This window comes from Pristis pectinata, chromosome 3, assembly GCF_009764475.1.
Source record: "Pristis pectinata isolate sPriPec2 chromosome 3, sPriPec2.1.pri, whole genome shotgun sequence".
NCBI classification, from domain to species: Eukaryota; Metazoa; Chordata; class Chondrichthyes; order Rhinopristiformes; family Pristidae; genus Pristis; species Pristis pectinata.
In genome coordinates, this window is record NC_067407.1 from 54,766,046 (window position 1) to 54,887,941 (window position 121,896).

Genomic DNA, 121,896 nt, shown 5'->3' on the forward strand with positions numbered 1-121,896 from the left:
TGTTGTGATTTCTGTGTTAGTGTTGTTGGGATGGTGTCATTCTACGTGCAAGGCTCCGTATTGAGCAGTGCGAGGGAACTTAGACCACATTGTCCTCAGGAAGATGACAATTGAGGTACTCCCAGGACAATGTGGTTGTCCTAGCACAGAATCAGACTGCATTGCTTGTCAGGTAGGTCTATAACTTTTCTTCATCCGTCGGGCCCTCCCTTCCAGTAATTGGACCTGTGGCCACAGACCACTCAGAGACCAGCCTCCAAACTGAGTGCCAGGCAGCATATTGTTGACACTATAAACATACAAGGCACAGCACAGATCCTATCATGAAAATCAAAAGGCTGAAGATTATGGAAATCTGAAATGAAAATAGAAAATGCTGGAAACACTCAAAAGATGAGGCAACATCTGTGGAAAGAGAAACAAAGCTAATGTTTCAGGTTAAAGACCAAGGACCTTCTGTTTTTATTTCAATTCCTTCACTCTCATCTGAAAGCAAGCAGTTTTGCCAAACCTGAAGAACTCCAAGTTCTTAATTCTGAGACGATATTGGTAAAATGACAAGATAGCATTCCAGGGGAATACCTAACCAGTCAGGGAGATTAAGCATGTAAGTCCGGACATGGATATCTTGGAGAAGAAGGATCTTCAGCCTATGCTTCAAGAAATTATTTTTCCTTTTCCATTAATAGATGCAACTGTTAACTTTCTCTTTCAACAACATGACAAAACTTTCCATGCTGCAATTGTTCTTTCTTACAATATTATTTATTTTCCTGGATTTTTATAAAACTAAGGGTTTTTTAGAACAATAAATGAAGATTTATTAGTGTGCACTAATTATTTAAATTTAATGAATGATGGATTATTTTATATCCTGAAGTACTAGGAAAGAAGAGAAGGCATGAAATAGTAACAAGTTGGACGGCAGGGGTATGACAAGATTGAAGACAAAATATTGACTCCAACTTAAGGAACAGCAAAAACAACTGATCAATATTTTTTCTGAACTTTTTGAGGTTAGTGGTCATGAAAGTTGTCTTTTGGATGTTCAAAGAGAAAATTAAAATTCCAGTTAATTAAAAGGAGGAGGTATCCTAGGTTGGGTAGTGGTGGGTAGCCAGGTCCGATCTCATGCATAGTAATAAAAGCAAAAGTTATTGAAACCCATCAGTACCTTTCCAATTAATAAAGATTGAATTTGTATTTATATTGTAATATGTTAAAAGGCAGTTGATGGTTGGCACAGATTCAGTGAGCCAAAGGGCCTGTTTCTGTGCTGTATCTGTCTATGAGAATCAGAATCAGGTTTATTATCACGGAGTTATATGTCATGAAAATTACAAAATAAACAGTGCAAAAAAAGGAATTATGAAGTAGTGTTCATAGGTTCTATGACTCACGATTATGACTCTATAATCCTGCATTGAAAATGAAGTCAGATCAACAGTGAGAGCAGAAGTTCTTAAAATGTACTGCACAATCATGCCCTATAGTTTATCTTGTGTCTTAATTTAAGATGAAAATATTATGTTGTGTTGTGTCCTGCACCCATATGATCAAGGGTCATTTTTTTGTCTTCATTACTTTAGCATGGCAATGCATCTATCACTTGGCTCTATCCCAGGACTTGACATGGAATCCAGTGTTGGGCTCTTGCTAGGATGCTCCAGCATTATGCAGGGGAATAGCCTCTGTGATCCTTACACCGGGTCTGAACTTGGCATATGAAGAGAAACCCCGTTAATTTCAAAAATGATTCTCAGCTGACTGATGAGGTAGAAATTTTAAAAATTATTTTACTATACTTCCATTTTGAATTATTTCCAATTGCTTTAATGTATTTTAATTTTTATTTAAATGTTTAAATGAATATTGGCCCTCTGCATCTGGCCCAAGCAAGTATGAGTAAGTGGGTGGCAGACTACATAAGGTGACTCCAGGTAGCGGGCCATTTCTAGGAAGATCTAGATCATTAACAAGACTCACAGTCAACTCATAATTCCTTTACTTTCTCGAGAACCTGGTAATATCTGTTTTACCAATCTGCCATCATGTATACACATATCCCTCCCCCTGTTTCCCATTTGAGTCTTTCCAATTCCACAGTGCTAGCACTATTCTGAATAAAGCCATCAATGACATCTACTCTCCATAATTCAGTGACCTTCAATAAATTTTTGCTGTATGCTTACTTTGTAAATATTACTACAAGCACAAGTTAGCTTTAACATATGTCCTGATAGAGAGCTGTGTCCAACAATCTATGAGTTTAACAACAACCTGACTAATATAATGCATTTGGGGAGCCAAAGTTTCTTTTTGCTCTAGAGCCATAAAACCAAGCGATACTTTTTACTCCTAGCCAAGAAGTACACATTAGAAACTCTGTCCATTAATCTTACTGCCATTCCACTTCAATTGAATCTGGCAGTGTACAACTTCAACATTCTGTTGTGTGTGGGAGAAGTTTATCCATTCAAGAAACCTGCCTATGATCTATTATTCCTTACTTCTGCCGAATTTTAAGCATCACTTATATTGATTTTGCAAATGCTTTCCACCAACACTTCAAACTTTCACAAGCTAAATGTTATTCCATAACTATGTCATAAAAATCATACGTTCCTGAATATCTGCACATCTGTAATGTCCACCTATCCCACTCTCTGCTGCCTTCTTTCATCTGGTCAAATTGATTTCAAGATCTCCTTCTTGTTTTCAAATCCACACCTAATATTATTCAATATTTCCTGAATAATCACTTTGTAGAATAAATTGCAGCATGCACTGTAAGTGCTTTTGCTCATTATGCTCATGGTATCTAGAAATATGCACTCACGTCATTCTCCTCTCTCCCTCTCAAACCTTTTCAGTGTTGGTGGCTTCAACCATTCTTTTCATCTCATCTTTTTGATATTCCTCCTTTCCTCTTCCATGTCCATCTTTTTTTCTTGCTCTTACATGAACTTTTGCATGAGAAGCACTATGTAAATGAACATTGTTCCTGTATAATTGGATATGACAAATCATACAGCACACCACATGCCAAATCTTGTACTTTATCTTTAAACCTTAAAAATATACACAGCTTGTAATGATTGCTTAAACATGACTGAAACTCAAATTTTGTTTGCATAATCAAGATCTTAAATGTGATCCTTAATTTCTTTCATGCCGGCATTTTTAAGTCAGTCATTTCCCGGTACATATACAACAATGCTTTACACATGCAGTGGCTGGTTTTACGATGTTTATAACTTGCTGATTAGACCATAGAGCTAAAATACCCAAAAATCGTTTTTGAATAGATTATTTATATATGACCAACTGTTTCCCCTTGACAAGAATTAAAAGGTGTCACTTGGTGCCAAAGTAGGTTGCTGTCTGTGTCATGTTTCCTCTGCCTGCATATCTACATTTAAGTATGTACTTTTGCATATTTCAAACTAATCAAAATAAAGAAAGCTTCTTGTCTCACAGGAAGCCTTCAAAAACTCATTGCAGCATTAAATAGTGATCAGTAGCCAAATTTTATATGGCACTGAAATAAAAAGGAAACTAAAAGTTAATCATAATGATATTTGAGGTGCTATTATTGCATTCAGGATGACCTTTAATCTTCTATTATTCTAGGGAGTTTAATTTTAGAATTCTAAAGTGAAAATTTTTTCATGTTAAACTACAATTACTGTATTCTCTTATTTATTCTGTCATTATACAGTTAAATACATTTTACATACTTGTTCATAAATGATAGTGAACACATAGGAAATTATGCATCAATCTGGTGCAAACTGTGCATTTCTGTAAAAGCCTCAAGGTGTAGTCATAAATTATACTGGGTTATTGTCAGAACCTGCTTTTTTATATTTTAATAATAGAAACAACTTTATATTTAAAAATGTACATGATTATCATTTACAAAAATAATGCTATTTCAATTCAAACCCTAATATAATTTTGAAGAATCTTGTGGATGGTACACTATTGAAACTAAGATATGCAAAAGATCATAAAAATATATTTTACATCTGAAGCTAGGTTTAGAACATAGAACACTACAGCACAGTACAGGCCCTTCGGCCCACAATGTTGTGCTGACATTTTATCCTGCTCTAAGATCTATCTAACCCCTCCCTCTCACAAAGCTCCCCATTTCTCTATCATTCATGTGTCTATCTAAGAATCTCTTAAATGTCCCTAATGTATCTGCCCCCAAAACCTCTGCAGGTAGTGCGTTCCATGCACCCACCACTCTCTGTGTAAAAAACTTACCCCTGATATCCCCCTTATACCTTCCTCCAATCACCTTAGATTATGTCCCCTCATGTTAGCCATTGTCACCTTGGGAAAAAGTTTATATAGAATCTAATTCAATGGAATAAAAAATTTCATATTTATTAGCTGCTTGGGCACTAAGGGCAATCAGTTGTGTTATAGCAATCTGACTGTAAGGAATGCCAGTTCATAGAACATTCCTTTTGTGATTTGGTATATTCACAAGACAAAGGAGCAGAAGTAGGCCATTCGGCCCATCGAGTCTGCTCCATGAGCTAAACTAATACTATTCCTATCTAGCCCCAATTTCTGGCCTTATCCCCATATCCCTTGATACCTTGACTAATTAGATACCTGTCAATCTCCTCCTTAAATGCCTCCAATGATCTGGCCTCCACAGCTGTACATGGCAGAGAATTCCATAATTTCACTACCCTCTGGCTAAAGAAATTTCTCATTTCTGTTTTAAACCAGTACCCTCTAATTCTAAGATTGTGCCCTCTAGTCCTGGACTCACCCATCAGGCGAAACAGCTTAACCACATCTACTCTGTCCAGTCCTTTCAACATTCTAAATGTTTCTATGAGGTCCCCTCTCATTCTTCTGTACTCCAATGAATACAGTCCAAGAGCCGACAAACGCTCATCATAAGTAAACCCTTTCATTCCGGGAATCATCCTCGTAAATCTTTTCTGAACCCTCTCCAACATCAGTACATCCTTCCCAAGATAAGGGGCCCAAAACTGCGCACAGTACTCCAAATGAGGCCTCACCAGTGCCCCATAGAGCCTCATCAACACTTCCTTACTTTTACACTTTATACCTCTCGAAATGAATGCTAACATAGCATTCACTTTCTTTACCGCCGATCCAACTGTTATTATATTAATTAGCCACTAACATTCAGTAAGACCAGAAAGAAAGTATGGATGTATTCCATAAACAATGCAGGAGGCTAGACTTCTCAGGTTAGACTCAAGTCAGATAATTTTTGGACCAGGATGGAGAAAGGTTTACTCAATTTCTGACCATACTGGATGCAGAATTGCTACATGGTAGAACTGAATAGAAAACATGGAAGAAATCTTTACTTTATGATCAAAGACCTCACAAAAGATCAAACAAGTAAAAACTGAGATATCTTTGCGATAAAATAGATTCTAGCCATTATATGAATACCGTGCACTGATCACCCATTATTTACTTCTAACAACTTCTTTATAATTAATGAGCTGAGATATTAAATCAGGGGAACAATGTTTGAAAGAGCTAAGCTGTACTTTGATTAGTGACAGATGTGATGTGGCATTGTAGTACATATAATTGTTATGGGTCATGATCAGTTGTGAATTTTTTATTGTTCCCTTTGACTATCTGTCTGATGACAATACCAAATTTGTCGTTGTTGTATTGTGCTGTTTGTACAGAAAAATTATTAAATAGCACAACAGCAACTCCAGTGGAAAGTAATATGGCTGTGTAAGCTACATAAGAAAAGAAAAACTAGCATTTAAAAATGAATGGTCTGGACCTTAGGATGTTCCAAAGCATTCTACAGCCAACAAGAAGTGGTCACAATCTAATTAAAAGAGAATATGGCATTGTTAAAACATTACATTGTATTTTCCTAGATTATATATTTTATGTATGGATCAATAAGAACAGAATAGTCATAGCATGTAAATTAGCTCATGTCGTTGAGCACAATTGTAAATTGACTTCATAGGCAATGATAATGCTATTGAACTTGACGAGCTAGACCATGTGATCACAAGCATACGTCAGGTTCATGGAAGGAAACATATTTCCAAAAGAAAAAGATGTCACATTGTTTTGCCTTTGCAAACCAGCCAATAAATTCTGCTATCTTAAAGTTTTTGTCGATGAATTAGCAATAAATGAAAGGGCTGTCTTCAGTTTTAAAATTGAGCGTGAACTTGCTTACATGTTGCTTGAGTGAAATGGGAATACCTGGTGTGGTAAGACGAAACATGATTAATGATTTCCCTGTTGCAACAGCAGCATGGTAGTGTAGCAGTTAGCGTAAGGCTACGACAGTGTCAGTGACCTGGGTTCAATTCCCACCACTGTCTGTAAGGAGTTTATATGTTCTCCCTGTGTGTCTGCGTGTTTTCTCTCCGGGTGCTCCGGTTTCCACCCACATTCCAAAGACGTACCGGTTAGGAGCTGTGGGCATGCTACATTGGTGCCGGAAGAGTGGCGACACTTGCGGGCTGCCCCCAGCACATTCACAGTAATGCAAAAAGATGCATTTCACTGTCTTTTCTAAGAAATAGTTGGGTAAAACTAGAGTCAGAAGAAACATCTTTCTTTGTTAGGAATATTTGTTTTCCCCAGGAGTTACTAGAACCACGTGAAACAGCAGACCTTAATGTGGATTGCAGCTCCCAAGTGTTAATCAGGAGCAGTTAAACGGGCAGCTTTGCAAAACAATCTTGGTATACTTCAGCCAAGCGAGACAATAAGGAGGGTTAATTTGCCCCATTAGACAAGATCCCAGGGCCTTGTGTGAGTTTGTCATGAAACCGTCTCGGTCGTACATCCATGGAGCCATTCGCTCTCTAGAAGATCGGAATTTTAATCTGTTTCAGTATGCATCAACAATGGAATTTTCTGCGCCAATGACTGATGAGACTCTCAAAAACAACAGGAAGGTTTAGCAAAAGGTGTGAAATCCTTTGTTATGCCAGGACCAATCAAGGCGCAAAGCCCTTCTTGACTATATAGATGTGCCCCGCAGAAGAGTCCTTCAGAGCTTCTCTACGTGTTGGTTCACGGCCAACGCCTGACGACTTTCAAGCCCCTTCATGTCTTGCTGAAGTATCCTGGGGGTCCCCTTTGGCAATAGACTGAGTGGCAGACAACGCAACATTGCTAAGGATTACCGTGAATTGTATGCAATTTGAGCTTGATTTTACCAGGGAAGTGTTAAGTGAAAGAGTTTGAGTTTTTGGTCTTGTTCTTTTAGTTTACATTAGACTAGATTTGTAGCTGTGTTTTAGACATCAAATTAGAGTTGTAGTTTCCTTTGTTTTTTAGTTGTGTTAAATAATGTTACATGAACTTTCTGTGAACTTCTAGTGTCTTTCATGACCAACTCTGTCATTCAAAAGGAACCCAAAAGAACCTAAGTTCTGTTTTAATACACCTGGTAAACAACATCAGATCAGGAACAGTTTATGGTACATGCAATACTGCTCTAAACAATCTTTTGTTGTTCAGTCATGGCATCTGCAATCTTATGATGGCTCTCTGATAAACCTTGACTCACACTCTATTTGGCAAATAGCCAATACCCATGCTAATTCATTCTTCTTTCTTCATTATTCTTGAGAATCAATAGCTTGTACCTTGTTTATGCAAAATTCTTGCTTAATGCAAAACTTGTTATATTCTTTTTTGAAAAAGTGGGAAAACAGGTAGTGCTGCTGTCCCACAGCTCCAGTAACCTAGGTTCAATTCTGATCTCAGTTGCTGTCAGTATGAAATTTGCACATTCTCTCTGTGCTCCCCTGGGTGCTCTAGTTTCCTCCCACATCACAAAGTTGTACTGATAGGTTAAATGGCTACTGTACCTTGTCCCTAGTATATGTGGGTGGCAAGAGAATGGGTAGGGAGGTAAACAACCTGATGGGCATAAAAGGAAGAGGTTACAGGGAAATAATTGATGGGGGAGATGGGACTGATGTGACTGCTCTGGTAGCTGGTATGGACTTGATGGACTACTTCTCTGTCATGAGAGAATACAAAATACGAGAAACACTTAAATTTTTTTTTAGTAGTGATCATAGCTCAGTGAAAAAACATTTACCTGTAAGTCAGTTGATTCTGGGTTCAAGAGACTGAAATTTCAGCACGTAACATCAATAGAGTACTGCATTGCCAGAATGATACACTATCAGAAGTGCTGTCTTTCAAATGAAGTATTAAATTGACATCCTGGCTTGCCCCCCCCCCCCCCCCTTGGATGAATGTAAAAGATCTCATAACTCTATTCAAAAAAGAGCAGGTGAGTTATACCTGGTCTACAGGTCAATATATATTCTTCATACAACATCATTAAAAAAATATCTGGCTACTAAAATTAAAAGAAAAGGCATAATGGCAGAAGCAGGCCCCACAGCTGAAAGGCTTCTTGGCCATTCAAGAAGTTTTATGTCAACTTCAGGAGTGGCAGGGGAATGGGAATCACAGCAGCAGAGCAACAGGTAGTAGGGTTGAGGGCAAGAAAGATGGTATGACAAATAAGATTGAAAGGAAGGACAGCAAAGGACAGGCTAATAAACGTGGTGGGTCTGATGGGCTAAAATGTGTTTATTTCAATGCAAAAAGTAGTATGGGTAAAGAGGATGAACTTAGAGCCTGGATCAGTACATGGAGTTATGATGTTGCCATTACAGAAACCAGGATGCGTGAGGGGCTAGATTGGCTGCTTAATGTTCCTGGGTTTCATTGTTTTAGATGTGATAAGGGGGGGGGGGGGTAAAAGAGGTGGAGGGGTTGCACTACTGATAAAGGAGAATGTCACAGCAGTACTCAGAGGGGGAGGGCTCATCCACCAAGGCAATTTGGGTAGAGCTCAGAAATAGGATAGGTGCAATTATCCTGATGGGATTAAACTATAGGCCTCCCTCTACCTCTCAGTGGCTATTGGAACAGATATGTAGACAGATTGTGCAAAGGTGCAGAAACAACAGGATTGTCACGTTGGGGAACTTTAACTTCCCCAGTATTGATTAGAACTTCCTTAATACAAGAAGCTTTGTATACAGGAGGCAGGATTTCTTCAGTGCATCTAAGAGGGGTCTTGAAGCAGTGTGTGGAGAGTCCAACTAGAGGAGAGAACATACTGGATCTAGTTTTGGGAAATGAGCCGGGCCAGGTGACAGACCTGATAGTGGGTGAACATTTTGGGAATAGTGAACACAGCTCATTATGTTTTATGATAGTCATGAGTAATGATAAAATTAGATGTTGTGGGAAGGTACTAAATTGGGAGAGGGCAAATTACAGCAGGATAAGACAGGCATTGATTGGGAGCAGCTGCTGTCAGACAAGTCCACGTCCAACATGTGGGGAGTTGTTTAAAGACCAGCTGATCAGAGTTCAGAATCTGCATGTTCCGGTAAGGGATAAGGGTAAGGATGGTAAGGTAAGGGAACTTTGGATGACCTGAGAGGTCCTAAACTTAGTTGGGAAGAAAAAGGAAGCATATGCAAGGTTTAGGAAGCTAAAATCAAACTGGGCCCTTGTGAAATACAAGATAGCAGGAAAGTGCTCAAGTAGGCAATTAGGAAGGCCAAAGAGAGACCATGAAACGTGCTTGGCAAGCAGGGTCAAGGAGAATCCCAAGGCATTTTATACATATATTAAGAAAAAGAGGGTGAGTCCACTCGAGGATAAGGGAGGGAATTTGTGCTTGGAATCAGAGCAAGTGGTTGAGGTACTAAATCTGTACTTTGCATTGGTACTTACGGAGGAGAAGAAATTGGAGGATAGTGAAAGCAGAGTGGAGCATGCTAATGTGCTGGGACATTGAGATTAAGGAGGAGGTCGTGCTGGGTCTACCGAAAAACATTAAGATGAAGTAGTACCCAGGGCCTGAAGGCTTATATCCCAGAATATTGAAAGAAGCAAGTGAGGAGATTGCTGAGGCTTTGTCAAGGATCTTTGCGTCCTCAATAGTAACAAGTGAAATCCTGGAGGACTGGAGAGTTGGAAATGTGGTGCCTTTGTTCAAGAAGGGAAATAAGGATAATCCAGGTAATTATAAGCCAGTGAGCTTCACTATTGGAGAGGATACTAAAGGATAAGATTTATGCACATTTGGAAAGGCATGGCCTGCTTAGGGACAGTCAACATAGCTTTGTGAGGGGAAGGCCATGTCTTACAAACTCAATTCAGTTTTTTGAGGAGGTGACAAAGGTGCTTCATGAGGGTAAGGCAGTGGATATTACCTACATGGACTTTAGTAAGGCCTTTGATAAAGTACCTCATGGTAGGTTGATCCAGAAGATAAAGATGCATGGGATCCAGGATGAATTGCAAGTTTGGATTTTGAACTGGCTTGCCCATAGAAAACAGCGAGAAGAGGTGGAAGGCTGTTATTCTGGCTGGAGGTTTGTGACCAGTGGTGTTCTGCAAGGATCTGTGCTGGGACCTCTTGTTTGTGATATATATCAATGATTTGGAAGAAAATATAGATGGGTGGATTAGCAAATTTGCAGCTGACACCAAGATTGGTGGATATGTGGACAGTGTAAAGGACTGTCAAAGAATACAGTGGGTTATCAATCAATTATATATATGGGCTGAGAAGTGGCAGACAGAGTTTAATCCAGGCAAGTGTGAGGTGTTGCACTTTGGGAGGTCAAATGAAAGGAGAAAGTATACAGTCAATGGAAAGCCCCTTAATAGCATTGAGGTACAGAGGGATCGTGGGGTCCTGGTCCATTGTTCACTGAAAGTAGCTACGCAAGTGGATAAGGTGGTAAATAAGGGGCATGAAACGCATGCCCTCATTGGTAGAGGTGTGGAGTATAAGAGTAAGGGAGTCATGCTACAGCTATATAAAATTAGTCAGATCGCACTTGGAGTATTGTGCATAGTTCTGGTTGCCCCATTATAAGAAGGATGTGGAGATTGTAGAAAGGGTGCAGAAGAGGTTTACCAGGATGCTGCCTGGATTAGAGGGTATGAGCTAAAAGGACAGGTTGGACAATCTTGGGTTGTTCTCCTTAGAGCATCAGAGGTTGAGGGGAGACCTGATAGAGATTTTTTAAATTATGAGAGGCATAGATAGGGTAGACAGTCAGAATCTGTTCCCCTGGGTAGAAATGTCAAACACTAGAGGACATGCTTTTAAGATTAGAGGGGATAAGTTTATAGGTGACATGAGGGGCAAGTTTTTTTTAAACGTGGAGAGCGGTAGGTGCCTGGAATGGATTACCAGGGGTAGGAGTGGAATCAGGCAGTTTGGTGGAGTTTAAGAAGCTTTTAGATAGACACATGAACATGAAAAGAATGGAGGGATATGGAAAATAAACAAGAGGAGGACATTTAGTATAAATCGACATCAAGATAGGCACAACATCGTGGGCCAAATGGCCTGTCCTGTGCTGTACTGTTCTATGTTCACTTTTGTCTAAGTAAAATGCAGTTTGCGGAAACTGCATTTTCTTCTTTACAACAGTGACTTCATTTTGAACGTACTTAATTTATTATAAACAGTTTTGAACATTATAAGGTTGCAAATCTTTGTTTATCAGAGTATGTTAAAGAATTGTAAATTCAATACATTTTGTCTTGACATTTTTCCTTCAAATATTATTGTATAAATGCTTGATAAGATCATGACATTAGTGAAAAGATTAAATTCTTAACATTCAGAAAGCTTAAAGTTGTGTTAATTTGTACCTTTGAAAACCACATCAATATTAATATTGGGTAGACACACAGGTGGAACAATGCAAATTACATTTTAGTAGACTTGAAAGTCTGACCTCCTTATATAGTATATTGAAATCTGATTACAAGAATTATATAAATTTTGAAATCTTTTCCAGTTAACTTCCTAATGGAAACGTGACTGGAAAGTGGAGGAGGAAACGTGACTGGAATGTTTTGACTGAAGTACTTTCCTTGACCCATATTGTTTATTGGAAAGCAGAGCATTCTGGTTTCTGTAATAGTCTGTGTGAAGTTCATTTGTGTATTCTTTAACTGTTTTAAAAATAATTTTCTTGAGAGTTCATTGAAATGTTCCCATTTAATGTGTATTTTGGTCAGCTAACATTGCACAGATGTGGAATTATACTACGTGCAGATAAAGAGGCCACAGTGGTATAGGTTTTAACCTTTACACGTGCTATGAACTCCAAACACATAGGTTAGCCAGTTCTTAAAGTTTAGAATTCACATGTAATGTTGACATAAACCAAATTATTGCAGTGATGAAGCAATTCAGAGAAGCAGTGCTAGTTTTATAATTCTAAAAGCTATCCGAATCACTTAAAGTAAGCACATAAAAATCAATTCATAAATTTCTAATGACTTACTTTCCTTATGTTCTTCTTTTCCTCTGCACACATTTTTTTTAATATTCTGTCTCTATTTAACTCTATTCTAATATCTCATATTTCCCCAGTTTTTAAGAAGCATAACACTTTCTGCCTAGAACCTTTGGAGTCCCATTGTCCAACCTACCATCTGTTCTCCTGGGTAGATATAATAGATGTAATGAGCAGGGATGGGGATGTTTTCCCTGGAGTTTTGGTACAATTTTTTCCCTCAATCAAAAACACTAAAACAGATTATCTGGTTATTACCACATTGTTGCTTGTGGGACTTTGCTCTCTGGTTTTCAACACTGGCTACACTTAAAACGTGCTTTATTGCCTATAAAGAGCTCAGGGATGCTGTGAAAAGCACTCATGGAAATTTGGAAACTAGTAAAAAGATTGAAAAAGAAAGGAAATGCAAAGCATTGTTTTCATTCATTCTATACTATCTTGAAATTGAGGACTTTTACATAGATTTTGCACACAAAATACAGCACAGTCTAATCAGCCTACATGATCTGTGGCCATGTTTATGTCCAGACATACTACTCCATTTAATATTACAAGATCTCCTTTATGTCAGCTACTCTATATGGAAATGAATTTCATTTTCAAACTATTCTCTGAATAAAGAGGGTTCTCCTGAACTCTCTATTGAACCTATTAATGACTGTCCTCCGTTGTTCACAATAAAGACTGAATTTAGACACACTTTACAACCACTTTCAAACACACGTGCATATATGGTTCAAGTTATAGTAAGTATTCTTATATAGCAATTTTCCCTATTCCTCCCCTCCTTCAGTACAAGGACACTGAAAATAACATAGTATCACCAGTGTCAAGCAAGATAAAAAGTTCAGTACAAAACTCAACTAGTATGCTTATCAATTCTGCCAAAAGGGAAATTCCTTGTTAACCTCACACATAAATACCTCATTGGAAAAAGAATTATACAATAATAGAAATCATAGAAATGTACAACACCAAAGGAGGCCGTTCAGCTTATTGTCTCCATGCCAATTAAAAAAGATCTTGGCTCATCCCACCTTGCAACACTTGATCCAAGCCCAGCAGATCAAAGTTCTTCAAATATACATCCATGTATTTTTTAAAAAAATATGATTAAGATTTTTGCCTTCACTACTCTCAGGTAGTGAGCGCCAGTCCCCAACCAACCACTGGATGAGAATATTTTCCCTCAGCTCAGATGGGAATAGATCTGCTAAACGTGATTTACCATTCATAAGTCCACGTTGACCTGCACAGTCCCATTATTGTTACTAGTTCCTTAATAATAGCACTTTTGCTACCATTGATATCAGACTAACTGGTATATAGTTCCTTGTATTCTCTTGCCTGCCTTTCATAAGTAGGGTAGTTACATTTGCTGTCTTCCAATCCATGGGAATCATTCCAGAATCTATGGGATTTTGAAAGATGACATTCGGTTCAGCAACCGTCTCCATAGCCACTTCTTCAATGGGATTCAGGTCATCAGGTTCTGGAGATTTGTTGGGTTTTAGTCTCAATTTCTCTTTTTTAAAACCAATGCTAATTTCTTTCAGCTTCCTATTCACTCCAGACCTGTATTCTCCACCATTTTTGGGAGGTTATTTTTGTGTCTTCATGTAGACAGACAAAATATTTTTTTTTATTTCTCTGCCATTTCCTTATTCCTGGATGTAATTTCTCTGAACTTCCAGTGTCCTGTTACTTTAATTCTTCATCCCACTCCCACTTTGATCTCTGCACCTTTGACCTCTGAACTGTTTCAAGCTCGAGCAAGAGCACCTCATTTCTTGTCTAGATATATTGAAGCCCTTGGGAGTCAATATCGAATTAAACAATTTCACGTTGCAAGTTCTTCCTGTGTGTGTCAGATCTGGTCAGTTCTGAAGTAAATTCACCTACCTTAACTCAGGTTATCCCTCTCTGTAGGTGCTGCCTGATCTGTTGAGTGTTTCCAGCAATCACTTTTGTTTCAGATTCCTAGCAACTGCTGTGTTCTGCCTGTCATAGTTCCGACATGTTCTTTTGCTTCTTATTCTCTCTCCAAATGCCCATGTTCATCTATTAACTAAATGGCTCTGAGAGCATTGTGTCACCTAGACAAGCTTGGTCTCCACCCTATCACAGATATTCCTTTTGTTCTTTCCACCACTTTGCCTCTCTGCAACTTAAAACATACTATTATCTCACCTCTGCAGTTCTGCTGAAGGGACATTGACCTGAAATATTAACTGTTTTTCTCTATTGAAAGCTACCTGGCCTTCTGGGTCTTTCCAGAGCTTTTGTTTTTAATTATAATTTCTCCTGTCTCAGCCTGTAAGATACCCACATTGGTATCTGCTAATTCTTTCCTTTTCGGATAAGATATTTAAGATATTTATTTATTAGTCACATGTACATCAAAACACACAGTGAAATGCATCTTTTTGTGTTACTGAGAATGTGCTGGGGGCAGCCCATGTCACCACTCTTCCGGCACCAACACAGCATGCCCACAACTCCTAACCTGTACGTCTTTGGAATGTGGGAGGAAACCAGAGCACCCGGAGGAAACCCATGCAGACACATGGAGAGAATGTACAAACTCCTTACAGACAGCAGTGGGAATTGAACCCGGGTCACTGGCACTGTAATAGCATTACACTGTGACATAACCATTCCGCCCACCATTTTTATGTATCCATAGAAGGTTTCACAGCTTGCTTTTTTCATGTTCCTTGCTAGTAGCTGCATGCAGATTCCTAGGAATATAAATTTCATCAGTATTGTGAATTTGTTAGTGGAAATTCTTCTGTGTCATGAGTTAGGAAAGAGCAACAGGTACAATTACTGGATTCACCAGCTGCTAAAGAAAACTAAACACAAAATTAGAGATAATTCTTACATTTAGCAGAAAGTTAGTGCCATACATTTGGGGAAAAAAGTGAGAAATTCAGCTTTGGTCATAGAGCTCAATGTATGCAGAAGTATGAATAACTAACACTCGTCAATGAAAATCAAAAAATAAACTGAAGATGCTGGCAATCAGGAGTGAAAACAGTGCTGGAAGAACTCAGCAGCTTAGGCAGCATCTCTGGAAGGAGAAACAGTCAAATCGTCAGGTCTACAACCTTGTGTCAGATTTCAATGGAACCAAATGTTAGAAGGTAAGTACAATCAACAGCTGATACTCTAGAGTTTGTGATGAAAGATGTATTTTTCCAACCATATCTACTGGAATTTAAATTTGTGTAGCTTGTGTAATATAGTCATGAAAAAGTGTGCTGTCAGTGACAAGTACTGATTATAAAGAATGCTCATGGTGATATTTCACATAAGTGGTTTGTTGATTCAATTCAGTGATTGCTCATTTCAACTTTCATTAATGGAACATACACATCCTTAACTCAGTTGTGATAATTTGTATTGAAAATATTACAATAAAGATAAAGGGTTAACTGCAAAGATGTAGGGAGAGAACACTCTGGAATATTATTTGTTTAACTGAGCATTCTAAAGTACTAAACAGATCATTCTTTGTACTCTTGTAAAAATGCTACATAACCTTTAATTAAATGCTTGATGCTAGAGAACAGCATTGTTCATGTCTGAATCATACTGTTAAGGGTGTTACTAAAATAAGCAATGCATATAGCTGAGAACATGATGTTCTAGTTAAAGGTTATTGACAACACAGATGATGGTAAAACCACTATGAAATTGATGAAAGAACTGACACTTTTTAAGTCTGATATTTTCAATATCTTCAGAACAAAATCACTTGGAGGTTGCTTGATTTAAGTTCAAGCCCATGTGTCCTTGGCTTTTACCTTGCTCAGCAAAAGATATGCAACTACCTGAATTAAAAGATGGTCAGGAAAGTGATTATGTGTTAATGAGCCGGAAGATCAAAACTTATTTAGACAATAGACAAAAGGAGCAGAAGTAGACCATTCGGCCTTTCGAGTCTGCACCACCATTTTGAGATCATGGCTGATCCTCAACAATCAATATCCTGTTCCTGCCTTGTCCCCATATCCCTTGATTCCCCTATCTATAAGAAACCTATCTAGCTCCTTCTTGAAAGTGCCCAGAGAATTGGCCTCCACTGCCCTCTGAGGCAGTGCATTCCACAAATTCACAACCCTCTGGGATAAGTTTTTCCTCACTTGTCCTAAATGGCCTAGCCCTTATTCTTAAATCATGCCCCCTGGTCCTGGACTTCCCCAACATCTGGAACATATTTCCTGTCTCTATCTTGTCCAATCCCTTAATAATCCTGTATGTTTCAATCAGATCCCCTCTCAATCTTCTCAATTCCAGCGTGTACAATCCCAGTCTCTCCAACCTCTCAGCATAAGACAGTCCCGACATCCCCGGAATTAACCTCGTAAACCTACGCTGCACGCCCTCTATAGCCAGGATATCCTTCCTTAACCCTGGAGACCAAAACTGTACACAATACTCCAAGAGTGGTCTCACCAGGGCCCTGTACAAATGCAAAAGAATCTCTTTGCCTTTGTACTCAATTCCCCTTGTAATACAGGCCAACATTCCATTAGCCTTCATCACTGCCTGCTGCACTTGCTCATTCACTTTCAGTGACTGATGAACAAGAACTCCTAGATCCCTTTGTATTTCCCCCTTACCTAACTCCACACCATTCAGATAATAATCCACCTTCCTGTTCCTGCTCCTAAAGTGGATAACCTCACACTTATCCACATTAAACGTCATCTGCCAAGTATCTGCCCACTTACCCAACCTATCCAAATCACCTTGAATTCTCCTAACTTCCTCTACACATGTCACACTGCCAACCAACTTTGTATCATCAGCAAACTTGCTAATGTTATTCACAATGCCTTCATCTAAATCATCAACATAGATCGTAAACAGCTGCGGTCCCAGCACCGAGCCCTGTGGCACCCCACTAGTCACGGCCTGCCATTCTGAGAAACATCCATTCACCCCTACCCTTTGTTTCCTATCCACCAACCAGTTTTCTATCCATGTTAATACCCACCCCCCCAATTCCATGAGCCCTAATTTTACCCACCAATCTCCTGTGCGGCACTATCAAATGCCTTCTGAAAGTCGAGGTATACAACATCCACTGAATCTCCCTCGTCTATTTTCCTGGTTACATCCTCAAAAAACTCCAGTAGGTTAGTCCAGTATGATTTGCCCTTGGTAAATCCATGTTGACTCGACCCAATCCTATCATTGCTATCCAAATATGCCGCTATTTCATCCTTAATAATGGACTCTAGCATCTTCCCCACCACAGATGTTAGGCTAACTGGACGATAGTTCCCCGTTTTCTCCCTCCCTCCTTTCTTAAAAAGTGGGATAACATTAGCCATTCTCCAATCCTCAGGAACTGTCCCCGAATCTAAGGAACATCAGAAAATGATCACCAATGCATCCACAATTTCTAGAGCCACCTCCTTTAGTACCCTGGGATGCAGACCATCTGGACCTGGGGATTTGTCAGTCTTCAGCCCCATTAGTCTACCCATCACCATTTCTTTCCTAATGTCAATCCACTTCAGTTCCTCTGTCACCCTCTGCCTTTTGTCCATCCTTACTTCTGGGAGATTTCTTACGTCTTCCCCGGTGAAGACAGATCCAAAGTACTTATTAAGTTCGACTACCATCTCCCTGTTTCCCGTAATAATTTCACCCGATTCGGTCTTCAAGGGCCCAACATTGTTCCTAACTAACTTCTTTCCCTTCACATACCTAAAAAAGCTTTTGCTATCCTCCTTAATATTCCTGGCTAGCTTGCCTTCGTACCTCATTTTTTTCTTCCCGAATTACCTTTTTAGTTAAATTCTGCTGCACCTTAAAAATTTCCCAATCTTCTATCTTCCCACTCAGCTTGGCTCTGCCATACTTCTTCCTTTTTAACACAATGCTATCTCTGACTGCCTTTGTCAGCCACGGTGGCCCCTTACCCCTCAGTCTTTCCTTCTCTGGGGAATAAACTGATCCTGCACCTTGTGCATTATTCCCAAGAATACCTGCCATTGCTGTTCCACTGACAATTCTGCTAGGATGCCCGCCCAGTCAACTTTAGCTAGCTCCACCCTCACGGCCCCATAGTCTCCTTTGTTCAACTGCAAAATTGACCCTTCTGATTTGCCCTTTTCCCTCTCCAATTGCAGATAAAAACTTATCATGTTATGGTCACTACCTCCCAATGGCTCCTTTACTTCGAGTTCTCTTATCAAATCCTGCTCATTACACAGCACTAAATCCAGAATAGCCCTCTCCCTGGTCAGCTCTCGTACCAGCTGCTCCAAGAATGCATCCCAGAGGCACTCTATAAACTCCCTTTCCTAGGGTCCAGTACCAGCTTGATTTTCCCAGTCCACTTGCATATTGAAATCCCCCATAACTACTGTGACATTACCCTTGCCACATGCCAACATTAACTCACTATTCAGCTTGCACCCAATATCCATGCCACCGTTCAGAGGCCTGTAGATAACACCCATTAGGGTCTTTTTGCCCTTACAGTTCCTCCGTTCTATCCACACTGACTCTACTTCTGATTCATTGTCCACCCTTGCAAGGGACTGAATCTCATTCCTCACCAACAGGGCCACCCCACCCCCTCTGCCCACCTTCCTGTCCTTACAATAGCATGTATACCCTTGAAAATTCATTTCCCAGGTTTGATCTCCCTGCAGCCATGTCTCCGTTATGCCAAAAACATCATACTTACCCATTTGTATCTGAGCTTCAAGCTCGCCTACCTTATTCCTGACACTCCGTGCATTCAGATATAGGATTTTTAACCTATTTCTCCTCTCTCCATTCGTATTAATGTTCCAAAATTGTGTAGTTCCTACCTGTCCTCTACCCTCCATCTCGCTATCCTCTCTCTCATTCTGGATCCCCTCCCCCTGCAAATTTAGTTTAAACCCCCCCGAGCAGCATTAGCAAACCTTCCTGCAAGAATGTCAGTACCCCTCCAGTACTGACTGTACTACTGAGGTCAGAATGTCTCTCTAATTTATTATTCTGGATAAATTCTTATAAGTCAATTGAATATGGAATAAATTTTTGGTGGTTGACGATAAGACGACCTTATTTAACACTAGTCATTGAGGTGCAGGTTCACCTCAGAAACATACTCTAGAAAATTCCTCTAATACACAAAAGTGAGGAAACAAGTTCCAGGAGACCACGGTAACTTTCAGTTAAATTCCTCAGTAATTTTAACAATAGCAACAGCAATGTCTTTGCATTGAATTTGCACAGTGCATGACAAAAGAAATATCTTATGATATAGACATTTCTCAATTTATAAAATGAATACATTCCTGAAAAAATATTTCCATTAGTGAAATCCTGAAAATTGAAAAGGCTAGGCCAATTGTATTATTAGCACAGTGGGACAGTATTCATAATAGTGATAAATAGCTTTGTAAGTCAAAGATACACATCCCAAAGAGTCAATGGCATTGTAGCAAAAATTCAGAAATTGAATGCTCATAAGTCTAGGAATTACTTTTTCCTATGCTTATATAAGATTTACACATATCTGTCCTGTGATGGTAACTAACCTTTTTCACTTAAATAACCTATTTTATGGACCACATCAACATCTTTCATTATTTTAAAGACTACAATAAATCTTTAAGTCTGTGCAGACTTAGGCTTTTGTGTCTTCCATAGCAAACCACTGTAGGAGACAGAATGCCAGACTGTTAGATTCCTTATCTACAAATGCAGAAGGGTCACTAGGATTCAGTAAAGGATGCTTCTTTGTCCTTACCCAATATAGGTGGTAGCACACATTCAGATGGAAATGCATATGCATTTTCTGCCTGTTCTTCTGGAGCACAGTAGGCTGTCTGTCCCTGAAAAATAGGCGCAATGCAACCCCATCTTTAGGCTTTATTTTCCATTCAACACTTTCAGATTTTAGCACAACTAAATTTATTTAAGCCCTCGTGTGAATAATCGAAGTATGTGTCTACATCCCGTCATCTGTTGCTCACTCTATTGAGACCAGAAACAAGTCCATTAATTAAATGATATTAACATGGAATTTAAAAGTTTTAAAATGGTGCTCATTATCCCAGAATTTGGCTGACAACTTTTAGTTTACAATAATCTATCATTATACTTAACTTAGAATACATTTTGGATTAAAGTTAATTTTATACCCTGCAAATATCATTGACTATCTCCTGACTCCAGATTGGCTCCAAATGACTTTGCTGTATGTCCTGGGAACATTTGTAAAGGTTACATGAGATTATAGATTTAATGAGTTTTTCAGTTTATAGGCTGTCCCAAAGTGCATACATTCCCTTGCGTTGCCATGAACACTTTGTAAACACTGCATTGTAAAGAGACATAATACACATTGGTTAATTACTTCTGACCTGACCCATTTGGACTGTCCCTGAGAACATCTGCTTTTGCTGTCCATGAAATGGTCAAAAATAATATGGATAATTGTCTGCAAATTTTGAGACCAAAGGCAGATTGCAAATATGTTGAGACACTACAGGAATTTTGCCAAAATTTTAAAATGACATTTCAGTCCTATAATGTTTTTATGGAATATTATCTTGGATATCTTATGCAAAGAAGAATATCCAATAGTGTTTATTTCTGTTTTGGAAGATAAAAATAGCATTAGGTTATGTCACTGTTTTTTTTCCTCAATCGAAAAGCATGTGTATAAATTTATCCTTTCTTGCAAAAAAATAACTTAAAAGATTCTAGCTATCCACCTGCTGAATTGTCCATAGGGTGAAACCACACAATATTCCCAGTATCAGCTCACTTGATGGCCTGATCAGCACAAAGATGAGATGCCCAAAACATTCCAAAAGCAAGATATTGCAGATGCTGAAAATCTGAAATAAATTGTGAAAATGCTGGAAATACTCAACATTCAACATCTCTGGAGTGAGAAACAAAGTTAACATTTCAGAGTGTTCTTCTTTTATCTCCAAAATGTTGTTTTGGAGATCCATTATAGGTTAAACTCATACTGAAATGGAATTCAATCTGTAATTATTATTGCTATTGAAAGCAACATTGTAGAGTGCATTTAAACCCCTTTATTTCAATTACATATGCTGAATGAGTCAGTAGTTGATTGGATCTTCAGATAAATATCAGCATCCTATCAGATACACTCCAAAATGTGATATTGGAATAGTGAAGGAGAGGAAAGTCACCACAACCCCTCTGCATTCATGGCACAAAGGTCTGGTGATACATTGTTTCTGAAGGACTATTTCAGAAGGTCAGAAATATCATGGGCCAGAATTCATAGTCAGCAGGAAGCCACCCAATCTTGCCATGGCTTCCTAAATAAAACAGAATTTACCTTAATATCGCAAGCCTTCCTTTCAGAACTTATGGGGGAAAGATGGCCAAATTACTAGTGGATTGAATGCTTCTGACATGCAAGAAGCATTCATAAACCATTCAAATATTTAAAACACAACAAATGAATAAATAATTAAAAACAATTAAAAATTTTGAAATTGATATGTACTACTTCCCCATCACCAGTCTTTCCCTACCCCACCCCACCACCACTGACTACCAATTAAATTAATGCACACACACTCCGGGCATCAGGTCCAACCTGGTGCATTATGTTTATGCGGTTTCCCACCTTAATTGATGGGAAATCCTCACAATCTCACACACTCCTGCCAAACACCAGAAGTTGTGCCTTGGAGTGCGGTCTAAACTCCTGACAGTCACTTTCACACCTTATGTTTCTGTGCACAAATGTGGAAATTCTAAAGTTGCTGACATTCGCTCTAGGAATTGTCAATAGTTTCACCAACAGCTCCTTGCAAAATCCAGGCTAATAATATATTCTTCAGCTAAAGATATCCCTGTTCCATATTCCAAATTTAGCAGTGTGTAAGTTTAAATGTATTTTAATGAATAATCTTTTAATGAAGTATGCTGTCCATTTTCTTCTTCATAGGCAATCCCTCAGGATTAAGGATGACTTACTTCCACTCTAATTTTGTAGGTTCTGAAGTGGCTAGTCAGGCCAATGAGAGAACCATACACTCTTCCACAGATGGGCAGGAAGTGACTGACTGGACAGGGGTGGGAAGTTTGAGGTGGAGCTTTCCTTCTTACTGCTTATGCAGGTCTTCTGTGTGCTCTTGATGCATAGTCTCAATATCATCTGAATTCTCCTTCTCCACATTAAGCAGTCATGAACCACAGGTTCCCAGGAGTCAGTGATGATTTTGTATTTCTTCAAGGAAACTTTGAGCATATTCTTGAACTCTTTTATGTCCTCCTGGTAATCTCTTCCCATCAGAGAGCTCAGAATAGAGTGCCCGTTTGGGAGTCCAGCATCAGACATGCAAATGATGTAATTTACCACAGTAGCTGACTGAAAATAACTTGGACCTCAATGTTGGGGTAGGAGAGGATATTGACTGTAGTTCATTTACCTTTTCAGTGAACTTGGAAGATCTTATAGAGACAGCACATGTTACTTTTTATGAGGTCAAAGTGTTCCTTCCAGAGGGCATAACTTGCCTCTGTCCTGGTGAGTTCACCCCCATTCTTGGCTCTCAGTGGTGTGGGGTCTTGGGTGTTTAGACCAAGGATGGCTTTTAACAGCACTGAATAACCTGTGCATTTCATAGTCATCAGCAAATACCATGCTTCCTGCACTCTCTCCATCCACCAACTGTTCCTTAATCCACTACATACTGGTTCCTTTCAGAATGATGAATATAAAGTCATTTTTTCAGTTGCATCATTTTTTCAGTGGCTTTTTTCCTATTTGAATTGATTAACATCTAGTTAAAATTTAATCACAATGGCTCTAGTCACTTAAAAGGTCAGAACTAGCTGTATCCTTCATTTCTATATTGGTCCAATTTGACTAAATTGTTTAGTCATTGCTCCCTCGCCTGAGAATCAGGGTACTGACAATCTTTAGGCATTAAAAATTAGCAATTGCCTTCCCACCAGAATTTGTTTGATCATCTCGGAGCACTTGTGGAGAGGGAACCAGAATTAATTTTTCAGGTGGATGATCTTTTATCAGATAACTGTTAAAAAACTATTCCATAAAAATTCCTTAAATTCTCTAAAATATAAAACTTTGATGATAAAAAATACATAACTTGTACATCCTTGGGGTTAAGTGCAAAGATCCATTGGTAGTTCTGACTCCTATGTCAGAGATTGTGGGGTGAATATTTCCCTCCAGCACCGAGTACAAAATCTAACCCAGCACTTTAGTGGAGGGCTGATGAAATATTAATCATATTTGAGGTGTTTTTATTGGAAGTTTTTGTTTTTAATCATTTTTGTCAGTAAATATCTGTAATCACTATGGTGAAGGATATTGCAGATGGACAATAGAATTATGAAACAAATTACCATTTAAAAGGAAGAGGTATTAGATGCCATAGCAGGCTTGTAGGTGGATTAATCCCCAGGGTCTGATGGGATGTATCCCAAGCTACTGTGGCAGACAAGGGAGATGGTTGGGGCTCTGACAGAAATTTTCAAATCTTAATCTGGCCACAGAAAAGGTGTCAGATAACTGGAGGATAGTGAATGTCGTACCTATATTAATGAAGGGCAACAGGGATAAGCCAGGTAGTTATAGGGTGGTGAGTCTGACATCAGTGTTAGGGAAATTATTGGAGAGAATTCTGAGGGACAAGATTAACTTGCATTTGGAGAGGCAGGGATTGATCAATATGGCTTTGTTAAGTGGAGATCCTATCTGACTAATTTGATTAAATTTGTTGAAGAGGTGACTAAGTGTGTTGATGAGGGTGTTGGAGTTGATGTAGTCTGCATGGATTTCAGTAAGACTTTTGACAAGCTCCTACATGAGACATTAGTCCAGAAAGGTAAGAGCCCATCAGATCCAAGGCAATTAGGCAAATTCAATCTAAATTTGGTTTGGTGATAGGAGGCAAGGAGTGATGATTGAGGGTTATTTTCATGATTGGAAGCTTGTGACCAGTGGTGTACCACAGGGAATATTGCTGGTATCCTTGTTATATATTAACAACCTGTATGTGAATGTAAGAGGTGTGATTAGTAAGTTTACAGATGATACAAACATTGATGATGGTGAGGATAGTCATTGTATATTTGAGACTTCTGTGCATGAACTTTACCCCAAACATCCATCATTATCCTCAAACCTTATTGTAAAAATCAATAACAGCTGCAACAATCCCCTTTTTAAAGATGATATCAGGGATACGTACTGGTCAATTGGTAAAGTGGGCAGAACAATGGCAGATGGAACTTGATCCTGAAAAATGAGATTATGCATTTTGGAAGGAATAATAAGTGGGATATACACATCAAATGATAGAACCCTAGGAAGTACTCTGGAACAGAGGAACCTTGATGTACATGACCAGGAATCTTTGGAGATAGCAGTAAAGGCAGATAAGGTGGTTAAAAAGGCATGCAGGATATTTGCTTTCATTATCCAGGGAATATAAGAGCAAGAAGGTTTTGGTACAACTATATAAAACATTGGTTGGGTCACAGTTGGAATACTGTGTGCAGTTCTGGTTGGTAGACGAGAGGAAGGATGTGATTACATTGGAGAGGATGCAGAGGAGATTCATCAGGAGTTGGGATGGAGCTTTTCAACTATGTTAAGAGAATGGATAGGCTAGCTTTGTTTTCCTTGAAACAGAAGATTGAGGACTTGATTGAGGTTTACAAAATTATTTGGTGTATAGATAGTAAGAGACCATTCCTCGTAGCTGAAGTATCCATGACTAGAGGGAATACATAAGTTTAAGGTAGGGAGTAAGAGATTTAGAGGGGATTGAAGAAGAATTTTTTCCACTCAGAGTTCTTAAAATCTGAATCACACTGCCAGAGGTGGTGGAAGTAAATAAGCCCACAATATTTTAGTATTTAGGTAAGCACCTGAAACACCAAGACAGAAGTCCAAGGGCTGGAAAATATAAATAGGTATCCGATGGTCAGCAAGAACAAGGTGGGATTTAAAGACCTATTTCTGTGCGACACTTAACTGTGTCTTTGTTGCCATGACCAGCTTTTCAAGAAAAAACTTTAAACAAAGAAAGTTGCAGCTTTCTGAATGAGATAAGAGAACAGAAAAACAGATTTTTAAAAGAAAAAAATAGCTGCATTATCCATTTTCCAATAAATTTTGTTAGCTGAGCTGAAAACAGGAATGGGAATTACTACTTCCTTTGCAGAAATAAATTCTCAAACCATTAAGAATATTTACAATTTAATAGGGTACATACTGTATAGTTCCAACATTGTGAAACTACCACACAATTGCTATACAGTAATAATAATCGTTATGAATGCTTTGCTGCTCAGTTTGCTCCTTTAACCTTGAAAATGTAAAAAAAAAGACATTTTGGGAAAAAAAATGATTGTGCCTTGAGCAAACAGACCTTGGAATTGATACAAAAGATTCTTATTGTTCTTGTTCAAACTTTGGCAATTCTGCTTGGTCCAGAACATTGGCTGAAGATGCAACAAGTATGAATCACAGAAGCCATACCTAAAGGGAATTTTACAATCACTGTTACAATTGAGTCCACAATTTTTGGAAGTAATGGCATTCACTGTAGATAAGAATAGAAATTAACCTGTTGGAATTGTTCACTGGAACTCAAATGCCTAACTTAACTCCCTCTTTTTATTCATTGTTGAAAAGGCCAGCATTTATTGACCATTCCTTATTGTCCTCTAATTGACTGGCTTTCTGCATCATTTCAGAGAGCAGTTAGGAATCAACCTCATTGCTCTGTATCTAGAGGCACAAAGATCTGTTCTGATACCGATGAAGATTTTCTTCTTTAAAGGACATTAGTAAACAAGATATTGAGCAGTTTCATGGGAACTATTATTGATGCTAGCTTTTCATTCCAGATTTTCATTAATTAACTGAATGTAAAATCCCCAGCTACCACCAGGGAATTTGAACTAAAGCTCACAGATTTTTAGATCAGTTATAAAACCACCATACACTGCACCCAGAAACCAGCTGCTGGAACAGCAGAAGCATTCGGATTAATTTACAATGAAAATTCCATAGAGAGCATTCTTTGAATAAAATAAGCTAAATGTTTCTGTTTAACGTATGTAATCATTTAGAACTGCAGCAGTAAGCAGATGATGCTTGTGTCTGTGCACAGAGGCTGACCTCCCAAACATCTTTGACCCAGTCAAAGCAGATGAGAGGATGGGCCTTGTATTCAACATCCACAAGATGAAGGTTCTCTGCCAATCTGCACCTCCCCCACCACCGAACTAATCTTTGACAATAAAGCCTCAGTGAGATCCTTGAATGTACGACTCTCAGTGAAGGCAGATATCAATAAAGAAATTCATCCCACTTTCACCCTAGCCTTCAATGTGCCAGCAAACTTCAACTGAGGAAAAGGGTATTTGAAGATCAAGACCTCAGACCAGGCACAAAGTCTATGGAAAACCAGGGAGCAGTGATCCCTGTCCTGTATATGCTTCTGAGTGCTGCACTACCCAAACAATAATATCAAGGCTCTTGGAAAATGCCACCAGCACTGCCTCCACAAAAGCCTCAATTCACTGCAAGGATAAGCAAACCAAACTCTCCCAATCCAAAATCCAAATCATTGACACCCTAGTTACACTCAATCCAAATGAAGGCCCTTGACCCAAAATCTCAACTGTCCATTTTCCCTCTAGAGATGCTGCCTGACCTGCTGAGTTCCTCCAGCTTTCTGTGTGTTGCCTCAGTTGGGCAGGTCACATCACCTGCACATCCTACAGCAGGGTCCTGAAACAGACGTTCTATTTTGAGCTCTGTCACGAGATTACCAAAGAAAAAGATTCAAGAATATGCTAAAAACTTCCTTAAAGAAGTGTACTATCCCCACTGACTCATGGGAACCTCTGCCTGGTGACTACTTAAACTGGAGAAGGAGCATTTGGGATGACATTAAGAACCTTAAGGCCATGCATCAGGAGTACATAGAAGCCCTGTGGATGCAGTGACAGACTGGCACCACCTCACAAACTACCCACTAGCCCAGTTCATCACTCACTTTCTGCCCCATGTGCAGAAGAAACTGGTTTCTATATTGGCCTCATTAACCACCTCAGAATCCACAAAACCAAAAGTGTAGACATATCAATTCTGAGGGACTGCCTAGGAACATGAATTTTGATCTGCAGAAAATTAGCCAGGGAATAGAATATGGATTTTGCAGAAAATATTGGAATATTTAAGAACTGCATAAATGTTTAACTTAGATACTTTTAGATCTTAATTGATAAGCTACCTGCTTAGGTTAATTGTCAGTAATTGTCTTGCAACCTTTTACCTTTTGTGATAGATGCTTTATTTTCTTTGTTTTCCTATTAACCTAAACTTTTCTTCATCACTTCTGAAGATGGATCTCTCTAAACTATTCTGTGTTTTTTCAAATGTTGATGAGTGATGTTTATTACATTAATCTATTTTCTATTTAAAAGCAACTGTCCGTAACCACCCCAATTATTCACAGGTCTTAGAGGACAAAGACTCAGATGGAAAAAGAACAGTAAATTATGGACTAAACATAACTTTACCTCCCATCTACTCCTTTATAAACATAGCAATTATCACAGTAATATAGATCAATGAGGTTTCTAATTTGAGTTTATCTGGGCAAATACTTGGATTGTTTTCTCTGGACCATTGGAGACTGAGGGGAGACGTAATAAAAGTTTAAAATTGTGAGAGGCATAGATAGTGTGGACAGCCAGAATCTTATTCCAAGGGTAGAAAAGTTGAATACTAAAGGGCATAGCTTTAAGATGAGAGGTGGAAAGTTTAAGGGGAGGTGCAGAGCAAGTTTTTGTTTTAAAAGACAGCGATAGGTGCCTGGAACTTGCTGCCGCAGGTAGTGGTGGAAGCAGATATGAGTGGTGTTTAAGAGGCTTTTAGATAGGCACATGAATATTCAGGGAATGGAGGGATATAGGTCATGTGCAGGCAGAAGGGATTAGTTTAATTTGGCATCATGCTCAGCACAGACGTAGTGGGCTGAAGGGCCTGTTCCTGTGCCACGTGCTAGGAATCTACTGCTAACTGTAACAATGCTGCCATCAAGTGGTGGCTTTTATATCATTTTGCTTCCTCATCAATAATTTAAATACACTTTGCCAAACACATTTCAACAATAATAACTTATTTTTATATAGTGTCTTTAAAATAGACAAACTTACCATGGCACTTTACTGGAATTTGTTTAAAAAATTGATATCAAGCTCACCAAATAAATAAGCAATGGCTTGATCAAAGAGATGGATGCGATTTCCTTAGTTACTTATACCTCAATTACTTGAACCGAATCAACCCATCACAGCTTGAGCAATGAGGTTATTACAAAACAAATCAGCCCCTTCCCCAAGCAAACATCCCCAATTGCCAGCTTATCTGTAAGAGGAAACAGCCTCAGTATCTAAACTGTCAATTGATCTCAGAATCTTATGTCTCAATGTAAATACTTCTTAATTCCAGTGAGAATTGGCCAATCTGACTCAATATCTCCTCACAGAACAGACCACCCACACCTCCCAACTCCCAGAACCCTCCAACAAACCCCCTTCCCCAATCCCTGAACTCAGTCCTTTCCTGACTTGAAGACAAATACATCCTTCTTTAGATTATGAAAACACCAAACACACCAACTCAGCTCACATCAAAGTTGATACAATTTCAGCCAAATCTTTCGACTTTTGTTCTCCAAAACCTTTTGCAATAGAAGTCATCATACCAGTTGCTTTATTTGTTGTACTCTCAGTTTACTTTCGGGGTTTCATGAACCAGCAAACCAAGATCCATCAGTAAACCTGTATTTATTGATGATACAACATTAGGTAGGATTGTGCAGAGTGAGGAAGATGTAAAGGGAATATGGGGAGGTTAAGTGAATTGCGAGAATATGGCAAATGGAATAGAGTGTGAAAAAAATGTATTGTCATTCACTTCACTGAACCAAACAGAAAACAGCGTGTTCTTTCAAATGGTGACAGAGTGGGAAGTGTTTATATTAAGTGGACTTAACACTTCCTTCTGTAACTGGATCCTTTCCTTGGCTTTCTAACAAACAGACCGCAATCAGTGAGGATAGGCAGCAATACCTCCAGCACGATTATTCTCAACACTGGTGCCCCACAAGGCTGTGTCTTCAGCCCTCTACTCTACTCCCTATACACTCATGACCGTGTGGCCAGATTCTGCTCTAACTCCATCTACAAGTTTGCTGATGATACCACTGTTGTAGGCCGTATCTCAAACAGTGATGAGTCAGAGTACAGGAAGGAGATAGAGAGCTTAGTGGAATGGTGTCATGACAACAACCTTGCTCTCAGTGTCAACAAAACAAAAGAGCTGGTCATTGATTTCAGGAAAGGGGGCAGTGTATATGCACCCATCTACATCAATGGTGCTGAGGTCGAAAGGGTTGAGAGCTTCAAGTTCCTGGGAGCAAACATCAACAGCCTGTCCTGGTCAAATCACATAGAAGCCACGGCTAAGCAAGCTCACCAGCACCTCCACTTCCTCAGGAGGCTAAAGAAATTTGGTTTGTCCCCTTTGACTTTCACCAACTTTTACACATACACCATAGAAAGCATCCTATCTGGATGTATCACAGCTTGGTATGGCAACTGCTCTGCCCAGGACCGCAAGAAACTGCAGAGTTGTAGACACAGCCCAGCACATTATGGACACCAGCCTCCCCTCCTTGGATTCTGTCTATACCTCTTGCTGTCTTGGTGAAGCATCCAGCATAATCAAAGTCCCCACCCATCCAGGACATTCTCTCTTCTCTCCTCTTCCATCAGGTAGAAGGTACAGGAGCCTGAAGGCACGTACCACCAGACTTAAGGATAGCTCATACCCCACTGCGATAAGACTATTGAACGGTTCCCCTATACAATGAGATGGACTCTGACCTCACGATCTACCTTGTTGTGACCTTGCACCTTATTGCACTGCACTCTGTAGCTGTGACACTTTACTCTGTACTGTTACTGTTTTTACCTGTACTACCTCAATGCACTCTGTACTGACTCAATGTAACTGCACTGTATAACGAATTGACCTGTACGATCGGTTTGTAAGACAAGCTTTTCACTGTGCCTCGGTACAAGTGACAATAATAAACCAATACCAATATTCAAGGGACCTGGATATCACTGTGCACAAGTCACTGAAAGTTCACATGATTTGCATTATTCACCTTATTCATTGTTATGCAGAAAATTCATTTCCTTGAAAGAGGGTGGATATGGTTGCACCTGTCAGTCAATCAAGAGAAATTTAAAATACCTTAGTAACTTCCTGGCCAATAATGTCAGCAACCTAAATTTGTTCAAAACCTACAACTCCTGTTTTCAATGACTTGGCCACAGCTTTTTCTGCTGAAGTTCCAGGGAAGTCTTCACATACTTTACTCATACACACAACACATGGTATTTTAGCATTGCACAACAGTTAAACAGGACATTCTTCTACTTTATTTAATTTACTGAACATAACATGTTCTTTTCTGATGTAGTAGAATAAATATTCATGGTGAAAAGTGTTTAAACTATGTGATCAAATTCATTCCTGTTACCTTATTCCAACACCACTGAGATCAGCAATCAATACAATAATGCTAAATAGCCTAAATAAAGTGGCCTCAAATTTCCTGAGAATGAATTGGTCCATTATCAGATTATAGGAAGGGTTTTAGCAGACAGGTCACAGTGAGTTTCAAGCACCATCCCCAGATCCAATAAGCCCATTGCTGGCTGCTGCAGGGTGCAGCCATCATCTGCCATGTGGGAAATTCACAGCAATATCTGAATGGTTGAGTTAAACACCTGGGGTTTAATTACATGTTGCACTTGGTTGGCCTATATTTTATTTAAATATTTCCAACTTGCAAACTGTCTGGGTTACGGACAGTTCTCAGGAACAGAACCCTGTTGTAACCTGGGGAAGAATTCTGTTCACATATACACCCATGTATAATGGATGCAAGTAGTTGATAACTACCTGGAAATATTGATGAATAGAAAGAAAAGTGATCAGCAATTTTGACTGTCCTTTCCTTTCAAGTATAGACCTTTATTTCTTTTGTTAAAATGATTAAATAGCAGACAACCAATTTTCATTTGCTTGTCAGCTAATAAGAACTTACCCTGTTTAGGACAGCAGACTTGGAGGTTTTCCTGAGGTGGACCACTCTATAGTTCCAATGACCCATGTCTGGTACTTATCAGTCTCACAGATGGTGGCAATCATGCTACTATTCAGAAAACTGGATTCACATCCCACTCCAGAGACCTGACTATGTGACTTAAGCCGACATTCAATGCAGAAACTGAAGACTTAATTCACTGTTGGAGGTGCTGTGGTTCACATGGAATATTAGACAATTTAGGTGATTTTTAAAAAAATGTCATTAGTGCCCGGTAACTTTCTTCCCAAATATATTTCCATTCCATCACACCAAGTACATCCATAGCACTTAAAGTAGCATCAAGGACACAGTGCATTTTCTGATTTATGTACTATGTTCAACAGGAGGTAGGATTTGATATTCAGATTTTGAAAGGTGCCTGTATTGTTCCAAATAGATTACTGTGGATTTTCTATTAAACCTGGTGATTTATGCGAGCTGAAAATAATGGAAATGGAAAATATTATGTTGCTTTGCTATGATAAAACAACAAGCTCATAAGAACATATATAATTCAAAAAGGTGCACACAATCTCAACATTGTGAAGTTGCTAATTAGATGGTGGTATAACATACAAACACTTGGTGCATTATACTGTCTATGGTATTTTGCTCTTAATCTGAAAGTGAAGAGGACTTGTATAGTAAAAGGAAGATTTCTGCATTGTTTAGTAGACAGGATTATGATAGATTATTATGTCATGGAGTTATTCAGCACAGAAACAGACCTCTGATCCACCAAGTCTCTGCCAACCATCAATCACCTTTTTACACTAATCCTGCATTCAACCCTGCTGTGCCTGTCCTAGGTGATAGATATCACAGTTAGCATATTTTTGTTGAAGAAACCCCAATGAGCATCTTGTAAATGCAAAACAGTGTAGTCACTGAGCCAAAAGTAGTGGAGACAGTGCATGTTTATGTAGTCTAAAACACAGCAATACGATACAGGTTCAGTTAACTAGCTGTTAATTTTCTACTTTTCCATATCACACATTCATAGGAATTGATTTTTACAACTGTAGGAAGAATAAGCCTTTCTTCAGCCATATGCTGCTACAGACTGGGAGATTTTCCATGTTTAAGTCTCTCACAATTGCAAACAGTCAGAGCTAGCAGACAGAGGCAATCCCTTCAACATCAACCCCACCATTTACTGACTCAACATCACCCAGATGTTTGCAGAGTTCCAGGACATACTGACATACAGGTATATCATTGATGTGTTGATATAGCAAGACTCTTAATTCCTTTGCCTTCAGTAATCATATGCATCCTGAAAGCTTCAATCTCTGGATGTCCCTTAGCAACATCCATTGACAATCATTGGGCAGCCAGTAGGCCTTTAAGATCGGATACGGAAACTACAAAGCAATGGATGTTAGGCCGGAGTTGAACAAAGCTCTGGGCAGATTCATGTAGGAAGCTTTCCAGATATGCTCAGTGGGAGTAGAAAGCTGTGGTGATCACTGTCAACTCAGCAGGTCAGGCAGCATCTATGGAGGGAAATAAACAGTTGACTGTTTATTTCCCTCCATAGCTGCTGCCTGGCCTGCTGTGTTCCTCCAGAATTTTGTGTGTGTTGCTTCAGATTCCAGCATCTGCAGAGGCTTTTGGATCTGCGATCATTTAGGACAGGTTCCATAGACAAGATGTATACCTTTGAGTAGAGGACATTAAGAGCTTATCTAATTGGGGTATTTAACTTCATTATAGAAATTGACAGGTAGCACAAGAGGAATGATTTCCTCTGATGGGAAAGTTTAGAACAAGAAGACATTACCTTAAGATCAGGGATGAGACCCAGGAACTAGACTGAGCCCATGCACCTAAGAGACCCAGCAACCAGTCAGTTTAGGCACCAGTGAGCCATCTACCCTGTCAAGGCCCCTCAGAATCTTGTGTTTCAATAAAATCACTTCATTCTCAACTCCAGAGTATAGGAGTAAAGTACTCAACCATTATACAATCCCTTTACCCCAGGGGTCAAATCTCTAAGACAAGTGAACCAAAAGATGATACTTCTATGGGTTCAACTCTTCCTCACTACTACCCTGTGAATGTCAGCCTGGAGAGAGTGTCCTCATGTGGCTAGAAAGGGGTTTGAACCCACAATCTTCTGATACAGTAACAACCCTAAATGCCAGAAACTTTAGGTCTGTGTCCCACTTGCATAACACAAATATTTCTGCATTCTAAAAGTTGCTTGACAAGTATTTAGCATTGTTAATGACTGCCAACAACATAACAGGAAAAAACTGAAGGGGTGCACCTGCTAAACAGCTAAAACACAGATTTGGGCTGAGTCATTAAAAGTAAAATAAAAACAGGTTTGACATTTAATTATTGCTGTTTGCACTTGAATCAGGAGAAAACAATGCACTTTGCTTGTTGACCAATCTGCCAAGGAAAGTTTGGGAAAGCCTCCAAGGGTTGAGACCAACCTATCCCAAAAATCCTGCTAATTTAAATCTTTGGTATCGGCAGAATTGTGTTTAACTGAACAGCTTCCTCCTTACTGATGACAATTTTGAATGCTGAGCAAATAATACCACCAACTAATGAAACAGAGTTACAAGTAGTAATGCTACAGTATTATTTCTAAAGTAAATTCATGTGATGTCAGGTCACAACATCACACCTAGAATCAAACCAAAAACTGGAGGTTATTCAGTCCATTGTGGTTGCGCCAACTCTTTGAAAGAGTCGATCAGTTAGTCTCACTCCCTGAGCTTTCCATGCAGCTTGATTATTTTGTGTCTAGTTTAATTCCCTAAGGTTAAATTCAGATCTTAGTCCACCAACCTTCCAGAGTGCATGTTGCATATTGTAAAGACTTACTATGTATTCGTTAATAATTACATGGTTTCCCCGACAAGGTTTTGCAATGAAAATCAAAAAACTGAACATAATGGAAATCTAGAATAAAAACAAAAAATGCTGTAAACATTCAGCAGGTTAGGCACCATCTGTAGAAAGAGAAACAGGTCTCGTAATGCCCTAATCGAGGTGTTGCTACAAGGACAGAGCTCAAATCTTCAGCAGCTGATTGACTGTTGCTAGCAACAACGCCATCTGGTGGCTAATTTTTCAGTTCCTTTGCATACTGTGCTCCTCAGACTTCATTGCCTGGAAGTTCACACGCACAATGCTTGTTGTTATTTCCAACACTACAGACTTGAACATTGTATTTCACTCTGACAAGAAAAACAATTATCATTGTTTCCAGTCTGAATTAAATCACTTTGAAAATTTAACCAGACATTTGCAGCTGTGAAATGTGCTTACACAAACAATCTGCGGTCCGCATTAGAGGTACACACATGCTTGTTCAAACTTCAATAATTCCACTTGTCCCACAGGAACCATGGATCAAAAAAAATGAAACAATTGAGAGGTACAGAAATCTACAAAAGTTGCACAATGTTACAACTCTGGAAATACAAATATATTGAAACTGTATTAACTTTGACACTGAATACAAGATCGGAAATTACTTTCAAAGTTGTTGCGCCTGTGTTTGTCAATTTTTATATCAGCCACCAGTTCCCTTGAACAACGTCTACTGCAGAACTGTTGGAACAGCACATCATTGATCTGATGTGTAAATAACTGTTTGTTAGTGATTCTGTAAAGAACCAGTGATATCCTCAGTTCAGCTTGCCTCTGAATTCTGTGCTTGCAATGCACAGAGAAGCTGCAGGACTGATTCCTGTGTGTGACCTCTTTCACAGCCTCTGATCTCAGCACAAGTGTACTGGGCCAAGGGGCAGGATGTATTTGATGTTCAGGTCCCTCAACTTCTTAAACCAGGAATGATTGGTGTACATACTGGTACCCTATTTTGAATGCAATTTTGCTGCACTACCTGTCCTTCATAGGAAAGTTTGAAAAAGATACTTTTGACCACAAGTCCAGCAAGCAGTAGTCAGCATGGAATGTCCTGCAGGTCCAGCAGGATAAGGACAATGGATCCTGTGGGATGGTTTTCCAAGCAGACTGTCAAAACCTTTTGGTACATCTGGTGAAGTGATGCAGAAGTTCTTCAGTACATACTGTGTTAGAGAGATGACAAGAGCCTTTATCTGTCCTTCTGGCACATTCTTCAATTCCATCAGATGCTGCCATTTATTATAATTTAAGTGTTCAAGTGCTTCAGAAATAGAGTCAGAGTTATAGAGCACAGAGACAGGCCCTTTGGCCCAACTTGTCCATGCCAACTCAAATGCCCATCCACACTAATTCAAATTTTCCTGCATTCAGCCCATATCCCTCTGTTCCTTTCCTATTCATTACCTGTCCAAATGCATTTTAAATGCTGAGATTGTACCTGCCCGAACCACCTCCTCTGACAGCAAGTTCCATATACCCATCACCCTCTGTGCAAACAATTTGCCCTTCTGATCTCCTTCAAAAATCTCCCACCTCACTTTAAACTCATGGCCTCTAGTTTTAGACTCCCCTATCCTCTGAAAAAGGTTGCAACTATCTACCCTATCTATGCTCCTGATAATTTTATAAACATCTATAAGCGCACACCTCAGCCTCTTGCACTCTAGTGACAGCAATCCCAGCCCATCCACTCTCCCTGCAACCAAAGCCCTCCATTCCAGGCAACATCCTAGTGAATCTCTTCTGCACTCTGTCACGAACCAGCAACAAAAGAAACACACTGAGCATGATTTAGTGTTAAAAACTATTTTATTAATCACTACTTATGATAATACGTAAAATAAAAGTAAAAATGTTAGTATGTTAGAATTCAAAGATGTTAAACCTTGAACGTTAACCCCAAAACTAAACTCGTCGTGTGTGTGTGTGACTAAGTCCAAAACTCCCAGTTCCGGAATGGTTCTTAAAGTTCAGTTCCGCAAGCCATAAGGTGAAACATGAGCAAGGGCTTCTTCAACAACCACCGTTGTCTGAAGATAAGACGTAGACGTAGAGAAACATAGGGAGAGTAAATACGAAATCCAAATGTTCCATGATGGAACCCAAACGACACTCCAGCGTTTACTCGGTAGTGACTTCCTCACCCCGAAAAGCATCCGAATCGTGGTCGTCCACACATAAATACCTGTTTCCTTCTGCAAGTCAGCAACAAAGTGAACTCCACCGGATTACTTCCAACTTCCATACATGGATTTCAGTGGCAGACACAGTTATAGTTTCTCATCCATCGATAGAGAAAACAAGCAGGCTGGTGTCTCTCTCCCTTCTCTCTCTCTCTCTCCTTCTTCTTCTAACCTCTTCAACAACGTCATTACGTCCTTTATCTTCTATTGACGTAAGCATGCCCCACACACATATACACACACACTATCTTAAAGGGACTTTCACTGAGTCCGTAACACCTCCCACCTAAAAAAAAATTTTTCCCAAGAAAAATTTACCCGCGCTTACAGTTAGTAATGTTAATAATTATCATGCTACACAACTACAGACTATCAGATTAGTACAGATACATGTTTCCCATTTAACATCGGGAAAGACAATCAGCAATCACATTATCTTTGCCTTTAATGTGAGTTATCATGAGATCAAACTCTTGCAAAATTAAACTCCAGTTTAACAGCCTTCTGTTCTTGTTTTTGACTCGGCTCAGAAACACCAATGGGTTATGATCTGTATATACAGTCAATGGTTTCTGAGCGGTGCAAACATATACACTGAAATGTTGCAAGGCTAAAACAAGCGACAGTAATTCTTTCTCTATGGTGCAATAATTCTTTTGATGCTCATTAAATTTCTTTGAAAAGTAAGCTACAGGATGGTCAATATCATCAAGGTCACCCTTCTGCAACAACACAGCTCCTGCAGCTTCATCACTGGCATCTACTGCTAATGAAAATGGCTTTTCAAAGTCAGGTGTTTTGAGCACCGGATGGTAGCATAAAATGGCTTTCAGCTTCTCAAATGCTTCTTGACAAGAATCTGTCCAAACAAACTTTACTCCCTTCTTCAGAAGATTAGTTAGGGGAAGAGCAATATCAGCAAAATTTTTACAAAATTTTCGATAATATCCAACCATTCCCAAAAATCTTTTAACAGTCCTCGTACCTGTGGGAATAGGGAACTCAGATATTGCTTGAACTTTTGCCTGAACAGGAGCTTGCTTGCCTTGATCTACAACATACCCAAGATACGTCACAGTGGCACGGCCAAATTCACTTTTAGCCAAGTTAACTGTAAGGTTAGCCTTGGAAAGTCTTTCAAACAACCTTTCTAACGCAGAGATGTGATCTTCCCAAGTATCATTCCCAGTCACTAAGTCGTCAATGTAGGCATCTGTATGTTTTAACCCATGAATCACTGAATTAATCATTCTTTGAAATGTTGCCGGAGCATTTTTCATTCCAAATGGCAAAACATTGTATTCATACAATCCAGAAGGGGTTACAAAGGCAGAAATCTCCCTTCCTCTATCTGTTAATGGAACACACCAGTACCCTTTTAATAGGTCAATCTTTGTAAGAAATTTTGCCTTTCCCACTCTGTCTATGCAATAGACACCCTAGGAATAGGGTAAGCATCTGACTTCGTTACAGCATTCACTTTCCTGTAATCTGTGCAAAATCTGACAGTTCCATCAGGTTTAGGTACAATAACACAGGGCGAACTCCAATTTGAAGTAGAATGTCTAATAATATCATTTTCCAACATGTATTTTATTTCCTGATCAACAAGTTTACTTTTTTCCACATTCATTCGATATGGGTGTTGTTTGATTGGTTTTGCATCCCCAACATCAACATCATGGGTAATTATCGATGTTCTGTTTGGAACATCTGGGAACAGATTTTTAAATTTTGAAATTAATTCTCTCATCTGTTGTTTTTGTGAAACTTGTAAATGGTCCAACTTCGTTTCAAGGTTCTCCAGGATATTTTGGTTTTTTAGTTTTGATGGAACAATATTTGGTCTAAATTGGCCTTCCTCAACATCAACATCAGGCATTCTAGAAACAACCTTTACATCATCCACCAAGGCCACAACTGAATCCCTCTCATAATAAGGTTTTAGCATATTTACATGACAGAGTTGTGTTTTCTTGCGTCTATCTGGTGTTTTGATTATATATATTAAATCAGTCACTCGAGATTCAATAACATAGGGTCCAGAAAAATGAGATTGCAATGGATTACTTTGGCTAGGGAAAAATACCAACACCTTTTGCCCCACTGCAAATGTCCTAGGCCGAGCACGTCTATCAAAATATGTCTTCATTCTTATCTGGCTGGTTTTCAAATTCTCTCTTGCTAGCTGGCAGACTCTTTCCAACCAAGTTTTAAATTTTTTGGACATGGGGAGGTCTCCATTTCATCATTAACGCTCCATTTTTGACATAATATCCACTTGGCACTTTCTCAATCTCCTCACGAGAGTGCTTTTTCTTTCAATTCTGTCAACTCAGGGTCCTTTGTCTGTTCCACCATAAAATCCTTCCTCGACAAAGACAAATCTTTTAAATTCAGGCTCACTATAAGGATGTTGATCCTCCAGTGAAAACAGAAAAGTCTCAGATAAGGCATCATAATTTTCTTCCTGTTTAGGATTGTCACAAGGAACCACATCAGACTGAACCAGACTGTCTGTCTCGGCTAATTCCTTAGCTCTAGCTCGAGTCACCGCACATGATGGGTAAACATCTGGATCATTCTCAGACTCATCAATCCTTGGTTTGGTTGTTAACCGTACCACAGGAACAATTTCTCCATCTGCAAGGTCATTTCCCAATAACAAAGAAACTCCTTCTACTGGCAAACTAGGTCTTATATCCCTATCTCGACTGGTCCTTCTACGAACTTTGACTTTAAAATCACCCTGTGTAAAGGGACAGACATGGTGTCATCTGTAACGCCTCGTATTAGATTTACCTCACCAGTGTCACTTTCTTCACCAAAATTTAAAACACTGTCCAGCAAGAGAGATTGACTAGCCCCAGTAACTCTAAGAATTTTCACTGGCACCTGGGGTGACCCATCATTCAGTGAAACAAAACCCTCTGATACATAAGAACAGAATTCCTTCCTCACCTCCACCAACTTTTCAACCTTTACCTCTTGCAAGGACTGATCTTTAACAGCATCTCCTAAACCTTTTTGATTTTTAATTGCCTGAAAGCAAGCATTGGGCACAGCTTCCTTCCTTTTCTTCAAAAGGGCACAATTAGCTATCACATGGCCAGGTTTCTTACAGTAATAACAAGTACGCTCAACAGGTTTCTCCAGCACTGGCTTCTTTTCATCCTTTCCTTTTTGATTACCTCCCAATTTAATCTCCGGTTTACCTGGATTGTCTTTGTAACTCTTTTGAAAGGTTTTAGGTTGTCCCCATTTGGATTTATGGGTTAAAGCATAATCATCTGCCAACCTAGCAGTTTCTTGTAAAGTTTCCACTGCCTTTTCATTTAAATATGTTGTTAATTCAGCTGGAACACATCTTTTAAAGTCTTCCACTAATATCAATTCTTTCAATTTATCAAAATCCCCACCTACATTTTTAGCCATGTACCATCGTTCAAAACATATTCTCTTTCCATTGGCAAATTCTATATAAGTCTGATCTGCAGATTTCCTCAAGTCTCTAAATTTTTGTCTATAAGCTTCAGGTACCAATTCATAGGCCTTCAATATAGCTTGTTTTACCTTGGTATAATCAGCTGCATCCTCAGCAGACAAAGCAGAATAAGCTTTTTGAGCTTTACCTTTAATCACACTCTGTACCATAAGAGCCCATCCTTTCTTTGGCCAGTTTGAACTCACAGCAACCTTTTCAAAATGTTGGAAATACTGATCAACCTGATCTTCCTCAAAAGGAGGGACTAATCGAACCTCCCTGCTGGCTGAAAAACCATCTTCAGAATCAGATTCCACACTCTTTTGCATCATTTGTAAATCATGCTGCCTCTGTTTCTCCTTCTCCTCACTATCCAGCTCCATCCTCTTCAATTCCATCTGCTTCATTGCTAGATCAGCCTCTATCTTCATCCGAGTTAGCTCTCGTTCAGCCTCTATCTTTAACTGGGTTTGCTCTCGTTCAGCCTCTAATTTCTTTTGTCCCAACTCGAACTTCAGTCGTGTTTGTTCTAACTCCATCTTTGCTATCTGCACCTGTGCCTCAGAAATTGCTATTTCACTGCCAGGAAACTGTTTTAACACTTCCTCCTCAAACACCTTTTCCACATAATGGCCAGCTATCAGTCTCTGAATATCTGCCTTTCTCATAAATCGCGTTACTGCCTCAAGATGTAACTCTGCAGCAATTTTCACCAAATCAGGCTTCCTCATCCCCTGCAATCCTCCAGGAGAGGGTTTTTTCAAAAATGTATCCATTGTTGCTGGTTTCCACACACACAAGCCAATTAGAAAGAATTTATCTGACCTCCCTCAACAATCTTTGGATTGAATCCTGAACGAATCTCGTCAATCTGGGAAACGATCCCAGATGACACTCGTTAATCTTTGGATTGGATCCCGGACGAATCTCGTTAACCTTGGGAACTATCCCGGACGAGCCCCCAATTTTGTCACGAACCAGCAACAAAAGAAACACACTGAGCATGATTTAGTGTTAAAAACTATTTTATTAATCACTACTTATGATAATACGTAAAATAAAAGTAAAAATGTTAGTATGTTAGAATTCAAAGATGTTAAACCTTGAACGTTAACCCCAAAACTAAACTCGTCGTGTGTGTGTGTGTGACAAAGTCCAAAACTCCCAGTTCCGGAATGGTTCTTAAAGTTCAGTTCCGCAAGCCATAAGGTGAAACATGAGCAAGGGCTTCTTCAACAACCACCGTTGTCTGAAGATAAGACGTAGACGTAGAGAAACATAGGGAGAGTAAATACGAAATCCAAATGTTCCATGATGGAACCCAAACGACACTCCAGCGTTTACTCGGTAGTGACTTCCTCACCCCGAAAAGCATCTGAATCGTGGTCGTCCACACATAAATACCTGTTTCCTTCTACAGGTCAGCAACAAAGTGAACTCCACCGGATTACTTCCAACTTCCATACATGGATTTCAGTGGCAGACACAGTTATAGTTTCTCATCCATCGATAGAGAAAACAAGCAGGCTGGTGTCTCTCTCCCTTCTCTCTCTCTCCTTCTTCTTCTAACCTCTTCAACAACGTCATTACGTCCTTTATCTTCTATTGACGTAAGCACACCCCACACACACATACACACTATCTTAAAAGGGACTTTCACTGAGTCCGTAACAACTCTTTATAGCACCATCACATCCTTTCTATAGTCTGGTGACCAGAACTGTACATAATATTCCCAGTGGTGGCCTAACCTATGTTTTGTACAGCTGCAATATGATATCCCAACTGTTATAATCAATACTCATGTCTATGAAGGCAAGCAAGTTAAATGCCTTCTTCACTACCCTATCCATTTGTGTCACCACTTTCAGGGAGCTATGAACTAACACCCCAAGGTGCCTCTGTACATCAATGCTTACAAGGTCCTTGCCATTTACTGTATACTTTTATCTTGCATTTCACCTCCCAAAAAGATTCACCTCACTTGTCCAAATTAAATTACATCTACCGCTGCTCCACCCAGTTCTCTAGCTGTATGCCTAGGCAACCATCCTCACTATCTACAACTCCACCAATTTTTGGTGTCATCAGCAAACTTACTTATCAGACCACAGACACTCCCACCCAAGTACAGTCTGGTCACCAGACTATAAAAAGGATATGATAGTGCTATAAAGAGTGCGGAAGAGATTCACTAGGATGTTGCTTGGAATGGAGGGCTTTAGTTACAGGGAGAGATTGGATGGGCTGACAGACAGCAAAAGTCCTAGCAGCAATAGTACACCAATGGTTGCAGAAAAACTACCCCCCACCACTTCCCTCTGACCTCTACTCATTTCATGTTACTTTTTTTGCCCTCCTAACTGGTTTCTTCAGATCTCCTTTATCCTCTATAAACCTCAAAGAATTCACTTGATAACTTTTCCTCTACCTGACATATGCTTCCTTCATTTTCCTGATCAAACCCTCAATTTCACTGGATAACCAAGATTCCCTAATCTTATCACCTTAGCTCCCTACCTTTACAGGGATGTGTTGACTCTGAACTCTTAGTATTTTGTTTTTAAATGCCTCCCACTTATCAGATGTTGGTTTCCCCTCCAGCAGCTGCTCCCAATCTACTTTTGTTAGGTCCCGTCTTATACTATTGAAGTCAGCCCACCCCAGTTTAAGACCTTAACTCTAGGTTCCACCTTGTCCTTTTCCATGACTACCTTAAAGTTTACCAAATTATGGTAAAGGTTCCTCCCACTTCCACTACTTGCCCATCCTCATTCCCTAAATGAAGTTCAAGTACAGCTACCTCTTTAGTAGAACTCCCTACATACTGCTTTGAAAATCTTTCCTGGATGCATTTACCAAATTCCACCCCATCTAGGCCTCTTACACAGTAAATAAATAATGAACATCTCCTAATCCTAAACCTCAGTTTTCCATTGCTATTCAAATTTTCATCAAATTTCATGTCACACTCTTCATACTTAAAGCCAAATGGTTGACTTTCTGAATAAGTTAAGCAGCTATTACCCTGAACTACCCTTCTACTTCTCTTGGCATCTTGTGCAACTGCATGAGAATCATCATCTATACTTTTAAACTTCTTCCCTTCTAATAATCTAGCATCTCAAATACTCTGGGGTGAAATGGTAATCTACTGGTGCTTCTTTTAATTTAAAATATTCTCTTCATTGTTCAAGACATCATTTCCTCCACAGTGGGGAAACCAAATGTTACATAAGAACTTTGTGAAACACTTCCATTCAGTTCTCAAGTGGAACATGGAGCTTCTTGTTGTCCATCACTTTAATTCTCGATACCACTCTGGCAATCTTGTCTTTGGCTTCTTACATTGTTCTAAATGAACCTCAACTACAACAACTTGATGAAGCTCAACAACAGCAACAAGTAGGTTACAGTCTTATCCAACAAAATTGGATTAAATAATTTAGATAATGGTTCAGTTGTTCCTATTTCTCCTTCTTAGGCAATCCTTTATGGTTGAGGACAACTTGGTTCTACTTAAGTCCTGTGGGTTCTGAGATGATTGATAAAGCCAATACACCATTCAGGCTCTGCCACAGGTGAAGCAGGAGATGCTCAACTGAACAGGTGGCTGTTTTCATCTGGCTTCCTCATGCTCCTGGAGAGACCTGAGATGGTCATTGCCTTCCTGGATACTCCTTATCCTATTTGAATGGTCATGGACCAGTGATTCCCATAAATCAATGAGGGTGTTGCACTTTTTCAAGGAAACTTTGAGGATATTTTCTCTGCCCTCCTAGAAATCTCTTGCTGTGATACCTCTGTGGTGTGTCCACTGTAACTGGTTGACTGTGATCATATTCTTTATTCTGGGGATGCTGGCCTTGGATATTAATTCACATATTCTGTCAATGAGTTTGGAGAATTTTGCAGAGGTAATGTTGGTGGGACTTCTCCAGTGCCTACTGTAGGTGGATCCATGTGTCCAAAGCATACACAAAAGCCAGTATTACTGCTGCTTAGCAAATGCTGAAGTTAATGCTAGTTTCTGATCTCTTCTCCTTGGATAGAAGACTGTGGTGAATCATTGGAGGCAGTGGTGGCATTCATCATTGATGTCTGTCTTCACTAGAGGTTGCTTCTGACGCATGGAAAGTCACCATTTTCCAGTGTCTTATTGTGGAAGACAAAAATGAGGATTGGAATAATGTGGCTTTACCTAATCCCAGTCTGCATTAGGATATGGTTTGAGGCCACACACTAGTTAGATTCAGTTTGCATAACACCAGATGTAGAATGGAGACAAATTTCTTTGGGCAGTCAAAGCTGAGAAGAATTCACCTCAATCTTTTTTTAGTTGTCTGGTCAAAAAAGACCAGGCAACATGACTAACATTGCTCCCTACATTTTGTTTGGTTTTGCCACATTGAAGATCATGTCCATTTGATAGATGGTATGATGGTGTGTGCATTACTATTAATATTCTGGATCCACCTTATTTCTTTATTTCTCCATTAACACCATCTTTTGCTTACACAATCATCCATTTTGCAACTTAATCTCTTGTCTTCTATCACAAACTTTTTTTTAAACTTTAACTTATTCTGCAAATTAAAACTTGTTTTATCTGTAGCATGTTCTGGTTCTGATGAAAGGTCTTTGACTGAAATGTTAACTTTTTCCTCACCCCTCTAATACTGCTCAAGCTGCTGAACATTTAAGAAAGTAAACTGAGGAATCCAGAGCAGTCACTGTGACTGCTATTTGAGCCACAATGAGCTGTGTGTTCATTGTTTCCATTTACACATGTTGCGCTTGAGAAACACTTGGGGTGGTTGTGGAACTCTGCAAATATTAAAATTCCATGAAAGCTGTTTTGTATGCAATACATTAAACTGCCAAATGTACAAAAAATCCTTGCTGCAGAATTTGGGAGGCACTTAGCATGTGCCTTGAATTTGTTACAGTGTTGTCAATTTAACAAAGAATAATTCATTTACCACTCTCCCAACCCATGCATTACCAAAAATAGGATTCAATCCATGCTCAAGAGGAAATGTACAGAATGTCAATTTAGCCATAGGGCAAAGCTAAAAGGCATCATAAAATAACTAAAGTTATGGACAACTGAGGGAGCATAGCAGATACACACAAAATGCTGGAGGAACTCAGCAGGTCAGGAAATGAACAGTTGAAGTTTCAGGCAGAGACCCTTCATCAGAACTAGAAGGGAAGAGGGCAGAGGCAGAATAAAAGGGTAGGGGGAGTAGGAGCAGCACAAGCTGGCAGGTAATAGGGGAGTTCAGGTTTGGGGGGGGGGGAAGGAAGGTAGGTACGTAGGTGGGGGGGGCAAAAGGGATTGACACAAGAAGCTGGGAGGTGATAGGTGGAAGAGGCAAAGGCCTGCAGAAGGACTCTGATAGGAGTGGGCAGTAGACTATGGAATAAAGGGAGGTGGGCAGGTTGTGAGGGCAGGGGAGGGGAAAGAAAAGGGGTGAAGGGGCCACAGGAAAGAGGGAAAAGAATGATAGCAAATATGTGCTTCATTAAGCTGCTGAAACTCCCCCAGGCAGAACCTTACTGTAACAATGCTAATAACTATTGGGGAACAGACTATTAGATTGCTGAATCCCACAACTATGTTGGTTGCATCGGCAAAGAAACCTGCAATGCCAGCCATCAGACATGACATCGTAGCTGACTCCACAAGTGTGTGAATAGAAACAGAAAATGTTGGAAACAGGCAGCAGCTCACCAACCGTGGGCAGAGAAAGAGTTAACGTTTCACTTCAAAGACCCTTCATCAGGACTGGAAAGTGAGCCAGAGAGAAAAAGACTGGAATGCAGCGCTGTAGAAAATTGAGGTTAAGCTGTGCTAGTGGAGACAGAAAAACTAAGTCATTAATACAAATGGATGACCTATAGCAGACCTGATACAAACAAAGAAAACAAATCACCTGAAGCTACCAAATTCAATATTGAGTCTGGAAGGCTGGAATATGGCAAAAGGAATAAGAGATGCTGTTTCTCTAGTTTATGTTATAACAGCACAGAAGGCTACAGTCAGATAGGACAATGTTGGACCAGGATGGAAAATTAAGCTGACAAGCAACTAGAAGCTCAGGGTCACCCCTGTGGACTAAATACAGGTGTTCTGCAAAGCAATCACCTAATCTGCTTTTGGTTTCTCCAAAGTAGAGGAGAGCACATTAAGAGCAATATTACATTACATTATATCAGATTGGAAAAAGTGCAAGTGAATTGCTACTTCAACAGGAAATACCATTTGGGTCCTCAGATGTGGGAAGGGAAAGTGTAACAGGAAAGCTGCTGTATCTCCTGCAATTGCAATGGAAGTGTGCTGTGAGAAGGGGAGTGGTTGACTAGCAAGTAAAAACGTGAACAGCCTGTTTGTAATGCTAGTAGAGAAGGGGGGCATGGGAAATATGAGTCTGGTGGTGGAATCTCATTGAAGTTGGGGGGAATTGTGAAAGACAAATCAGTGAATATGGAGGCTGGTGCAGTGGAAAGTGTGGATCAGTGGAATTTTATCCTTTGTTTGGGAGGAGGTGGTGAGAAGTGTGGGAAATAAATGAGATGCAGCCAAGGGGGTTGGCATTCCAGCATGTGAATTGAGTTGGTATACCAGAAATAGACTGAGTAAATACTATTGTCAAGTTAGTGTCAGATTCTTTCATGTTCCTTCACATTGCATGCAGGCATTATAGTCCACCTATGTCCATGTCTCCAGATCCTGTCTCAATTCATAGCCTCTATGTTAGTGTCAACGTCTGTACTAGTGACCAAAAGCTTGATAAAGAGGGATGTGAATCTTCAACCGCACTGTTGTCTTGCTATTCTTTCCCTGTCTAGGTAAATTGCAGCTTTTAGGTTTCTGAAGTTAAAGAGACCAAAAGGTACTATTCTAGAGAATCTTAATTTTCCACTGGCGAATGAAGAGGGCATGGTTGCACCAAGTGCAGCTCATAAGTCACACAAGGGTGTGGGTTGAGAGAGAAATGAGATATCAGAAAGAGGCTAAGGAGTATGGATGCCATCATCTTTGAAAGCTTCAGCACCTCTGCTGGCCACAACTTCAGAAACTGCTGGCCACAACTTCAGAAACTGCTGGCCATTAATGGCTGGCTCAATTCCTTCTACTGGCATAAGAAGATGTAGACACACCTATTGCCCCCTCTGGTTGGGGCCTGATGCCACTACCTTGTCTTGCAAGAGAAAGGGATGTGTTCCAGTGATAGTTTGTCACTACAGCTGACAAAGTTAGATGCACATGTAAGCTGTGACATGGAGTTGTGAGGCTTGCAATGCTGCTAAGTGATGACTATGATATCGTGGCTATTACTGAGACGTGGCTGACATCAGGAGAGGAGTGGATATTGAATATTCCTGGTTTTCGGTGTTTTAAGAGGGATAGGGAAGGGGGATAAGAGGTGGAGGGGTGGCGATACTGGTCAGGGACACTGTTACGGCTGTGGAAAAGATGGATGTTGTAGAAGGATCATCTCTAGAGTCCGTATGGGTGGAATTAAGGAACAAGAAAGGAGCAGTTACTCTACTAGGAGTATTCTATAGGCCCCCCGGTAGCGGTAGAGATATAGAGGAGCAGATTGGCAGGCAGTGTTTGGAGAGAAGCAGAAATAACAGGGTTGTTTTAATGGGAGACTTCAACTTCCCAAATATAGACTGGAACCTGCTTAGTGCCAAAGGTTTGGATGGGACGGAATTTGTTAAGTGTGTCCAGGAGGGATTCCTGACGCAGTATGTTGACTGGCCGACTAGAGGGAATGCCATGTTAGATCTAGTTTTAGGAAATGAACCGGGACAGGTGAAGGATCTATTGGTGGGTGAGCATTTGGGGGACAGTGACCATTGCTCCATAACCTTTAAAATTGTCATGGACAGGGACAGGTGCAGAGAGGACAAGAGGTTTTTCAATTGAGGAGGGGCTAACTACGAGGCTATAAGGAGAGAACTTGGGAGTGTAAATTGGGATGTCCATTTTGAAGGAAAATGTACCATGGGGATGTGGTCGATATTCAGGGATCTTATGCAGGATGTTAGGGATAAATATGTCCCGGTGAGGCAGAGAAGGAATGGCAGGGTGAAGGAACCGTGGGTGACGAGAGAGGTGGAACGACTTGTTAGGGAGAAGAAGGTAGCATACGTGAGGTATAAGCAGCAAGGTTCAGACAGGGCCCGTGAGGAATATAGGGTAGCGAGGAAGGAACTTAAGAAAGGGCTGAGGAGAGCTAGAAGGGGACATGAAAAGGCTTTGGCTAGTAGGGTTAAGGAAAATCCCAAGGCCTTTTTCAAGTACGTGAAGGGTAGGAGGATGGCTAGGGTGAAGGTAGGTCCAATTAAGGACAAAGGTGGGAGAATTTGCCTGGAGGCGGCGGAAGTGGGAGAAGTTCTCAATGAGTACTTCTCTTCGGTATTCACCAGGGAGAGGGGTCTTGATGATGTGGAAGGGAGTGCTGGTAGGGGTAATGTTCTCGAGGTTGTTGATATCAAGAGAGAGGATGTGTTGAAGTTGTTAAATAATATTAAGACAGATAAATCTCCGGGGCCTGACGGGATTTTCCCCAGGCTGCTTCGAGAGGCTAGGGAGGAGATTGCTGAACCGCTGGTAAGGATCTTTGAGTCCTCGTTGTCTACGGGGGTGGTGCCGGAGGATTGGAGGGTTGCGAATGTGGTCCCCTTGTTCAAAAAAGGTAATAGGGATAGGCCAGGGAATTATAGACCGGTGAGTCTCACATCTGTGGTGGGTAAGCTGTTAGAAAGGATTCTAAGGGATAGGATTTATGAACACCTTGAGAATCATGGACTGATTAGGGACAGCCAGCATGGCTTTGTGAAGGGACGATCTTGCCTCACAAGCCTGATAGAGTTCTTTGAGGAGGTGACCAGGAAGATTGATGAGGGCAGTGCGGTGGATGTGGTTTACATGGATTTTAGTAAGGCAATTTGATAAGGTTCCTCATGGTAGGCTTCTTCAGAAGGTCAGAGGCCAAGGGATCCAAGGAAGCTTGGCTGTGTGGATTAGGAATTAGCTTGCATGTAGAAAGCAGAGGGTTGTGGTGGAAGGAGTGCCCTCGGATTGGAAGGCAGTGACTAGTGGTGTCCCGCAGGGATCAGTTCTGGGACCTCTACTTTTTGTGATATTTATAGATGACTTAGATGAGGGGGTGGAGGGCTGGGTTAGTAAGTTTGCGGATGACACTAAGATAGGCGGTATTGTGGATAGTGTGGAGGGCTGTCGGAGCTTACAGAGGGATATTGATAGGATGCAGAGCTGGGCTGAAAAGTGGCAGATGGAGTTCAATCCAGAGAAGTGTGAGGTGGTACACTTTGGAAGGACAAACTCCAGGGCAGAGTACTGGGTAAATGGCAAGGTACTTGGCAGTGTGGAGGAGCAGAGGGATCTGGGGGTTCATATTCACAGTTCATTGAAAGTTGCCTCACAGGTGGAAAGAGCAGTTAAGAAGGCCAATGGGATGTTGGCTTTCATAACTCGCGGGATTGAGTTTAAGAGCCGCGAGGTGATGATGCAGCTTTACAAAACTCTAGTTAGGCCACACTTAGAGTACTGTGTTCAGTTTTGGTCGCCTCATTATAGGAAGGATGTGGAGGCATTGGAGAGGGTGCAGAGGAGATTTACCAGGATGCTGCCTGGATTGGAGAGTATTGAATATGAGGAGAGGCTTAAGGTGCTAGGGCTTTATTCACTGGAAAGGAGGAGGATGAGAGGAGACATGATAGAGGTATATAAAATATTGAGAGGAATAGATAGAGTAGACTGTCAGCGCCTCCTTCCCAGGGCACCAATGCTCGAGACGAGAGGTCATGGCTTTAAGGTTATGGGTGGGAGGTTCAGGGGAGATGTCAGAGGGAGGTTTTTCACCCAAAGAGTGGTTGGTGTATGGAATGCACTGCCTGGGGTGGTGGTGGAGGCAGATACATTGAACACGTTCAGGAGCTTGTTGGATAGGTATATGGAGGAATGTGAGATAGAGGGATATGCGGGAGGAAGGGGTTAGATAGTGTGAGGGTGGTCTGATAGATGGCACAACATGGTGGGCTGAAGGGCCTGTTTTGTGCTGTATGGTTCTATGGTTTTCTAAGTGCATGAGAATACAATGAAACAAACACTAGGCACAAGTCCTGACTTAATAAGTTATTGACAGCAATGTAATGGGGCCAGTAGTAGACTAGGACATGGAAATGGAAGGGACATTTACCGTCTTTGCATGAAGACATTGAACATTGCCCACCCTGCCTTCTAAATGTTTCAGGAGGTGCACTCACAGGAAATCTCTCCTACATTGTATCTCCTCCACCAAAACATTCTTCAATGATTCCCAGATCAAACACAATATGCAAAGTGGCATCAGAGGCACAGGGACATAAACCAGAAAAGATGCTATTTTCTGAAAGTAATAAGGGCTTTTGATATTCTGATTTTGGAATATTACCTTGATCTTCTATTCAGACTACTATGAATTATCTACTAAACTTTGTTGTTTATCTGTGCTGAAATTAAGGGAATAGAAAACAGCTGAGATCAGTAAATTCATTCTAGATGCTTAGAAACTGATTCTCATAGCGAGAACAAAATCCAGTACTTACTGTGAGCTGTGGGAGGTCTGCATTTATTCTTCGAAGACAACACAAATGCCCGTTTGTTTGTTTCCTCTATGTCATACCACCAGGCATGATGTAACCCAAACTCAGCAGCATGCAGTACCCAAAAACAGGATTCATTCAGCACTCCAATGTGTGATCAATGCTGCAGTGTTCCTAGAAACATCATTAAGAAATATAATAATTGCATGTTTTTGTTTTAAAACCATAGGTTGTTACATTTGATTTAGTCATTCTTGTAATGAGTGATTCCAGCAAGAACTACTACAATCCCCAATAAGTTTAAAAAAATGAGCTTTTGCTTTGAATTGCTGCATTCTTTTTAAATATGAAGTAGAAAATTCTGGATGTTGACCTAGCAGTAGCAGGCAGTCTTCGAAGGATAAACTTCAGAAGCTCGGTAGGAGGGCTGGGCTGCAGGTGAGATTGAAACAGTGCGGATTCAAGTCCCCCTTCCCCAGCCTACTGCTAGCTAACATCCAGGTCATTGAGAACAAAGTTGACGAACTAAAAGCAAGACTGACCTATCAAAGGGAACTGTGTGCTCAGACATGACAGTCTTGGTGAGTTCCTGCTCACCTAACTTGGAATATTTAATGGTGAAATGCTGACCATACTACCTGCCATACAAGTTCACTTCAGCTTTCTTGATGGCAGTCTATATCCCACCCCAGGCAGATGTGAAGCCTGCACTCAATGAACTATATTCCCATGATCTACTGCCTTGAAACAGGATGCCATGGGGTCCTCTTCATCATAGCTGCTGATTTCAACCAGGCCAACTTCAAGAGTGTGCTACCAAAATATTACCAGCATGTCTCCTGTCCCACCTGGGGCCAAAACACCCCTGACCATTGCTACAGAACCATCAAGGACACCTACTGATCCACCCCCTACCCACACTTTGGTCAATCAGACCACCAGGCTGTGCTCCTTCCTCATGTACAAACAGAAACTGAAACACGAGCATCCAACACAAAGTCATACAGTGCTCAGAGGTATCCTGCACAATCATACAGAATATGGATGAGTTTCTACATGACTGCTTTGAGGCAGTAGACAGGTCTATATTCAAAGATTCAGCAACCAACCTAGATGAGCATGTCACTGCCATTACAGACTTTATCAGTAAGTATGTAGAGGACTGTGTACCAAAGAGATCAATCTGAGTGTTCCCAAACCAGAAACCATGGATGAACTGGGAGATCCACTCCCTACTAAGTCCAGGACTGTGGTGTTTAAATCAGGTAACACTGGCCTATACAAGAAATTAAGATACAACCTTCGTAAAGCAATCAGGGATGCCAAGAGACAATACCAGCCCAAAATAGAGTCCCAGACCACTGTCAGTCGTGGCAGGGCTTACATGCTATAATGCAGAGGTTTTCAACCTGTGGTCCACGGCGGGTTGCCAGGGGGTCTGCGAGCAAGGTAAGAAAAAAAATGGAAAAGCAACCTGTTACAAAGACGTAGCTTACTTGCTTGAGTTTTCCACTATTCAGAAAATCGGCCATATCTATTCTCTGTTATAGTTGACAATCTTAGAGACTCAGACAGTGTTCCCTTCTGTTAAGCTGCCGCTTAATATTCGATTTGTGTAGTCAGAACAGTCAGTAGTGTTCACTACTATTCTGTTGTGCACTGTAGTGTTAGTGAGACTGAGTGACGTTGTTGGTGTGCCTTAATAATATTGCTTACTTACGTGCATTTACGCCACAGTGACGTCACTTAAACAAAAAGTGCACAAGCATGTAAATTTTAGAGTAGTTTTGATAATTTTATCAGTAATAGTAATTAAACTGTCCAGCATGTATTGCTGAGTATGGAGAAATTTCTGAAGAGAAAAGCTGACCAGAAACCAGAAGATTCTGATGACAAAGGGGATAAAGGTGACTGAAAGAGAAAACAACACAAGTACGATCTAGAATACATTTCATATGGCTTCATCACAGTGGGGACAAATGCAGACCAACCTCCGTTGTGTATTTGCAAACACTGTCCAATGATGCAATGAAACCAGCGAAATTGAAGTGCCATTTAACAGTGCATCCAGATATTGCCAGTAAGCCGAAGGAATATTTTGAGCGGCAAAAGGAGCTGTACCTCAAGCAGAAAGGCAAAATGTCAGCCTGTACCAATGTAAATGAGAAGGCTCTTCATGCATCATATTTGGTAGTATTACGAATAGCACGTTCCAGAAAGCCTCACACAATTGGACAAGAGCTTGTACTGCCTGCAGCAGTAGATATGTGCGAAGTTGTACTGGGAAAAGAATCCAGTCAAAAACAAAGCTATTCCACTGTCTGATAACACAGTAAGCAGAAGAATTGGTGATATGGCAGAAGATATACAGAGCCAGCTGATAACACGTCTTCAGTAAGTCAGATTTGCGATTCAGCTCGATGAAAATACTGATGTTGCCAGTGCTGTGCAGTTGTTGGTTTATGTTCGATATTGCAGGGAAGGGGAGGCTTTGGAAGACTTTGTTTTGCAAGGCACTCCCAAGGCATACAGCCAGTGAAGAACTTTGTGTGCTTGACACTTTTTGTACAATTGGCATTGGCGTGGACACAGTCTATTGGAGTACGCAAGGATGGTGCTGCTGCAATGATGGGACAGAAGTCAGGTCTAGTCACACAAGTGAAAGTAGCTCCACATGTAGCAGCACCCCACTGCATGATTCACTGTGAGGCTTTGGCTGCAAAGGATATGGATGAAAACCTTGTGGATGGTGTTTTCCACGTGCATTAAAATTGTTAATTTTATCAAAGCCAGGCCGCTCAACCATTGTTTGTTTGAAAACATGCTGTGAAATGGAAGCCGAGCATAAGCACTTGTTGCTACATACAGAAGTAGATGGCTGTCACGAGGTTGCGTTGTGCAGCATGTATATGAATTGCGAGATGAACTGCTCATTTTTCTAAATTAGCATAACGGATCATTGGCACGGTTCTTGACAGATGAGACGTGGGTTGCCAGATTAGCTTATCTTGCAGACATTTTCAACAGCTTAAATCTATCATTGCAAGGACCTGGCTCAAATGTTCTGAAAACACATGACAAAATCAATGCCTTCCAGAAAAAACTCCATATCTGGAAGGTAAGATGCGAGCAATGCGTCTATGATACGTTTCTGTTGCTGGCTGACTTTCTGACAGTGAACGAGACTAAGACAAAGACAGAGACCATTGCAAGCACAGTTTTGAACCATATTCAACAGCTGTCACATTATTTCCATGAGTACTTTGGCAACAATGACACAAGCATGTTTGATTGGACTCAAAATCTGTTTGAATGCATGCTTACTGATTTAACAGGATGTGAAGAATTGGCTGAACTGTTATCTGACAGGACTTTGCGCTTGCAGTTCAACTGAATGTCACTGTTGTCGTTCTGGATAGCATGCTCCCAGGAGTATCCACTGCTGTCCAGCAAAGCCATCAATGTTCTGTTACCATTTGCAACCACTTGTGCGAAATAGCATTTTCTGCAGTCACTGCCATGAAAACCAAATACAGATCAAGACTGAATATTGAGGATGACATACGCGTATGTTTGTTGCACATACCACCATGTTTGGACAAACTCTGTAGTGCAAAGCAGTTCAATGTGAAGGTTGTGCCTGAACACTGAAAGACACCGCTGGTAATTATCAGTATAGTCACTATTTCAATAGGGCCTATGTGCAATAATTTAAGTGTTGTATGCATGAATTATCAATTGTTTGATTTTGTGGGCTTTGGAGGTCTTCCATCTAACAAGGACATGTTCTGGGGGGGGGGGGGGGCCACAGCATGAAAAAAGTTTAAAACGACTGCTACAATGGGCTACAAAACAAAATTAGGCAGCATCACCAACAGTGCATCTATTCCTGATAAGCTTAATGCATTCTATGCCCATTTTGAACAGAAGGGGAATGAAATGTCATCACCCACCCCAACAGCCTTCAATGGACCTGTACCCACAGTCACCATCGCAGACTTTAGATCAGTCTGCCAGAGATGGAACCTGTGGAAAGAATCTGACCTGGATCGAGTCCCTGGCCATGTCATAGAGTAGTACAGCATGGATACAGGCCCTTCAGCCCAATGAGTCCATGCCAACCAGTATCCACCCAGCTAATCCCAATTTCCTGCATTCTGCCCATATCCCTCAAAGCCCTGCCCCCTCCATGTACCTATCCAAGTGCTTCTTAAATACTACTGTACCTGCCTCGACCACTTCCTCTGGCAGCTCATTCTATATTCTCACCACCCTGTGTGTGAAAAAGATGTCCCTCAGGCCCCTTTTAAATCTTTCCCCTCTCATCCTATATCTATGCCTCCTAGTTTTGGACTCCCCTATGCTGGGGAAGAGACTGTTACCATCCACTTATCTGTGCCTCTCATAAATTTTAAACATTTCTATAAAGATCACCCCTCATTCTTCTATGTTACAAGGAAGAAAGACCCAGCCTGTCCAACCTCTCCCTACCACTCAGGCCCTCTATTCCTGGCAACATCCTTATAGATCTTTCATGCACTCTTTCCAGTTTAACCATATCTTTCCTATAATAGGGTGACCAAAACTGTGCACAGTACTCCAAGTGCAGCCTAACGACTTATACAATTGCAACATAATGTCCCAATTCCTATACTTGATGCCTTGAATGATGAAGGCCAGTGTGTTAAATGCCCTTTTCACCACCCTGTCTACCTGTGATGCTGCTTTCAATGAACTATGCACTTGTACTTCTAGGTCTCTCTGTTCCATTACACTCCTGAGTGCCCTACCATTCATAGTATAAGCTGGTTTGACTTTCCAGAATGCATCACCTCACACTTATCTATATTGAAATCCATTTGCCACTCCTCAGCCCACTTCCCTAACTGATCAAGATCCCCCTGTAATCTACAATAACCTTCTTTACTATCAACAACACTTCCTAATTTCATGTAATCTGCAAATTTACTGCTCTATTCTGAGAAACAACCTTCAACCACCATCTTTCTACTTCCAAGCCAAGTTTTAATCCACTTTACTAGTTCTCCCTGGATTCCATGGGACCTAATTTTCTAGACCAGCCTGCCATGCTGAACCTTGTCACAATCCTTGCTGAGGTCCAAATAGACAACATCCTCTGCACTACCCTCATCTACCTTTTTGGTTACCTCTTCAAAATACTCTGAAAGCTTCATCAAGCATGACTTTCCACGCACAAAGCTATGCTGGCTCTTCCTAATCAGACTGTCTATCCAAATGCTGGTAGATTCAGTCCCTCTGAATTCCCTCCAGTAACTTTCCCACTACTGATGTTAGGCTGGCCTGCCCGTGGTTCCCTGGCTTGACCTTGCTATCCTTCTTAAACAACAAAATATTAGCCACCTTCCAGTCTTCAGGAACTTCACTAGTGGCTAATGATGAAGCAAAGATCTCCAACAGGGTCTCTGTAATTTCTTTTCTAGCCTCCCACAAAGTCCGAGGTCAGGCCCTGGGGATTTATCCACCTTAATGCACTGTAAGGCTGTAAATAACTCCTCCCTGGTAATACAAATGTCCTCCAAAACATCACTTGTTTTCCTTATCTCGTGAGCAACCACAATTTTCTCCTCAGTAAACAGAGGAGAAATATTTGCTGGAAATCCCACCCATCTCATGCCACTTGAGACATAGGCAGCTGATCCCCAAGGGGAACTACTCTTTCCTTAGCCTCTTTCTTTACTCTTTATATGGCTATGGAACCTCTTGGGATTTTCCTTAAACCTACCTGCCAGATCCATCTCCTACCCTCTTTGCCCTCCTGATTTCCCTCTTGAGCATTCTTACTTTTTATAGTCATCAAGGGATTCACTCGTCTCCGACCTCCTAAACCCAATGTATGCTTCCTTCTTTTTTTTTGATATTAGTCTCAATATCTCGTCAGCCAAGGTTCCCCAAACTTGTCAGGTTTACCCTTCATCCTTCAACAACACACACAACTCAGCAGGTCAGGCAGCATCTATGGAGGGAGACAAACAGTCAACATTTTGGGTTGAGACCCTTCATCAGGACTGGACAGGAAGAGAGCAGAAGCCAGAATAAGGAGGTCAGGGGAGGGGGAGGAGCACAAGCTGGCAGGTGATAGGTGAGTCCAGGTGAGAGGGGGAAGGTAGGTTAGGGAGAGGGGATGAAAGGAAGTGATGTAAGAACCTGAGAAGTGATAGGCAGAAGAGACAAAGGGCTGAAGGAGGAATCTGGTAGGACAGGACAGTAGACCCTGGAAAACAGAAGTGGGGAATAGATGGACAGGTCATTAGGGTGGGGAAGGGGAAAGAGAAGGGGTGAGGAGGTCACAGGAATGAGGGAAGACGAGGGGGGGGCGCGGGGGGGTAGAATGGGAGGGGGTTACCAGAAGTTAGAGAAATTGATGTGGAGGCCATCAGGTTGGAGACTAGCAAGGCGAAGTATGAGGTGTTGTTCCTCCATCTTGCATCTGGCCTCAATGTGGCGGTAGAGGAGGCCATAGATAGGAACTGGGAGAAGGGGATGGCATCCTTGCAAGTCAGTATGGGAGTGGGATGTGAATTTGAGGTGGCTGGCCACTGGGAGGTCATCGCTTTTGCAGCAGATGGAGCGAAGGTACTCCAAGCGGTCACTCAATCTGTGTCAGGTCTCACCGATGTAGAGGCGGCCAAGCTGGAGGCAATAAATAACACCCTCAGATTCACAGGTGAAGTGCTGCATCACCTGGAAGGACTGTTTAGGGGCCTGAATGGTGGTGAGGGAAGAGGTGTAGGGACAGGTGTGGCACTTAGTGTGGTTGCAGGAGTAAGTGCCAGGAGGAACAAGTGGACAAGGGAGTCGTGGAGAGCAATCCCTGCAGAAAGTGAGGGGAAGATATGCCTGGTGATGGGATCCTGTTGGAGGTGGCAGAAGTTACGGAGAATTGTGTTAGCTGTGGAGGCTTGTGTAGTGGTAGGTGAGACTAGGGGGAGCTCTGTCCCTGTTATGTTGGGGGTGGGGGAAAATGGGGTGATGGGAAATGGAGGAGATGCAGGTGAGGGCTGCATTGATGGTGGTGGAAGGGAAACTCTGTTTACTGAAAACAAAAAGAGGATATCTCAGATGTCCTGGAATAGAAAGCATCATGGGAACAGATGCAATGGAGGCAGAGGAACTGGTAGAAGCGGATGGCAAGAGAAGGTGGGAAGAGGTGTAGTCAAGGTAACTATGGGAATCAGTGGGTTTGTAAAAGATCTGTGGTTAATCTGTCACTGGAGATAGAGACTGAGAAATGCAGAAAGGGGAGAGAGGTATCAGAGATGGACCATGCAACTTTGAGAGCAGGGTGGTAGTTGGAGGCAAAGTTGATGAAATTGACAAGCTCAGCATGGGTGCAGGAAGTGGCCCCAAAGCAGTCATCAATGTAGAGGAGAAAGAGTTGGGGAATATTACTGGTGTAGACTTGGAACATAGACTGTTCCATGTAGCCGACGATAAGGCAGGCATAGCTGGGGCCCCATGCAAGTGCCCATGGCTACACCTTTGGTCTGGAGAAAGTGGGAGGAGCCAAAAGAGGTTGTTGAGGGTAAGCATCAATTCTGCCAGTTGGAGGAAGGTGGCAGTGGAGGGGAACTGATTGGGTATGTTGTGAAGAAAAAGAAAGCAGAGACCCCAAGGCCTGCCTGATGGGGGATGGAAGTGTTCAGCGACTCCACTTCCACAGTGAAAATGAGGCAGCCAGGGCCAGGGAACTGAAACTTGTTGAAGTGACAGAAGGCATGTGAAGTGTCACAGATGCAGGTGGGAAGGGATGCTATTCATTCTTTTCCCTTCAAACAGGCTCATCCAAGCAACCTCTGCTAGATCCTGCCTAATTCTCCCAAATTTAGCCCTGCTCCAGTTTAGGACCCTAACCTGTGGGCCTATCCTCTCCACCACTATCTTAAAACTAATACAATCATGATCACTAGAGCCAAAATGCTCCTTGACTCCCATTTCATTACTTGCCCTGCTTCATTCTCTAAGAAAGAGTCCAGTATTGCACCCTCCCAAGTAGGGCCCTCAGGAAACTTTCCTGGACACATTTCACAAATTCCACCTCATCCAGGTTCTTAACACTCTGGGTTCCCAGTCAACACCAGAGAATTAAAATCTCCACTAATACAACTATTATCCTTACAACTATGAACAATTTTTCTACACACCTGCTCCTCAAGTTCCCACTGACTATCAGGTGGTTTATAATACAGCTACACTACAGTGACCCTCCCCTCCTTGTTTCTAAGTTCTGCCCATATGGCCTCACTAGATGATCCCATAAGAACAACATCTAAGTACTGGTGTTTTGTCCTCCCTTATCAAAGAGGCAACACCCTCTCCTTATCTGTACCTCTGTCATGCCTGTGGGATCTGTATCCTGGAATACTGAGCTGCCAATCCTGCCCTCCCCCATTCCAAAAACATACAGGTTAGGAAGTTATGGGCATGCTACATTGGCACTAGAAGCGTGGTGACACTTGCGGGCTGCTGCCAGAACACTCTTTGCAAAAGATGCATTTCACTGTATTTTAATGTACAGGTGACTAATAAAGATATCTTAAACATCCTAGTCCTCAGAGCCAATCCACACTCTGAGTTTATCCACCTTACCTGTTAAACCTCATGTGTTGAAATAAATGCAGTTTGACTGAGCATTCCCTTCCCTGTATTTACTGTGCCTCTGGCTATCCTGATTACTAAACTTGCTCTTGCTGGTTACTGCTCCTTGACTTGCTCCTGCTCAGAATCCCACCCTCCAACCAATTTAGTTTAAACCTTCCCATGTAGCATTAGCAAATTTCCCTGCAAGGATATTGGACTCTCTGGTTCAAGTGAACCTATTCCTCTTGTACAGGTCATGTCTACACCAGAAGAGATCCTAATGGTCCAAGAACCTGAATCCCCGTCCCCTGCACCAGCTCCTCAGCTGGAATTTCATCTGGCCTAACCATCTATTTCTCACCTTGCTAGCATGTGGCACCAAGAGTAATCCAAAGATCACCACCCTCGAGGTCCAGCTTCTTAAAACGTCTTACCTAACTCCCCATACTCATTCTGCAGGACCTTGTCCCTTGTTCTAATTATGTCTTTTGTACCAATATGTGCAATGGCCTCTGGCTGTTTGCCCTCCCACTTGAGAATTCTCTTCGGCCACTCAGAGACATCCTCAACCCTAGCACCCAGGAGGCAACACACTACCCTGGCATCTCTTTTGCAGCTGCAGAATCTCCTGTCTATCCCCCTCACTATCAAGTCTCCTATCACTATTACCCTGTCTGACTACACCCTTTCACTCTGAGGGTCAGAGCCACACAGTGCCAAAGACCTGACCACTGCTGCTAGCACCTGAAAGAATATCCCCCTCAACAGTATCCAAAGAGGATAGTAAGGGGAATGGCCACAGGTGAACTATGCACTGACAGCCTACTCCCTTTAATTTTCCTGGTGGTCACCCATCTCTCTGAAGCATGTACCTTGGGTATGACCACCTCAGTAAAAGACTCATCTATAATGCTCTCAGCTTCCTGGATGATCCTGAGTACATCCAAATCCAGCTCCAGTTCATTGACCCAGTCTGTCAGGATCTGCACCTGGGTGGACTTCCCACAGATGTAGTCATCAGGGAGACTATGAGGTTCCCTGACTTCCCATTTCTTACAGGAGGAGCATCCCACTACCCTAACTACCATCCAGAATCAAGTACCAAGGATCAACAGCAATATAAAACCTTACCTATGCCTCCTCACCAAAGCCTTTTTAAAGATCCACTCTCACTCCCAACACCTGGGCCATTTACTCAGCCTCCTCATGCCAAAGCCTCAGCTTCTTCCACTAACCCACTATCACAATAGCCACTCCACTTGACCTGAGCTTCTTTTTACTGGCTACTGTGAATTAGCTAATTAGCCAATCAATTTACAATTAACTAACAATTGGCAAACTTGCCTCGTTTAAATTCCTGTAAAGTGAAACTCATAAGCAAGCCCCAAGACCCACCTCCATTAAACTCTCCCACTCTCGCTCCAAGTCCCAAGTCCTGTAAAGTGAAACTGACAAGCAAGCCCTTAGGTAAGCGACCTCAGATCCTGTGCAGATCAGCTGGTGGGGGTATTTGCAGACATTTTTAACCTCTCCCAATATCAATCTAAGTTCCCACCTGCTTTAAGAAGACCACTATCATCCTGGTACCTATGCAAAATAAGGTAACGTGCCTTAATGACTACTGCCTGGTGGCTCTGACATCCACCATCATGAAGTGCTTCGAGAGGCTGGTCATGGCACACATCGACCCTAGCCTCCCAGATAATCTCGACCAACTGCAATTCGCCTACTGCCAAAAGAGCTCTACGGCGGCTGCCATATCCCTGGCCCGACACTCATCTCTGGAACATCTGGACAGTAAAGACCTACATTAGACTATTGTTTATTGACTATAGCTCCGCCTTCAATACTATAATTCCAAGCAAACTCATCTCCATCTTCCTCAACTTGGGACTTAACAATTATTCTCAACACTGCTGCCCCACAAGGCTGTGTCCTCAGCCCCCTACTTTACACTATACACTCACGTCTGCATGGCCAGATTCTCCTCTAACTTCATCTACAAGTTTGCAGATGACACCAACGTAGTAGGCCGAATCTCAAATAACGATGAGTCGGAGTTTAGGAAGGAGATAGAGGACCTAGTGGCATAGTGTCTCTTTCTCTCAAATCTTTCTCTCAATGTCAGCAAAACAAAAGAACTGGTCACTGACTACAAGAAGGGAGCTGGTGCACATGCTCCTGTTTACATCACCGTTGCTGAGGTCGAGAGGGTTGAGAGCTTCAAGTTCCCAGGACTGAACATCACCAATAGACTGTTCTAGTCCAACCACATAGACGCCATGGCCAAGAAAGTGCACCAGTGCCTCTACTTCCTCAGGAGGCTGAAGAAATTTGGTATGTCCTCTTTGACCCTCAGCAATTTTTATAGATGCACCATAGAAACCCTCCTATCCTGTTGCATCATGGCTTGGTATGGCAACTGCTCTGCCTGAGACCACAAGAAACTGCAGAGAGTTGTGGACACAGTTCAGCACATCATGGAAACCAGCCTTTCCGCCATAGACTCTGTCTACACTTATCGCTGCCTCAGTAAAGCAGCTAACATAATCAACGATCCCACCTACCCTAGACATTCTCTCTTTACCCCCCTCCCATCAGGCAGAAGATACAAAAGTCTGAAAGCACATACCACAAGGTTCAAGGACAGCTTCTATCCCACTGTTATAAGACTATTGAACGATCCCCTAGTATGATAAGATGGATTCTTGACCTCACAATCTATCTTGTTATGGCCTTGCACCTCATTGTCTGCCTGCACTGCATTTTCTCTGTAAATGTAACACTTTACTCTGCATTCTGTTATTGCTTTCCTTTGTACTACCTCAATGCACTAATCTGTATGGATGGCATGCAAAACAAAGTTTTTCACTGTACCTCAGTACACGTGACAATAATAAACCAATTTTCCAATAAAAATAGAAAACGCAAGAAAAATTCAGCAAATCAGGCAACATCTGTGGAAAGAGAAACAGATAATATTTCAAGTTCAGGAGTCCCTTTGGCAAAACCGTTCTGATGATGGGTCCCAGAAACATTCACTGTTTCTTCATTCTGCAGATGCTGCCTGGCTTACTGAGTGGTTCCAGCATTTTCTGTTTTTATTCAGATTTCTAGCGTCTGCAGTTTTTTTTCAGTAGCTACCAATGAGATTATGTATAAATCATGCCTGCAGTTTGGATGGAACCAGGTAATGATATGTTTCTGCTATTTCGCCTTCTCAGTGGTAACGATAATGATGCAGTCAAGTTAAGTTGCTACATTTTATCTCTATGCCATTGGTTTTCAAATTGGTGGTTGCAACAGAGATATTAAAAAATGGGTTGCTATCAACCTTTCCACTTTAGCCTTTGCTTGTCCCACTGCTCCTGTGCAGTGCTTCTCACAGGCAGCAGCTAAACTGGTAGAAGATTGTTTCTAAAATCATGAGAGGCTTAGATAAGATAGATTGCCACAATCTTTCTCCCCAGGCAAGGGAGTCTAAATCTAGAGGGCATAAGGTTAAAGTGAGAAGATAAAGATTTAAAGGGGGACCTGAGAGACAGGTTTTTCACACAGAGGGTGGTGGATATATGGAATGAGCTGCCAGAGGAAGTGGTAGAGGCAGGTACAATTATAACACTTAAAAAATGTTTGGACAGGTACATAGATAGGAAAGATTTAGAGGGATATGGGCCAAATGCAGGCATATGGGACCAGCTCAGGAAGATAATTTGGTAGGCATGGATGAGTTGGGCCAAAGGGCCTGTTCTCAGGCTGTGTGGTGCTTGATCCCTGGATACCAAAATCTATGATCTTACCAAGCTGGCTGAAGAATCAAATCACTTTAAGAATTCTCACAGACAGCAAATCAGGAAGCTATTTTTAATTAACATTTTAAACATAAAAAAGCTAAACAAAGACACCAATGTAAAATAGAAGCTAAGATATTATAGGCAAACATTTTGAAAAAGTAAACATTTTAAAATTCTTATATTTTTGAAATATTCAAGCAAGGAAATTGCTTACAAACAAAGAAAATTTAGTACATTATGTTAGCTTTGTAGAGGTAGTTAGTTTGCCAAGGAATAATTATGGATAAGTAAACCATTAAAAGTTCGATTAGACCTTACGTAACTAAGCATCAGATTATTAGGATGTTTTAACAAAGAAGGGCGTATAACATAAATTCACATCAAGTTATTTCAGTTCATTGAAGTGGAGAAGGCTTGGGGTAACACAGCCTGAAAAGGCACACTTGATTACTGTCAGAAACATTGTGAATTCATAAGAATGTTAATAGGAGTTGGCCTCATGGCCCTTAAACCTGATCTGCCTCTCTACAGTATATTATCATGATGGATCCTGTATCTCAAAACCAAAAAAGCTAAGGGCCTGTTTTGTGCTGTATGGTTCTATGGTTCAGCTGAGAATATTTATATTATTATGAACATTTGAGCATCCACAATCCTATGAGGCAGAGAATTCCAAAGATTTACCACCCTCTGCAAAATAATTTTTTCTTTATTTCAGTCCAGAGTTGTTGTGATGGGGGATTTTAATTTCCCAAACATCGATTGACATCTCCAGACAGTGAGGGGTTTAGATGGGGTGGAGTTTGTTAAGTGTGTTCAGGAAGGATTCTTGACACAATATGTAGATAGGCCTACAAGAGGAGAGGCTGTGCTTGATTTGGTGTTGGGAAATGAACCTGGCCAGGTGTCAGATCTCTCAGTGGTTGAACATTTTGGTGATAGTGATCATAATTCTATCTCCTTTACGTTAGCACTGGAGATAGATAGGAACAGACAGACTAGAAAGGCGTTTATTTGGAGTAAAGGGAATTATGAGGCTCTCAGGCAGGAAATTGGAAGATTAAATTGGGAACAGATGTTCTCAGGGAAAAGTACGGAAGAAATGTGGCAAATATTCAGGGGATATTTGTGTCGAGTTCTGCATAGGCATGTTCCAATGAGACAGGGGAGTCACGAGAGGATACAGGAACCGTGATGTACAAAGGCTATAATAAATCTAGTCAAAAGGAAAAGAAAAGCTTACAAAAGGTACAGAGAGCTAAGTAATGTTAGAGATCTGGAAGAGTATAAGGCTAATGGGAAGGAGCTTAAGAAGGAGATTAGGAGAGCCAGAAGGGGGCATGAGAAGGCCTTGGCGGGCAGGATTAAGGAAAACCCCAAGGCATTCTACAAGTATGTGAAGAGCAAGAGGATAAGATGCGACAGAATAGGGCCTATCAAGTGCAGCAGTGGGAAAGTGTGTATGGATCCAGAAGAAATAGCGGAGGTACTTAATGAATACTTTACATCAGTATTCACGACAGAAAAAGATCTGGGGGATTGTAGTGGGGACTTGCAGCGGGCTGAAAAGCTTGAGCATGTCGATATTAGGAAAGAGGAGGTGCTGAAACTTATGGAAAGCATCAAGTTGGATAAGTCGCCGGGACCAGATGAGATGTACCCCAGGCTGCTGTGGGAGGCGAGGGAAGAGATTGCAAAGCCTCTGACGATGATCTTTGCATCGTCAATGGAGACGGGAGAGGTTCCAGAAGATTGGAGGGTTGCGGATGTTGTTCTGTTATTCAAGAAAGGGAGTAGGGATAGCCCAGGGAATTATAGACCAGTGAGTCTTACCTCAGTGGTTGGTAAGCTAATGGAGAAGATCCTGAGAGGCAGGATTTATGAACATTTGGAGAGGTATATTATGATTAGGAATAGTCAGCATGGCTTTGTCAAGGGCAGGTCCTGCCTTACGAGCCTGATTGAATTTTTTGAGGATGTGACTAAACACATCAATGAAGGGAGAGCAGTAGATGTAGTGTATATGGATTTCAGCAAGGCGTTTGATAAGGTACCCCATGCAAGGCTTATTGAGAAAGTAAGGAGGCATGGGATCCAAGGGGGCATTGCAGTGTGGATCCAGAACTGGCTGGCCCACAGAAGGCAAAGAGTGGTTGTTGAAGGGTCGTATTCTGCGTGGAGGTCGGTGACCAGTGGTGTACCTCAGGGATCTGTACTGGGACCCTTGCTCTTTGTGATTTTTATAAATGACCTGGATAAGGAAGTGGAGGGGTGGGTTAGTAAGTTTGCGGATGACACAAAGGTTGGGGGTGTTGTGGATAGTTTGGAGGGCTGTCAGAGGTTACAGAAGGACATAGATAGGATGCAAAGTTGGGCTGAGAAGTGGCAGGTGCAGTTCAACCCAGATAAGTGTGAAGTGGTTCGTTTTGGTAGGTCAAATATGATGGCAGAATATAGTATTAATGGTAGGACTCTACGCAGTGTGGAGAATCAGAGGGATCTTGGGGTCCAAGTCCATAGGACGCTCAAAGCGACTGCGCAGGTTGACTCTGTGGTTAAGAAGGCATATGGTGTATTGTCCTTCATCAATCGGGGAATTGAATTTAGGAGCCGAGAGATATTGTTGCAGCTATATAGGTCCCTGGTCAGACCCCACTTGGAGTATTGTGCTCAGTCCTGGTCACCTCACTACAGGAAGGATGTGGAAGCCATGGAAAGGGTGCAGAGGAGATTTACAAGGATGCTGCCTGGAATGCGGAGCATGCCTTATGAAAGCAGGTTGAGGGAACTCGGCCTTTTCTCCTTGGAGCGACGGAGGATGAGGGGGGACCTGATAGAGGTATATAAGATGATGAGAGGTATTGATCGGGTAGATAGTTAGAGGCTTTTCCCCAAGGCTGAAATGGTGGCCACAAGAGGACATAGGTTTAAGGTGCTGGGGAGTAGGTATAGAGGAGATGTCAGGGGTAAGTTTTTTACTCAAAGAGTGGTGAGTGCGTGGAATGGGCTGCCGGCAACGGTGGTGGAGGTGGATACGATAGGGTCTTTTAAGAGACTGATGGATAGGTACATGGAGCTGAGAAAAATAGAGGGCTATGGGTAAGCCTAGTAATTTCTAGGGTAGGGACATGTTCGGTACAGCTTTGTGGGCCGAAGGGCCTGAATTGTGCTGTAGTTTTTCTATGTTTCTATGTTTCTATGTCCTAAGTGACTGTTCCCTTATCCCGGTTATCGCCTTTAGTTCTGGAACCTCCAGCTGGAGAAAACAGAGTCTCAGCAGCTATCGCTCAGAACTGTGCCTGTCCCAATGAAATCACATCTCATTCTTCCAAATTCCATTGAGTATATGCCTGTCTTACTCAATCTCTCCTCATAGATCTCTCCATAAACCCCCTCCTCTCAGGTATATATCTGGTTAATTTATCCTAACTGACTTCGAGGCAAGTATACACTTCGTCAGGTAACAAGATCAAAACTTCACACGTTACTCCAAATGAAAATTCACCAAAGACTCCCTTTCTTTTGAACTCTGACCCCTTTGAAATAAAGGCCAACTTTCCCATTTTGTCTTCCCAATGTTTTCTGTATCTGCATCTCATTACCACAAACCTGAAAAATTCCAAGCACTAGAATTTGAGAATTTCTCAGTGTTTAAAAGAATACTGTTTTACTACAAACCAAAGTGCATAATTTCACGTTCCTACAAAATACTATATCTTCCATCTTTCTGTCCAGTGCAGAGCATGCTTACATCCTCTTGCAAACATTTTAGGCTAGAAGTGCATTAAGGTTAGGGTAAGGATCCCAAGAGAATATCTTTGTGAACTGTTAAACGTTACTTAATAGCATTGGGCAGCAGAGTGAACAGGCAGTGCTGTTGCCTCACAGTCTCCATGACCCCAGTTTGATCTAGACCTCCAGCACTGCCTGTCTGATATTTGCATATTCACTCTGTCACTGCCTAAGTTTCCTCCGAATGCTCCGGTTTCCTCCCACAACCGAAGACGTGTTCATTGGCAGGTTAATTGGATAATATAATTTATCCCCATTGTGGTTGGTGGTGAAAGACTCAGAGGGGAGTTAATGGGTATTCAAGAGAGAATAGATTGCAAGGAAATGTGGGAGAATGGGATTGATTGGAATACTCTGATAACTGGATCACCTCAATAGGCCAAATGACCTCCTTCTGTGTTGTGGGAAAATATGAAAAAATACAAAATAGCATGCAACGCAGCATTTTAAAGTGCTAGCCAAAATCAATAGTACACAGAGTAAATCCCATCATTTGGTCATTGTCAGAATCACAGAATTAGACCAGGCACATTCACACACAAGCCATTTTCACGGTGTCAGGAGCATATCTAATGACATCATTCATAGCACAAAGTAAGTTTCCACCTGTATCGACATAAATTGGAACTCAGTGTTCTGCACAACAAGTGCTGCTGGGATTCAACAAATGCCGTGGGGCAGTCTCAGCAGAATTAGATGCAGAATAATAACATGCAATGTTTTTACTTTTCCTACTGTTTAAAGACAGATCCTGCTGACATCAAGAGACCTGGATGGGTAGCTACAGAATGACTACAGACTGCTCAAACAACATTCAAGGTTTACAGAGCATGCAACAACCCACAGGGAGTGTTTTTTTCCCAGCAGTTAACTGCTGATCTGCTTATTCAGTGCATAACTCAGCTGAAATTGCTATCAGCACGTCATTACTGGAGGCTTTGGGATAGGTATGACAGGCCACTCAGGGAGTGTTGGGTGGCCTTTGGGCAGATGGCAAAGATATTCTTCACATCCTTCTTAGGCAGTCTCTCAAGATCAAGGATTACTTACTTTAACGCTGGTTTTGTGGCTTTGAGATGAGCTTATGAAGTAAGACACACCAAATTCACCAGAAGGACAAGTGAACCGATGCTGGTTGCTTGTCCAACATCAGAGTCCTGAAACAGACACTCTCCTGAGCTCTGTCATGTGAATTACTGGGCTGACAGAGGAAATGATTCAAGGAAATGCCCAGAGCCATCTTGAAGAAATGCAATAGCTGTGAAGTGAAATTAAGTCATCCTTGCTCCGGGGGACTGCCTACGCAGGAGAACAATATCTATGCCAATTGCTTTAAGGTCCATCCAGAAGCCTGCAGTAATGCTATGCTTCCAGCAGTGTCATCTTTGAGGAATGCATCGAATGAATGCTTAACAACTAACCACTGGGAAAAAAGCAAACCCTGTTAGCTGTTGCTAATGAGGCCAATGTAGGAACTGCAAACTCTTCCTAGATGGGGCGGATGGCAGCTGACTGAAGGGCGTGTGTGTGGGGGGGAAGGGGTGGGGGGAAGGGATGGGGAGGGGAGGGTGGTGGAGGAGAGGTAGGTAGATAGTTGGAGATGGACAGATCCTTTTGCCACTTATGCAACGTTTCTGTGTGCTCTCAATGCATGAGGTTCTCAAGACCATCCCAAACTCTCCTTCCCCATTTTGAGTAGTCGCGGGCCAGGGGTTCCCAGAAGTCAGTGGAAATGTTGCATTTCTTCAAGGGGACTTTGAAGACATACTTGAATCTCTTCCTCAGTCCACCTGGTAACTTCTTTCCATGAGCGAGCTCAGAATAGCGAGTTTGTTTCGGGAGTCTAGTGCTAGTCACACAAATGATGTGGCCTCTTGAGTGTCGCTGAATGAGTGAAACTAGGGCTTCATCACTAGGGATGTTGGCCTGGGAGAGGGCACTGATGTTGATTTGCTTGTCTTTCCAATGAATTTTGAGGATTTTTCAGGAAGAGTACTGGTGAGATTTTTTTCAGTTCCTGCTGTAATTAGTCCGGGTCTCAGAGAGCAAAGATCTTTGCTGCCCAGTAGACCAGGTGTTTTTTGCCAGGTCTGAGGTCCTGATCACAGTGGCAAATTTCATCATTGATGTCTGCTTTCATCAAGAGATGACATCCAAAATACAGGAAGTAATCCACATTTTCCAAGGTCTTGCCCTGAACCTTATTGTTGGAAAGCAGTGTGGTACACCAGGAGCAGATCGTAGAGAACCTTTGTCTCATGGATGTTGAGTGTAAGTCCTGTCCTTTTGAATGCTTCACAGTGGTCAAAAAAGGTCGTACATAGTGGTTAGTGCTGTTCAATTCATTTGTCTTGGAATTGTCATGCAACGAAGATAATATCCACTGTGCTTCTGGATCAATGGAATCCGCACTGTGATTCAGGAAGCTGCTGTTAGGCCATTGGAAGAACTGTCAGCATTAACTGCACACTTATGTCATAAAGGCCCTGGAGACATTTATATGAATAGAACCAGTTTCCACTCCCTAAATGCACAGCTGTTGGTGAATCATGAGGATAATTACCTAATGGATGGTTCCAGTAATTGTTCACGCCATTTCACATTCCACCATACCTGCTAAGCACTGGTACAAGAGCAATGAAAATATCTGGATAATGATGGAAAATGTCATTGATGAGATGAGATTCCATTGCCTGCATCAGTCCAGGCAAGGAGATGTGGAACACTCATTGCAGTGTGCTGCCCAACGTGCAGCTTTGCAAACCACAAATTGGTGCTGGAGGAACAGCAGCAAGGAGACCCAGATGCTGAGGACTACAAGGCAGAGCCTGAGGGCCAGGAGGAACAGAAGAATGATAGAGGCTACTAGGAGGATGTTCCTGGTTCAACATCCCCTCTCAGCTGAAGGAAGGAGGCAATGTCTGCATGGGCTATAGCAGACACCCTGATCGAGATACTTTTTCAAAGAAATCTGCAAAATCACAGTCCCAATTCAAACCAAGTGACCTTCCCCACACTTCCATTATTACAACAAACAATATACATTTGGTTTGCTTCAATTGCTATTTCTCCTTATATTGGTATCTTGCTTAAAGAATTTAGATGTCTGCAAAAATGTACTTTCCTCTAAGGAGCTCCACTCTCCAGATGTTAAAAAGTGGCCAAGAGCTTAAAGAATAATCCAAGGTCTTTAACATTGATGGCAGCCATTCACCATTGTATCCAATCAGCCGTAAGTAATGCATAGCATAATACCTGGCATGCATTGGGTGGGGAGGTCCATTGAGGAGCTAACATTTCAAGGCAATGAAATCTACACATTCATTGATGAGGAATTCCTCAAGAAACTCCAGGGAGGTTCATTATAAGGCATTGTACCAACTGACCCATATTTGGTGCATAGCTCCTTCCCCATCATATCTGCTCTGATAACAATGTTTTACATGTAGCAGATGCTAGATATCAAGCTCAGTCTGCACGAGACTATTCAGAAGCTGAAAGAGATTGTGCAGCCTTCGTGGCAGTTGTCCCTGGAACTAGTAGGGAATGTATGCGGAATCATCACTAAACTCTTGCAAAGAAGAACACATGCCTCCAGGGTAGAGCTCACCAACTCCTAAGTCTACACAATCACCTGTGAGAGCACGGAGATGGATTCCCCAAGCTCCTTCTTGTCTTTCACATTTGGTGAGAGAGATCTGACACCTCGTTAACTATCTCACTGTGTGTCTGAATTAGTCTTGATATGACAGCATCCCAGTCGTGGTCTTCATCTGAGGGTTATAAGGATGCATGGACCTTTCCTCAGTGTGCCCCCACACTAGGTTCCTTAAGGCCTACGGGCATTACTGTTGGTGTAAACCCCAAGGACATTTCTGTCTACCATATTTTGAGCACAGTGATGATGCTCTGGGACGTCAAACACAACAACGCATTATCATCACTGCCACCCTACTCCTCTTCTGCTCTCCCCATTATTCCTTCCAGTTCTTGCATCTCCTCGTCCTGTGAACTCTGCTAAGTGGGAATTAGTGGAACTCCCCTCACCCCCTACAAAGCTTTTATAAGCACCTTTATGGAGATGGTGAAGAACATATGGTAATAAAGTAGTCTACTACAGCACAATTCCACTTGTGAAGTGGTTCGCATCTTGTCCATGAGGAGATCATCTCCTGCAGCCTGGTGAGGTGCTGAACCCAACCGGGCCCCCTCCCATTGCACATGATCTCCATTTCTCACTGCTTTGCCCAAAAGGAGTGGCCTTTTCATTATTCTACTATTGGAAGTGAGGGATGATGAGGTGAGGGTAAAGTCTTTTGGGGGTGTGGATGGCATCCATGTTTGTTACTGCTGTCTGTCTGTACCTTTAAGTGTTGACAGCTTTCCTCAATAGCTGTGCTGAATAATGCGTCGTCCGATGTGAACAAGACAGACGATGTTTTTGCACTTTTTTCTAATATATATTAACGCTGTTGCAGACATGCTTTCGACCAATTTCTCGTTTTGTTTTTAGGACCACCCTTTGTGGCACCGTTTCATTTTCTTTGCAGCTCACTTTCCTCCTTGATTATGAATCATCAGCAAACTACACTACTTCTGACCTGCTCCTTGGCAGTAATAGCCCCAATACAAGTCTTTCAAACTCAGTCAGCCAAATAAACTCTCAGCAGATTCTGACACTCCCTCCAGCTGGCGAATCATACGCCGCGCTGATCTCACTGGGGGGGAAAAAAGCAGATCACGTGGGCGCTCCTTACGCACACTGTCAATGGCAACATTTCGAGCAAACTCGCACCCAACAGGTTTATCGAGCCGAACATTGGACTTTGCTTGTATAGTCAACAACGGGGATAATTACTTACATATCGAGTACCTAATCCGCGTACACCAATAGTTAATTCTATCTCAATTGGAATGTTTAATTTCATAGATAATTGAGTAGATAATGATTTGGGCATTTTGGTATTTTAGTTTGATCTTTGATTAGGTAATACTTAGCTATATTTAGGATTTATTGCGACTATATTTTCTTACACCACGCAGTACAAATAAAGGTAGTGCTGACAGAGGCAATAAGGTATCTTTCAATTTATATCTTAGGGATGATTTTTTTTTGGCTTGGTTAAGTTAATCTTCCAAACATTGTTTATTAAGCCCAATTCATTCTGGGCACGATTCTGAAACCAATACTTTGAATTGGGTAGTGTTTTTATCTAAAGATTATTGCATTCTTCGGTCATTGATATCCGATGGTAGCAGTGTAAATCCACGGTGTATTTTATCACTGCCGGTGGGTAGATTGCAGAGGGAAAGCAGTGGGGAGATTGTAGACTGTGACTATCAATCCAGCAGCTCTTCATGTCCGGTTTGAGCCTGTACAGATTCAGGCCCAATTTCCTAATCCTGAGCTGTTGCATCTCGCTTTACCAGACCCTGAAATATAGTTCCCTACCTAATCCCCTGACCGATAATGTTGGTCAACGGCCCAGGTACAACAAAAAATCGTGACAAAGCCAGGATTGCTGATGACAGAGGCCGTGAGCTTGCGGCTCCCGGCGGCGTAGCAAGGAACCGGTTCATCGGCGATCAGGCACTCGAAAGGTCGATGGGTGACTCTGCGATCTTCTTCTGAGCAGGGATGTGGTTAAATACTGGAAGGTACAGCAGTAAAGCAGAGGTGCAAAATATTTCATTATAAATACTAAATCAACTATTTCTACTCCTCATTGAACTTTCTCCTGTCGTGTCTCGGAGATCTACATTTCTTTATGCGATATTTTTTCAATGTTGCACGAGTAGCTATAATTTTTTAGACATTTGTTTGCTGATTTACTTTTCATATTGTATCATCTCTATCAGTTCATTGCCGATGTTAAAAATATCCGAGCCCTCTGATTTACTACTCATCTTGGCAACATTTATAAGTCTTTAAATCCAATGTCATCTCTAACCACCATTGTTAGACAGGCGTGAATGAATCACTTTTCCTGTGGAGTTATTTTATTTCTTGATGGACAGTTCTCGTTGAAAACTTCGAAATATTTTTAAACGTTTCCTAATGCAACTCGCAAACCCTCGTCACATTGTAAAAAGTGACTGGTTGTGCCCTTGAGTACGACGACCCCGGGAATTAGCACGGACCCGATGGTCGAATGGCCTTCTGTATTATAAGGTTGCAGACCAAGAGCTGAGACGAGGGAATCGCCTGCTTGCACTCTCAGCCGGTACGCCCAATGGACACGTGTGCCGTAAGTTTTCCATGACCAGGAAACTGATGGAACGATTCCTCATCAACCTCGCATGCAATAGCCTGCTCCTTTTATTTCCCCCTTGATAAATCATTAGCTGGGATTGAGGGTAATTGGCAAGGCAAGGTTTTATTTCCCCGCGTTATTGGTTGCAATTTTGAGAGTTTTGTTTTATTCTCTCCCTCCCTCCCCCACAAAAAACCCCGACAGAATTACTATTGGAGCTTGTACGGTCGTACAAACACCGCCACAGAGGATTGTAAAGCAATCCCGACCAAGGGTCCCCCACTTGAAGCTGTTTTTCCTCTCTCCACAGATGCTGCCTGACCTGCTGGTTGTTTTTAGCGTATTCCGCTTTCTAGCATCTGCAGTTATTATATATATCATTATTATATATAACTGCAGATACTGGAAAGCTATTATATATATCTAACTGGTAAGCGGCGAGCCCATGTCCGGGAAGAGCAACCACGTCAGGAATGAGTGTGTGCGTATGTATGTTTGTGGATAGGTGGAACGAGGCGGCCTTGACACCGAGCAAGGGCAGGGAGGCGGGTCGGGTCCAGCCCCGACCATTCCAGCTCACCAGCTCTCACTGGCTGCCGGCACCTTTGATGACATGACTTTAAATATCCTGCACCGGACGTGAAGCGGCAAGAATATCACCAGCGCCGCCGGTTGTCAGTATCTGTCTGCTGCTAATAAGACCCTTCTGTAAAATATCTGATTTTCAAAACCCGGGCCTACTCACGGTATTAACGGCTGCCGTAGTGCGGAAGATAATTCATTTTGCGCTTTCTCACCCCACAAAATATATATAAATATTTCTTTCAATTCTGATAAAATTAATATACATTTCTTGCACCGGGAGGTATCCCCCCCGGCTCGCGCGCTTTTTTCCCCTCCTCACTAGCGACTAGAACGCGCCCGGATCGGCTCGCGCTCTTTTTAAAGCATTTGGAACGCGCTTCGGTTGGCCCCGAGCGGCTCGCGCTTTTTCTTTTGAAGAGATTGGAAGGCGCCGCAGTTGGCTCGTGCCCACCCCGGGCGCCGGCGATGGACGGGAGCGGGCTGCGCGAGCGGCTGGCGGCGGACGGCCAGGCTCACTTGCTGCGCTTCTGGGACGAGCTGAAGGAGGCCGAGCGAGGCGAGCTGCTGGCCGACCTCAACATCTGCCACTTCCCCGAGATCCTGCGCTTCTTCCGCCAGGCGGTGCAGGGCTCGGAAGCGCTGCGGGAGCAGCAGAAGGTGGACGAGCACATGGAGCCGGTGCCCAAGGAAGTGCAGGGTAGCGTCACCCGGGACCGGGAGCGACTGCCAACCTGGGAGGCGGAAGGTGAGTGCGAACCAGCACAGGCTTTTTTTTACGGGGGAGTGGGGGGGAAGCGGAGGGTGAGAGAAGGGTTTAACTTTCGCAGCTGGAAGATGGGAAGGACGCCGGAATTACTCTTCCTGTAGTAAAACGTGTCCTTAAACACATCCGGCTCGGCTCTGGTGCCTCCGCCGCCGAATAACAGAGGGCTTCCAGCCCCGCCCCCTCGGGACTGCTAAATGCATTTGGTAAAACTCCACGGCTGAAATTGGTGGGTGAGATAAAATTTGGGGCAGAGGGGAAAAAGTTTTTTTTTGTGCAGAAGTTGGAACGGCACTGCTGCAAGTGAGCCCTCAGTTCGATCCTGACCCGGGGTGCTCGGCTTTACTTCCCCATCACAAGACGTGCTGGTTGGTTAACTGTCCGCTGCAGCTTGCCCCATTAATGTCTGGAGGATCAGATGTAGATGGCTACGTGAGAGAAAATGGGCTGCAGGGAAGCGAGTGAGAGAATGCGAATACTCTTGAGAGTTAGCATCAACTCGATGGGCCAAATGGCTGCCCATGTTGCAAGCAAATGCTTAAAACAAATAGTCGTGATCAAACACTCGCTGCTTTTAAGGGGGATGGAAACAGACTCAATCAAGGCTTTTAAGAAAAAAAACACGACCACCAGAGGAAAAGTAATTTGGTGTTTTAGGGATTGACTGGATTGCTTCATGAGAAGCAAGGGTGGACCAAGTGGGCTCCAATACATAACAAGCTGTGTCTCTCCCGGAAAGTTCAACAAGCCTACTGGCTCATGTCCCAACAATCCAATTGCACTACAATGTCACTGTTTGTTGAGATTTTGGGGTCTTCTAAATCCTAACTAATACAATGTTTTTCTTAATGTACTCCATTCTTTTTATTGATAAAATGATAAATTAAATTGTTCAGTAAATCTAAAATATTGTATATTCTAAATTCAATGACAAAGATTTGCAGTTGACCTTGTGCGATAATTAACTCATCACGTAAGATGAGTTGCGAGAAAGTAGGCATATGAGAAGTAAGCAAATGAAAAATTACCAAGAACAGCAAAGTGACAGCATTCATTAATTCTGGTGTTGAGCAATTTAATGCTTGGCTTACTCTAGAACTGCTGTGTTTCATAGCTACTGAATTACTCACAAATGTTGGAGAGAGTGAAGAGAAACTTGTCACATAGGAAATTGTGGGTGGAGGTAAAAGCAAAATGAAGTCACTGGGAATAAAAACATAATGTGCTGGAACAGAGAAGACCTATCACTATTTATGGAAAGCATATACAAGCTAATATTTTAGGTCCAGACCTTTAGATTAGAAAAGTAGGACACAAGAGTGTCTTATTGACCAAAAGTTAGGCCTAAGGAAATGGAAAAGATTGAAAACTTAATGAAAATAGTTAACAAACAGGATACTAATATGACTGTTCAGACTGAAGGATTGCAAAATGGCTTGAAGATGGAAATTTGTTCTGGATGATTGTATTGGGACAACTACTCTACAAGGATGAGAGTTCAAATGGCGATCCAACGGTGTACCACTTGTGGAGGACTGCTTGAAGCTCTAAGCAGTGATAAAGATGATAAACAAAAGATAAATCATATACTTTTATCTTGGATGTTAGGGAAAGGGCATCTGGAGTAAGAGAATGCCATCATGGGGAAAAATAGAGAAGACAGGAAGAGGAAAGGATCTTCCACTGACTGATGAGCTGGCCAAGCCCAATTTCCTGCCCTTTAAACTTTTATTTGGAGTGGACCTCGGAGCCCTGTCACCCATGGGGAAGTTGATTGCTATTAGATCAGCTAAGGCTAGAATGGTGTGATTGAAGCTAACCAGGCTCCACCCTCAGAATAGCAGTTGCTGCCAGCTGCTAAAGAGATGGGTTAAATGAACCTTCTTATGTTTTTATTTTTTTTATATATAGGAAAAGGGATCAAAGCAGTTAAGTTATGAGAGATACGAGCCATGATGATGGGGGTGTTTAAATTCAGTTAATTAAATCTGGAATAGCAGCTAATATGGTGTCTGTTAAGTTTACTGATTCACTGATATCTTTTTCAGAAGGAAAGCTGCTATCCTTACCTGACCATTAAGTTGTGTTAAATCATCTTAAGCAAAGTTATTCAATACAGAGCTTTAATGACTGGCCTTTTTGTATGCTGATAATCATTTAAAAATTCAATAAATGATTGGGCCATTCTGTTTAAGTAGATACCTTTAATTGGAAGTAAGTTATAAAGTACCAATAATTCTTTGTAGTCTATTCAAGATCTGAGTAGAAGAGTTAATGACTTGTATTTTGAGGCAACTTCCATTGGCACCTCTAGAAATTGAGGGGCGTTGATAAGGTAGATGGCAAGTCTTTTCCCCAACAGTCCAAAACTAGGGGGCATAGATTTTTTTTGGGGGGGGGAGGGGTGGAGATTTAAAAGGGACCTGAGGGGCAACTTTTTCATGCTGAGGGTGATGAGTATATGGAATGAGCTGCCAGAGAAAGTGGTTGAGGCAGGTACAATAGTATCATTTAAGAAGCACTTGGATAGGTGCATGGAGGGGCCGTGGTTAGAGAGATATGGGCTAAACACAGGAAATTGGGACAAGCTGGGTGGGCACCACGTCAGCATGGACTCGTTGGGCTGAAGGGCCTGTAACCATGCTGTATTGCTTTATGACTCTAACATAATACTTGAAGTGTTCAAGGTGCTTCAGGCAGGTGCTAGCAAATGAAGTGTGATGTGAAGGTACCCGAGGAGAAAGTGTTACTCGACCAAGTGTTACTAATGCGCTTTATTTTGGGGAGGAAGCAGAGGGGATAGGGGAGGCACCTGTGGCATCCTTGTTTAAATTAACATCTTACGTATATTATATTTAAGGGCTGGTTTCATTTAATTTCTCCTGTGCTAACCTTCAACACTTCATACCCGACTCCTGCTGTCACAGAATTATTGAGAGTAGGCATGTCCCTGACAAGTTTAGATTGGCTGGTAAAATAAGAACAGGCAGTCAATGAGCACAGGGTTGAGAAAACATTCCACAGATCAGGCAATGACAGAGAAAGAAATGGTTAAGATTTCAGCTCCATGACCTTGTCATCAGGGTAGGGGAGTCTAAAGCTAGATGGCACAGGTTTAAGGTGAGAGGGGAAAGAGGTATAGGGGTTCTGAAAGGTAAGTTTTTCCACACAGAAAGTGGAGGGTATATGGAACGAGGTGGTAGAGGTGGGTATGATTACAACATTTAAAAGACATTTGGATAAGTACACTGGATATGAAAGGTTTAGAGGGATAGGGGCCAAACACAGGAAAACTGGATTAGTGTAGATGAGCATCATGGATGAGTTGAGCCAAAAGGCCCATTTCTGTGCTGTATAACTGTATCTCTATGAAGTAATATTTGAACAGTGGGTTTAAAGGAACAAGCATGTTATTAGAGTGCAAAGTTGCAACACCATTAAGCAATAGCTAATGTTATATAAAAGTTTAGCATTTTAAAAAAAGCTTTCAGTAGGTATGCCTTTCTTTTGTAGCAAGAGATAGCAGCTTCAGTAAACCCGACGCAGATTGGGTGACTGCTTTGTCGAGCACCTTTGCTCTGTCCGCCACAACAGCCAGGATCTCCCAGTGGCCACCCACTTCAATTCCACATCCCACTCCCATACTGACATGTCTATCCATGGCCTCCTCTACTGCTATGTTGAAGCCAGATGCAGGTTGGAGGAACACCACCTCATATTCCACCTTGGGAGTCTCCAATCTGATGGCCTCGACATCGATTTCTCTAATTTCCAATAACCCCACCCTTTCTCTTTTCCCCCACTTCTTTGTCTTCCCTTATTCCTGTGACTCCTTTTCCCCCACCTTGATGACTTGCCCATCTCCTCTCCTCCCCCATCCTTTATTCCATGGTTCACTGCCCTCTCCTACCAGATTCCTCCTCCTTCAGCCTTTTGCTTCTTCTACCTATCACTTCTCAGCTTATTACATCTTCCCTTACCCCCCCCCCCACCCACCTACCTTCCCATTCTCACCTGAACTCACCTATCCCCTGCCCGCATGTGCTCCTCCCCCTACCTTCTTATTCTGGCTTCTGCCCTCTTCCTTTCCAGACCTGATGAAGGGTCTCGGCCCAAAACGTGGACTATTTATTTCCCTCTATGGATGCTGCCTGACCTGCTGAGTTCCTCCAGCACTTTTTGTGTATTGCTCCAGATTCCAGCATCTGTAGAATTTCTTGTGTCTCAACTTCAGTAAATGGGTTGATTTGGTTTCTATGCTGTGTTAAAGTCTAAAATCTGATAATAAGATTATACTCAGAATGCTTGACTATTGGCTGGCACCAATTTTAATTCCTTGTGAGAGCCCCACTGGGGAAATGCTAAAATCCTTGATTGCTGGAAGTACATTAAGTTGCAGAAGCGAGTGGAGGTGAATATTAAAACTTGTGGGTGGGAGAGGCATTCATAGGGAGAAAGAAACTCAAATCATTCAACAAGTCTGTTAAGAGTTCTGCCTTACACTTGGAGATATCCGATAGGGAAGCATTGACTGAAAATAATGTTGTATCCTTGGCCAGAATTTGCTGGTGCAAGGCATCTCATATTCCTTTTAGTTAAACATCTCACCGTTAAATTCAAATTTTAAGCCTTGAGGGTTATTGGATATGTATTTATGACGGCAAGATGAAGGTGGCTAGGACCTGGTAAAAAAAAATGGGACCAACAGTCTATCTTCTTAACCAAAAAGATTTGAGTAAGAAAAGAACAGCATAAAAGGAATTGGGGTGAATTAGAATAACATTCGGTATAGAGCAGTGAATTTGAACTAAAGCACAAAGATAAAAATGATAACATTGTTTTCAAAATTTAACAACAATTCACCATAAGTAAGAAGATTCCACAGTTAAACTGTTTCCTTTTTGGGCTGGAGATGTTGAATGGGATTATAGGAACATAAATCTCATTAAAAAGCCTTGCATTGCCAAATGTGGGTCCAATTGGCAATTAATGAACAAAAGCAGTAATGTCATAAAGTTTCTTGAAAGATTGAGAATGAATTGATGTTTGAGTGGGGCAGCAATTTTCAGCACCTGTATCTCTTTTATGAAAGTTGCTCGTAAATTCACACAACAAAATATGGGCCACTTTCACAGATAATTATTCTACTTGCTGTCCAGCTTCTCTCTCTCAAGGCTTGCTACAATATTTTGGAAAAATGTGCCATAATATTATGCTGTTAATTTGTTATGTATTATGATTGAAAATAAGTCAGCAAATCAGAATGGGACACAAACTCTTGAGTTAGTAGTTTATCTGCCATAATTTAATGTAGAAGAAAGATCACAGCAGCTAAAACACTTTAGAGCATAGACTTCGGAGATAGCCATGGTCTGGATTTTGTAATAGTATTGATGGTGAAACTTAATGATTGTGTCAACTTCTGGTACCTACACTTGCATAATTAAATGTAGGAATCCAGAAGTGCCTGAAGCTCCTTTGTAGGGTGTGTTGATTGGTAGCTTTCCCCACTCAATGTTGAGTAATCATTGGTTGGCAAAAATGTAAGATTCCAAAACATTCTCAAGTAGTCTGAAACTGTTACTCTTGTTCCACAAACTATGAATTTTAATAAAATAATGAAATTTTAACCAGTTTTTGACCCTACAAAACTTGTAATGTGTCTTGTCATGCCCTGCTATATTTTAAGATTATAGTGAATTCCAACATTTTTAAATGTTTCTTTGGGCATCTATCTTGATCTTGTATCCAAATAGTTACTTTGTGGATTGTAAAATATTTAAGAATATTAGACAACTTACTTTTTAGTTCCTGCTTTGCAGCCTGTGATGTGTTCTCATTCATCTTGATGACATCACTGTTCTAGATGTCAAGGGTTCACTTGAACTGTCTCCTGAAAGCAATCAATTTCACAAAAACAGAAGCTCACATCAGGGATTAGGTGGTCTTTCTGGGAGGTTTCATACTAAGTTGGTGAAAACCATCATTTCTCCACTGACTCCAAAATCCAGGCCATTGTGTTTGGTTGCTATTGATTTAAATTCTGCTCTGTTTGATGTTTCTAGGCACAAAAAATTTCTTGGGGTGAACTTTTGGGGAGGGGTTGGGGAAGAAGAGGAAAATAAGTGTGTGGTTGATGCTTCCTGGTTATTTTGCATTTCACATAGCAACAAAATTTACTAATAATCTGGGTTGTTAATGAATAAAACCTACATTTTGGGAATCCATTTTTAAAGATAGAAGTGATGTAACTTGCATGTAAAAAAACTTGATTACAACCTGTAGCTATTAAACAATCACCCCCTCTAAGCTGAAACCCTACATCCATTCATATCATTCATTACATTGGCAATACTTTCCAATGAGGAATAAATTCATGGCAGTTGTACTAAATAGCAGAATTGTTCTAGGAAGAATTCTGCTGGGAAATCCAGCTAAAGCTAAATGAAACCTTGTTTGGAACAAGTTTCATTTCTTGTTATGAGTTAAGCTAACATTGCCAGATATGTTAAGAGTGGTGGTTCTGTTACATAGTGTAGCAGTTAAAGTGTTCCTTTCTGTAATAAATTGGAAAAGTAAGAAGTATGCACCACACCGCTTTTTCAAAAAAAACTTAATTGGTCCATTTTCTGGCTCCTGTTACTCAGTGATGTGATCCTACAAGCTAAGGATGGTCAAGCAATGCCCATTATATTCTTTTCTCTTGGCCACAGCTTCTGTTTTGGTCTTGTTGACATCAGACAATTTGGAGGAGCAAAAGGAAGCAATTAAGTATACGGTCAAGAAGAAAAGGAAATGTTCTCCTTTTGTATTAATCATCTCAAAGATGCAGAAGAAGATGTACATTCTACTCCATTGTTAACCCTAAACTCTTGTTTACCATCAGCAAGGGCTTTATTTTTTTTTGGGGGGGGGTGGAAGAGGAGGGAGGGGAAAACACTTCCAACAGCTGTGGTTCAGGAGCAATTGTGTTGCTATACAAAGTATTGATTCTGCCTTTTTGTGTCTTATTTCTGTGGTAGTTACAGGTACCTGTAGATATGCCTGGTGGTATATTTTGTCCATTATTGGCATTAAAAAGGTATGTAATTTTTGCTGAATGTTTTCATCATAATCATAGGTTTCAATTGAGTCTGAAATGACACAGATATTTAAACCACAAATCCCACTTCTAACTTCTCACTAAGTGCAACCTTTAAACTTTCCTCAACCACTAATATTCCTTGAGAATTCAAGAAAAGTTCTTTGTACCCTTTGACTCCCTTGAAGTTCAGATGTCTGTCAATCTTGGCCTTGTACATATTCAATGACTCTCTCAATGGCTCCATGAGGAGAGAAGAAATTTCATTTCATTTATCTTAAATGGTGACCCCTTATTCTGGAACTATGCCCCCTGGCTCTGAATAACAACATCTTGACATCCAATTTGTTAATCTCCATCAGAATCTTCTGATAAGTTCACTCTTCATTCCTCTAAACTGAAATGAGTACAGATCTAACCTGCTCAATTTCTTGGAGATGAGACGGGAGCTGCTGGAACCTGGATCAGCAAACAATCTGCTGGAGGAATTCAATGAGTTGAGCAAAGTGGGTGGGTGGAGGAGTTGTCAGTGTTTCAGGTGGAAGCCCCACACCCTCTTTTGCCCCACCTCCAATACAAGTATATGCTTTCCTAAATATGGAGAACAAAACTTTACACAGTACTCCAAGTGTAGTCTTACCAACATTCAAACTTTCCTACTTGTATACTCCTTACCCCTTGCAATTCAGTCCAACATTCCTCTCTACCATCATTGCTTATGATCAGAAAAAATAGCTGATGAAATCAACGAGAATGTGGCAAGCGCAATGGGAAGGCAATTAATTGTTGTTTAATTCACTACATTACTATTTGCAGTGGGATTCTGGAGAGCTCCTTTGTTTTTAGTGCCTTATATGTATGCGTGTATATCAATGATTTATAGTTAGAGGGAGCATAATGAAGAATTTTGCAAATGATACAGAAATGTAACTGATAGAAGTTGCCATCATCTGCAGTTCTTCAAGTCTCACACCATACTGTCTTGAAAATGTATTGTTCTTCTGGTTCGAAGTCCTGGAACTTCCTACCCAACAATAATGTGGGAATCCTTTCACCAAAGAGTCTGGTTGTTCAACACTATCACAACAGCAATTAGGAATGGACAATAAATGCTAGCTTTGCTAGGAATGGCCACATCCCAGAAATGCAAAAGTGAAAAGACAATATTGGATAATTGATATTATAGGACTGACTTTTCAAATGAACAGAAACTGAATAAGTTCTACTTGGCATTTAAGTATGAAGTAGTAGATTTGAGGAGGGCAAAGAAAACAATAGAACAGATAACTACCCACATTTTTCTCCTTGGTACTAAAGTTTGGGATTTCCATGAATCGCTGGTCAAACATTGAGGTTCTGAACTTGCTCTTTGTATCTTTCAAAATGCTCTACTGTTGGATTCCCTATGAATCCAGTGCAGAGCTCTTTACTGAGATTCCCTAGCATTAATTTTGATGGGGAATAGTGGGCTACAGGAAAGAAGAGTAAAGATTGGAAGATTTTCTTGCTTATATTTTACCTATCTTCAACTGAGAGCATTTAGAACAGGAATTCTAAATTGTAACAGCTAGGGATGTCAACCCAATGCTTATTGGTGCTTTCATTAGCATTGAATCCTGGTCTGTTGTTTGAGAGCTGGTGAGTAGGTACGTAACTGCATCTTTCTCAGTTAGCTAAAGCTTGTGTCAGTAGAGGAAAACATATGCCTGCTCAGGCCTTAAAATCCCTTTATTGTTCCAAGAACCTTCTATAGCCTTATTGTACCCTATCAGGATTTTTTTTATATTCTGAGAGTTTGGCATTTTGCTTTTTATACCATTTATTTACCCTCCTGTTTTTCTGGTCATTACACCTGTCCTTGGAAATTCATATACAAAATATGTTGGAATTCAACCACCAAAACTGTTTGGCTCTGCCTGCTATATTTCATCCTTTTTTGCTTTTACCAGTTTTATGTGCATTTTCCTTCAGGTTCTGAGGTAACTTTAAGCAGTAAATGTGCATATTCTGAAGCTTGTTAAAAATATTTTATGTACAAACCAAATACTAACAAAATCTTTTAACTTACTTTCTCAGGCCTCCTTCAAATCTCACAAAGTAAAGTAGCTGTGCTGCTTTTGGCTGGCGGACAGGGAACCCGTCTCGGAGTAACCTCTCCTAAAGGAATGTACAATGTTGGTTTATTGTCGCAAAAAACCCTCTTTCAAATTCAAGCCGAACGCATTTTGAAACTTCAGCAATTGGCTTCGGAGCAATTTGGACATAAGTGCACAATTCCATGGTCAGTATTTCTATTCACTTTAGTACTTTTAGCCACCTTTATACATTTATCTATTTGAATGAGATTTTAAACAAGTGAAGTTTATTCTTTAGGTCTGAGGGCAAAGCCTTGGCATTGGTTAAGAGCCTGGTCTTGCATCACCACAGCCAAAGAGTTCAAGGAGGGTGATTATTTAACCTTTTGACTTTTAGTGATCATTTATCATCCCTCAATCAGTCTCTCACTCAAGGGGCCTTAAACCTCACCCCTTCCCAAGGTCTCAATCTGTTATCTGACCCTCCCCTCTGTGATCCACTCTGCAGCCACTACAGTCTGCTCCTCAGCTCTCTTGTCCCATGATCTGCACACTCTAATGGTGGGAGGTTATGGAGGAAAGGCCTGTTGAGTGATGTCAAACGCATGTCAAACATACCTGGGATTTGTCCTGGGCCAAATTTTGACCTGAGTTTTGTTCCTACTTTATCTGATGAAATGATTGAGGAAAATAAGAAATAAAAAGAGAAAGTACTAGAAATACTCTATGTCAGGCAGCATCTGACTAGCTGAGTTTTTCCCCAGCATTTCTCATTGTTTCAGAATAACAGCATCTACAATTTCTTAATTTAGGGAAAATAAGGAAATGTGTGCCTATTGCAAAGTTTTGGGGATATTTGCATAAGAGGGCACACTCCTTTTTAAAAAGGGGATTAATTGAGAATGACCTGCAGTCCAAATTTTATTTACTTATTACAAATAATAACTTGCTACTTTAATTCTGGGTAACCTGTTAATTACTATTGCCATTGATCAGATGGGCCAATAAAGTTAAATCGAACATGAGGATGAAATACCATAAATTACATTTGAGATTTCTTTACACTTGGTTACCTTTTGTCTTGTGTGTTTGAGACCACTTGTGTAGGTGAGCCCTACCTCGTGTCATAAAGTGAGTTTTAACTTTCTCTGTAGTCATGTAGCTTACTCAGGAATCAAATAGAGGAGCATTTTTTTCCCAAGAAAAAAGTGGTTTGTCCAAGTGTATTGGCACAAGAAGCACATCTCAAACACCTTAGAGTTGAAGACTGGAATTCAGCCAAACTCTCAAGGAAAACAGTGATTTTTTTCATACATAATTTCTAGTTTTGCAGTTCCTGAAAGCAAAGTAGTAGATGTTATAGAAAAACTACAGTAATGCATAAATTTGTATGCTCATTACTTTAAAGACTAAAGTGTATGACTCCAGAATCTCAGAAATTAATGGCACTGGAGAAGGCTGTTGGGGTTATTGTGTGTATGCTGGCCAAAATGGAATTTGGGGTAATTCCACTTCTCAGCTATTGGTCTGCATGTTATGGCTCATCCAGGTACTCTAAATGAGAGAGGATTTCTGCTCCTACCACCCTTTTGAGATAGTGGGTCTAGCCCCTACCTCTTATTGTATGAAATAATTTTTCTTCTCAACTCCCTCTCTTCTGAACAATTAGTATAAATTTATGTCCCCAGTCATTGATCTCTTAGGAAAATGGGACTTTTCAATTTTCCCTGTCAAGACCTCTCAAGGTATATGCCTGTCCAGGCTGAGGTTGCTTTCTTTGGAGAAAGAGACACTTCCTTCAATTTCCCTTGTTCCAAAGAAAATAACCCCAGCCTGGATTCTGTCTTCAGAACTAATTCTGCTGCCCTGGTAGCACCCTCTCAAGTGCTTTCACATTATCCTTGTAGTGTGGTGGCCAGATGTATGTAGTACTTCAGCTGTGGCCCAATTAATCTTTTATTCAGAAAGCGTGACCTCCCTGTCTGTAATTGATCAAGATTTAGAATACAGGCATCCTTTGTCACTCTTTTCTTGTTCTGCACTCTAAGATTTCTCAGTTCCTCAGTACCACTTGGTATTCTACCATTTAATGTGTATCTTCTTGCTTTTTGCCCTCCTGAATGTATTAGTTTGTACCTCCTAAGAGGAATTCCATTTGTTACTTTTGTGTTCACTTAACCAGTCTGTTGATGTCTTCCTGTAGTCTGGAGTTTGTTTCTTCACCATCAGCCACAATCTGTGTTGAGGGGTTTTGACAAACTGTTCATTAAAATCTATCACATTTAATATTCTCCTCATTAACAGTCCTTGTTACCTCCTCAAAAAGGTCAATTGTCAATTAGACATGATTTTGTTTTAACCACTTCTTGCTGATGTCCTTGATCAATCCAATCCTTTGCTTTAATAAATGTTGATTTATACCATCAGTTTAAATTTTTTCCAACTGTTTACTCATTGCAACATTAGGTTTTCTGGCCTATAATTATTCAATCCTTAACTTTCTTTTAAAGAAACAGTACCCTACATGTGGCCAAAGTACCTTGGGGAAAAATTGTGGTTAGAGTCTGTATTAATTCCCCCCAGGTTCTCTTAAATCCTGCAATATACATTTACTAATTTGTTGATTTAGCCACTTCCAAAAATGTCAGCACCCCCCCCCCCCCCCCCAATATGTCTGCTCTAACATTTTTCAGTACTACACATTCTTTCTTCATTGTCAACATCTCTATTCATCCTCCAGTTCCATGAACCTTAATTTTACCTACATATTTGCTCTCCTAACCAGCTTGATTGTCAGAGGGCATAAGTGTGATTGGCCTTGTTTTTGTTTCTCAATTCAATTTGTATGGCCTCAATCTGTTGATTTATCTGTTGCATCTCCCTTCATAGCTCCAATTTTTCCTTGACTATTTGCTATTTTCCTTCTGCTTTATCTTTCATTCACTCCCCCATCTATCTCGAGTGAAAATTCTATAACCAGGAATATTAACCTGAAGCCTCTTTTCAGTTGAAGTCACTATTTCATTTGGCCACAAGTTTCTGTGCCCTCAATACATTTACCTTTATCCCCAAAGTTTCTTGAATTAAAGTACGAACAATTAGGTACAAGCAAAACCCTTTTTCCTTCCCCCCCCCCGCCCGTTCTTTCCTTTGCCTTCCATGTTTGTTTAATAAACCTCCTACCTTCTACATCCAGTTTCTCCCCCCCCCCCCCCCCCCCCCCCCCCCGCTTATGAAACTGCTATGAAGTTCACTTCCCCTACCCAATTTTATTAGATACAACATTACAGCACAATACAGGCCCTTTGACCCACAATGATGTGCTGACATTTCATCCTGGTCTAAGATCTATCTAACCCTTCCCTCTCACTTAGCCTTCCATTTCTCTGTCATTCATATGGCTATCTAAGAGTCTCTTAAATGTCCCTAATGCACCTGCCCCCACAACTTCCACACACCCATCAGTGTTTTTAAACAAAAAATTACCTCTGACATCCCCCTTATACCTTCCTCCAATCACCTTAAAATTATGCCCCCTTGTGTTAGCCATTTTCATGCTGAGAAAAATGTCTGACGATCCACTCGATCTGTGCCTCATATCATCTTGTACACCTCTATCAAGTCACCTTTCATCTTCCTTCACTCCAAAGAGAAAAGCCCTAGCTCACTCAACCTATCCTCCTAAGACATGCTCTCCAATCCAGGCAGCATCCTGGTAAATCTCCTCTTCACCCTCTAAAGCTTCCACATCCTTCCTTTAATGAGGCAATCAGAACTGAACACAATACTCCCAAGTGTGGTCTAACCAGAGTTCTATAAAGCTGCAAGATTACCTCACTGCTCTTGAACTCAGTACCCTGACTAATGAAGGCCAACACACCATACGTCTTCTTAACAACTCTGTTGACCTGTGCAGCAACCTTGAGGGATCTATAGATGTGGACCCCAAGATCCTCCTGTTCCTCCACACTGCTAAGAGTCCTGCCATTAACATTTTCTGCCTTCAAATTCAATCATCCAAAGTGTATCACTTCATACTTTTCTGGGTTGAACTCCATCTGCCACTTCTCAGCCCAGCTCTGCATCCTATCAATGTCTTGTAATCTACAGCAACCTTCTACACTATCCACAACACCACCAACCTTCGTGTCATCAGCAACTTATTAACCCACCCTTCCACATGCTCATCCAAGTCATTTATAAAAATCACAAAGAGCAAGGGTCCCAGAACAGATCCCTGCAGAACACCACTGGTCACCAACCTCCAGGCAGAATGCACTCCATCTACCACCACCCTCTGTCTTCTAGGAGCGAGCCAATTCTGAATCCACACAGCTAAGTTTCCCTGGATTCTTTGCCTCCTGACTTTGAATCAGACTTCAATGAGGAACCTTATCAAACACCTTACTAAAATCCATATCCACTGCTCTATCTTCATCAATGTGCTTTGTCACATCCTCAAAGAATTCAGTCAGGCTCATGATGCACGACCTGCCCCTCAAAGCTATGCTGACTGTCCCTAATCAGCCTATGCTTCTCCAAATGCCCATAAATCCTGTCTCTAAGAATCTCCTCTAGTAATTTGCCCACCACTGAAGTAAGACTCATTGGTCTGTAATTCCCAGGGTTTCTCTACTCCCTTTCTTAAATCAAAGAACATTTGCTATCCTCCAATCATCTGGCAGTGATCTGCTGTCATCTCCTGTCGCCAAAGGTGCAGCAATCTCTTCCTTTGCTTCCCATAATAACCTTGGATATATCCTGTCCGGCCCTGGTGACATATCTATCCCGTTTCTCAATAGTTCCAGCACATCCTCTTTCCTCATGTCGACATGCCCTAGTGTATCAGCCTGTTGTATGCCATCCTCAAACATCAAGGTCTCTCTCACTGGTGAATACTGAAGCAAAGTATTCATTAAGGACCTCCCCTACCTCTTGCAATTCTAGGCACAAGTTTCCTCTTTTATCCCTGATCGGTCCTACCCTCACTCTAGTCATCCTCATATTATTACATACATGTAGAATGCCTTGGGGTTTTCCTTAATCCTACTCGCCAAGGCCTTCTCATGTCCCCTTCTAGCTCTCCTAAGGCCATTCTTAAGCTCCCTCCTGGCTACGTTATAATTCTCAAGAGCCCTGTCTGATCTATGCTTTCTAAACCTTAGGCAAGCTTCTTTCTTCCTCCTGACAAGATATTCTTCATCTCTTGTCAACCACTGATCCTTCACTCTACCGTCCTTACTCTGCCTCAATGGGACAAACCTATCCAAAAGCCCATGTAAGTACTCCCTAAACAACCTCCATTTCCATTGTGCACTTCCAAGAATATCTGTTCCCAATTTATGCTCCCAAGTTCCTGCTTAATAGCATCATAATTTCCCCTCCCTCAATTAAATACTTCCCCATTTCGTCTGCTCCTATCCTTCTCCAAGGCTATGGTAAAGGTCAAAAGTTATAGTCAGTCTCCAAAATGCTCTCCCACAGAGAGATCAGAAACCTGATCAGGCTCTGACCAGGTCCAGAATGGCCTCTCTCTAGTCAGCCTGTCCACATACTGTGTCAGGAATCCTTCCTGGAGACACCTAACAAACTCTGCCCCATCTATCCCCTTTACACCAAGGAGGTGCCAATCAATATTAGGGAAGTTGAAATCACCCATGACAACAACCTTGTTATTTTTGGACTTCTCCAAAATCTGCCTCCTCAATGTCTCTGCTGCTACTGGGGGTCTGTAGAATACTCCCAATAGAGTAATTGCTCCCTTCCTGTTTCTGATTTCCACCCACACTGACTCAGTAGATGATCCCCCCAGGACATCCTCCCTTTCTCCAGCTGTGCTACTGTCCCTGATCAGCAAAGCCACTCCCCCACCTCTTACCTCCTTCCCTGTCCCTTTTGAAACATCTAAACCCCAGAATATCCAGCAGCCATTCCTGCCCTTGTGACAGCCAAGCCTCTCTAATGGCCACCACGTCATGGTTCCATGTACTTACCCATGCTCTAAGTTCATCACCCTTGTTTCTGATACTTCTCACATTAAAGTGGACACACTTCAGCCCATCCAACTGACTGCAATTTTGCCCTTTCAACTGTCTGTCCTTCCTCAGTCTCTCTACATTCTGCATCTACTTGTACACTAAATGCATCAACCTCTGACCTCTCACTCTGGTTCCCATTCACCTGCCAAACTAGCTTAAACACTCCCCCAACAGTTCTAGCAAACCTGCCTGCAAGAATATTAGTCCCCCTCCAGTTCAGGTGTCTTTTTGTACAGGTCATACCTTCCCCAGAAGAGATTCCAATGATCAAGAAATCTGAAACCCTGTTCCCTGCACCAACTCCTCAGCCACACATTCATCTGCCAGATCAACCTATTCTTATCCATACTGGTGTTTGGCACAGGCAGCAATCCAGAGATTACTACCCTTGAGATCCTGCTTTTCAGCTTCCTACCTAGCTCTCTATATTCCCACTTCAGGACCTCATCTCTCTTCCTATGTCATTGGTATCAATATGTACCACGACCTCTGGCTGTTCACCCTCCCCCTTCAGAATGCTGTGGACCTGATCTGGGACATCCCTGATCCTGGCACCCAGGAGGCAACATACCACCCAGGAGTCTCTTTCACATCCACAGAATCTCCTGTCTTCCCCCCTTACTATCGAATCCCCTATCATTATTGCTCTCCTCTTCTCCCCCCTTCCATTCTGCACCACACAACCAGGCTCAGTGCTAGAGACCTGGTCACTGCAGCTTTCCCCTGGTAGGTTCCCCCCTCCAACAGTATCCAAAGCGGTATACCTGTTATGGAGGTATACCTCCATAACAGGTATAGGGGTACTCTGTAATACCTGCCTATTCTCCATCCTTCTCCTGACAGTCACCCAGCCTCCTGCAGCTTGGGAGTGACTGCCTCCCTGTAGCTCTTATCTATGAACTCCTTGTTATTCTGTAGGAGCCAAAGGTCATCCAGCTGCAGCTCTAGTTCCTTAACACTATCTGTAAGGAGCTGCAGCTGGATGCACCTCATGCATATGTAGTTATCAGGGAGATGGGATGTCTCCCGTAACTCCCACATCTCACAAGATGAACACACCTAGGACTACACCACTGACCCTGGAGCCACTCTAACTACTCCAGCCTAGTACTAAAGGAAACACCAAAGCAAGCAAGAAACTTACCAGAGACTTACCTTTGCCTCTTCTAAGCCTCTTGAGCCAAAGCCTCATTCCCCACTCTAACACTAGCTCACTCACCCAATAGCCACTCTGCTTATACCTTCCTTCCTTTTATTTGCTTCTGTTAATCAGCCAATCAACTGGTAACAATTTGCAAATGTGCCTCATTTAGGCTTCTGCAAGGTGAAACTCAGAAGCACACACACAAAGACTCACCTCTTTTCAAAGGTCCCGCTCCAAATCTCACTCCAACTCCCAACTCTACAAGATGCGTACTGATTTTTAAATTAAGGATCTGAGTTAATCTCATTCTGTTAATTTTTGAAAATACTTTAACTAGCAGAATTGTCTATTTGTATTCCTAGGATTGTATCTTCTAATTCATTTGGGGATCTCTCATAAAATGCTTTCTTGCATTCAGTTAAGACTGGCAAAGTCTGCATTTAATTTTCATCTCCGCAGGTCCTCCTTCATAGGATTTATTTTAGTTATGCTGTTTTTGTAACCTTGGCTGTTCCCACTCATACTCCAGGCAATGGAATCAATAGTTCTTGATGTTCTGCAACTCTATATTAAAGGAAAACTTTGTCATGGTTCTAGGAAAAGTAGGTATATTGAGATGTATAGTTGGCTCTGATCCTTAAGATATTATGGATTTGACAGTCCTGCACAAAGATGTACCACAAATGAGAAATCCAAGTTTGAAAGTGGAGCCTACCATCCATTTGTTATGCACAGATCTTAGGCTGCAGAGATGAGGACAGCCAGAGGCATTATTTTTACTGACTTTATTAATATACTCTTGCCTCAATCCCCTGAATTTCTTGGCTTTAATTTTTCTCAAAAAGTAGAGTGATTCAACCAGAAATCACTTCCTGTGCCAAAATGTTCCATGTGCCATCATTATGCTGCATTTTAAAAGAAACTTAATCTCAACCCACTTCTCATTTCCATTGGTGCCTGTTTTAAATTGATTCTCATAACTAATTGCCCAAACTGAAGATGCTCTTCTTTCATTTTATCTAAATTCTTCATTATTTAAAAGAACTGGACCTTCTCATGGCATATGTAATTTCCTTCTGGTTTCCTTATAGTTTTTATCTATGAGATCATCTATCATAGGTGCTTTCTATCTATTAAGGGGGTACCTAAAACTACTTAAAATGCTCTTGACAATACATGATGTTTGCACAGATGCATCATTATTTCTGAACACTTGCTATTTACAAAACTCAATTTCTCTTTCTGATGGCTGTACTTACATCCTTGTTTTTCCAAAATATTATATTCAAACCTCTCAGTAGCTGTAACCATCTTTCCTTTTAAATAATATTGCTTTTTTATTGTTTCTTTTCATCTAAATGTGTCATCAGCACTTAATTTAGTGTTATTTTCCCTGGTCATTTTCCTTGTCTTCCAACTTTATGCTGTCAGCTAAAGTTAAGACTATGCTTCTTATAAGTGTGCAACATCTGTATGTAGTGAAAACAGCACAGATACCCTATGCGACACCACCAAAATCTTTGTTAAAATAAGCAATATTCGTCTTTCCTTTCTCTCGTTAGGAATTGAAAAACACTGTCAGTCAATGAGCAAAGGGCCGTGCTGAATTTTAATGGATGGGAGGGCAGGCAAGTGAGCATTAGAAGAAACATGATTGGAGTGCTAAAGGCATGGATGTTGACTTTGACATTGGGTTTCATATGTATGGCCAGAAGCAGACATTACGTTAGAGATGATGCTGGGTTGTCTTTGGGACAGGCTGAAGAGTAAGAAGCTGAAATAGGTACCTGTGGTTGCAGGCAATCTGGGAGCTAGAACTCGAGGGCCAAACAGGATTGCTGCAGTCTCCAAAATGCTTAATTAAAGGAAATTATGCCTCATCTAGAGATGGATGTTTGATGAATGCTGTGGCAACAATTACTGTAGAGTTGAGGAAAATGACCTAAGGCATAACTCATTATAATCAAAATATGAGGATTATGATCTGAAGTTACTATGCATATCTGAGGCTACTATGCATGTAGATGAAGGGACAAGCTTGGATCATTGGTAACTCCAAAGCAGGAAGGGAAGTCATTGCTGGATATGCTGTTGCTGTGCTAGGATTGATAAAAGTAGGGGAAAAAAATGAGGACGGTTCCACTGAGCTGGACAACGTACAATGGAGGAGAATTATATGGTTTAGTGTTATAGAGCTATGGATGGTGTTCCATGGTAGTAGTTACAGAGGGTGTCATATAACTTGGACTGTTTATGTACTGTATCAATCTAAATGGAGAGATTTAAATATTAGGGCTGCAGTGAAGTTGACCATTGATGTTGGCGGCAACAAGACTTTTTTTTGGAGAGAAAGTTAAATAGAGATGAAGTTCTAAGGTTACAGGTGGCAATTTTAAGGAGAGGGAATAACACCAGTTTGGAAAATGAAGTTGGACAGCATCTGAAGTAATAGAACTACTTAGGAAATTATGAAGGAAAGGTGGTTGTCAGTTTATTAGGACAGGAGTAAACTGAGAATGAGTTTGGAGAGGGCTTGAGGGAAAAGAAATCAGGAGAAAAAGGCTTGGGTTTAGGATAGAAGTTTCTTGGGGAATTTTGGCATTACAGGTAAGTGGAAGAGGCTGTTGAATAGATGATATTGATAGTAAAGCTGTGGACTTGCAATTATTTGAGTTTCTTTGGGAGCAGATTGTTTATCAATGTTTACCAACAGCTTAACCCAGTGTAATATAATTGTTATTCATCAGTCAAGTCTGCACAAATAAAAGTTTAGAGTTTAGAAATTGGACCCACTTGTGCAAGATTTTTCTGCACAATTTGCACATAAGAAGCTGTTTTGTGCATGCAAGATTGTACTGGCATTCATTTTGGGATGGTTAATGACCATTAGGAAATTGGCCTAGGCATTTCCAGTCACAATTGGCACACCTGACATTTGTTTGGTATCAGACATGCAACTAGTGGCATCATCCAGTGTGCAGGAGCCATTTGTACTTACTGACAGATTGGTAAGGTGCAGTTCTGGTCATCACACTACGGGAAGGATGTGATCAAGAAAGAGAGGATGCAGAAAAGATTCACAGGAATGTTTCCTGAACTGGACGGCTTGAGTTGTAACGAGAGAATGGAGATGCTGGCCTGTTTTTCTTGGAGCGAAGGAGGCTGAGAAATGACCTTGCAGATATTTATAAAATTATGGGGATAGTCACAGTTTTTTCCCCCAGGGTAGGGGAGTCTATAGCATAAGTTTGAGGTGAGAGGGGAAAAATTTAAAGGGGATCTGAGGGGCAAGTTTTTCTACATAGAAGGTGGTAGGTATATGAAACGAGCTGCCATAGGAGGTGGTAGAGGCAGATACCAGTACAACATGTAAAAGATATTTGGACAGGTACGTGGATAGGAATTGTTCAGAGGAATGTGGGCCAAATGCAGGCAAGTGGGATTAATGTAGATAGGCATCTTGGTTGCATGGATGAATTGGGCTGAAGGGCTTGTAATTGTGCTAGATAACTATGAATCTGAATCTTTATGATCTGTACCTTCTCGCTTGCTATTGGAAGAGTAAACCCTGCAGGAAGTAAGCAAAGAAACTCAAATTAACGGGTGCTCGTTGGAACATCAATATTTTTTCCATTGTTTCTGCCAGACTCAATTTCTGTGGTTCCATTTTTGTTCACGAGCATCAAGAAAGATCACAGCATTTCTATATTATGCATCTGTTGAAAGTGCTGCCATCATAAACCCCTGATGAACCCATGATTGTAGCAGTTTGGGGCCACTCACCACATAAGGCTCAATTACACCAGTCCTTTATCTGGGGTGTGCCTGAACACACAAGGAAAGCATCATGTATCCTCTCCTCTGTTTCTCTCACCTCTGACTCATTTTGTGTTGCTGTACTTTGGCTGCCATCGAAATTGCCTTGTTTCCTGGGAGTCAGCACAGCAATGACTCAACAACTTCACGTAGTTGCAGTCAAGAAATGTGCAGGTAAATTTTATGTGAATGATTCGGGTGAAAATTCTGAGGTTTCAAATCAACTTTATTGCAAATTTCTGTTTTTAACATTTGTTTTCTTCCTTGTTGGGTCACTAGACTAGGCACTAATGCTATACACAGCATTCATTCGGTGAACTAAAAAATGTGAACATCTTTTATTGTCTATTTATTAACAATAGATTATTTCTCCACCAGGTGGCACCCTGGTCCTTGTTTTTAAAACTGATGTTTCTTGTAGGAATAACTAGTTTTATACAGTGTATATCAACATCCTAGAATTTTCTAGAGAGAGTTTGGTTTTTACACAAGTAACTTTTTTATTGTTTTCATCAAATCTTTATTTTTGTAGTACCTCTACCATTTTCCTACTTGACTTGATACAGTTAGTGTATGACATGCACTTCTGCCAAAATCATTTTTAAATTGATCCAACAGCTTAGATTTTGATTTGTTGCTTTATTTGCCTTTTAAATCTTTTTGTTTTTGAATCTCTTTAGGTATATCATGACTAGTGGTCGGACAATGGATTCTACAAATGAGTTTTTTGTTAAAAACAATTACTTTGGTCTACAGAAGGAAAATATCATCCTTTTCCAACAAGGAATGTTGCCAGCTATGACTTTTGATGGGAAGGCCATCCTTGAAGGAAAAAGTAAAATTGCAATGGCACCAGGTTGGTTTTTTTGAATTGATATTACTGCTAGCCATCTGGTGCAGATCATCAGATCATGAATGTATACCTGACTTCATCTGCCCATCCTCCTTGCCCAAACAAACCCAATTGTTTCCTTTCAAGGATGCAGGTCATCTTCCATTTCTAAAATGCAACTCATGGCACCTATTACTTTCTTTTCAAATAAAAATAATCGCTGGTTACAGCATTTGACCATCAAGCCTAAGCTAGCTCTTTACGAGAGTAATCCAGCCAAAATGTCTGTCCATAGTCTTGCAAATTTTTCCTTTCAAGTACCTATCCAGTTCCCTTTTGACATCATGATTGAATCTGCCTCTATTATTCCTCCTGGCATGTATTCTATTATCCAACTGCTTGTACTTTCTTAAAACAAAATCCTTGTCACTTTAGGTTCTTTTCCCAGTTGCCTGCCTTCTATATCCTCTGCGACTGGAACAGTTTCCCTCTTTTTACTCCGTCTAGACCCTTTATGATTTTTAAATTCCTCCAAATTCCATTCTCAACTTTTTTAAGGTTAACAGTGCAGCTTTCCCAGTCTATCCATATAACAAAAATCCTGTACACCTTATTTCAGTTACAGCTGAGCCAATGTCTGGTAGAGATTCTTCATGACTTTCTTGCTCTTGCACTCAGTGCCCCTATTTATGAAGCCCAGGATCCTCTCTGCTTAACCTGCTTTCTCAACCTGCTCTGATTCTTTCAACGATTTATTGCTCTTTTCCTGTACACCTTTTCAAACTATGCCCTTTAATGCTTATTACCTCCCTCCATTCTTCCATTGGAAATGTAACACTTGGTATTTTTGTGTTAAGTTTCATCTGCCTTGTGCCTGTCCATCTCTACACCTCCTTGAAATCTTTTACCAACCTGACCTCTGCAAAACACCAATACACGCTTCCCTCCAGTTGCTTGGCACGGCTCTTGTTTCATCTCACTTAACCAGCTTTTTATGCATGTTGCTATGCTGCTTTTAATTCTTGATGTACAATTTTAACTGCATTTCCTTCATTGAGCCTCCTTGTTAATTTAGCACTTTTGAAATTTATCAGGGGGTCTTAAAGTAGAAGTCAAAATTATAAGAAATTGCTACTTGATATATAATTGGGGAAAATAGGACTAGAGTCATGCCAATTCTGCCACTTAATTAGATCATGGGTGATCTGTATCTCAACTACATTTACCTGCTTTAATTATGTCTCTTGAAAATATTGTATGGTAAAAGCTGTCTTAAAATTTTCAGTTGGGTTGTCATCCACAGCATTTTGAAGGTGGTTTCAAATTTGTACTAGTGGTATTTTTTCATTTTACTTCATGCTCCCTTATTCTATATTGCCTCCACTTGAGAGGATTCTTCAGTATTCACCCTTTCGAATTCCATTTTTAAGCACCTCAACAATGTCTTCCCTTGTCCTTCTAAATTCAAACTTGCCTTATAATTTAGCCCTTGGGTTTCTTCCTGAGGAATCTGCGTAGTCTTTCAAGAGATAATGTTTCCTTGCATTTATTGCCCAAATTCATTATGATATTTGATAATTGAGTTTATTTAAAAATCTCTGCAAATGAAGTCTTTCTTACTTCCCATTTGTATTCCAGCCGTTGAGGTTTAAAGGCCAATACTACATTAACCTTTTATTTTGGATGTTTTTTTGCACCAGTGCACAAGTTTTGACTACTTTTCCATTTGTCTCCCCAAATCCATTGGTTCCTTAACATATTCTGATTTACAATTAAGAAAGAATTCCAATTTGTCAAGAAGATGATTTCACCTCCCCCACCACAAATTGCATCTTACTTGGTTTTGTCCACTCAGCTGTTCCCGGCTAATGGTGGGAACATTTTCTTAAAAATAATACTAATCACATATTGAAGAAATTTGGGGAAGCAAATATGAATATTACTTGACCTTTTTAGTACAGTTTTCTTTAAATGATTCTACTTTTTTTTGGAATTACTTGCTGTACCTGCTAGAAAATATGAGGTGATTATCATGAAGTGATCAGTGCTTTTAGTGACTTTTTCTGCCTTTTTTTTAATTCTTTACTTTACAAACTGTATAGCTAGATATTTGCAGTTAAGCCTGCAACACTGTACAACACTGAAAGCAGTAATTTAGTGGCATTGCCGAATGGCTGATGATAAAGTCTACAACATTCTTACCTTTTTGGTTGATTAATAATGTCTGACATTTTCAAATTTGAACAAATTGGTTCAAAATTAAACAGAATTTGAAGCTTGCTGCAGTTTAAATGTTTCAAGACTGTTGATATTCATAAATTATCTGGTTTCACAGACGGAAATGGGGGCCTTTACCGTGCCCTTGGAAATCAGAAGATTGTGGAGGATATGGAAGATCGAGGCATTGCTTATGTTCATGTGTATTGTGTGGACAATATTCTTGTTAAAGTTGCAGATCCAATCTTCATAGGCTTTTGTGTGAAACAGCAAGCTGACTGTGGAGCCAAGGTATGTGTTTTTTAAAATTTGCACCATTGGAATTTGTGGAACTTTGCTTTTGGTTCATGTATTTCTATACTGCAGTGCTAACTGCACTTATGAAGAATTTGATTGGCAATAAAATGCTTTGGGATGCCCCAGGACATGAACTTGGTCAAGTTCTTCCACCTTTTGTTTTGTTATTTCTCTCCCCAGTATGGTTGCCATTCGTATGCAGATTATATTGTACAAGTTACTGCCCAGTTTACATTGTACATGTTACTGTCCAAATTACAACCATGAAAATTGAAGATTACAGGATCCTTGTTTTATGAATAGAGATGTCAAGTATAAAAGTTAAGGAAATATTTTTTTCAAATCAGTGGTTAGACATTAGCTCCAGTTTTTTTTGTCTATTTCTGGATGACTGTTGCAGCCAGTATTTAAACATCAATAGATCTCACCTGTTCTAAGTACTAGAGCATCTTTTGCAGCCATTCATAAAGACACATGTATCATGTGGATAAATCTATAAATTAGTTTGTACTGTAAGTTCACTGGATGGATGTTAAAGCCTACCAGAGAAGCAGAGATTTGCCAGAATTGTTCAAGAAGTGACAGACTTTAGCTGTTAGGAGAGATTGTTCTCCTTGGACAGAAATGATTTAAGGTGAAAATGTCTCTACTGGAGGAAGCCAAAAGTTTTTCTTTAAATTATTTAACACAGCAAACTATTATCTCGGGATGCAAAGCCTGAAGTGGTTGATGGAAGCAGATCCAATAACGTGCAAAAGGAAATTAGGTATCTATTTAAAAGTAATTATTCAGAGAATGAACACATGGAGAGGATTAATTGGGAAATGCTCTCACAGAAATTGCATCAACACAATGCACAATTGCACAGTGGTGAGAAAAGCCCCTTTTAATACTCTGATCCTAATCTGTACCTCGAGTATTGAATACAAGAAGAATTATCTAGAACTGCCATTCAAAATGGCTGTGACTAGAAAGCTTCTCATAGGGTGACACAAGTTGATAGGACAATTAACATATGTACAACTTCCAGAAGGCATTCAATCCTCAAAATGGCCTACAAAGACGACAAATCAACAGCTATTGACAATAACGTGTTCTCTCGTGTAACAGATGCAAATAAGACGTGTTTATGTTAAAATAATGCTGTTCTACATATTCAATTTTTGTGGATTGTTACCTTGGTTATTGTTATCTATAAAGGAAAAAATGCCAACTGGATTTTATTTCTCACTTAGAGCATAGTTTTTTTTCTGTGTACATTTTTTTGGTTTTCCTTTCTGCATACTACATAGCCTGATTTAGATGTATGATCACCTCATTTAAAAGTTGGAAATTATTAACTAATCTGTTGCAATGCTCCAAGAAATTAAAATTGATTTTAAGTATGTAAAGAATGGAGGCTGACCTGTCTTGACCAGATATTGGCGAGGAAACTGATTGAAAGGACTTCCTTTGGCTGTTGTGAGCGTCTTCAGAGCTGGAAAATGACATCAACAGTGCATGTGCACATTTATGGGATGAGCAGCAGAGACCATTTGCTAGAAGTAGGCAGAGCAGAACAGCACTTGATATGAGCAATATTAAAATAAAGTGTTATCATCTTGAGTAGTTACTCAAGCTAATCCTCCCAAACCCACAAACATGAACCTGTTCAGCATTGGGTAAAATGACCCATCATCTCCGGTGCTAGTTGATTGCATCATCCATTGCTTGTAGGTTGCTAATTGATTTTGTTTTTCATTAGCTATTGCTTTGATTCCACAAGTGTTTGGCACTTTCTAAAGTTGTTTTAAGTTAGTTGAAGAGTGCTGTGACAGATGCGGAAAGTGTTTTTTCCTGGGTTGTTCCCAATGTGGGTACATTAACAGGCAATTTTCTTGAAATAATGGCATGATTGGGAAAGTGAGCAGAGTACACTCACGCAGAACAAGTTGTTGGAAGAGAAAAGAGTTCCTTTCAAGCGGCCATTTATGCCCTTTGTTCGAGCAGAAATACACCTCAAACCTTGTTGAGGAACAATGTGAAATATCTATGCTTCAGTAAGGATGCTTTCATTGAAAGCTGGCACCTGCCACAGTGAAGACTGTAATCCCAGAGCAAGGTAAAACCACATTGCTAGCAGCCATCAAAGTGACCATAACAACATGGTTAGCTCCTTCAGGTTTTATCTGGAGATATTTGCAGACTCTTGCTGTTTATGTAAGGGTGGTTACGGAAGTTCTTTATTAAAATAGGATTCACAACACTTGAATTCTTTTCTTCTAAAGACTAGCTGCAGAAGGGAGCTCCCAGCTTCACTAGGATTGTGGATTTCTTCTTGGTACAGGGTGCAGTTGACTTCATGGATGTAGTTTTGAGGGCACATTATTCTCAACACTGGTGTCCCACAAGATGTGTCCTTAGCTTCCTACTCTACTCCCCATACACTCATGATTGCATGGCCAGATTCTGTTCTAACTCCGTCTACAAGTTCGCAGATGATACCACCGTAGTGGGCTGTATCTCAAATAACAATGATTCGGAGTACAGGAAGGAGATAGAGAGCTTAGTGACATGGTGTCGTGACAACAATCTTTCCCTCAATGTCAGCAAAACAAAAGAGCTGGTCATTGATTTCAGGAAGGGGGGCAGTGCACGTGCACCTGTCTACATCAACGGTGCTGAGATTGAGAGGGTTGAGAGATTAAAGCTCCTAGGAGTGAACATCACCAATAGCATGTCCTGGTCCAACCATGTAGATGCCACGGCCAAGAAAGCTCGCCAGTGCTTCTACTTCCTTAGGAGGCTCAAGAAATTCAGCATGTCCCCTTTGACACTTACCAACTTTTATCGATGCACCATAGAAAGCATCCTATCTGGATGCATCACGGCTCGGTACAGCAACTGCTCTGTCTAAGACTGCAAGAAACTGCAGAGAGTTGTGGACACAGCTCAGCACATCATGGAAATCAGCCTCCCCTCCATGGACTCTGTCCATACTTCTCACTGCCTCAGTAAAGCAGCCAGCTTAATCAAAGACCCCACCGACCTGGGACATTCTCTCTTCTCCCCCTCCAATCAGGCAGAATATACAAAAGCCTGAAAGCACATACCACCAGGCTAAAGGACAGCTTCTATCCCACTGTTATAAGACTAGTGAATGGTTCTCTACTACGATAAGATGGACTCTTGACCTCACAATCTACCTCGTTTATGACCTTGCACCTTATTGTATACCTGCGCTGCACTTTCTCTGGAGCTGTGAAACTTTACCCTGCATTCTGTATTTTACCTTGTACTACCTCAATGCACTGTGTAATGAATTGATCTGTATGCAAGACAAGTTTTTCACTGTACCTTGGTACAAGTGACAATAATAATAAACCAATTCCAGCTGTCTTATACCAGAACCCAATGACATTCCATTCCCTTAAAAAGTCCAGCTGATGTGTACAACAGGATGTAAGAAATAAAAACAAGAGTAGCCCACATGACTCTCAAATGTCAGTTCTATCGTTCATTAAGGAAATGACTGATCCTGTGTCTGGATTCCATTTTTGAGCAGATCTCAATATCCTCAGATTCTTAACCTTGAATATACTTCATGACTAAGCATCCACATTCCTGTTAGAGGCTTTCAAAACCTTGCAACTTTATTCACTCATAGTTGTACATCTTGCCTTCACTCTGCCACACCTATCAGTGTGCACTTGACTGCAATGCAAAGATAAAAACAATCATAAAATAAACATTCCAGATCACATTTGTAAATATTAACTATGCCATCTCATAAACAAAATTCAACAAGTCACCATTACATACTCCATTGGTGCCTGTCTTCTGCCTTTCTTTGCTTGTCTAGAGCACTCTTGAGCATCTTTTTACTGTCTGTGTTCAATAGGTCATTGTCTGTCCTAATGCAGCATTATGTTTGTGCTAGGCATGCCTAGCAGATGACTGTTGACTTGCAGTGAGGAGACTTAAAATGGCCTGACAGGATAGCCATAAGCTGCTCTAGATCCAGGAGGTCCTGATGCAGACTCAAAATTCCTTATCTTGAGCAGCAACAGTTTGGGCTGAGTGACTGGCAGGTAGCTGCAATAGCATTAGCAAAGTGGCAGTGGTGGGAGGACAAATCATGTCATTTTGATAGAGGGCAATAAATATATGCTCTGCGACCTACTTCCACACTCTGGACGGGAAGTAAAGCAATGCTATAAAAACTATTGGAGGATAGATTGCTAGACTGCTATGACATTCTACAAATTCTTTGTATCCAAATAGTCAAAGCGTGCGTTACATCATTCATACAATGAATTGCTGGTGCTGCCAAAGAAGCTGCAAAGTGATCTTTCTTATGTTGCTGCTTCGTGGTTGGGTCCAGAAGTATGCTTCACACTAGAAAGTATATGCACAGCGAAGCCCTGGGCCTGTTTGTTACCCAACACCTTTGCTACTTTGACATTGAACAATGCTTCCCAGTGCATCAAGCATCTCACTGAATGTACCCCAAATGAGACCATGCTTGTATCTTGCAGGTTGCAAATCAGAGGAGATTGTGGAAAGCATGAGGTGAGACACAAGGAGGATTGGGTATTTTGATAATTTCACCACACTCAGTAATGGACAACACGATCTCCTTCATGGGTGTAAAGACCTGCAGGCATGCTTCACCCCCTTCCCACTTGGTTCTTATTGTGTAGTTTGTTCTGTGAGAGGAACGTACATTGGTATGAAATCTGGACAATGTGGCTATCTTTTATTCCAGTTAGGTATAAAGTAGATTTGGGGAGGGCAGAAAAAGCAAGGGGATAGATAAATGCCCACATTTTCCTCCTCAGTGCTAACAAACCTGGGAAGCTGAATGCCAGGGCCTTGACAAATTGAGGATTGACCTGGCATTGACACCTGCCCATGACTTGCTCATTAGTCTATTTCCAAAGAGTATATTAATTTTCAGTGAGCCTTTGAACTCCCAACTGAAGTTTGGCAGGCTAAGTCTGATGAATTCTGCACCTCTTATGAATCACCACTACATGGGATGAATGGCCCCTGCAAGTGCAGATGACATCTAATGTTTGGTCCTCACAGGCAGTTTACTGGGAAATCTCAGATAATGTTTCATGGTTATCCTTTTTCTGGCTCTCCACACCAAATTAGGATACAGCTGAGAAAACATCACAAAGTTTCTATGTCAATCTCTGAAGAGGAAGGATAAATTTTAAAAGAAAGTACAAAAAAAAATTAACCACCTGCTTTTACGTTCTTCTAAAATGCAATACATTGAGCCCTACACCCCCCTCCAACTCCCCTTCATGCTGGACTTATCTTCAGATTCTCAAGTCCCAGGCTAGGCCAGACTCCCTACTCCTTCCCAGGGTTACACTCAGAGGCCCTTCACTGCTTGATGATCCAAGTTAGCAAAAATTTCTCATCAAAGGAGGACTGATCTCTGGGTTCTTGCAATCTGGCCAATTTGCAAAGGGGTGGGGGAGGAAGAAAAATAAATAGCAAATGTAACTGCTGGTCAGCAGCTCAGAAGATTCAACACATTACAGCCCAGGTTGGAATCTTCAGCACCTGTTCCAACCGGAATGCATGCAGGAGATATAGTCCAGTTTTAAGTAGTGCAGGCTGGCATTCTAGCAGCTCATGATATCCCTCCTCACACCTCACCCCTCACCCCATACCCCCTACTCATCACCAACTACCCCTGCTGCCCCCACACACACCCACACCTTGCTGATTGATGCAGCTGATGAGTAGTGCTGGATGTGGCCTAAGTTCAAATAAGCAGGCTGCACTTAGTTGGTATGCTGCTGAGAATGCACGGTAATTGCACATCATGATCCATGTCAGTTTTCAAGAATTCAAATTTGGCTTCCAGTATCTCTAATTTTTTTTGAGAGAGGATTATTTCCCAGGAGGACATTTTTATTTTTTCTTAAATTATTCAGGAAATAATTAAGAAAGAACACCTTGATTATGATTTCAGTTTTACTTGTGCTAGTAGATATTTTGAATCGGCCTGTGCATGTATTAGGTCCTAATCAATTTTCATTCTGTACTTTCTCCAATATTCTTAATACTCCATTGAAGTTGGGGAAATAATCACCAACTTTAAAATATAGTTGGAAACTTATTGGTCTCAGTTTACATGGTGTTCATTTGGTTAAGTGGCTAGAAGTTATTAATCTTTTCCTGCAACAAAATGTTCGATCTCTTTTTGTAATTGAATAAGTAAGTAGAAATGACTACTATTTGCTTCAGATACTTTGTTTTTATTTAATTTCAGGTGGTAGAAAAGACGCACCCAACTGAGGCTGTTGGCGTCGTGTGTAAAGTGAATGGCCTGTATCAAGTTGTAGAGTACAGTGAGATCACTCTAGTTACTGCACAGAAAAGGAATGCTGATGGACGTTTAACATTCAATGCAGGGAACATATGTAACCACTTCTTTACACTACAATTCTTAAAGGATGTTGTGAAGTAAGTTAAAATACAGGGTTCATTCTGTAAAATATGGTTGACTTCAGGATCCATCAAGTAAATATTTCATTATTGTTGAATAAGTCTACTTTTTGTGTTTCTTTAGAATCCATGAACCTAAGCTGCGGCATCACGTTGCCCAGAAGAAAATTCCATACATTAATGATCAAGGTCAACAAATTAAACCAGATAAACCTAATGGAATTAAGATGGAAAAATTTGTATTTGACATCTTTCAGTTTTCAAAGTAAGTTTTCTTTGTAGGGAATGTTCTAATATATTTTCTTTCTCTATATGTCCTGTAAAGAGGGCCTCGTGGTTAGTACGATTCATATAATACCTTGTCCAAGAAGCCATTCTTCAATTGAGACTAGAAAATGACTGCATGAGAAGAATCTGACAAAAGCACACACTGAAGAGTGGCGCAACAGTTGGCAAAGCTAACTGCAAGGTTTCTGGAACTGCGAAGTCGGAGAAATATCTTGCGGAAGTAGAGAGCCGGGTCTAGGAGGAGCTACAGACTATGCTGAGCAGTGGAAGCTGATAGCAGTAGAGATCTCAGTTCCAGGAATCAAGCTGTGCACTTGGACGCATTACCACAAGAAGTTCAACATTTTTATCAGAAACTATTTCACTGAGAAGATTTGTGCAGCAGAATCTTGCCCAATTTCATGACCTCACCAGTCACTGGTAACAAGCAAATGCTGCACAGGAGCTGAGTACTCCTTCTACTCCTTTTGGTACTAACAGAGCACGTGTTGGAAGAGGGTGGGTGTGCTAACTTTGCTGGGTTCAAAGGTAAGTGAGAAGTGCTTGTGAAGTCAATTGAAGTTGAATCCCTCATGCCTTCCAAGGCTGCAAAGTTCAGCTTGGCACGCTCAATGCTTAGGCTTTTGGATGTTGAATGTGTTAATCTAATGATCAATGTGCTTGCACAGATTTGTGTTGCAGATTTCATCAACCATTACTTGGCATTGGTTATGAGTGCACTAGGTGCTTATTTTTGCCAGAAGTTTACAGAGTAAGCAAATAATCTCTATTTGAAATGTGCACTTTTAAATTAGAGCTCTGTACTCTGGATAACGTTTTAACCTTGTGCACCAAAACCATTGAACAATGACATGGTCCCAACCCCAGACAAAAGCTGTGCCACTTAAAGTGAAGTAGATGGCACCTACTTGCACATCTTTCTCCACTGGCTGTTTCTACGATTATACAAGGATTTGGTGCTTTCTGAGATTAAAAGCAGACAGGGCGTATTGTGCTAGTTAATGAAGAACTGTAAATTGATTCAAAGGCTTCTGGTCAACCAGTTGGTCGCATTAATAGATTTATGCTCTGTGCTCCCCCCACCCCCAAAGTTAAGAGAGCACCTATTCCATTACATAATTGGAAAACTGGTCCTTTCCTGGATTGTAACCTTCATGAGAATCTCCTAGGTCAATCTCAGTTGTGGATTGCTTGCCAGCACCAGTTGCGGTGACAGTGCACCTCCCATTTCCAATTTGCAGGTTGGCTTTAGCTATTCAAGAAATTGGGCTTGCTACTGAAACAAGTGAACAGCCAAAATTTGGTGGAGTGCTGGTAAACAAAACTCTAGGCACCAGCTGATGTGCATCATGATTCTCATACCAGATTTAAGGCTTATCCATATTAACCCCCTTTTCCACTCCTAGTGCCCACTACTTCCACTGGTGTTGAGAATTGATTCTGGATACATCCGTAGTTTTCTGGTGTTTAGATCACCAACCAAAACCCTGTGATACATTTGTTTACATGCCTCAGTATAACCAAAGCTACATCTTTCTACTGTTGCAGGAAGTCCCAGGGATATTTTAAAATACTATTTTTCCCCCATAAGTATTAACTTTTGCTCACAGATAAGGAAAATGAGAATAACTTATAAACTTTTAGTGGGAGGAGTATGATATCCTCTTCCTGAATTTCCTCCTTAGTAACTCAATTTAGATTTCTTTTTATCACTCTAATTGCTGGTAGAAAGGGATTTGCCTTTGGGGCCAATATTGTTGTTCTTGTTTCAAAGGTTAGTGTTCCTCAGTGAATGTTTTTTGTTACTGCTTGGAACGTCTTACCACTAATATGTGAGTTTAATTTTGGCGGTCATATTGGCGTCTGCGGTGACTACTAGCATTCTGCTTGTGTAGCGTTAGCCTTTTATAGGATATTATTTATCCAATGCACATACATCTGATTGATCATTTTATTTGGATCCATTTCCATTCTTACATTCCACTCAAATTGAGGGATGCAGACTTCATCTGTTACTCATTTAAAGGAATATATTAACTACTACAGGATTGATGATCAGGAATAGTTCTTTTTTTGGTTACTCATTGAAACTTTTAAGCATACATTGTTTCTCATCAAACCAAATAATTTGATTTTAAATATTGTAAATTTTATCATTCTCTTGGGGGGAAAAAAACTTGACTTTTCAGGAAAAGAGAACCAAGGTAACCTTTAACTGTGTTATTTTGCCCTGTTATAAATTTTCTGGTGGAATTGTACATTAAAATTGCAAGAAATGTATGCAGTTTTGCCTTTGGATACTTTGGAAGTCTTTAATGCTCATATTTTAATGTAAGAGTTTAATATTTGCAGTTTCAGAGTCATAGAAGTCACTTGTATGTATTTTCATAGGAAATTTGTAATATTTGAAGTCTTGCGAGAGGATGAGTTTTCTCCACTGAAGAATGCAGATAGTCAGGATGGGAAAGACACGCCTACAACAGCACGCCATGCATTGATGTCTCTCCACCATCGCTGGGTTCTAAATGCAGGTGGGCACTTTGTTGATGAAAATGGAACAAGGATTCCAGCAATTCCCAGGTATGTATTTAAGTGAGGTATCTACTATTAAGTTTACCTTTCTTTAATAGCACCTCCTAAATCTACAAGTTCCCACCACCTAGAAGGTGCATATTAAGTTCTTCACGTTTGGGTTTCTTGTCGAACACATACCATGCTGCTATAGGTGTACATCAGTTCACATAGTTTCTGGCAATGTCAAAATTCTTATACACCCTACCTAAGTGTATATTGGGAGGACTTCCAGCAGACAGGTTACAGTGATTTGGCAAGCCCTTGTGTGACTATCTAGAGAATGTCAATAAATGTCAGCCTTGTCAGCAATACTATATCCTGAGAATTAACTCTTTATTTTTAAAGTTAAAAATCTTGCCTTTTAAAATTCTGATGTGTGCTTCTGTTTTTTTTTAAACTTGCTCCTCATCTGCTGATCCCAAAATTAAAGATAAGCAACAAGAATTTTCTTGGAGTTTTTACCAACTGCAGCCAGAACATTAGGAGACATCTTGCAAATTGTGTTGACGTGTCATCACTGTTTTGTGACAACATAGGATAATTTCATTACATAAATTTTAGCATCTGAAAGAGATATTGTTATATAGTATGAAAAGTAGAAATTTGAGTTAAGTAGTTTCTAACTATTATCAAACCCTGAAATTGGGTTGCTGCTTTCCAGTTAGCTTCACTGATTATGTGCCACAAATAATTTGAATAGATAGTAATCTAGGTTTTCTGATTGACATTGTCTTTTAACTGCTGAAAACACAATGAAAATGAATGTGATATTCACCTGTGTTTAAAATGTCAGCAATGGGAAATCTAAGATAGGAATACACAAACATGCAAAATAGGAGCAGGTTTCTCCCCTGACATTCAATAAGATCATGGTTGATCTAATCGTAACCTCAGCTTCACATTCCTATCTGTAACCTTGATAAGCAAGTATTTGTCAACTTCTACCTCTGCTTTCAACGTCCTTGAGGAACAGAGTTTCACAGACTCGTGATCCTCTGAAAGAAAAAAAAGTTTTGCCTCATCTCTATCTTAAATGGGCCATTACTACCTTTTTGTACAGTGATTCCCCAGAAACGTCCTCTTCTTGTCTGACCTGTCAGCATTTTACTTCTGGTTATGTGGTTAAAGCCTTGCCTCGTAAGGCAACTCATCCATTCCAGTACTAAACAGTCTCTAACTGCTTCCAGTGCTCCCATAAATAAGGAGACCATATGTAGTATACTGTACTGCAGATGTGGTTTCAACAATGTCCTATATAACTGTAGCTTAACCTCTCTACTTTTGTGTTCAGTTCTCCTAGCAATAAGTGATAACATTCTGTTAGCTTTCCTGTCTACTTTAACACCTGCATATTAACCAAGACACCCACATCCCTCTACATCGCAGAGCTCTGTGCTACACAGCAGACCTCCCTTATTTGGTTCCACTCTACCTTCCTTTCATATCAAATTCCATAACCCCCATCTCTTGGTCTCCACTTATCACCTCCCAGCCCCTATCACTATTACCACCCTTTCCACCCCCATCTGCCAGTCATTCCCTCCTCACCTGAATCCACCTTTTGCTTGCCAGCTCTTGCTCCACACCTTCTCCTCCCCTTATTTATACAGGCTATCTACCTTCTAATCTTTCAGTCCAGGTGAAGGATCTCGACCCAAAACGTCAACTGTCCATTTTCCTCCACAGATGCTGCCTGACCTGCTGAGTTCCTCCAGCAGCTTGTTTTTACTCAAGATTCCAGCATCTACAGTCTCTTGTAACTACATTATCTAACTCAGTGGCCACTCATTTTAAGATCCTAAGATGATGTCCATCAGGACCTGGGGATTTGTCAGCCTGCAACTTCAACAATTTTTGCAGCATCACTTCCCACCTAATTGAAATTTTCCTCAATGCTTTTTTGCTCTCTTCCATTTCCTGAATACTTGTTGTGGCTCTAGTTTTTGCATGAAAGTCTGATTATTATTGACAATATTGAAATAAATAATGACGTTCAGAATTTATTTTGATATAATTTTCCATTTAGATTACTTTTCAGATAACATATAAAATGTTTCCCATGCTATGTCTGGCTATTTTGTATTCCAATTTAACAATTAGCTGAAAGTAGATTTTCAATGTCTTAGATTTCCATGACACTTACAAAAAGAGTCTAGAAAACTAATCGTAGGATACATTATTTATGTGTATTTTTCTTTAAAAGTTTCCTTATGTTTCATAGAAATTTAAACTTCACATTTCCACTTTGGTAAAGTTATGCTAGTAGAGAAAAGTAAAGAATATTTTTAGTTTAGTTTCCCAAAATGATAAAATATGCATGTCCTGGCTGCTGATTTAATTGATGAAAATTGACACAGTATAATCTAGAGAAATTAATTTTAATCTAATAATTCATTAGAGCATTCATAGAAAACTGAAAGCTCTGTTTGGTTATTTACAACCATTTTTATGATGTCCACATTATGCTTGAGCTGTACTTTGAGTCTACTGTTTTAATGTTGAGTTAGGAAATAGACTAGCCAATTTACCTTGTACTCCTATTTTGCTTTTATTTAAAGAATGAGGAGAAAATTGTAGAACAAAAATCAATGTTATCCATCTTTCATTGCATTCTTTCAAAATCTATTAAAAATTCACATCTGAATATTAAGTGCATTTTATACCTAGTAGTTTTTGTTAATTCATTTTTATTTTGATCCCAAATTGGTTTGTAACATTTGTGGTTTTGTTGCATTTTATTTTCCCATTAACTCGCTCTTTCTTCCCATGTGGCAGTTCGGCAACTGGAATGTCAGAGGCAGTCACTGCTGTTGTTAATGACAAGTAAATATTTTGAGTTCAGTTTAATGCATGGTGATGGGTCATGGCTGCTTTGCTGCTGACTAAAAGCAAGACACTGTAGATTGAAGGGAAATACTTGCCTCTATGTACTGCCAGTGTGTAAAAGCTCAAAGGAAAGCACGAGTTCTCTTGGGGGTTTTATATATGTAATATATCCCTGCAATGGTTAGTAGTGTTATACTTTGGAAACACATCAAGGATAGAAGAGCAGTTCTCATTTGTACAGGATGCATTATTTTTGTTAGGCAAGGATAAATTCATTATCCCTCCAATATGAACTAGCTTTCTAAGCAAATTTTAAAAGAACTATCTTAACTGCAGTAGGACAGAGGTCTTCTTGTGGCTACATTATAAGTGAATTAGAATGTGAGGGTTAGTCACCATCGGATCTGATTTTTGTTGTTTTTGCAAAAACTTTATATTCTTTATAGAGCATTATATCTTTTATAAACAAAAGTAATGTGACGTTGCCTTGTACATAGCCAGACTAACTTTCAAAATATTAGGAAACCAAAACAAACTTGTTCCTTTTCACATTTAGTTTTTGTCTGAGAATCCTTTCCATTTCAGTTTTCTTTTAATTTGCTGTTTGCTGTCGATCCATTTGTGGATTTAAACTTGCATCTAAAACCATGGAAATACTTAATTTGATCCTTTTTTTTGAAGGATAGTATTTTTGTGTCATTGTTTCTCAAAGTTTTTCTTTATATCTGAAATGCTAATTGACTGCACAATGTCATTGAGCCCAAGAAATAGTTCATGTCCATGTCCTTTAAAATATCATCTGGGTTTAGACATTGGCAGTTGCAGGTAAATGCTGACCTTATTAGATGAGTGGTGAAAAGGCACATACTAACACAGAACAAGGTTTGCATGCATGAATATTTTTAGCATGTTAACTTAAGTATTGGTGGTTGGTTTGGGGCATTTAATTAAGCAGTGCTGTGTCTTCTAAAGAATCTATCCACAATTACATTAATCCAAATTCTTTTAAAATTACAGTATTCATTTAATTCATTGTTATTAAGGATTATTATAGAATAGAAAACTAGATTAGAGCACATTGATTACAAAGTTAACTAAAAGTGAAGTTGCTCACAAATATGCTAGTGGTTCTTTCAAATAGAATCTTTACATCCTAATATGGGAATTGACTTGAATACCTTTAGCCTACAAGACATCATATTTCTTGTAACTGAATGTTTAAGTTAATGGCTACTGTTATGTTATCAAAATGAGTTTAATTTTCCATTATTATAAACTGCCATCTGATTTGATATTTTACAGGCAAAGTATTCCCTCCATTTACTATTCTGAAGTTTTGATCCATCTGTGAACGATCTCAGTTGATCTGCAACATGGGTTTGAACCTTGAAGAGTAATTTTGCTACTGTTGATCCTGAGTGATTAGATTAAACCTTGCCATTCACAATGGACGCTTCATTGTCACATCACAGGAAACAAGTGATGCTCTGATTATAAAATTAGTAACCAATAAAGGAATGCAATTTTCAATCCGAAGTTGACTAGAAGTCCAGCAAAAGCCATTAAAATTCACTATGAATTATTGGATGCTGTTTTGAGTAGGGTGGTGAATAGATTCTAAGGAGACTTGCATGTGCTGACTGAATATTTTTTAAGTTGCTAAAGATTATATTTTAATTTTCAGTCTGAAGGAGTTGACAGATCTTCCAATCAAATGTGAAATTTCTGCACTTGTATCTTATGCTGGAGAGGTGAGTCTGTTTTAGTATGGAAGAGTGGATCCCTCAAAGCCCGTAGTAATATTGTTGGTCAGTTATTTTACAAGCTGCTACAACCAGTCTGGTATTTAGTCTAGAATCTTTCATAAGGCTAAGGAATTCGAGTTTTGAAAACATTTTTGATCAGTGAGCTTTCAATGAAATAACCAATTTTGTGAATATATTTATTGTGGTGAAGAACATTTTAAACATGCAATGACAGGTGTTTGCTTAGTACAGTTTATTTCCTGCGGTACTTGCTGCTTGCTTCACATTTGGGGCCAATTTAATTATAATTTTATTTGTATTTACAGCTCAATGTAGTACTTTATTAATTTATTTACTGGACATGGGCATAATTGGCAAGACCACTATATCCATTTGCCCTTGAAGATGGTAGTGAGCTGTTGTCTTGACTTGTTGTAATCTATGTAGCAAAGATATCCCTACTGTGCTACCATGGGGGGACTTCAGCAGATAGTTCTAACGGTGAACGGTGGCATAAGACTTGAAGAACTGGCAGTTGGTACCACTCCCATGTCCCTGCTGCCCACCCTTCTAGGTTGGTAAAGTTTGAGTTTAGGAGGTGCTGCTGAAGAAGCCATGGCAAGTTGCTGTGGTGCATCCTGTAAGTAATGCACACTCCAATGATGGTGTTTAGACAGTGAATGTTTAGGGTGGTGGAAGGTGTGCCAATCATGTGGGCTGGTTTGTCCTGGATGCTGTTGAATTGCACTCATCAGTTAAGTTACAAGTGTTCCATGATACTCCAGATCTGAATCTCCTTGTAAGTGGTGAAAAGGCTTTGATGAATCTTTGGCCTCAGAATGACCATTCTTTAGCACCAACTCCCAAGTGACAATCAAAGATTGAGGGTAGCAGGTGCATAGAAATGCTCACCATTCCCGAGGTTCACTGAAAGTTGCCCACAAACCTGACCTCTATTACTATTCATTTATTGTCTCGCAGTTAAAATTCTGGAACTTATTACCTAATGGTATTATGAGAGAATTTTACCACACCTCAATGGCAGAAGAGATGAAAAACTAGACCAGAATAGGCTGTCTGTAGTGTATTTTGTAAACTGTACCTATTGCAGCTGCTGTGCATTGGTGATAGAATATGTACATCTTTAGGGCAGTGGACCAGTTGCCAATCAATCAAGTTGCATTGTTTTAAATGGTGTTAAACTGCTTTAGTGTTATTGGATTTGCACTCTTCCAGACATTTGAAGTACGGTACAGTAGCGTAGCGGTTAGTGCAACGCTATTACAGCGTCAGCGATCAGGGTTCGATTCCCATCGCCGTCTGTAAGGAGTTTGTACGTTCTCCTGTGTCTGTGTGGGTTTCCTCCGGGTGCTCCGGTTTCCTCCCACATTGCAAAGACGTATGGGTAGGTTAATTCGGGTTTAAAGTGGGCGGTGCGGACTCGTTGGGCCGGAAGGGCCTGTTACCACGCTGTAAAAAAATAAAAAATAAATAAAATTACACTCCTAACTTGTACCTCATTGACAGTGAAGAGGCCTGTGGCTAATCAGGAGATGAAGCACTCACTGTAAAAGATCCAGATTCTGACTGATTCTTGTGGCAACTGTGGCTGCACATGTTAAATTTCTGGTCAGTGGGGAATTCCCAAGATGATAATGTGGGAGTTGGCAATTGGATGTCATTGTAGTACATTTATTAGCCCATGCCCAAATGCTTTGTCGTTTTGCACGCAGCCATAGACTACCTTGTTACCTGATGAGCTCTGAATGGAATTGATCGTTATGGACTCTGCCATTGTCACTACTTTCAAATATATGATGGCCTAGTCTCTCTACCTGGATTTGTGGCCCACTGTTCTCCCATTGCTAAGCCTATCTGGTCTGGATGCAGAAAACCAATCTCACTGGTTTTACTTCTGCATCCCAAAGTAAAGCAACATGTTCTAGGTGGGTACAGGGCCTTTTGATATTACAATGATGAGGTCCCACCTTCAAAACGACCCCAACGGCCAGCAAAGTTAGAATGGGACTTTGAATGTATAAAGTTGTAATTGCTATAAATTATTTTAAAAAACTATATACACAAAACATAGAGCAAAAAAAATTTCCTCCTGATCATTGGGGTCTTAGATCTTATGCAGGTAAAATCTGGTGTATAATTTAGGAGGTAGTTCTGGGAAATTCCAGCAAGACTGCTCTGCTGCTGGAACAAAATAACTGGTTTATCCCACATGCTGGCTAATCTGCCACTGCTACAACAATAGTGTTACACAATGTTTCTCAGGTGAAGCAATTTTAAGAACTCTGGCTGGAAAGGTTCTTCTGGTGTCTTGAACCACTCTAGATTTACCCTGTTCCCCATCCTGTTTTCCTTCACCCACAGGGACAGTGTTGTTGGAAAATGCGCATCTTCTGTTAAGTTGAAAATGGGATCCAGGTATGCAGGTTAGGTGTCTGCACAAGGGGTTAGTGAGGGTAACAGGAGCAAGGGCACATCAATAATCGTTTAGATAACAAAAGTTGTATTTACTGAGTGAGATCAAGGAAGCTTATGCATATGTTTGCCCCAAAGTATTAAGGTTATCTGGGTTTAGCCCACCAAAAAACCCAAGTTTATATTCCTGTGCTCCATACAACAGCCCCTTTGAGTTAGAATCCCTCACATTGCATGTTGTTGTGAAATCCCCAATAGTGACAACTTGTAGTGCGCTTCATCACTCTATTTTCTTTTAATTATAGTTTGGTTTCTGGTTCTATTTGAAACTTTGCATCAAAACTGACTACATGGACTAGAATCATAACATCTTACAAATTCGTACAGTTACTGCATATTGGATTCATGGCTCGTATCAACTTTGACTCAACATCAAATTTGTGACCTGTTCCTAGGATCTGGGCTGGGTAAATGATCATTTTCTAGATTGAGATTGCAGCAAGGGAGGAGATTATTTGTCCCCTGACAATGCTTGTGCTTTCTCCCATCAGACCACATTCCCTCCCCCATTTAGTTTAATATTCTTTGTATACTATCCTACCCATTTCTCTTTTCAGCTTCAGTACCCATGTGCATAACCACATTATTCACCAAAGCAGAACTGAAAGATGTTGTCTTACTTTCCTAATTGATATTCCCATTGAGAATTCTTGGCCTCTGCTCTGCATATTTTATTCACATTTTGAAGACACGTTTTCACCGTTTACCCTAAGGAAAGTCCCCATGTATAACTCAGCCCTTTCACTGAATGTACCACCTCAATTCCTTTGCCTGTTTCCTCTTTCCTTAACTGAGACTCAATGTCTTGGCTTCCTGTATATCCTTGACTTCCCATTCATCAAACCCAATCTCTTTTCTGGCCATAGTCTGTGATCACATACATTTCCTTTTCCCCCAGACATTCCCCTAGAATGCTTGCACTATTTATCACCATCTCCTTTTCATTCTTTCTCTCATTGCCTATTTCTCAAGAATAAGGCCTGTTTTGTTGCTTTCAGCAGTGCTCTAGTATGTAGAACTTGAAATATACAAAGTCAGTGGGAAGCAAGGGAAAAACTATCTCTCCATTGGCCATTGTCAAACCTTACATAAAGGAAGGTGTTGCAGATATTGGAGGTCAATCATGTCAACCCCAGGACATTGCCATTGTAGCTCCTCTGTTCTTAGACCACCCATTTTCAATGCTTCATCTTTGACTTGCCCTCCATCATATGTTTGAAAGTGGTGATGATGACTGATTCCATAATGATCAATTCCATTCAGACCTCTTCAGATAACGAAGCAGTCTATGACTGCATGCAAGAAGACTTAAAACATTTGGGCATGTGCAAATAAATGTACTACAGTGACATCCAGTTGCCAACTCCACCACTACATCATTTTCCTGGGAATCGCCATTGACCAGAAATTTAATATGCGCAACCACAATAGCAACAAGAACCAGCCAGAAGCTGGACATATTGTAGTGAGTAGTTATGTCCTGATTATCCACAGCCTTTCCACCATCAATGAAGTACATGTTGAGAGTGCAATGCAATACACTGCAATGGTCTGGAAGAGTGCAAATCCAACAGCACTAAAGAAACTTGACACCATTTAGAACAAAGCAACTTAATTGACTGGCAACCTGTCCAATGATGTAATTTGTACTTAATCCATCACTGATGCACTGCAGCTACAACGGGTGCAATTCACAAAATACATTATAGATGGTTGCCTAGCCTATTCTGACAGCATGTCCCAAACCTCCACCACTATAAAGGACAATATGAAGCACCATATGTATAATTACTAATGTTATATATATTTTGTACTAATTTGAAAATTAATGAAAAAAGATTGAAAAAGAAAGAAAGACAATGGCCACATGGAAATATCTCCAGGTTCCCCTGCAATTTTCTTGAGTTGGAAACATATTGCCTTCCGTTTACAGCTCGCCACCACCTTTGAAGATCAGTAAATGCTGGTCTTTGCACTACAGCCCATTTACTATGAATGGATTAACAGTTCTTCTGAACTCAAATGTACTGTAAGCTTTCTACTGCTGGAAGCACAATTGAGACTGCAACATTTGCTTTATTTGGGACTGGGACTTTTCTAGCTAACATATTAGAAACATGTATTCTTCTGAACGAGTTTAATTTCAGATCAAAAATAGTAGAACCATCACAACCTCCTGAGAGTTCTTGTTTAGTTCCAAAAGATTGACAGTATTTTGTTCAAATGATGCGCAGTCCTATTGGAGCTAAAACTGGTTTATATTTCAGGGTCTGGAAAAATATGTTGCAAGTCGAGACTTCCGTACTCCCCTGATTATCGATGAAAATGGGGCGCAAGAATTGATCCAGAATGGGCTCTGAAATGAGACTGTGAAGATCCTTTTGAAGTTGTCATTGTACAGGAAATGAACTTTGGAGCAAAATCCAGTTAGCACCATTGTATATTGTTCAACATTGTAGGGCATAGTTTTATCTGAATTTCTTAAATTATTTAAAATGAACTATTTTCTTTGAAAGAAAATTTTAGTATACTATTTTAGTTTTTAGTATTTAAATCATTACCTGCATTATTACAGAAACAGGATTATTTTTTCAATAGAATAATATTTGTTCTCTGGGTATGGTTTTTGTAGGTCTAAAATATTATTTCACATTTTAAAATAAATTACCTCTCATTATGCAGTGTACAAAAACAAAACACTGCCAGAATAAATGAAGTTGTTAAAACCCTTCCCATGCAATAATTAAAATATCATGTGGCATGAAGGAATAACCTAATTCATGGGAAAATGGTCATATCTTACAATTGCTGCATTGTAACTGCTCAAATTCATGATTGAACAATGATGATATGGCATCACTACATATGTTACCTATTCTTTATGAACAGTTTTAATTGATACTAATGGTTTAAAAATTTGAACTGAACTTTTTTATGCATAACTTCCATGAATTGGTTTTAGTCTTTTAAAGTGACCCTTGTCTGCCGAACTTATTGCAGGCTAATTTTTATTCATGTCTATTCTGCATGCCCCATACAGTATATGGCTTCAGGTTGAGCATTGCCCAAGCTTGTTATTGCAGATTAAACCTATATTTCAGTGATTTAATTTGCACTAAGAAAATGAGAGTGGCGTAGCTAGTAGAGCTGCTGCATCGCAGCACCAGCGGTTTGGGTTCATTCCCCACCTTGGATGCTGTCTTTCTCCTTTTGACCATGTGGGTTTCCTCCCACACCTCAAAGATGTGCAGGTTGGTAGGTTAATTGGCCACTGAACATTGCCCCTAATGTGTAGATAACTGGTAGTATGTGGTGAGAGTTGATGGGAATATGGAAGAATAAAATCTGGGGTTAGTGTAGGATTAGTGTAAATGGGTGATTGATGGTTGACATGGACTAGGTGGGCCAAAGGACCTGTTTCCATGCTGTATGAATTTGAGAGCAACTCCTTAAGGGGAAAAAACAGGAACCTTTGAAATCTAGCTTAAGTAGATTTAATTTTTTGAAATGGAAGTATCTTGAACTGCTATTGTAGTGTTTTAAAGTCCATTTTAATTTTTGTGCCAGTCATGAAAATTATGCTTTATTTTCATTCTTTATTATTATTGATGGGATCTTCTTACTTTTGGGTTACATCCATGGACCTTTAAATAATAAGGAAAAATGTATTGTCAAAGAGAAATTTAGAAAGTGTGGCTTTTGCAACATGAACAAGTCATGTGAATAGTTCGTTATTTGTCCTACAATCTTTTTTGTGATCATTTTGACATGGCCAAATAAAATCAGGTGTAATTCTTTGTTTGCATGTTGGTTTTAATTGTAGATGTTCATCATTTATAAACAAGTCGATGTCTAATTTACCAACTCTACCATTTGCATTGTGGTCAATGGGTTCTCTCTTGTTGAAACGTAGGCAGTAATATTAGCAGGGAGCTGAAATTGGTGATGTTGGAGACTGAATGACAAACAGAAAATTATGGGCATTTGCTGGTGCCCCACTTAGTGCTACCCTGTAGACCACTAATTCATTATAGCACCTTTGGTCCTCCAGTCCAAAGACTTGTAGGTTCATGTTCACCTGTACTTTTTTTTTCGAAAAAGACATCCACTTGGACAGTGTGCTGCTGTGCAAGGAGCCCAGCACAAATCCCTATTCTTCATGAACACTCTCTCATCCTTCTTTTTGCTATGGCTTCAGTACCAATGCATTCCATGACCTCTGGCTGTTTACCTTTCCCCTTTAGAATGCCCTGTAACTGTTGTTTGACATCTGTGACCATGGCACCAGAGAGGCAACAGGCAGTCCTGGATTCATTTCTATGGCCACAGAAGCACCTGCCCTTTCTCCTCCCTATTGAGTCTTCTGCACCATTGCCCTTGGACTTTTATTCCTCTGCACTTGTGCTGCTGAGCCCCCATGGTGCTGTGATTTTTGGTTTTGGCTAGACTCCTGAAATACACTCACCCCCACCATTTACAAACAAAAGCAGTTCTGGAGTGAGATGCACTCTGAAGTGTCCCTGGCAACCTGCCTAATTCCCTCCTTCTGCCTTGTGGTCATCCATTCTTCTCTGACTGTCTTTCCTTAAGTTGCAGGTTCACCTCTAAATACACACTATCCATGTAAGTTTCAGCTTTGTAGATGCACCATAGAGCCTCCAATTGGCATACGAGGATGTTGGACTTGTTCCAGTTCAGCTCTGACATATCCAGTCTTAAGTTCTTTTGACCAAAATTATACCTAACTTCTTGCCATGGCCAGAAACAGTATTTTGCAAAGAATCATTACAACTTCCTAGCTTTTGTACTTACATGACCCAGGATCTTGTATCTTTTTTTAAAATGCTTTCTCAGCTGCTTTGCTACTTTCAAAGTTTTATGACGGGCTCTCTGTTCCTGCACCCTCCTTAGAATTGTACATGGTATTACCTTTCTTTATCCTTCCCTTTTTTCTCTGTTCTATTTTAAATTTCATCTGCTACTTTGCAATGCAGTCCTAGCCAACCTGTTCTTGTCCTAACCCATACCAAGTCCAGTTCACCCATCTTTTGTATGGTTCTTGGGAATTGAGATGATTTGCTTCTCCTTCATTTCTGTGCATATGAGTTGACTGATGAGACCAATGAGACTTGCAGATTCTGCAACCTGTGGGCAGATGGAGAGCAATTTGGGCAGTGGTACATTCCTGCCATTTATGCCCCATACTCTGTTTTGTCTTGATGCATAGAGTCAATGCTCTCAGTCCCTACCTGAATACTCCTTCTCTACTTTAAACAGTCATGGGCCAGGAATCTCCAAGCACTATTTGGGATGTTACATTTCTTCAAGGTGGCTTTGAGAACATCCTTGAATCCTTTCCTCTGTCCTCCTGTGATGAGCTCAAAATAGTGTCTGTTTCAGCACTCTGATATTAGGCAAGGAAATGATGTGGCCTATTCATCTGTATATAATTTGGGTATCAATGCAAGGCCATTGACCTGGAAGACGACAGGTTTGGAAGATTTTATGGACTCTGTTTCTGTTCGCCCATCAGACACAAACTCATTGGCTTACACTGGCTCCAAGCAAGGGTGAGCTCGGCTGTGATTTCACATTTCTTTTCAAAATGCCTTTGCCTCCCTCCATTTTTATTTCTTGTTTTCCTGCAAGACTCAAAGATTCCTCACCTCCAGTTCTGACCTCTTGAGCATCCCATTTTAACTTCTCTCGTGTTAGCCATTATGCCTTCAGCTGTCAAAGTACAAAGCTGTGGATTGTCCTTTTGAAATCTCTTTGCCCTTATTTTGCTCTCACTCCTGTTCTCATCGTCATCCTCAACCATTGGCACACTCACCAATTTTCCCTAATATATCACGGTGTGGCTCAGTATCAAAATTCTTTCATAGAACATAGAACAGTACAGCACAGGAACAGGCCCTTCAGCCCACAATGTTGTGCTGAACCAATTACATTAGTAATAAATACCCAACTAAACTAATGCCTTCTGCCTACACAATGTCCATATCCTACCATTTCCCTCACATTCATGTGCCTATCTGAGAGCTTCTTGAACGCCCCTATCGTATTTGCCTCCACCACCACCCCAAGCAGCGCATTCCAGGTACCCACCACTCTGTGTGTGTAAAAAAAAACTTGCCCCACACATCTCCTTTGAACATACTCCCTCTCACCTTAAATGCATGCCCTCTGGTATTAGACATTTCAACCCTGGGACAAAGATACTGGCTGTCTACTCTATCTGTGCCTCTCATAGTCTTATAAATATCTATCAGATCTCCCCTCAGCCTTCACCGCTCCAGAGAAAACAACCCAAGTTTGTCCTACCTATTCTCAAAGCACATGCCCTCCATCCAGGCAGCATCTTGGTAAACCTTTTCTGCACCCTCTCCAAAGCCTCGACATCCTTCTTATAATGGGGCGACCAGAACTGAATGCAATACTCCAGATGCGGCCTAACTGGAGTTTTATAAAGCTGCAACAAAACTTCCTGACTCTTGAGCTCAATGCAAGTATGTCATATGCCTTCTTTATCGCCCTACCAACCTGTGTAGCCGCTTTTAGGGAGCTATGAAATTGGACCCCAAGATCCCTCTGCTCATCAACACTGTTAAGGGTCTTGCCCTTAACAGTGTACTGTCTCTTTACATTTGATCTCCCAAGGTGCAACACTTCACATTTGACCAGGTTGAACTCCATCTGCCATTTCTCCGCCCATATCTGCAACTGATCTATATCCCGCTGTATCCTTTGCCAGTCTTCTACACTATCCACAACACCACCAATCTTCATATCATTTGCAAATTTACTAACCCACCCACGTACATTTTCATTCAGGTCATTTGTATACATCACAAGCAGCAGAGCTTCCAGTACAGATTCCTGAGAAACGCCACTAGTCTCTGACCTCCAGCTAGAATGAGTCCCATCGACCACTACCCTCTGTCTTCTACGGGCAAGCCAGTTCTGAATCCAAATGGCTAATTCACCTTGGATCCCATGCATCTTAATCTTCTGGATGAGCGTCCCATGAGCGATCTTGTCAAACACCTTACTAAAATCCATGAAGACAACATCCACAGCTCTACTTTCATCAATCACCCTTGTGACCTCGTCAAAAAACTCAATCAAGTTAGTGAGGCACGACTTGCCCCACACAAAGCCATGCTGACTGTCCCTAATTAGGCTATGGTTTTCCAAATGCTTATGAATCCTATCTCTAAGTATCCTGTCCAGTAACTTCCCTACCACTGACATGAGACTCACCAGTCTGTAGTTACCAGGATTATCCCCGTTACCTTTCTTGAATAATGGAACAACATTAGCTACTAGCCAGTCCTCCAGGACCTTGCCTGTGGCTAGAGAGAGCATGAAGTTATTGGTCAAGGCCCCAGCAATCTCATCTCTTGTCTCTCCCAGTAACCT

General features: G+C 40.8%; 1 protein-coding gene across 2 annotated transcripts; it reads left to right on the forward strand.

Annotated features, from left to right (window-relative positions):
- The first annotated feature begins 72,405 nt into the window (after nucleotides 1-72,405).
- Nucleotides 72,406-118,272, forward strand: uap1 (UDP-N-acetylglucosamine pyrophosphorylase 1). 2 transcript variants are annotated; one of them, XM_052013146.1, is made up of 10 exons: nucleotides 72,407-74,580; nucleotides 83,756-83,960; nucleotides 95,433-95,608; nucleotides 97,920-98,092; nucleotides 104,373-104,566; nucleotides 104,673-104,813; nucleotides 107,228-107,416; nucleotides 110,186-110,233; nucleotides 111,921-111,987; nucleotides 116,742-118,272. In XM_052013146.1, exons 1-10 carry the CDS (start codon nucleotides 74,301-74,303, stop codon nucleotides 116,832-116,834), a joined length of 1,566 nt encoding a protein of 521 aa, XP_051869106.1. In that variant the 5' UTR covers nucleotides 72,407-74,300; the 3' UTR covers nucleotides 116,835-118,272. The 2 variants fall into 2 exon arrangements, with proteins under 2 accessions (XP_051869107.1, XP_051869106.1); XM_052013147.1 differs by lacking the exon at nucleotides 110,186-110,233 and having other exon boundaries at nucleotides 72,406-74,580.
- Nucleotides 118,273-121,896: the final 3,624 nt, after the last annotated feature.

Coding starts and splice junctions, on each gene's coding strand:
- uap1 (XM_052013146.1), top strand. CDS start 74,301: ATGGACGGGAGCGGGCTGCGCGAGCGGCTGGCGGCGGACGGCCAGGCT. Junction 98,093..104,372: donor AAGCTGACTGTGGAGCCAAG/GTATGTGTTTTT, acceptor ATTTAATTTCAG/GTGGTAGAAAAGACGCACCC. Junction 110,234..111,920: donor ACTGCTGTTGTTAATGACAA/GTAAATATTTTG, acceptor TTTAATTTTCAG/TCTGAAGGAGTTGACAGATC.